Raw genomic sequence first — 131,444 nt, 5'->3', positions numbered from 1 at the left:
TTTTATTATTTTTTGTTATTTTTCTTCTAATGAATTTTTTTTAATTTAGTTTGTTAATGTTAAATTTTTTTTATTTAGTTATCAGACTTTCATGATACGGATTTCAAGTTTGATGGGTTAACCTGGTTTGACGAGTTAACCCGAAATTGTTTTTCTTTTTAATTAATTTTTTTCATTTAGTTTAGTTTGTTAATGTTAAATTTCTTTCTATTTAATTATCAGATTTTCATAACACGTATCTCGGGTTTGACGGGTTAACCCAGTTAATTTTGGGTAAACCCGTCAATTTTTTTTTTCTATTTAGTTATCAAACTTTCATGACGTGGATCCCGGGTTTGACGGGTTAATCTGGTTTGAAGGGTTAAACCAGTTAATTCAGATTCTTTTTCTTTTTTTTCATTAGTTTTTTTCTTCCTATTAGTTTTTTTCTTTTTAATTAATCGATTTAATTATCACACTTTTATAGTACGACCTTATAGCTAGACCCACATCCAATACTCTTGGGTTCGGTGTTGCAATCAGACTCACTGAAACTTAAGTCATATAAGTTTAATATTATTATTAATATTATAAATATTACTCTTGGATCAAGCATTGCAGCTAAACTCAAAATTCTTGGGTATGACCTTACAAAAAGACCTGATACTTTTTAATCTTAATTTTTTTTTAATATTTTTTATATTAAAAAAAATTAACTCGCGGCATTACGCGGGTCATATATATATATATATATATATACAGTGTGTGTGAGAGAGAGAGAGAGAGAGAGAGAGAGAGAGAGAGAGAGAGAGAGAGAGAGAGAGAGAGAGAGAGAGAGAGAGAGATAGATATGAAATTTCAGTGCCTCTGCTTATTTATACTTGTCAACGGAAGTGTCTCTACTTTTAATTTTTCTATTTTTTATTTAAGTATCGCTGCTTTTATTTTTTAATTGATGTTTGTATCTGTACTTTTCACCATTAGATGTCTATGTTTTAAAATTATTAATGACATGTATGATTAATGGGTATGTATGTATGTATCATCCTTGTTATGGAATTCATCATTCATAAAATCTAAGATAAAAGAAAACCAAAATTTAAAATTAAAATACAAGAAAAGGAGAAAAAAATTATTATTTTTTCATCATAAAACAATAGCGGAGTTAGGAATTTTAGTTTGGGAATGTCAAATTAGATAAAAGATTTTAGAGGGAGGGCCATATTTTAAAATTTCCTATTTTTAAAGATAAAAATCTAATTTATTGAAGAAAAATCTGAAGACAAAAATAATCTTGCAGGACCCTGCTCCTGCCAGCCCCTGTAATTCCGTCCATGTTCGTGTGGACTTCAATGGCCATGGCTCTTGAACGGTGTCCATGGCCAAGGCACAGTCAACGGTGGCCCCTCTTCCAACGACACGGACGGCGAAAACGATCGCTTGCATGTCCAAAAGTTATCCTCTCTGGATATTTTTATTGATCGCACACAAATCCAGTCTTGAAGATAGCATGCCGTGGATAAATTAGAGGGAAGGTATTTAGTAATTTGGAGTGGAGATAGAAACAAAAATTGCTGAGAGGGAAGGATCGATGGAGCATTGGGTGGGAGAGGGGGAGGGAGGAGTAGATTAAGCGATAAGGGGATTGGCGTGGGATTGGCGTTTACACGTCCCTGTCCGATCCTTGTGCCCCATGTGAAACAGAGGCCTTTCTCGACGTTTTCCTTCTGTTGGATATTTTCTCATAGTGCCAACAACAGAGTCTCGACGGAATCATCGATCTCTTCTTTCCTATCTTACACGTTTGAAGGGTAGAAATTTCAATGTACTAAACACGAGAATTTCAAACATGTTGTTGCTTGCTTTCAAATCTTCTACATCAAAAACCTGTTTATACAGGGGACATGAACACTGTTATAAAAAAAAATCCAAAATCTCAACCTAATACCGCAAAAGGCCATCATCTGTATCTGGATATACACTAGTTATTTATCATGCAATTCGCACCGGGTTACATTTTAAAAAAATATATATATAACAAGTTTTTGAAATACTTTTTTATTAAAAAAAATAATCATAATTATAAAACAAAAAATCTATCCGTCTAGTAATGTTCTAAAAAATTTAGGAAGTTCGAGAATAAAGTTTATGTATTAGATAATCGAGCAATCTCTTGATCATAACAAATCTGATCTATCATCTCTGATCAAGGTGTCTAGTAAACAGTACATAGTGTTTGATAAACGAAAGTAATTAGTAGCTGGTATCTGCTAAAGGTCCTCTATGGTAGATTTTAGGACTCTTGAATGCTTAAGTAAATATTATTTTAGAGAGAAAAATCAATTATATTTTTAAAAGAGATACTTTAAAAATATATACATGGCAAATAATGAAGATTGTGAATTTAGAGTTTGAAGAATTCATGAGATATTATAATCCATTAATCTTGTTAGTTTGTAGAAATAAGAGGTTGAATTGTTATTTTGCTCTCAAAACACTAAACGAGAAATAAATATTCCTCTCATATCATTAACAGAAGATAAATATATTTTACATATCATCAATAATAATAAAAATATAGGAGGTTCATAAAAAAAATTTAAACATCCAAGAGTATTGAAAGCTATGCATACCTGACCTTAACATTCCATCTATATCAAGAATAAATAAATTAAGTTTTGTAGCATAATGAAAAACTAGAAAGATTATCAGTTTTATATTTATTTGGCTAAGTATATAACTAACCTAAAAAATACAAGATCTCACAGCTTGAAAGACCCATATATATACGTTTTGCTACAAAACTCTTGCTATTTTGTAAGGATCAAGTTCTTAACTCTTGCTGTATACAATCTGATTTGAAAGTTCTATATAAATGGAGGGGAAAAAGTGGGGTTATGAGACCCCCTTAAACTCCGTGGCCTTTTTCTGACCTTAATGTGTAAATCCACTTCTTGTTGAAATTCCTAACAAAAAGGAAAGAGGATTGATATATGATGTTAAATATACTAAAGTGTCATTTCTTGATGCCATGGCACCGCGGTTTGAAGCACAGAAATATGGAAAATTAAGGATATAGTGTGGCTCTGAGCCCTCTATTCTGTAATCCAACCCTGCAATAACTTAGGGTTCATTTCTGTACAGGTGACAATATGGATTAGGCGCCGATCGTTCTATCTTGTCGGAGATTGACTGGATTCCTCCAGCTTGCTATTTGTTCCGCTGGCTAGGGTGGATTGTTTCTTTCTGGCCCATTTCCTGCAATTCCGAAATAACTAGTATGATCACTAATCCTATCCATTCTTTTTTCCTGTTCTGTACGACTGTACGTGCTCCAACACCACGTGCATGTTAAAGAAGCCCCGAGAAACTTTGCGCGTTCATAAAATAGGTGTGGTCTCTGTTTAGCTGCTAATGCATGTGCAACATATTGGTGAAAGAGAAGAGGCATATGAAGTTGTCCCGAATGCATCTAGCTAAATATCTACTTGACCCCTTTCGTCCCCTTCTGCTTTTTATCCCCTTCGAGAGAGGATAATGCATCTCAAATTTTCTGCAAGGCTTGAATCCATGCCTGCTATGAATCAGCAGAAAATGAGGATGCGGACAAGAAGAGGAAAATGACTTCTTGCTGTGCTTCGATGGTTTTAAATTTAAATACTCTCGAGAGACAAGGTATGCGCAGGCAGGTAAGAGGGGTTGCTGATGCTCCAGACCCCTTAAACCAGAGTAAAAAAAATCTGTTGACAGACTCTCTTCCATGGCCAGATCTGGTAAGCTATCGTGTGGCAAATGATAGTCGCGCCCACATGAACGTGTTCCATCACTCCAGTTAGGCATGTTTTGAATTATAACAGAGTGGTTGTGGTTTAAAATGTGTTTTATTTAAAATTATATTAAAATAATATTTTTTATTTTTTAAAAATAATTTTTAATATCAATACATCAAAAAAAAATCTAACACAGCAAACTGCAAGGAATATCACGTTTCCAAACATGTTCTACACAGTTCTTTCCAGTTTCCCTTTGTGTGTGTGCGCGTAACCTTCTTGACAGTCTCATCAATAAGCATCTACGATAGTTTTTAATTGGCCTTTTCTCTTTGCAAACTCTTGTTTGTCGAGACCTATCATCACACAGTGCGCTTCACTGTTCCTTGCGAAAGGATAATTCATCACGCGTTGCGTCTTTCAACAAATAATTTTGAGGTTCAGTATGTATGGAATTTACTGGAGGAAGTAGACTTGAGGGCTGGTGAGACGTGATTGTAGTTTCTTTTCTAAACGGATTTTTAGAATAAATAAATAATTTTTTCATGACCTTTTCCATTTGAATGTGAACGAGATTGACGTTCTAATTTTTTAAACGGGTGAAAAGTAGTTACTGTCATCGTCCTCGGCCAACATAATTTAATGCTATGATAATTTTGCCTATTGTTGAAAAACAATCTCTGAGTTAATTGGTTTAGATGATACAAGATTTTATTGGTATATTTTTATATATATTTATTAAAAAATTATTGGATTAAGATAATATAAGAGAATAATATTTTAAAATTTCCAGGTGTAATTGGCTGGCACACGCCAGTATAAATACATTTAAGTGGAGACACACTAAATCTAACCAAAATCAGAATCTAATTGGATCTAGCGCTAACTAGATGCAATCATAATTGGGCTTGATCAGACCCAAAGATTGTTGAGTTTAACCAACATCAGACCCGTGTATTGTTGGGTCCAGCGCTATCCAGACCCAATTGTCGTACGATCTAGCACTTTTTTAGACCCGGTGTTTGGGCCTGGCAGATGGCACCAAGCCTAGACTCAAATTGGGTTTGGCGTCTGTCAGGCCAACAGGGTGGGCCTCACGCGTGTTTCATGAAAGTGTCGAGCTCGAGAATTTTTGTCATCACAACCCGGGCATGCCCGGATTCGCCACATCCACGGACTCAAATATAATACTCGAATCTAACGTTATCAATTCTATAGATTTTTACATAAAATCTTAAAGGATATTTCTCAACAAATAAATTTAATTAAACAAGTTTATACTCTGCCAATACCATTGGGTATTTTAAAGTCTTTCATTACATGTCATATCTCGCAGTACAGCTCGAGATATTACAAATATTAAATTATACTCTAGTCTCTTATCTTCACAAAAAGATAAAACTCATGGACTATAATTATACCACGAGACCTTCAAAACAAAAGTCCACAGTCTTCATTTTGTACTGTATATATGTTTTTAGAGCATCTCTTTTTAAAATATTATTGTATTTTTTATCTTTAAAAAATATTTATTTAAGCATTAAAGAATTTTCATTTCTATTAAAAACTTTTTTCTACATATATTAGCCATACATTATCTTAACTTATTGAATTATCATGTATAAGCTATCAATGATATAAGTAAAAAGAAAAGATGAGATTATTAAGACAAGAAGAAGATTGGTCCTAATGAATTGTTTTCGTTGGATCTGCCAGACAAGTCATAAATAATGCCATCCTTATCGATCCATGTTGGGATTATGAACATTAGCTTCAAAGAATTCATTCCCGCCTCGGTATATAGTTTAATGCTGGACAAGGACATTGCCCTCAACATTCAAAATATTTGACAAGATTTTTCCTCGACGTGGCATGCTGTTAGAAAAGAAAATAAAACGTGGAGAACAATGACCGGATTTTTTTTCGGTGAAAGGAAAGTCAATAGGAGTTTATCACCAATCTTGACCTGGATCTTAGAGTATGACACCGCCCTTGTTAAATCAACATGGGATCCATCATACTCTTTGCCGAAAAAATCTGGAATTCTGAGAGGTTGCCAGCCTGTCTATAGATTCTGTGCTCTTGTGGGTGCCCACTAGCCCTAGATAATTAAATAATTTACGTGGATTTGAATACTTGTCCTTTCTCCCTTGAGTGTCATATTTGCATCGAACCATGCCTTTTGGGGTCAATTGACATTACACTCTGCTGCACCCAAAACTGTGCACGGGGCCGAATGAGGGCTAGCGAGCCTCGAATGTCAAGAGTCGGCACCATACTACTCGTGTTTCGTAGTCTGATAAGATTTGAATACAACTAGCCTTATAACCCACGTTTCCTCGCGATTATAATTTTTTTATTAAATACCATGTATATTGGTTGCTTTAAAGTATTTTTTTATATGGAAAAATTAAAATGTAAACTAAAAGTCTATATAATTATTTAAATAAATAAATCAATAATTGTTAAAGTAAATAAAAAAAATCACCAACAATAATCAAGAAAAAAACTGTAAAAATAAAACATTCATTTAATTGTGTTTATTAAAATTATTGTTTTAAAAAATAAAAAATAAATACACCCTATAAAACTAATGACTTAAACAATAAATACAAATAAAATTAACTGAATAAACTCATACCATGAAAAATATTACACAAGGTCGAATACATCAGCAAAATATAAGGAATGGATATCTGCTGATATGATGGAAATATATATAAAAAAAAACCTTGAGAGAACCCAGCAGCTAACTCAGGTCAACAAATCAAACACATGAAATTTGGATGACCTCGTAAATAGAAAATCAAAAAACATACAGGCAAAAAAAATGAAAAAAATACTTTAAAAAAAGACCAAAGTCGAATAGGGTTAGTCTTCCAGATCTCTAACCCGGGTCATGAGACCAGGGTGGCCGCATTAAAGACAAACCCATAAACAACAAGAAGCAAAATTTCTAATCAAAAAAATATTGAATGATAAAATTGAGAGAGAAAAAGTCAACAAAAAAACAATGCAAAATAAAACAAATAGCAATTTAAAAGATTAGGGACTAAATTTGACATAAAAATAAAATAAAATAAAATGTTTTGGGATGGAATTGAAAAAAAAAAACCAATTAAGAAAATGATTATAAAAAAATAACAATTAAAAGAATTATGACCAAATTTGACATAAAAATTAAATAAAAATAAACACTTGGGGATATAATTGAAAAAAAAATCAATCAAGAAAATGATTCAAAACCAAACAAATAGCAATTACAAGAACAAGGACCGAATTTAATAAAAAAATAACAAAATCAAACCACCAAGGATGAAATCAAAAATAAAATCCAATTAAAGATAATCAATGTAAATAAAACAATTACAATTAAGAGAAGAATGACAGAATCAAAAGAAAAAAACAAGAAATTGAAGGGCGAGTATTACTTTTTGCATGACCAACATGCAATTCGATGAAAAAAAAGAAGGAAAATAAACAAAAGTAAATTGGCATCAAACTAAACTCTACTACCATACACGCGCCACTTAGTGAGGAAGAAAACGTTGAAATGAATCCAATAGGGAAGAGGACGGTAAAATGAATCCAATAATACAACGGAATAACGATTCAAACCACCAAAGTTAGTTGTACTCTTTGGGTGATGCACTGACGCGTGCATCCTTTTCTCTTTTTCTTATTTGTACAAAATCAAAAATGCCCCTGATACTGATCAATAATAACAAAAAACCATTATGAAATTACAACCAAGCCCCTGAAGTCAATGCTAAAAAATCTAAATGACAAAGGTAATGGAGTAATCACATTATTCATTAATTTTTAAAGAAACGAAAATGCTCCTAGGACTAAACAATAATAAAAAAACATTATGAGATTACAATCAAGTCCCTAAAGCTAAGGTTAACAAATTTTAATGGTAAAGGTAGCGGAATAATTCAATTGTTCATTAAAAAATCAAAATTACTATAAGGCCCCTAGATTCGAGGTCTTTATTGTTAACTTTTTAAGGGCAATATGATAATTATATCATTATAAAAATTAAAAAGACATTGTTGACCCCAAAGAAATAAAGAATAACAAATTAAATGTGTGCATATACCATTTCACCCTCAAAGCAAAGCTTTATAAATAAAAGAGTCATGGGTAAAATGATAATTTTACTATAACCCAAGACACATTTTACTGTGAATTGAGTTACACTAAAACACCCATACAGTTTAGTTTTTTAGTTAGTGTTAAGAGAGAACTCATCAGAATCAATATTTTTTAATCAAGATCAATATTTTACCTCGATTTCTTTCATGTAAAATAAATTATTTCATAAAATATATATATATAAAAATATTTTATTTTTCATTATCTGGTTATACTAAAAAAAATTACTTAAAAATAATTATTTGGTATTTGATACATGTATAAAGAAAACATATTCAAAAGAAAAGGATAAGAATTAATTGATGGGGTTATAGTTTATGCCTTTATGGTATTGTAAAACATTCTCATCTTTTATTAACTACCATTTTTTCTTACACAAACCAAACATGAAAAATGAGAAAAATATATTTTACATGTTCTAAATTCACTCTTTATATAATTTATTACTACACAAAATTTACGTGTTCTTTCCTTTTCTTCCTTCTCTTTTCTCTTTCCTTCTTTTCTTCCTCTCTTCTTCTCTTATTGATCTTTTTCTTAAAAAAATCTGATCTTTTTTTGCTTCGTATTTATATTTATCTAAAATATATGAAAAGACCAAAAATGCTCCTAAATTATTTAAACCCTTAACTATTCACCAAAGTTATAAATTTATTTTCCAATCCAGTATTTCAGCATATTACAAGTTTATGCTATCTTGCTTGTACTCTATATGATTGACATCAAAATTATATAGTTGGTTTTGTTCATATATACAGAAAGTTGGTGCTATGAATAGATACAATATAGAAAGTTATATTTAAGAAGATTGAGTTGTAAACGGGACCGTTCGTGACCTCTCCAATATTTTATGAGAACTTACTTAGTGAAAATATTATTCACGCCATAGTACTTTTGTATACGATACAATTCGTATGTGAAATAATAATAATTGATTAAATCTCACTTCTTAATTATTTTTATATCTCGATATACCAAGTGGAATATAACAAAAAAACTCTTAATTAAAGATCACCTATATGAATGAGAAATATGACGATTTCTTTGATAAAAACGCTAAATTATCTAAAGCACTCATGAATCCAAGAGTTGCTCAGACCTAGAATGAACACAACAATGAGAACAAAAAAAATCTCCAGGTAGAGAACTATGCAGGTACTATTATCTTGGTTTACATAAAATGTTGAATAGTTCAAGACATCACGTTCACTATTTAGCGGAGTAAATTTATTAGTTTTTCACAAAGAAAAGTTCAAAGCCAAAAGCTATTTATTTTGATGTAGTAATCTACTAAATTAATATCTCTCAACAAATCTTTAAGTCCTTTTTAAATTGGTGACATAATTTCCATTCACGCGAGAGATTGTTGGAAGTTTATTTTAATTAAATAAATTATGGGTGAATGATAAAATTAATCTAAGAAAAACCTTGATTTTTTTACTCAAATAACCTTTGTTTTTTATGGATTAATTGTTTATTTATGGTGGATAGTTAAAGGTTGATAATGGTGAGAATTATTTCTTATTAATTCTTTAACCTCTTAACTTCCAAGATTTACTAAAAAAAAAGGAGGTGAAGGAAGAGTTTCAAACTTGATTTTTTTTAGAATTTACACACTTTTCCTCGCCTCATTTTTAGTATTTTTTTTTATACTTTGATTTTTATCCCAAATATAAAGCTTAAATTCATCTTGTTGAGAGATATTTTAGTTATATAATCTTTATTTCAAATACTTTATTTAAAAGTGCATCTAAACCAAGGTGGTACTTGTGGAACCATTAAAGACACGTTGTGTCACAGGGTAATTTTTCGCTCCGCGAATAAACCCGTACGGCAGCCTAGTCCCTCGCTAGACTCAGCCTTCCCTCGCCAATCCCACTCGTGTTTGCCTAGTAACTAAGTGTTTCCCTCAACCGAGAGGTTTCCCCACTTTTCCAAGTTAGAAGACAAGCGGAATACACAAGAAGAATCAGATAATCAAAGTGCACAACAAGCTTTATAGAAACTCTTTTCCAGCCTTTATTGATCTCGTAAACAAAGGAAATTATATACAATTCCATATATGTTCTATGCACAAAGATTGCATGCTACACCAAGCTAATCTCTCTAATCTCGTGCTCTATATGCATACATAACCAAGAGCTGCAACCACTATTTATAGACAAGCATTTACAAGGCACAACTTCCATTCCTACATTCTAGGAAGTAGTGACACACTATCTCACCCATGTTTACCCATGAACATAGTGGCCCCATTATCTACCAAGTAATGGGTAGTTTTCCCCCCATGATCTCCCATGATCTTAGTGGGTTGAGAGCACTTCCAACCATGCCCCCACGTTCTCCAGCACATCTCCCATGATCCCATGATCTTGGATGCCCATAACAGCCACTAACCCACGTTCTGCATGCCCACCTAGCAGCCCCATCTGTCAGCTCTTGCTGCGTCAGCTATTGAGTCACTCGTATGCCTTGGACAATCCTTCGTCCAAGTTTTAGATCGTGCCAAGTCGAGCCCCTGACTTGCACAAGCTGCTGCGCGCTGTCGAATTCGCATCTGCGTGCAGGCTGCCAATTCCTGCGCTGTCGAATTCCTCGACAACCCCTGTTCTCGTCAGCCTATGCCCCTGGCGAGTTTTCCTGCATGGCGTGGACATTCCATCGTCAAGCCCATGTTCGTCAACAATCTGCGCTGCTGATTTTTCTTTGACGAACCTACAACATCATAAATCTGCGCTGTCGATTTCTCCCTCTGTTGGCATGGCGACCAGCACCCTTAGGCACTGTTTTGGACAGCCTGCCGAAGTGTGCACCTCGTGCACGTTTAACACTGTTACACATTGCAAACATCATAGTTGTACAAGCGATGAACTAAAAAGCTTTAAGGGCAAATGACTCATCCTTAACAATAACAAAATATTTTTTACTTTAAAGTGATTCAACATTTAATTACTTTTCTTATTCTAATTTAAACATAATTAATTTTAATACTAGTATCCACGTCAGATTTTTTTAATCTTATATCAATTACAAATTTGAATATATCTTAGTTACTAGTATGCAAATTTGAAGGTAAGTTGTCTGTACTTAAGATGCTTAGAACTACCACCTAAAATCAAGTTTCTTTCTTTTATCCTGTTTGTTTGTTTTTTTTTTAGAAAAAGAAAATTCAAGTTATATGTTACAAACAATTGCATGAAAAAGCGACTTAAAATGCACAAAGTTAAAAAACAAACAGGTAAAATTACATCTATCTTTATATAATTTGGTCAAAATCACATTTACTTACTGATTTAAAAAAAAAATCAATTTACATTCTCGATGAGTGTAAAATACATTAAATATGATTTATGATGTAAACTAATACATGTGCATATAAAAATTCGGGTTGTGATATATAATTTTTCAAAAATCGGTAAACAAATAAAATTTGGACTAAACTATAGAATAACAAAGGTAATTTTTTCAAAAACAAAAATGAAAGGGCAAATATCAAATATAATTATTAAGATAACATTAGTTTTACATCTAAATTATTTTGATTTTTCAATTAAAATTTATGTGAAAATCATCTAATGAAAACCATGACTTTTTTTATATATAAAATAACATTATTTTTTTATATAAAATTAATAATTTAAATGAAAATATAGATGAAATATCTTTAAAATGCATGAAAATTCTTGACTGGAAAATTTAAAATTGTTAAATAAAACTGATATAAAACTTAAAAGAAGAATCCCAAATTATTATTTAGGACGGGCCAAAAGAAAACTGAAAAGGCCAGCACAGGGTTGTTTTTGACAATCCTTAAATAGACTACTAAAAGGGTGACTTTTCCTTTTCGAAGCCAGTTCCGTCCCTTCGCGTAGGACTACTGTGGAAAATTACCTCACTCGGTACCCCTCGTCTGTACAGATTCCTGTCAGGCTCTCTTTAGTCTACATCACCATTGATTTTCCTGACAAGTTAATTTTGCTTTATTAGCTTTTTCGGTGACCACTACATTTGAAGGGGAAAAAAAATAGCAACACTGACACGTGTCAATAAAGCAAGTCAAAGAGGCTGTTTGTTATTACTTACTGGCTGTGTTTTTAAAAACTTTAAATTGTTTAGTGTTTTTAAATTGTTTGTTTGATCTAACGATATTAAAAGATTAAAATTTATTTTTTATATATTTTTAAATAAAAAATATTTTAAAATATAATTACTACTATAATATTAAATATTATCCTGTAGTCGATGAACCCACGATTTTAAAACCAGGAAAAGTCGGTGTGAGCATGCGGCGCAATTTAAGAACGGCGAAGATGAGATCCAAATCGCCCGTGAAACGAGCCGTTTAGGACTCGAAAATCAGGTTCCTCGTCCTGGTTCTTACCTTGCATGGTGGCAGCTGACCCGGATCCAGTTAAAAGTCACAAACCATAAATGAAACCAGACCCACTTAATTAATAATCCGACTGGCTACCCACATTCCCTGTTATTTACGCGGAGTTGTGATTCGGTTTTTACTCTTATAACCGGCTCATACAGAACCGGCTACAGTCTCGGAGATTTTTTATTTTTTTTAATAAAAAGAGAGAGCGAAGTGTGGGCGTCAGTTATATATAAGAGAAAGGATGGCCTCTCCTTTCCTTCTTCCTGACAAGTGATGTTACGGTTCGTACTTCCCGTTTCAGCTTCTCCCCGGATTTCATCTCAGGGTTTCCAATAGAGATTCTGTTCATCAAATCCATCGTAAGTTCTTGCAAAATATCTCTCTTGAACTTGCCATCGTTTCTTGGATCTCACTTCCATTTTGTCGTTGCTTTTCGTGCCGTTTGACAGCTTTTTTGAATTTCCGTTTTCCGATCCGGTTTACATGGAAAGTAATGATTGGTTGCCGGGATTCACACTTTTATATGTATTTTTTTTTTTCCATTTTGACTGATTTATTTTGTCCTCCTTGTTTATTTCCAGGTTCGAGTGAATTAAAAAGAGGGAGAAAGAAAGCAGACTTTAACCAGCTGCTGTAGCAGAAGATCCACGGGGATTGGATTTCTTCTATTTTTCTATGCTTCTTTTTAACCTTTCTCTGACAAAGAAAGAAAAATAAAATGGGAGTGAAAGTTGCTACGACGACCTGTTTTCAATGGCCGCAGCCAATTATTCATCATTCACCATCTTCCTCTCAAGCACTAGCCTCCGCAATTGCATCTCCATCTTCAAAACGACAGCGTGGTTTCGATGGAGCTGGAGGTGGAATGCTCGTATGTAGATACGTACAGAGACTAGGCCGACGGGCTCTGTTTGGAAGTCCATTCACAACAAAGTTACAGAGGGCTCGTTCTTGCGAGTCTCAGAAACCAAGAGGTCAGACTACAATAAGAGCTAGCAGTGCTAGCTTGGATGCCTTTTCTGACGAAGAATTTTCCAAGAAAATACAAGATTTGGCTCGCAGATTCCGGCTTTCTGACGATGATGACGATAGCGGTGACGCAGTGGATTCGGAATCAGAGATTCTTTCTGATTCTGGAGACAACCTTGGCAGTAATAATGACGGGGGCATTTATAATAACTGTAGCAGTGATGATTCTTCAAATTTAGTGCAGGATAAAAGGCAGTTTCCTTTGGATTCGTCAGTGAAGCCTCAATGGCCAGAAATCCGGCAAGAGCCACCGGATTGGTCAGGGAGGGATGATATAATTCCAGCAAGTATCGAACGGAAGGCGAATAGTGTTGATATACCGCTTTCGCTTCGAATGATAAAGAGAAAGATGCAATGGCAAGAAGGGTTTAGAGAAGCAGGGGAATCTGCTTATTGTTCAGTGAAGGCGGCGTTTTCTTCTATGGTGTTCATAATTCGAGAACTTCATAGTCATAGTTTGCAAATGAGAGAGTTTCTATTCACTGAAGATTTACAAGGGATTCTTGCTCGTGTACAGCAAGAAATGCATGCTTCTTTCGTTTGGTTGTTTCAGCAGGTGTTTTCGCATACACCTACTCTTATGGTGTATGTGATGATTCTCCTTGCAAACTTTACTGTACATTCCATGGCCAATAACACTGCAATTGCAGCTCCACCGAATACAGGGTCTTACGCAGCTACAACAGAAAGTGTATCTGTTGTTGAAAATCTAGACCAGAAGAATCAGAAGTTTTATTCTTCATCAGTGAAGACGTTTTCGGTACCATCTTCAAGTGGTAAAACAACTTCAATTGGGGGCAATAATGGCGGTGGTGGAAAGGTCCGGCCAGTCGCCAGTGGCACTGAAGGCGATGGATGGTTCGACCAGTCGAGCCAATTTAGAACAATAGTCCCTGATGGGGCTTCTCAGCTGTCATCTTTAGGGACATCAAGAGAGGCAGAGTCGGTATCAGAGCAAGTGAGTGGAGCAGAGGAGTTGAGTCTATGGAATTCAATTGTAGATGAAGCTTCAAAAATGCAGTCTTCATTGAGAGATGTATCTCTTGATCATGAGACCACACATAGATTTGTTTCGCCTATTAGTGCGAAGATTGAGGCAGATGATTATGAAGATTATTTTAGAACAGATTTACTATATCAAACTGGATTGTCTCAAGACCCTAACAATCCTCTCCTCCTTGCCAATTATGCTCAATTCCTCTACATAGTTGCCCACGATTACGACAGGTAAAAATCTACACTATCTCTGCCTTCTATTTCTTAATTATTGTTAATAATAACTACTTCCAAGATTCTAGGTGCCATGTTCAGGTATTAAGCAAAAAACTGTCAAGTTAGATGAATTTCAACAAGTTGGGCACTCGGTTTGTCGTGAGAGACAATCATGTCAAGCACCGAGTCAGAATATCTCCTAGGTTTATTCGCCAACGTTTTTCATAACTATGTATGGCTGCTTTAGATTTTGACTTGTCGTTTTGTAACCTTTCCTGTTCGGTTTTGTTTCTGAATCCTGATAGGGTAATGTGTGGTGTGGTTTCCTTTCATGCCAAACATCATCTTCAACTTGCGTAGAGCGTAGTCTGTTGACTGCCATTTTTGCTGTTTATATAAATATTTATGAGCTTGATCTTTTGTTAAGTTAGACCTTTTACACTATCAAGTTAAGAAATTGATTGACTAATAACTAACCCTTTTCTTTATGTGTGAATTAACAGAGCAGAGGATTACTTCAAGAGAGCAATAGGGGTGGAGCCACCAGATGGAGAGGCATATAGCAAGTATGCAAGCTTTCTATGGCATGTGAAAAGGGACCTGTGGGCAGCCGAGGAGACTTTCTTGGAAGCCATTTCTGCTGACCCTACAAACTCTTATTATGCTGCTAATTATGCTCATTTTCTCTGGAATACTGGTGGGGAGGACACGTGTTTCCCTCTTGGCTCCCCAGATAATGGCCGAGAGGTCTAATAGGCTAAAGAAGGGGAAAAAAATCAATCGAAGAGATAAAAATCCCCTTCGTTTCCACTTGTTGACGTAATAAAAAGTTGCATAGTGATAATGTTGACAACCGTATCTGCCAGAAATAGAAAGAAAAGAAAATGAGATTTTTTCTTTAGGGAATCTTTCGGAGGACACGTGTTTGGAAATCTCTGAAAATGTGAACGGCGGTGCGTGTGGGTTGTGGGCCGGCGGTGTTTGGAAGATGGGATTCACGTGACCTTTGGGAGGATTAATCGGCAATTTGCACTCGTACATGGCAACAGCAGCCGAGGGCAGTTGAAGGAGGGGGTGGTTCCGGCATTTAGTTTTGCACAGTAGAAGAAAGTGTAATTATTCCATCGTCAATAATCAGTGTATGCCATTTTTAATTTCGATACTGTAATAAAGGTGATGATCATCAATATAAAGAAGTTTCTCAATTCCCCTCGTGCCATGTTGACGCCACAGTTTTTCTTCATCTGCAGTGCCATGAGATGCCGTCTAGAAATTTCTTCTCGCCGTCTAGTTTCTTAAATGAACTTCTTGGTTATAACTTATAGTGCTTGCTCATCCAAAATCACCGTAAAATTAATCTGCATGATGATCAAGGACTTATATGAACTTCTTGCTCAGGCAGCTTATTATAATTTAACTGACTTCTGTTTCGTGCAGGAATGTGCAGAAACAGGAGAAAGGTGACTTCTGTTTCGTGCAGGAATGTGCAGAAACAGGAGAAAGGTGACTGCAGATGGTTTTTATGCATCGGTGATGACGGTATATTTATTCTGTACGTAAGCTTTCAGTTGATCGATCCCGTCAAGCATATCAACCCAACTGAGTAAGTGCAGCAGGAATTATCCATGAAAGCACATGCAAATGTTGAGATAATGTTGTTTAAATTATTGTTGGGAATTTGTAATGTTGTTCTTGTCGTAGCTTATTTGTTAATATTGTATTTTAATTTGTTATTCCTAGAAGAAGTTATACCTCTGCAATTTACAGCTCTTCTGGACTCACCAAATAAGGCTTCGATGCCCACATCAAATGGGAAATTTGATTGAACAAGAGCAATAGTCAAACTTCAAAATCAATCATACCGAATGCAATGTACATAATGGGTCCTTGGGATTGAAATAGTCCAAACACAAAGTGTCAGCTTTTCACGTGAAGTGATGAACTACTCTTATCTCTTCTCATCTACCATTTCCGCTCGAGAACGGATCGACGTTTCAAATCTCAAATATTGAATTCGAAGAGCCCAAAAGACATTCTTTCATATGTTTTCATGATAAATCAGATTTTTTTTTTCCATTTTAGATCTCAACTAGAATCTGCGTGCTGGCTCAAATTTTTTTCAATATAAAAAATCCAAGGCAATGCAGGCATTAAAAAAAATCTCAGACTTGTATCATTATTATCTCGACTGAGTTTAATAAATTTAGCTAATTTAAATAATATAAATAAAAAAACCATTACAATAAATAAATTGATAAGAAAATTGACAACGAAAAAAATAATAATAAAAAACCTAAGTTCACTTGAGTTAACATGCCAAATTCATGACTTGATCGTGATATTGGGGTAATCTCATCGAAAGCTAATTGGATAAAATTATATTGGGGTAACCTCATCGAAAGCTAATTGGATAAAATCATGAAACTTCATTATAAAACAATATGATATTCAAGGTCGAAATTGGGAAAATAAAATAAAGTAATGAGAAGATAAACTCGTGTCGACCCAGGTGAACCCGCCAAACACGTAGAAAGGAAAGCGAAAAAAAAGCAAAAAAATCAATTCTCAATAAATCAAATGTTCAAGGATGAAATTGAAAAAAATCAATTTTTTTAAAAAAAGATCCTTAAAAAAAAACCAATATCAACCCATGTTAACCTTTAAAACAAAAAAATAAAATTTTAAATTAATAAAATACCAGGGGATGAAATTGAAAAAAAAACAATAAAAAACCCTCCAAAATAAAAGAAAGACTATTAAAGGTAATGCAAAAATAACTTGATATAAAATGTTGAGGGGTGGAATTAAAAAAAAAATCAACTAAGAAAGTGATAAAAACAAATAACAAAAAATAAAAGAATGAGAATCAAATTTGAAATTTAAATAAAATCAAACCAAACAACGAGAGATGAAATTGAAAAAAATAATTAATCATGATAAAAAGAAATAAAAAGAATTCAAATAGGAATTAAAAGAATAAGCATCAAATTGTATGAAAAAAACAAATGAAATGACATATCTATTCTTTGGCAAGGGGAATAGAGAGAGAAAAAGAAAGAAGGAAAAAGTTAATCGGAGCACAACCACTGATCCAACCACCACACGCGTGATGTTGATAGAAAAAACACGGTGAGAGGCTTTTAACCCTGCCTTTAAAGGTGGTGTCTGGATAATGAATGACGCAGCACGCCCCGTCCGAAAGGCGCGAGCGTCGTCCACATGCTGACCAACATTTTTAAAATTAATATTTAAATTATTAAAAGATCAAACCACACTAACCTAATATGTTAATTACAAAAAAGCCAACTTGAAAATACGCAAATACCCTTTGGTTGTAAGGTTTATGTTTTCCCCCTCAAAGGGTATGGAAGTATTTATACTATTTATAAATATGTTAAAAGACCATAACGAATCTAAAAACCTATTAATTACAAAAAAAAAATACATAAATACCCCTGTTTTTTAGTTTTTCTTTCTTTCAAGGGTATGAAAGACTTTACATTATTAAAAAAAATATATAAAAAGACCAAATTAACTCGTTTAACATTTAAACAAATTTTACTTCTAAAGGTGATGTTAATGCAAGGTTAAAAGATCAAATTAACCTAGTAACTTTTGAAACAACTGATTTACCTTTAAAAGTAAGCTAACTTTTTTTGGTTGGAAGGTAAAAAGAAAATAATTAACTATAACTAAAACTGATCAGTTTTTCACTGTAGTGCGGAATACTGTTCATTGTGAGTGAATTCACCGTGGATTGCATTGTGTTGCACTGTGGATACATTGGGAGTGCTTTCATTGTAGACTGTTAGAGCTTTCATTGTGAACTGCACAGTTTGATAGGTGTGTGGTTGGGCTGGGGGGCAGGGGCCCCAGCCTGGAGACAAGCCCTCTGGGGCTGCTGCCCCCGACACTTAGTATGCCCGGCCTTGAGGCCGGGGGCAGACCAGGGCGACAAGCGCGTTGCCACCTGGTGCTTGGTCTGCCCAGCCTTGGACGCTGGGGCAGACCAAGAGCGCACGTGGCGCTTTGGTTGCCACACCCACAAGCAAGCCGCCCAAGAGCCGCGTGGCGCTTGATTTCCTTTCTCTTGGGTGCAGTCCAAGCGCTACATGGCGCTTGGGCTGCCTATACTTTTAGTATAATTGTATTAAAAATATTCTTTTTTTTAGTATAATTAATGTTTAGAGTATTAATGGTAAAAATATTATTATTTGTTTTGTTAGTATTATTTTCTTAGTATAATTAATATTAAAATTATATTATTTCTTAATATATGTTTTTAGTATGATTGATAGTATTGGTATTAAAAATAATATTATTTTTTAGTATAATTAATAGTATTCATATCTAAAATATTATTATATTTGGTATTATAAATAATATTATTTTTATAATAATAAATATTATTGCTACTAAAAATATTATTATTTGTATTATAAATATTATTATTTTCATTAAAATTTATAAGAGTGTAAATATTATTATCATCATTAATAAATTTTAAAAAACTGCTATTAGTATGAAAAAAACCATATTGAGACACAGGACATTTGGGTTCCCTCATGAGGGCAGACAACCCAAGCGCCACATGGCGCTTGGCATGCTTCCTTTGCGCTGCAGTCCAAGCGCCAAGTGACGCTTTGGCTTGGGCACTGTTAGGAATGGCCCAAGAGTAGCCTTAGGCCTGGCAGGGCAGGACCCAAAATAGCATTGGGTGCTGGCCGTGGGCACACCAAGCACCACGTGGCGCTTGCACATCTCCATCTCAGGCCAGCAGCACAGCGCCACCTGACGCTTGCTCTGCTTCCTCTTAGGTGCACCCAAGAGCAACGTGGTGCTTAGGCTGCCTATACTTTTAGTATAATTACAAGTATTGGTATTAAAAATATTATTATTAGTTTTCTTAATATTCTTTTTTTAGTATAATTAATTTTTAGAGTATTAATAGTAAAAATATTATTGTTTGTTTTGTAGATATTATTTTTTTAGTATAATTAACATTAAAAGATATTATATTTTTTCTTAATATATATTTTTTTGGCATAATTGATAGTATTGGTGTTAAAAATATTATTATTATTTTAGTCTAATTAATAGTGGTGATCTCAAAACTATTATTATTTGTTCTCTTAATATTATTTTTTTGGGTATAAATAATAGTATTAGTCTCTAAAATATTATTATATTTGGTGTTATAAATAATATTATTTTTATAATAATTCATGTTATTGCTACTAAAAATAATATTATTTGTATTATAAATATTATTATTTTCATTAAAATTTATAAGAGTATAAATATTATTATCATCAATAATAATTTTTTTTTTTAAAAAATGCTATTACCATGAAAAAAAACTATGTTAGGACACGTGGCGCTTGGGTTCCCTCCTGGGGGCGGACAGCCCAAGCGCCACGTGGCGCTTGACTTGCTTCCTTTGCACTGCAGTCCAAGCGCTAGGTGACACTTTGGTTTGGGCAATGCCAGGCATGGCCCAAGACTAGCCTTGGGCCAGGCAGGGCAAGACCGGAAATAGCATTGGGTGCTGGCCGCGTGCGAACCAAGCGTCACGTGGTGCTTAGGCAGCTCCACCCCATACCAGAAGCATAACGTCACCTGGCGCTTGCTCTGCTTCCTCTTGCGTGCAGCCCAAGCGCCACGTGGAGCTTGAGCTGCCTACACTTTTAGTATAATTGTAAGTATTGGTATTAAAAATATTATTATTAGTTTTCTTAATATATATTTTTTAGTATAATTAATTTTTAGAGTATTAATAGTAAAAATATTATTCTTTGTTTTGTTGATATTAATTTTTTAGAATAATTAATATTAAAAGAGTTATTATATTTTTCCTTAATATATATTTTTTTGGTATGATTGATAGTATTGGCGTTAAAAATGTTATTATTTTTTTACTCTAATTCATAGGGTTGATCTCAAAACTATTATTATTTGTTCTCTTAATATTATTTTTTTGGTATAATTAAAATTAAAATTATTATTATATTTTTTCTTAATATATATTTTTTAGTATAATTAATAGTATTAATCTCAAAAATATTATTTTTTTGAGTTATAAATAATATTATTTTTATAATAATTAATAATATCAATACTAAAAATATTATGATTTGTATTATAAATATTATTATTTCCAGTAAAATTTATAAGAGGATATTTTATTGTAATTTTACCAAATGCATTGTAATAATAAGTTTATTAAATTACACTTAATTTTATATTTACTTTCATTTAAAAATTACATACAAATTATTAGTTACAGGACCCAAAAATAAATTTGGGTTTTGCCATATACACGACCCAAATAATCTTTGGTCCTGCACAGCCTGACCCAAGGCTAACTCAAGGCTAGACTTGGGCTAGGTCGGGCAGGACCTAAAATAGCATTGAGTTCTGATCGCAGCAGGATTTAGATATGCGTGGAACCTAACTTGACAAAACTCAAATAAGCATGGATTCTGCTTCTAATTTTTTAAAAAAGTTAAAGGTGACCTCGCGATGTAAAACGTGCCACCTAACTAGTAATTACTATTATGGTAAATAGGAATCTTTGTCTATATGTGTGTAGTGTATTTTCAACCTCTTTTAATTATTTTTTTTAATGCAAGAGTGAGCTTACTGATAAATGCTCTATAGACACCTCCATCCATATCGGTTCATTCCTCCATCTCTCTCAACCATGAAAAAATAAAATTACATCTAAAATCTTATGGTTTCGTGTGAATCACACTTTGCATCTCCCTTGTTTTTTTTTCCACCTTGCAAAACCTCCATCACTGTCCACCAAAAACATTTTTGTTTCGGGGTATCTTCAGTTGTTTATAACCTTATCAATTCATGCTGAATGGCAGTAGACGTATCAGCCATAGATCAGCTCATTCATTCTCATCAATTCAAACTGAGTTTCATCGGGTTTTACTGCATAAACAATCTAATTAGATAACTAGACTGGCTTGATAGCTAGTAGACAATCTATTATTTATAAACCGATTCAAACCAATTGGATTATTAAATTTGATTGATCTAATTAGAGATTAGAGAACCGAAACCATTTTAGTGAGATTCATCGGTTCACTAATTGTATCGACTTGTTTATTTTGATTTGATTGTTATGAATTTAGAGAGTGTTTGAAAGCATGGTGGTGGTTGTTTTTTAAAGTGGTTTTTGCTAAAAAAATATATTAAAATAATTTTGTTTTTATTTTTTAAAAATTTATTGTAGATACATAACAAATTTGAACTAATTTAGAAGAAGTTATAGAAATTTGAAATTGAAATCTTTGAAGGAGAAAGAGGGTTTTATTTTTTATTCTTTATTAAAAAAAAAAAACAAGAGTTAAAGAGTAAAACGTAACTGTTGCTTTTCTTTTCAAGACATGAAAAACCGAGAAAAAGGTGCTGTAAGATGAGTACAATGCAGTCACAGCCCATGGGCTAAAACGAAAGCTTGGGCGTCTTACTGATACCAGAAGTCCAACATCTCAGCTTCTTGATATTTAACAGGATAACAGTTATTTTTTAATATATTTTTATTTTAAAAATATATTTAAATAATTTTTTTATATTAATATATTAAAAGGATTCAAATACAATAAAAAAAATTTTAAAATTTAAAAAACACTATTTCAAACACGTTTCAAATACCCTCGTCATCTCTCTTTCACTCTTTGGCAAATAGCATTCTGGCACAATATTTTTGAAGTGAAATAGCAAGATTAATACACCGACTGTTATCGATCGCTGAATCTCAAAAATTGAAAAGAACAGTAATTATATTTTGAAACTGTTGTAATAGACTCGTTAAGACGACAATAGCAAACAGCCTCAGTGTTTAATTAGTTACACAGACAATAGAGACCTAATCAGCAGTATTAATCCTCGTCATTACTTGGTACCTGGGAATTCAATGACTTAATTGAGAATTAATAACTAATCAATCGGGAGCCATTAGCCAACCAGGAAATTGAATTCCAAGGCTTGGAATTCTGCAAAACCCCGTCACCCCTAATAACTAGTATTAACTCTCCGGAAAGATTTACATGGACATCTTGTTATTACCATGTCCGAATCCCCATGTTATTACCACATTTGAATCCCCAAATTAAGATAATGGCGGTTATATATGGCAGTGGACTTGCATAAAACTGTTATCATGCATCACACAGCAAGATTGTCTTTTCAAGATTGGTGCCAAGATGCCTACGTAATTGACCCTCCCCTCCCCTCATAGATAACTTTCCATTGTTTGGGATTTATTAGGAAATGATTAGTTAATTGTAAGTTTAATAACGAACCCTCTAATCTCTCTCCCTGCTTTTGTCCAGGTGAGGAAGCTCAGGAGTTACATTCAGCTCTAATTCTCAGCCATCAGATCACTGGGTGATCAACGGTTCTTAGGCCACATGGCATGTCACAGGGCTTAGTATAAGCAAAATGACCAGCTTTTGTTATGTGGTTTTCTTACAAGTAGACAAGTAAAGACCTCCAAAACCACCACTCCATAAGTCAAGCTCAATATTTCTACGCCTAAAATCTTCTCTCCTCTTCTTCTCAACTGATCAAGCTCCTTTGATGGAAGGAGGAGGACGCGTTGGTGGCCGTCTTGGCAATCGAAATTTGCAAAACAACTGTCCCAACATCTATCCACCATTAACAGCCAGAGATAGATTTTTATTTGGTCAGAGCCATTTCACACCCCACCAAAATATTCAAAACAATGATAAAAACAAAGAAACCACTGTTTCAAACAATGGGTCGTGTGGTTTTTATCCGCCTAGTGGTGCAATTGGTGCTGTTCCATGGCAGAGCATTCAAGAGACAAGCTTTGTTGATGGTGCAATTGGTGTTGGTGGAGATGACCTTAATTGGACATACGAGGGAAACCCTAATGGGGGTTTGAATGGAAAAGTGAGTGTTTCAGGTAAAAGTTATAAAGGGATAGGAAAGAAAACCAAGAAAGGATCCTGCGCAACTTTGATCAAGGGGCAATGGACAGAAGAAGAAGATAGGTGATCAAAGAGACTTTGCTTAACATGTTTTTGAATGTTTCTTCTCTTCTTTTTTTTCTCTTATGTTAAATGTTTAAATATGGTTTTAGTGAAACATTATGTTTTGTTTTGAAATGAAGGAAGCTAATTAGGTTGGTGAAGCAATTCGGAGTGAGAAAGTGGGCTCAAATCGCTGAAAAGCTTGATGGTAGAGCTGGAAAGCAGTGTCGTGAGAGATGGCACAACCATTTAAGGCCTGATATCAAGGTTTCTTCTCCTTTCACTTCCTCTAGGGTTCGTCAATTTAATTAGTTTTATCTTCTCTGTTCATGTTGTGATGATCTCTAAAATAACAGGTAAAACATTTTAGATCTTTTCAACTTTTCTAAGGATTTATTTTTATGAGAAGCTGTGATGGGGGTATCTAATAAAAATCTTCGACTTAGATTCTCAGATTCTTCCTTCTCAATTTCCGGAAGTTCCCCAAGAACTAAATATTGGCTACATTCTCATCATAGCTTGATAATTAATGGTGTTGACAGGACAACCCAGATCACAGCCTTATCCCATTTGCCCGGCGATATATTCCTATTTTCCTTCAAAATTATTGCCGTGGCTAACATTTATATAGAAGGCATAAATGTTGTTTGGTTACCTGCAAATTAATATTGAAGGTTTAATTATTTTATGAGAAAATATACATGCGAGTGCGAGTGCGCGCGCGCCAAGTTAATTTATTACAGTGAAGAAATGGACCTGTGTCCTTTTCTTTTTTGGGTGGTGGGGGCACCAAAAGTAACACTGTAACACAGTTATTGATGATAAGACAACAGATTCATTCAGCTCTTACTATGGTGATTCTCTTAAAATGTATAATAATTAGAAATGATTTTCAACATTTCTATTTTTTCAGCTGCAACTCATCAGGTCAGCTTTTCAATACCAAAACACTTGCGTTTCTATTGAACATGTACTGACACTGGCCTCATGGCAACTAAAACCTTTAGACTCGTGCATATCTTAATTTATCAATGGTGCAGATGATGATATGGGAAATTTCCCATGCCAATGATATGAGTTGAAGATTTATTTTCAAGGATCTATGATCAGAAAAAACTTATTTCTTATTTTTCTTGAGAATCTACAAGAAAATATGTACGTCCCTTATCTGCTAAGCGTAAGCGATTTTCCAGTTGTCTACCCAAAAGAAACCGATGATTTTCAGTTTTACCACACGTACATATACGACAACATCACATATATATAAATTTTACATGCGAACAACTTTAACATTCCTTCAATCTGATGTCAAATGTGTTTGTTAATTTATATTTCAAGGCTATTTCTCGGATCAGTTCATATTTGTAAGATATTGTTTTGCATCTTCTTCACATTTCTTTTTTCTTTTGAGTGTCCAGTATCATGTGAAGAGGTAACCTTTCTTTTTCTCTCCAAAAAGCATCGTCAATATTGACATAAAAGGCATTAACTTTAATCATTCCATTGAAAACTTTTTATTGCCTTTCTTGTAACAACCCTTTATTTCTTCTCTAATGTTATCTTGTATTGTCTTAAAGTATTTAATTCCTATTAAAAGAATATGGCAATTCTTGTGTTTTCGACGGTTTGCTGCAGAAGGATAGCTGGAGTGAAGAAGAGGAGAGAATAATGGTGGGAGCTCATGCTAAAGTTGGAAACCGATGGGCGGAGATTGCAAAGCTTATTCCAGGAAGAACAGAAAATGCTATAAAAAATCATTGGAATGCTACAAAAAGAAGGCAGAATTCAAGGAGAAAGCACAAGCAAAAAGAAAGCAAAAGTGGGAAAACTCAATCCTCGATACTTCAAGACTACATTCGAAGCAAGAACCTTAAAAATGCTTCAACTTCTACCCAAAGCACAACCACTACCACCAACACCCCATCAAGCTCCATATCTGAAGAACCATCGAGCCAAAACAACTATTTTCTCCCTGAATTATCAGAATCAAACACTGATGACTCTCCATCATTACTTGCACAAGCATGTAGTGATGACGAACTTATGTTCATCCAAAATTTCTTTGCCAACAAATCCAAAGACCCATCAACAGATAAAGCTGATATGGAGAATCCAATAATGGAAGTCAACAGCTTCAATGCGGATCTTTTTAATGATTCCTTGTCCTTGGATTCTTGGGGTTCATATCAAAACAATGGAGGTCAGCAGCTCATAATGATGGAAATGAAAATGGCTTTGTTTCTTCTAGTCTGAATCCAAAGTTGTGCACTAATGGTTTCCAAGGAGCGGAAGATCATACACCCCCTCATAACCACCTCCATTCTGATCTCTATCTTTCGTATCTACTGAACGGAGCAAGTAGCGCCCCGTGTTCGTCCTCTACTGAATATGGATACAACAGCATGAACCTGGACTTGGAGATGGATCAAACTGATTCTCTCAATGGAAAGAAGGAGATGGATTTGATAGAGATGCTTTGTTCTTCTCAATTCTCTCAGGGTTGTAACAAAATGTAGCTTTCGATGGCTGGTATAACATGCATGCGGCTTTGTGGTTTAAATAATCATTGTAGTTCTCCTTGTTTATTTGTTTTTTAAGGATATTAATTTGGTCGTCGACTGTTTAAGTGTTTATAAAGAACTATATATATATCCTAGTCCATTACCTGTGATTATTAATGGCGCAATCTAGGCATGCAAGTGAGACACAAAAGAAACTATCAGTGACAGGTGGGGAGCGTTTCTTGATGTATTGTAATGGTTTGTGGGCAGGTGGTGCCTCCTTTCTGCTTTATTACAGGAGAAGACTGCAGTCATTTTCATGGCTGTTCCTTTTGTTTCTGTTTCGTCGTTTTCCTCTATTTTGCTTAACAACTTCTGAGTCTTTGACAGGTTTGTTGACGGTAGTTTTGGTTGTTAATGGACAAGATTTGTCATGTATGAATTAATATATACAGATCCAAACAAGGTTGAATGGGATCCACTACGTTTCTTTTGGCGGAAAAGAGGGAAGATTATTAAAGCGAGTGGAGAGATAAAAGATCAGGAAGAAAAGGACCGAGGGATCCATCTTTTTGCATCTTTACATTTTCTACTCTATCTAAACTAGTGTTGGTTGTTCATATTAGCAAACAACTTCGGCGTTTAGGTTGTTATATTAATAACCTAACCTAGCAAGAAAGCTTCTTCCAGTTAGATAAAGGGCATAATAGTACAGTTTTTCTTTCTAGTTATAAAACTCGCATCGATTCGAGAATTGACTCTGGATCTAAATTACTTTGAGTTGAAAACAAATAAACAATGAGGGGTTCAATCTAACCTAGCAAAAAATACAGATTGGCTTATGACTCAATCAATTCATGATAAAACCTTATGAATTCAAATAAACCTAAAAACCCATCAAAATAAACCCAAAAAATTCTATCAAAATAGACCCAAAAAAACACTCGGGCTAGCGCAAGGTATCCCATCTTTAATGGGCTCAAGCCCAACACTCACCAGGGATTTTTCTGGAATCCCGCGCGGGTTTTTTAATATTTTATACTGATCCAATTCGTATTATTTTGAGGAGAATACATCTCAAAATATCACAGATAAAATTACACTCTAACCCCTCCTCTCAACAAAAGGATAAGATTCATGGACTATGAACACACCACAAATCCTTCAAGTTAAAAGTTCACAATCTTTTTATTCTTAATATTTTTAGCGTACATATTTTGAGAGTCCATCTCTCTAAAATTTCATTGCACTTTTTTTCTCTATAAAGTTACTGAATTTACCATCGAAGATTCCTCATGCCATCAAATAAAACCTTTTATATGTATCAGTTACTAGTCACTTGACTTTCAGACACCACCTGCTACTACTACAGTTACCGGTTATATGCCTTATCAAACATCACCTGCTACCACTTGCTAACCCTCTAGGATTTTCATATCAAGTCACTAAATACCTTGACTGTGAAAAACGGATCAGATTATTTGGACTACAAGATCAGTTAATTATCCAACATTTCAACTTTATTTCTAAACATCTTGGATTTTAGAAATCATCAAAACCTATTAACAATTTTTTTTTGTCCTATCAGAAATTTGATTTTTTAAAAAATAATTTAGGATAGCTATTTTTTTAAAATTTGATTTTTAATCCCGAATTAAATTTTATAACTATAGTTTTATCGAATCTTCAATGTCAAGGGCCAACGCTATTTTCTACCCTAAAGAAAAATTTACTGGTAATTTAGTGTAAGAAATTAAAACCCAATGAATTGGTTTTGCTCAGCTTATGCAATCCAGGTAAAATTCATCAATTTTACTCTGATCAACGACGGTCGATGTGTTTGCCCTCTCCCTTGTTTGTTTGAAAAATCAAATATCTGACTATCAATGCTACTGTTAACCATATTAAATGGCAAGACAATCGATATTTTGTTAGAGCATTAGAAAATTAGCACTTCCAGTATACGCTTACTACGCGTCTATTTGGGATTGCAGCTTAATTGAAGTTTAATTATTTTTTTAATATTTTTAAATTATTTTGATATATTAATATAAAAATTAATTTTTAAAAATAAAAAATATCATGTGATTATAGAGACCAAGAGAAGACAGAAACGAAGTACGGATTATGAACTACATCGATCCATAATAAACCTTGCACAGTGATGAGCGAATTCCATTAAAATTGTACGCCAACATGGCAATAATTTTAACTTCCCTTGTTCTTTATCAAGCTTAGTCACCGTTTGGTATCCTTGTCCATCCCTGGTTTTGTTTTTTAAGAATATCAACTAATTATTTTTGGTTTATTTTATTTTTTGCAATTATTTTTGCTCCCTTATGAATGAGCGACCAGAATATTTAGGGTTATTCAGGCTTGTGATTTTCAAAGCAGCTAATTGCTTTCCAAACCCCTTAATTAATCTTTGTTGCTCTAGAAATTAGTAAATCAACTGTTCTTTTAGAAAACCACATACCCCACTCAGAAAGCTTCTGCCTCTTCCAATCCAGTGGTAGCACTCAGAAGGTGAAACCAGATTTTGTTTCTGAATCATCATACCGCAGCTTTCTTACTATTAATAAATTGCTGAACAAAATTAACAAAAATCTGATTCTGGGATCAGGACATTTTAGCCCTGGCAAAGAATATTCCAGCAAATAAAACTGCGAGAAACATGCCTAAAACTTCCATGGGATTGAAATGAATAGAATTAATCGCTTAAAATAGATGTATATTGTCTGAAGAGAATTGACTATACCGAACAGTACACTTAAAAAATTTGGTAGACTTTTCAAATTAAGTGGAGTCTTGAACAGTACAAGACCAGCAACAGATATGGGATCTTGTTCAGGGAACCCACTACACTGTAGAACCGGAGACGAGACACAGTGTGATGATGTTCCAAGATACAGAATACTTGTGTGATTGGTTATTTAATTTGTGGGTATTGGTTAATTTAGATGTTCACGTAAATAATTTTCTTTTTCTTAACTTAAAAAACACCAAATTAATAGTAAATTTCTAAATATCTGTAAAAATAATCCCAAGTAGAAGAAATTCTAAGAATAAATAATTTTTATTTTTATATTTTAAGGTGATTAATACTCAGAAAGAAATATATGTAAACTTTTAAGAAATAAAAAGTTTATGAATATTTATTTAAATGGTTTAGGAGGCATTTATACCCCATAACCTTGTCGTTTTCAAGGAAGAGAATAACTGAAAACTCTATTACTTTTGGTGGCATTAATGAGGAACAAATACTCCTTACATATCATTAATGAGATAATAAGTATGGTAGGTCCCCGATTCATCAAACTCGTTGCACTTTCAGTTCAGAAGTTTATCTAGGACCTAGCATATTATCTTAGGTTCAGTTGATTATTGAACTCATGTATATTAGGTTAGTCATCATGCTCTGCCCATGTTACTTTAAGTTCAACTGATGGTTAAACCAAAGCATGTTAGGCGTGACATCTCGCTAAATCATAATATCAACTAACAGCTGAATCTAAGTATATTGAATCTAATATCTTGCTAGATCTATATTTGCTTTGGTTTAGCTTTACAGTTTTTTTAATATGATAGAGATACAATACTCCGGATTTTTTTTAACACAATATTGATAGGACTAAAAGAATTTTTTTTCATATGTGAAATGAAGTTTACTGGTAAGCTTCTATCAAAATAGTTAAAATATGACTTAAATTGAATAATGAAATTCTTGTGAAAAGGAAAAGAAAGCAATTGTCTTAATTTAAAGGAAATTTTTTCCAAATAGTTTTGGTTCTGTAAGAGCATCTCCAATGCAAAAAGTTAAATTAAGGAGCTAAGTTGATAAAATAGCTTTTTGAATAGTATAAATATAGTTTTTATTGATTATGTGCATTCCAATGGTAAAAAGCTATTTAGAAAAGCCATTTATATTTTAATATATTTCATGTTAAATTCATTTGTATATAATTATATAACTAATTTAGATATTTTATATATAATATAATTATGATGTTATTAATTATATAACTAATATGAGTAATTTATAAAAATAATATAAAATTTAAATGAAATAATATGAAAGTTAAAAGACTATAATTTAAAATTAAACTTAAAATTTATTTATATGAATATTTTTAATTTTAGTTTTATATTGTTACTTGTTAAAATTTAATTTTTTAAAAGTAAATTCAAATTCAAACTTTGAAAAAAACCGTCAATATTTTAAATTTTGATTTTCAATTTTTTTAAAAAAAAATTCATGCTTTGAAAAAATGACCGCCACCATTTTAAATTTTAAAATTTCAAATTTTGAAAAAATGACCGCCAACATTATAAGATTTCAAAATTTGAAAAAGTAATCCATCTATAAATATTCTTATATACCTTAACATTTTTTTCTCATCATTCCATTGTTTTCTCTCCAATCAAAAATATATTTCATTAAAATTCATCATGAATCATTCTAATTTTAATTTTTATGATGCTTTTGATTTTGATGATGACACTCCTGTGTTCGTTTTCAAGTTGCTGCTGCTGTGGTTGCTGAAGAAGAATCGAATAATCAAGGGCGGAGAACATGGTATCGTGGCTCTATTCTTGACCACAATATTGTCAATCGTAATAGAAAGGAAGGTGAGCTAAGGTTATATAATGATTATTTTGCTAAAAATCCTAAATTCACTGAAACTCAATTTCGAAGAAGATTTAGGATGAGTTGTCGTCTTTTTCTTCGGATCGCAAATGCAGTAGAAGCTCATAATCCATATTTCAAACAAAGGACAGATGCTCTTGGTGTTCTTGGTTTATCTTGTCTTCAAAAGGTAACTGCAGCTCACAGAATACTTGCATATGGTATTCCTGCAGATCTTACTGATAGATATCTTCAAATTGGAGAAAGCACTGCGATAGAAAGTCTTAGAGCTATTGTCAAAGCAATCGTAGAAGTTTTTGGTGATTGGTATCTAAGGGCACCAAACGAGGCCGATATTTGTCAATTATTATCAATTGGAGAGCAACGTGGATTTCCAAGGATGTTAGGGAGCATTGATTGTATGCATTGGAAATAGAAGAAATGTCCAATTGCATGGCATGAGATATATACTGGTCATTGTTGTGAACCAACTATAATTCTAGAGGCGGTGGCTTCACAAGATCTTTGGATATGACATGTATTTTTTGGAATGCCTGGATCATTAAATGATATTAATGTTCTTGATCGGTCACCTATCTTCGTTACACTTGCTGAAGGTCGTACTGCTCCTGTCAATTATACAATTAATGGGCATGAATATACAATGGGATACTATTTAGTAGATGAGATTTATCCTAATTGGTCAACTTTTGTTAAGACAATCCCAAGGCCATTAGGAGCAAAGAGAAAATATTTTGCAAATAAGCAAGGGTCTGCAAGAAAGGATGTAGAGCGGGCATTTGGGGTGCTCCAATCTCGTTTTGCAATTATACGTGGACCTGTTTAATACTGGGATGAAGAAACGCTTGCAAATATTATGAAAGCTTGCATAATAATGCATAATATGATTATTGAGGATGAAAGAGCAATGAACCTTGGATTTGACCATGAACGTGAAGTCAATTCCTTTATATCAGTGTCACATGGTGAAATACCAAAACTACATGATTTTCTTCAAACTCATAATCGAATCAGGGATAGAGCAACTAGCTCTCAACTACAAGAAGATTTGGTTGAACATTTATAGGAACAATATGGTAACGAGTAGAATCATTAGCTTTGAACTTCTTATGTCATGATAATTTTCAAGTTTTTTATGTTTTTTTTTTTTCATTATAGGTTGTTATCTTTTAAGTTATTTAATCCTACTTATTGTTGTTAAGTGTTAGAAGAACTTCAAAAAAGTATTATGAATTGATACCACTTTTATAACAATATATTTAAAATAACCAATAAATTTCTAAATATTTAATTAAAAATACATTACATTAAACAATAAATAAATCTAGTTAATTAAAAATACATTACAATAAACAATAAATAAATTTAGTTAATTAAAAATTAAAACCCCTCTTTTGCATAATTTCTAACTTTCTATTTTGAAAATACGCTGCAGAAATTGGATCCAAATTAAAAATATCCATTTTCATAATTTGTTCTTCTTTCTCAATCCTGTCTAATTCTTGTTTCTTTTGACTTTGTTGAATCATCATAGCTTGTTAACATAATTTTTCTGTCTTGTTTCTTCTGATCCTCAATTTCCACTAGAGTATCCCTGGATTGTTGTAAGAGATTTGTTACAGTTGTCTTCCCAACTTTATCTTTTCCTTGTTTACGTTTAAGTTGTTCCTTTGCAGCCTTCTGACCAATTGGTCTATCTTGATAAATCAACGGTTCACTATCTTCTCCTAAACTAACAGAATCAGGGGTAGATGGAGCTGATGAAGTCGAACTTACATTGACATGACTTTTTTGTTTCTTGTTTGACCTTTGATGTTGACTTGCATGCTCAAATTGCCATTTGGGTTCTTTTCTTAAGATAACCCAACAATGTTCTAGTTGAAATCGTTTGCCAACGCAAGAAGCATACATTTGTCGAGCATCATTAATCTGGTAAGTAAAAAATTAGAGAAATTAAATAATGTTAAAATATATGTTAAACAATTTAACATGAAAATGAATATTAAAATTACCCTTGATTCTTCGGTCATTCCACTTTGCTGACGATTTTCAATTTGAGTAACAAATCCAACAAATTTACCGACTTCTCTATTTATTTCTTGCCATCTATTTAAGATGCTTATTTGGGAACGATTATTCAAGTTTCCTCCATTCTCTACAAAGTAAGCATGTACTCGAGCCCAAAACTGTTTTGTTTGTTGTTCAACTCCTGTAATTGGATCTTTGCTTGTATTTAGCCATGCAGAGACAAGTAAACAATCTTCCGCTGGTGAGAAGTTTTTACTTCTTTGTGATTTTTTTATTGTATGGACATTTAAATTCGAGTATGTTAAGTCATCAATTAATTGATTAGAATCACTTGGTTGAGAGAGAATATCTTCTGACTCACTCATAAGAAAGTTGGTGAAAGAGCTTGGAAAATTTGAATCCATCTACATTAAAAAAAAAACCTCAAGTTAAAACCTTATAGGAGAGTGTAAAAGAAGCGCACATTCAATGTCTAGCAATTTTGTAGTTTACATACATGTGAATTAATAACAAGCATTGCATCCTACTTGTTCTAACATTACAATTTGACTATTTTTTGGAACTAAGAGAGGATTGATATACTGGTTTAATTGTATTTTTAACAAGACAAAATATAATTAACTTCAAATTAAAACAGACAATCAAAAATAAATTTTAAATATGTCACTCTATATTTTTATCAATATCAGTTACCATTATTACTTCATCTTAATTTTGTCAAAGATAACAACATAAATAAAAAATTGTTTTCCTTAACCCATATCAAAAACATAAAATAACAAAGAAATAAAAATCATCACAAATATCAAATTAACAACAAAAGATCTACAAAATCAAGAGATATTAAAGAGAAAATATAAAAAGCTTTTAAATAAACATACCTTTTAATTTCAGCTAATTAACACAACCGATGTTATTAATTAACTAGAGAATAATTGATTCTTATTTTTCTAAATTTGAGAGAAGAGTGAGGCACAATACAAGATTAAAAAAAAAAACAAGTTTCTTTCCTTGCTTTTAAAGAAAAAATAAAACACTGTTGACCACCGACTATAAAAATAGTTGTTGGCAACGTTAATTCCATTTTAGCTATTCTACAGAAACCTGTAGAAATAGCTCTTCCCAAATTGAATAGCCATTTTAGCTTTTTGTTTTGCCTGCTGCGTTGGAATGGTAAAATAAAGAAACAAAAGTTAAAAAGACACGTTTTTAAATTTGCCTCTTCATTTACCTCTCCGGTTGGAGATGCTCTAACAACTTTTATTTTAAGTGTATATACATAATGTATACTGCAATTGAGGAAGTCAACTCATTATTTGTATATTCCAACAACTAAATTATTGTTGTATAGGCTATGAAGAAAAAAAAATATTGTGTTGTCTTTTTTTTTAATTTAATGTAATCGGGTTTTGAGTAGTGGGGTGTTTGCGAACCGGTAAAAATCCTAAACTTTTAATAACATGATAAAGAAGTTGTTTGATTTTGTATTTTAAAAATATATTTTTAAAAATTTTAAATTAATAGTTTTTTACTATTTTTAAATTATTTTAATTCATAGTTAAAAATAATTTTTAAAAAATAAAAAAAATATTTTTTAAATAAAAATCATTTTAAAAATACAATATTTGAATCACTCTATAATCAAACTTAACTATTATTGCTCTGTGAGAGGAATGGGACATTGTACCTTAAGGGCTATGTTTGTTTCTCGGAATTCACTTTCCGGGAAACCACTTTCCAAACTTTTCTGTGTTTGTTTGTCATTAGAAAAGTTGGTCAACAGAAAACATTTTCTAGTCAAAGAAAAATTTGGCTTGGTTTCCAGGAAAGTGTTTTCCTGGAAAATTTGGGCGGAAAACACTTTCCGGAAGTTGTGAAAAATTTAGAAATGTCATATTATTTGCTGATTATATCAAATTTGATCCTCAAACTTTTGATTGCTATATATATTTTGTTTTGAATATTTATTTTTCAATTTCATCTCTTAAAATTTAATTTTTATATTAACTTTGGTCCTTATTTTTATAATTGTTATTTGTTTTTTCCTTATTATTTTTTTATTAAAAATTTTATGTATCAAATTTAGTCATTATTCTTTTGATTGTTACTTATTTTATTTGAAATAATTTATGAAATGTTAATTATTATTATTTTAATTTCTTCATCTTTCATTTTTTTTTATTTTTTAGATTTGATCTCTATTATTTTGATTATTATTTATTTTATTTGAGATAATTTATGAAATTATATTTTTTTTTCAATTTCATTCTCATTTAACTTTTTAATTTGTAAGAATTGTTCCTCATTATTTTAATAATCTTGAGAAAAATAAAACATTAATAAGTTATTTTTCAGCTCATTTTCCATGACATAACCAAACACTAGAAAATATTTTTCAACTTATTTTTCATTACACTACCAAGCATCAGAAAATAATTCCCTTTCTTGAAATTTACTTTTCCAAAAAAAATTATTTTCCTGCTTTTGCAAACATGGCAAACAAAGTAAATAATTATTTGCAGGTGATGGGCCAGTTTGACGTAGGAATCCACTGGCCACTGAAAACAAAAATTAACCAGAATCATCTGCAATAGAGTGATCAAATACAATACGATTATTTATCAGGAAAAAAAAAAAAAACAAATGGCAGTCCAGCAATAAACATGCCATGTAACTAATACAGACAACCACTTACTGCTTTCTCCAATACTCAAGTCATAATTAGGGTCCACTCCTCTCTGCTGTAGCTCTAAAACACATATATCCAAAAATGAAGTAGATAACATACCTATTATACATGCATAGTCGAATGGTTGGATTGATTACAGGGTTATTTTTAGTGTCTCTGTGTTTTTGGGAGTGGAAGATTTGAGAAAGAAGAGACTTTGAATGAACAGCAGCAGGAAGTTCGGGGACTCCTCTGCAGACTTGTTCTTGAATTTCCTTTAGCTTTTCGCGCGGAAAATCTGGCTTGCTTCTTGGCACGGAAATGGAGGTTTTGAATTTGATGGGTATTCGCGCGATTTCTATGATTTTACAGCAACATAGCCTTAATGACTTGATTGAGGGCATATCAAGCAACTCTCCACCAAGCTCAGCCCAGCCTTTTCGTTGAATGACTATGTAGTTTACCTGTTTCCCGCCAGATAGGGGGTGGGCTGGATAAGGCGGAATTCCTTATGGACCCAGAGCATAGTCATGAGTGGGCCATCTCCATAAAACAGCCAATTCAACTGTGTTTTTGACAAGGTTGTTTGTGAAATGTATTAGAATATTTTTTTTATTTTTTATGTTAACATATTAAAATCATTAAAAAATACTAAAAAAATATTAATTTGATATTTTCTTAGAAAAAAAATAATTTTAAAAACATTTGAAAAGCTGATGAATAGGAAGAGCATGTGTTAGCAATGAACCAACATATATTCTCAGGATAAATAAATAAATCACGAGTGATAGACATGAAGCCTAGCCAAAGGGTTCGGATTATATGAAATATTAAAAAAAAAAAAAACAAGAAGTATGTTCTTAAAGTATTTAATACTTCTGAGAGATTTAATTTTTAGGTATACAAAATGATCAAGTATAATAATTCCTTTACCGTTAAATGTTAAAAAAAAAAAACAAAAAAACTGTTAAGGCAACCAGTACATAGACTGTTAATAATTTATGTCTGATATTCTGGAAGTGGATTTAAATTTTATTTGATATCGTGATGGAAATTGTTTTTAAAATATTTTTTATTTAAAAATTTATCTTATTTTTTTAAAAAAATAATTAACACCCGCACATTAAAACGATAAAAAATATATAAAAATATTAATTTTAAAAAAAATTCATATTAAAAAAAAACAAATAGTCAATTAGTGTGTAAGTTCTAGATGGCATAAGAAATATTGAATTATTATTTGAGCAGGCATCGAAAATGTGTTTTTTAAAAATTAAATTTTTTTTTGTTTAAAATTAATTTTTTTATATTATTAGATCGTTTTAATACATTAATATCAGAAATAATTTTTAAAAAAAAACACTACTTTAATATATTATCAAATAAAAATTACTTTAACTATCAAATGCCTCATAAATTCTATTACTTAAACATGGTAGGAAAAACCATATCAAGCAGCACCGACACCGCATTGTTAAATTGAACAAGAATATCTTTTCTTTTTTCTTGTCTGGACAATCCCAAATAATATCAATAATTGACTTAATAAAGTACAAAATTAATAATGCTAAAAATCACAAATTAACACACCAACTTGTTGTCCAAATGGAAGGTTAGTTGCATTACATTTAAGTTATCTCTTACGTGACCGTAGCTATTTCCATGGGGGTTATAGCCCTTGATAATCAGGGGGATCCCGGTCCTGCAAGGAAATTTTTCTCATTAATCTTTTTAAAATAATATTTTTAATTTGACCTCCTTAAATATTTTTTTTGCTCCGCACCTGTTGATAATGGTTAAGAGTATTTAAATAATAATAATAATAATAATAATAATAATAATAAATCAGAAGCAAATCAGGAGAAATTAATCCGCAACTAACATTATACAGCATCTACTCTCTGGGGTAATGGGGTCGAGACCAACTGACCATGTTTTGGTCACAGTCACGGATCAAGTAAGAAAGTAAAATCAAAAGCCATGATCACCACCACACATCACGCTTAACAAATCCATCAAAATTAAAAACACAAGCAGAAGGGATCAGACGCTATTACCATGATCACACTCACACAGTATATACAATAACAAAGCAGGGAAGTACAGCCCTTGGATTAAACACCAACAGCTCCTCCTCGTCCACCCTCGTGTGGATCCCACTGCCACCTCTTCCCAGGACAGAATCAGACCCACTATCCTGCTTGTCTATATCCTCGTCCAAGTCACACCCGATCCGACCCGCCACGACCCGGCAGACTAGCATAGCCCGTTTCACGTTCATGAACTTGAACTCCTCTTCAATCTCCTCAGGGAACGCCATGTGTGCTCTCCAGCTAGTAGACAGTGTAGAGATTCCATCCATCTTTGGTGAGAAACCAGACTTGATTATCCCACAAACACTGCAATATTGCTGGTTACAAATACTAGAATCCCCATTCAGTCCTAAATCACACATAAAAGTTGAGCAGAAAAACCTCAAGAGCTCATTACCATCAGCAATGCACCTCTCATCTCGTCTCTTGATAGGACTGTTTCTCGCTGCTTTGGTTTTGACAAACTCTCTGTACTCCTCAAATCTTGACAATATCTTTGGACTATTATGGATCTTCAAAATCCTACGGATTTCTGGGCTCTTCTCCTTACAAGACCATCCAGTTTTAAATATGATATCGACTATATTCTTGCCTGAATCACCGTCTAGAAGCTGTGTGACAGCATGTTTGATAGCTTGATGTTGTTCAAGAAGCTGAGGTTTCTGGAAAACTTCACCGCAAGCTGTGCATGGAAAAATATCATTTCTCAAAGGAAAGAATTGGTGGTCTGTTGAGATGTCGGGTTCTTCGCAGGACCCAGTTGACTTTTTCCTTGGTGGAAGTTCGGACAAGTGAGTTTGATCAGGTAGGATCATGGAGACAATGGATTGCTGTGATGATCTTGCTGAGGTTAGGGTCGGAGCTGCAGGTTGAGTTTGGGTTTTGGACGTTTTACCAGAGAAAATGCTTTTGAGGTAGGACCAAGAGGAAGAGAGAGCTTTGTGGGGTTTTAGGCGAGAATGAGAAGAAGAAATGGGAGCAAGAGGAGAGACTTTTTTGCGTTTCTTGGCTGGATGGCGATCATCTAATTTGGCTTTGAAAATAAAGCAACCAAGATGGAGAAGAAGGATAAAGAAAGAGAGGAATTTGTTGAAGACTAAACCTCTATTGGTTGCCATTGTTTAATTTTGGAATCAGCTTGAGCTCTGGTAATTCTTCAGGACATCGGCATTCCTGTCCTAGAGAGAGGGGGAGTCATGTGAGAAGGAATGATGGAAGAAGCAAGGGAGAAAGTATAGCATAGCAAAGGAAAGAAAGAATGAATGTAGAGGAAGCTGACATCAAGGGTGGGGGCATGGAAGAATAAAGTTAAGAGTAGGTGGAACGCAACTTCATGGCATATATTGTCATATTTATTATTTTATTTCATGTGTGGGGCACAACATGATAATTTATCGTTCTAGTTTTTGAGATGATAATGGGGATTAAAGCAGAAAATATCATTACAGATGAGTTCAGTTGAAATCATTTTTTATCGAAAAGTAACTCCCAATAATTCCAAGAAAAATGTTAATCTTATCCAGGCTTTCTTCCCATCTATATATTACTGTTGTACACTCTATTTCGGTGTTTGTCAGCAGTCAAAATACCTTTTTTTAATTTGATTTTTTTAATTTAAATTATTTTTAATATATTTTTAAATAAAAAATATTTTAAAACACAATCACCAAAAAACTCCTAAAAAATTCATTCACCAAATATGTATGGGATGGGATGGGATGGAATTGGTTCTTATTAACATCATCCTCAAGAACAATTTCCAGCATTGCAAAGTAGTTGCCGGGGTAATTAAGGTTGATATGGGTGTATGCGAGGTGCATAAACATCGAGACCTTGTTTTCTCTCGGGATCGGTGAGGAGATAGGGCAAATTATATCGAATAACGGAGCATTAGAGAAATTATTAAGAGGATGCAAGAAAGGCGGGCTTGGCATGTGGAGTCCTCTAATGCTGATGATGCAACTGCACCTGCAAATACTGATATATGGCATCTTATTATTGTTATCGGAGGCGTAATTCAAACTCCTAGCTAGATAAGAGATGAACGTGGCTATCTCCACACGTGCAGGGGTTCCTCGTTAAGCAGACAAACTTATCTTGTTTGTATATTTTCTTTCTGCCTCTTACAGATCGTAACAACATGAATTTGAGTGCCGATCGATTCCTCACAATTTGTTTATGAACACAGATATTGCCGCTCTTCCCCTGCTCCCAAGGAGAATCCAATGCATATAGTTCTGCATATAGCATGTATATGACCACGTAACACATGATCTCTTGCAGATGCTCAGCCTTTAGTTACAATTTTTAACAATAGCAACGACGAATCTCCTCTGTCCTAAAAGCAGCAGTGACCAAATATCAAATGAAGAATCTTAAGAAGTAATTAATCTTGTGAAAGTTTTTTCGAGTCATTTACAGAAAATCCATATTCGAGAGAGTTATTTTAATTAGTGCCCCTCAGTGTGTGAGCAACTTTGTCTTGAAACTTCCAATTACATAGTTGAATCATACCCAGAAACAGTTGAAAGAACTAGTGTGATGGGGTAAGTGGAGGTAATCAGGTTAACTTTTCCGCATGAGCTGACCCAGAGAAAGCAACCGTGATTAGCTTGATACAACGTTGCACTAGCACTAGATATTCAACTAACACATAGTCGTCAAAGAGGCAGGTAATTCCAAGTAAATTGAATCCAAAGTATGTTATAATTTGCTGAATTTGTCAGCTAAACCATGATAACAACTTGGTATTGATTTGCTTCGATGGTCAATCGGGCAGGTACATTATCTTTCAAAATCACAACAGAAACCAACCCAGCTAGTTGACGGGTCGTTTTCGGTTTAACACAAATATCAAAGTTGGTGCTGGATAGCCATTCTTACGTCTTTCCTGCAGAAGGCAGTAACAATGGTGTTTTTTCTTATTATTATTAATGTTGTTTTATTTTGCTTCCTTCCCCTCAACTCGCGATATATTGGAGGAAGGCAAAGCCAAGATTTTATGTGGGCCACATGATAGGACTGTCTTGCTTTTGAAGCGGGCCAGCACTATCTTTTTATTTGGCCGATAAATATTCTCCTGATTCCTCCGTGTCTCACGTTTATTAACAGTGTCTTTGTTTTTGCAGGAATCAATTTGCTTTTAAAAATTTTTAATTTTTTAATTTTTTTTAATATCGAGTAGATATGGGCAAAATCATTCTTCTTCTTCTTCTTCTTCTTCTTCTTGAATGGGTAAAATCATGTACAATTTACATAGCCATTTTTTTTTTAGGAGCTGAAAACTCTATATAATATTAAAAAAAAAGGTATAATAAAATATCAAGAAACTATCTCAACTCAATAGTTTAAACTGGTAAATTAGATATCAGAATATGATTTATATTATTCTCAAACACACCATTTCATGTGAAAGCTTTTTGAGCTTGAAACTTGCATAGATCCATATTACCTTGTGCTTAATTTTTATCAAATAAATGGAGAGGATGAGATTCGAATTCATGACCACTTGATCATCAAGATTCTAATATCATATTAAGAAACCATCTCAATTTAATAGTCTATTGGATTAAATAATATGATATAATTTATATTATTTAAAAAAAACACTCAAAATTATAGTAGACAGAGCAGTCAAATTTAAGAGTATGGTCGAAACATGTATCAATTTGATTATGATCATGCATGCATTGTCGAAATAAAAAAGCTTTTGTGTCCAACACATTATCCTAAAACCCTTCACAAAAATCATCGCGTGTGATAGATAGATAGCTTCATTACCATCGTTGTCAGGCTAAATAGAATAAATGCTGGGTTGTGACACGACATTAGTCATTGATATCATTATGTTTCTTCCTTCTCGACTGATTAATAAAACTGAAAGAGGATCATAAGCAGCTGGCGGTGACAAATAGCTATCATCGAGACCAAGACTCTCAAGTGAGTTCGGAACAAGCTTTATGCCGCTGACAACATCAATAACCTTTTGATAAATGTCGCCTTAAACTAGCTTATTGGATATCAAATCAAATTATTATATTTGTGAGTTTTAATAGTTTTTGAAGGGTTGCAGAAATTATTTCTTAAAATATTTTTTATTTAAAAATATATTAAAATAATTTTTTTAATTTTTTTATAATTATTTTGATATCAGCAACTTGAAATAATAAAAAACATATAAAAATAATTTTGAAAAAAAATAATTCAAAATTTAGTGAATTATTTGAACACAATTCCAAACAATCTCCAAGTCTTTGGAATTGAAGTTCCACCTGTTTTTCATCAAAAAAATTTTAAAAAAATTCCTTTAAATAATTTTTAAAGTATTTTTGGATTTTTTTTAAAGCATCTACATCATGTTAAATTTTTTTTAAAATGAATTATTTTTTTAATTCAAAATCTGATCAAAGGTATTTTTTAAAAGCATCTATAGCATGTTGAAATTTAGTGAATTATTTTCTTAAAGTGTTTTTGGATCTTTTTTAAAATTAATATTGATTGTTTTTTTTAAATTATCTTAATATATTTTCAATTAAAAAATATTTTTTTTTAAAAACAACTTCTTATCAGTTATCACATTATCACATTATCTTATCCCCTCCAAACTACGTGTGCACAGCATTTTTAACCGGGCAGACTCAACAGTTCAACAGCATCTACAGCATGTTGATGCCCCCACAGGAAAAAAAAAAAAAAAAGAAAAAGAAGAAGAAGGTCAGTGATTAAAATTGACTTTGAGCATTTCGTTGACTCAAGTAATAATAATAATAATAATTATTATTATTGTTTTTTTTAAAAAAAACGGAGCCTTGGTTCCTAGTTCCTTACTCTTCACTTCTCTTCCCAACAGTCTCTCTCATAAAAGAAAGATGCCGACAATGTTCTAGAATAATAACTAAAGATGGTTTTCTAGGTTGATTGGTGACCATTTTAATTTTAATTTAAGATAAAAATATGTGTTAAAAATCCCAGTGCTATCGTGTGGGCTCCACACACCCATGCTCTTATTCTCACTACACACACCCAAGCCGGCAAAATGATGTGGACAAAGCGCGGACAGATATCCAACACGATCTTATCTGATAAGATGCTTGCTTATGCCTTACTAAATGTTTCATTTCAAAGTCTATTCTAAGAATTCAATTCTCAATTATATTTCACAGAGCGTTGCAGAGTTTTCTCTTCTTCTTGATTGCTGATTGTGGAGCAACTAATTTAATTTACTAATTTAATTTATATTATTTATTAATATATATTTTTAAATTTAAAATTTACATAAACTCATATCATTTTATATTTAATTTTTATTAAATAAATATAAATATTAAAATTAAAACACATGTCTACTTGGTTATTAAAATTCTAAGATCATATTAAATAATCAATTTAACTAAAAAATTTAAATTATTAAATAAAATTTCAAAATATAATTTATAATATTTCTAAATACATGCATCTAGGATGATCATTTTCGGTTCCATTCGGTTTTTATAAAAAAAAAGTAACCAAACTGAATTTTTTTAAAAAAACCAAAACCGAACCGAAACCGGTTCAAACCGACCGATTTTGGTTCGGTTCGGTTTTTTTAAACAAAAACCGGTTGACCCGGTTTTTTCCGGTTTTGCTTGATTTTTTCGATTTGACTCGGTTTTTTCAGCTTGGCTCGGCTTGACTCGATTTTTTTCCAGTTTGGTTTTGGTTTTTTTCAGTTTGGGTTCGGTTCGGTTTTTTCGATTTCGAGCTTATAAAACCGAAACCAAACAAGTAGGTTTTTTTAAATTTTAACTGGTTTAATTAATTTTTTTTCACAGTTCAGTTTTTTCAGTTATTGTTTTTGTAATTTTCTTGCTTTCATTGATTTTTTGATTTTTTTTTGCTCATTACTACAAGCACCCCTTTCTCCTCGTTGGTTAATCGCCACCTAAAATCTCCAAATGTGTCCTTTGTCCTTCCATATTTTTGGCCCAAATTCCGATCCTTCTCCGAGTCCTAATCTTCAGCAATCAATTTTACTCAAGTATACAATCGGGCACCCACCTGGGTGTCAAGATTAATGATCGATCTTCATTGTACTGTGTCATTTGTACAACTGTTTTGAAACGGGACGCCCTTAATTTTTTGGTCAAGATCATACTGCAGGTAACACTACATATGCATTAAAAGCAAATATCTTGTTGCTTTATATATATTAGCGCATGCAATTATCACTTACGCTTGCTTTGAGTTTCTTGAATGTATTGATATATACAAGTTTTATGTTTGTGATATCCAAACATTATAATAAATAGGACTACTTTTTATCTCCAGAAATCATATCTTATATGAAAAGAATAAAAATAATATCTTTAAGAGCAATATTTTTAAGACTATAACTAAAAAATAAAGTATTTTAAGTAGTATAGCTTTAGATGATCTCCCGGGATTAAATATGCTCATGAATAGCTTTTGGTTATTTAAAAAATAGACGATGATATATTCATGTCAATATTTTATTTCTATATACAGAAAAAGTAGAGGATTAGTGGTAGAATTCTCAGTTCTTGCAAAATAGTCTATTTTTGTAGGGTTTAAAGATCCTCCAATAATTAAGTAAATGAATTTAAAGTAAGAAATTGTACTAACTGAAGGGAAGAGCATTAAACTCTAAAAACAATAACATTTGCTTTTATTTTTTGTGTAATAAATGCTTTTAGAATGTAAGATAAGAGAATAAATATCATAAATTCTTTTACTTGGGTGGTTCGTGTCAAAGAACCATCTTAATCCAATAGCTTAAGCTGTCAGGTGAGATCCCAAAATATGATTTATATTATTCTTTAACACACTTCTTCAAGCGAAAGCCCTTTGAGCTTGAAACTTGCACAAGTTCACATTATCTTGTACTTAATTTTTATAAAGTAAATGAGGATAGTGAGACTCGAACTCGAGACCGCTTAGTCATCAAGGCTCTGATACCATGTCAAAGAACCATCTTAACCTAATAGTTTAAGCTGTTAGGTGAGGTTTCAATATATGATTTATATTATTATCTAACAGTTTGGAGGATATTTATAGCATTTATACTTTGAGCTTTGTTGTTTTGCTTAAGAAGTCAAAAGCTTTTTCTTCTTGAATATCTTAGTAAGGAAATAGTTCATTGCATCAACACTAATGTTCATGAAAATATCTTTTACACAACAATAATGTTAATGAGAATTACCCTTACACATCATTGTTGTTAATGAATAAACAATAGAGCTATAAAAAACTTTTATACCTTATTTCGTACACAACATTTAATATCAATGAGAATAACCCTATCATAACATTTATGTCGATTGAAGTATAGTCGGTTCTTATAAAACTTTTATACTTTTAGGGGTGTATGAGAATGATTATCCTAGGGTCTAACATCATGTTAGATCCACATGCACTTAGATCCGGTGTGAACTTGAGGGATTTGAGTGTGGCGTCTTATTAGACTCATAAGTATTTAGGCTTAACATATAGCCGAGCATGAAAGAGTTGACTTCAGTATCTTACCAGACCCATAAATATTTGAGTTTAATGTATGGCCGAGCCCAAAAGAGGGTTGAGTCTAATATCTTATTAGATTTATAAATATTTTGGCTTAGCATATAACTGAACTTAAGGATATTAAGTTTTTTTAAAAAAACTAGACCGTTAAGTTTGATATTCTATCAAGGTCATGCATGTTAGACTATTATCCAGATTTGACCATTTTATTCCTAAGCTATATTTTTTTTGTTTTTTTTTTTGATCAAATGTAAGAATAAACTATATATTAGTTTAATATATTCCTAAGCTATATTAAACTAATAAGTCGTGGATAAAATATTTCAATCGTTCAGCTCTGAACTAACTTATTTGTGTAGAGTTGAAGTTGAGTCAATCAAGTAATGGTTGAGCTACTGTATCATAAAAGGACAAGTCATTGACAACATTTTCCCTGTGTCTACTAAAAAAATATATAAATAACATTTTTCCTTCTGTAAGCTTTAATTAATTAACAACGAGGGGAGAATATTTGAAGCTGGAGCTAGCGCCCAGCCCACAGTAAACGACTCTAGCATTTGAAGCTTGGACCCAAGTTTAAGCCCATCATTGATATTAGATTGGTTTCTAACTTTCTATTGACCGAAGCCCGTCGAAATCAAAACTAAGCAAATCACTAATGGGCCTACACTTGATTGTTAGCTCAGCCCACAAAATAACCCAGCGACCAACTGTACTGTTCTCTGTTAAGAGTTAAAACTCCCCGCCCTTTCATCATCCAATCCTCTCCAATCACACAGCGCCACATGTGAAAACAATCACCAATCCCCATAAATATCCCTCCCTCCAAAACTCAAAATATCCTGCTCTCCTTCCCTATCTGAAATGTGGTGAAGGAGCACTAACAATCTCCCTTCCTCACGGCAGCACCACCACCACCAGCGCCATGAACACTACTAGAGCTCTTCTCTACTCTTTCACCGACCGTCCTTGTCGCCCTCTAAAATCACTTCCCGATATCTCGTGCCCTAAAAGACCTAGAGAGGCGCTTAATTTCCGAGTCCGGTTACGCACTGATCAAAGGTGCTGTATCTTTCGGGTCTCGGTGAGGAATTCGGGTCGGGGTGAGACGGGGAAGGTGTATGCTGATGTTAAGTCGGATAGGTATGAGATCTTGGAGTCGGTTCCGGAATCGGTGAAGTTGGAGGAGGATGCTTTGGACGATGCCGGTCTGGATAGTACGGTGCCGTGGTGGGAAGAGTTCCCTAAACGATGGGTCATTGTGATTCTCTGTTTCTCGGCTTTTCTTCTTTGCAATATGGATAGAGTACGTTGTTGTCATTCCTTTCGTCTCTTTCGTCTCTTTCATATCTGCTTTGATTTTCCTTTATATGTTGAATTATCATAAAGAGGAGAGAACAGTACTCTTAACTCTGACTATGGAGAAAAATTAGAATTCTTGAAGTTCATAATTTGTTTTTTAATTTTTCTGGAGTAATTAAGAAGTAAATTATGAGCAGATGCTGTTAATCAGGTAAACATGAGCATTGCAATACTACCAATGTCAGCCGAGTACAATTGGAACCCAGCCACTGTCGGTTTGATTCAGTCTTCTTTTTTCTGGGGCTACCTGCTCACTCAGGTAACTTTAACAAGCTCTCTCTCTAGATTACTATACATTTGCTTACTAATAATTTTATTTTATATTCTTGTTATGATTGATAGATTGCTGGTGGCATTTGGGCGGACACAGTGGGCGGGAAGAGGGTTTTGGGATTTGGCGTCATTTGGTGGTCCATTGCCACGGCTCTTACTCCTGTTGCTGCTAAAGCTGGATTGCCCTTCCTACTCGTTGTTCGCGCGTTCATGGGGATTGGCGAGGTAAGTTATTTAGCTAAACTATTGATTGACAAACAAGCGTTTTTGTCATATTCTACAGTGGATGTTTGTTTAATTTAGTTTGGTGCTGTTTCAGGGGGTTGCGATGCCTGCCATGAATACCATTCTGTCCAAATGGGTTCCTGTATCAGAGAGGAGTAGGTCATTAGCGCTTGTGTATAGTGGGATGTACCTTGGATCAGTCACTGGCCTGGGCTTTTCACCATTCTTAATACATCAGTTTGGATGGCCATCGGTCTTTTACTCCTTCGGTTCTCTAGGAACAGTTTGGTTTGCTGCATGGCTCAGTAAGGTAAAAAATGCTGGTTGTACTTTGTAGACTATCATTATTTTCATTTAGCATGTTTCTTTTCAACTTTTGGACAGAGATGGTAGATTCAAATTCCATTCCTATTACAATTTTGTTTAGCCTTTAATTTTTCTGTCCATGAAAACTTTAATTTCTGATTTAAATTTTGCTTTTAATTAAGGGTTCTCTTCCCCTATAAAAAAATGTGTCACCTTTCAAGATGCTCATTCTTCATTCTTTATACCTATAGGCACACAGTTCACCTCTTGATGATCCTCAGCTACGGCCTGAAGAAAAGAAGTTGATTTTTGCGAACAGTTCTTCCAAGGAACCTGTTAAATCGATTCCTTGGGGACTGATCTTGTCGAAAGGCCCTGTATGGGCTCTGATAGTGTCCCACTTCTGTCATAACTGGGGTACATTTATTCTTCTTACATGGATGCCAACATATTATAACCAAGTAAGTCTTTCTTTCCAACATGTGCTTGCATGATCTGGGTCTGTTGTATCATTTAAAATATATCTTATATGATATCTTGTGAATTTTCAGAGTTAAAACTCTTCGTGTGACATTTGGACCGCATTCTTGTTGTGCATGAGTAGCGGTCAGTAATTTTATCTTAGCTTGCTAATGGGTAGAGAAGTCAACTTAGAAACCATTAGCTACAAATAATGTACTGTCAAGATCTTCATAAATTGAAAAGTGGCGAGAATCAATGGGAAACCTTGTATCACTTGCATGAAAAGAGAAACTTGTTGGTGTTTTGACTTGCTACTATTGGATGGCTAACCTTGAAACTACTATGTCAAGTGAATCATTTGATATGAGGCCACCCTTTAATGTTGTGGATTGGCTTAGGATTTTAAAAACCTTGTTGATGTTATCTTCTCACATTGTAAAATGTGAGGTACAGGTAGAATTAAACCATAAAAAGGTACTTGTTATAAGATACACCTTTTATTTTCAGTTCAATCAATCTTGTACCTTAACCTCCATCTTGTCAAATTCTGTTAACGATACATTGAAACACGGAAGTACATGCTACTGTCTCTTTGACTTGCAGTTTTGCTATCATCTTGCTGACAAATTGTAGAAGACACTTGCAGCCTTGCAATTACATTGCTTACAAAAGCTACCTTTCTACTGTTAAAACCGCTGAGCGCAATTTCCTTTTGGCCATACAGGTCTTGAAGTTCAATCTTACAGAATCTGGGCTTTTCTGTGTCTTACCCTGGCTTACAATGGCATTTTCTGCAAATTTGGGAGGGTGGATTGCAGATACTCTTGTAAGCAAAGGTTTATCTGTAACAACGGTCCGTAAGGTATCACTAAAGGCGATGCTAAATTCACCAGTCCCTTTCTCTCTCTCTTTCTCGTTATCTCGGCTTTATTTGCTTCTAAGCACTATTAATTTCATGTTTTTTCTTTGTTCATTAATGCACTTTGCCCTCCTTGGCAGATCATGCAATCAATTGGCTTTCTTGGCCCTGCCTTCTTCCTAACTCAGCTGAGCCACATTGATTCTCCTGCAATGGCTGTTCTGTGCATGGCATGCAGCCAGGTTTGCTTCTTACATTAAGACATGAACAACTAATGTAGTTCTTGCATCCACTATTCGACTTTTTCAAATTTAAGTAGAAATAGACAGTATATGTATTAACTTGCAAAGAGGTTGCCCTGTTTATCATCTGTATATTTTATCTGTCTGCTCTTTTGGTTGTCTTGTAAGTTCTATTTATGCGACCATGTATGGAGTTCAGTTGTCCTGACTGAGAGAAATTTCAGTTTAGAGTTTTATTATTTTTCCTTTTTCTTTTTTGCTTGACTGAAACGAGAACATTTTTTCGAAATTCTCTGCTCTTAAACTAACTGCTTCTTTTTCTTCAACAGGGAACCGATGCATTTTCCCAGTCTGGTTTATATTCAAACCATCAAGATATTGCTCCTCGATATTCCGTGAGTATCAATCCTTGTAATGCTGTTGTCTGTTGATGTCCTAAATTTTCCTTGTTTAGTGGTGGGGGCTATTAATTGTGTTTTAATTGCTGTCATGAATCATCTACCATGAGGCGCCTTTTGAGGGGTCTGGAAAATTTGATGTTGCATAGCTGTTGCTGTTGTATTGTTGTGCTGTCATTGCTTCTATTTCCTCGGAATGATAACTTAATTGTTCCTATTTTTTATTTCTAATTATCATCCAGGGAGTGTTGCTTGGTCTATCCAATACAGCTGGAGTACTGGCAGGGGTGTTTGGAACTGCATCAACTGGTTACATCTTGCAACATGGTAAGAACTCATCCTTGGCATTTATGTTGCTGGTAAGACAATTAAATCACTAATATCTGCTATACTATATTTGAAGAAAAGCTATTAAAAGGTTGAAATTTTCTACAAAGCCCAAGCTGTCCAAGTCACTCCTAGCTTAGTCATTCTGGTCTTGGATTTGGATCGATTTTATTTAAGCTTGAGGTTTTTGTTCAAATTACCCTTGGTATGGTTTTGAAGGCATTAGAATCAAGTCCTAGTTTTCAAGAGGACAATTTGGGTGAAAACCTAGATTTTTCAAATTGGAGGTCTCGTATTCAAATTCTTTAATAGGCTAGAGGATGAAGAGGGGTTGCCTTCCATTATCTAGTGTAAGGTTCAACAAACCATATAAAGCTAAAGGAGAAAAAAGGACTGCCTCCATTTTGTGATGTAGGAACAAACAGTTTTACTTATGTCACTACTAATGTGGTAACCTGTAATAAGGTGAAATGTTTTCTATTTAATGACATAATATGGCAGGTTCACTCTTTCGAATTCAGATTCTTTCATGTTCCTTTCTCTCATGTTCTGTCATGTTCATTAAATCTAAACCATCAAATTCATATGAATGGGCATGATTATAGCGTATTTAAAGATGACAAAAGTTAAACTACCTGCTATTTTTTTTAAAATCCCATCTAAGCTAGATAATTAGGCAATGTGACTGGTCATGTTCCCTTCAGAACATGAGAGGACTCAAGACCTACTCTTGAGGACCATTTAATGACTGTCACCCCTAGCATTACTCGACATAAAATGTAGCCTATTTTATGCTGAAGTTGCGTTCTTGGAGTACAGTTATTTGGGCATCAAGGTTCAATCCCTCTAGTTGTAAATTGTGATGTATTTATTTCAATCTCTAAAATAGAGTGCCAAAATGTCAGAAGCTAGAAGTAAGGCTTCCATTAAATTTTCTGATAAGAGAACTTCTGTGAACAGGGCCCTCATTTTATGAATGCAGAAAAAAGAATAGAGAAATGGCCATGCTGCCCTGCTTGATTCTTATTGCCTTAGTTAACAGCTGCCTTTGAATTCAAGCTCTTGTCTGCTTTAGAAACTTAGATTTACGTCAGCCAATTCCTGCACCACCTTTATTGAAATTTTACACTCTGAATTTTACACCATCTGATTCTTGTGCATTTCTTCTCTCCCTCGTTGCCATCTCAGGTTCTTGGGATGATGTTTTCAAGGTTTCAGTTGGGCTCTACTTGGTTGGTACAGTGGTCTGGAACCTCTTTTCAACTGGTGAGAAAATATTGGATTAACTTTCATGGAAGCCAACATAGGTTACGGCTCAAGCCCAGTGATTCCCGAACCAATGCATGCAGAAGGCTCAGATGATTGAATGGGAAAAGGTGAAATTGTGAACGAGATTAAATTGAAGAACAACTAGACAAATTTCATACGGGATTCTTGAGCTTGAGGAACTGGCAAAAGATTTTGAATGCCAAAATATAGCTCAAGTTTAGAGTTGCATGCATGTCTGGGGCTCCAGCACAAATGAAACAGTCGCATACATCTCAATGAAGAATGTACCTGTAAAGTATCTCCGACCCTGCTTGTAAATGTTACATTCAATACCTAATGAATCAGTTTTGTATTCGCAGTATGATTCTTCATTTCTTTTTTTGTCCTATAGTTATATTATTTAATTAAGTAAAATTTCATTAGGGCTTTCTTTTCCCGTTTATAAATATTTTGGCATCATCTACATTTTGTGATTTGTGACAGTGCACACAAAACTCTCATAGCAGTAGGGTAGGAAATTTCTCGCAGATTCTTAAGCGTTATATGTTGAAGCAAGCAAGATTTAGTAATAGTAATTAAAGCGTATAATTTATCTTCTATTCACATAATTAATTATTTGAAAGCAACATCCGCTGGTATGGAATATACAACATTACATGACAATCACTCCTAATTTTGAATGGCTCGTATACCCTCCTCCAATCTAGATGCAGCTGTATGTAGATTGAACCCATCAATGAACAAGGAATTTAAAGACGAAAACTAAAAACAATTTAAAATGACCCTTTAACAGAATTATGGGCAGTAAAGCCCCCATGATTGTGACTGAATGGCTGTATTGGCCCTGTCTCCTGTAAACGCCAAGCAATGCAAAGTTGAGCGACTCCAGAAATCTGATAATGTGGAAACCATTCCTATGCAAGATTACGAGGATGCAAGAATACACGAAGCCCATTCTTCATGAACAATGTAAGAGACATCTTCTGCTCTATGCAGTGGCCGGGAACCAGTGATAATCGGTAGCGCAACAGCACAGCAGAAGCCACAGACTTCATTTGCAAGTAAGCCAAGTCCTTCCCCAGGCAAGTCCTGGGTCCAGCATTAAAGGCCACAAACTTGTAGCCGTCTTTAGGTGAATCAAATCTGTCCTCTTCTGGTGATAGCCATCGCTCTGGTTTAAATTCCTGGCAGTCCTCGCCCCATATGCTCTTCATCCTCCCAACAGAATAAATAGAATATGTAACAGTGGAACCAGCTGGTACATATGTACCGTCAGGCAAAACATCGTCTGCTACTACGTATTTGAAATCTTGTGGTACTGACGGGTATAAACGCAGTGTTTCAGCTAATGCTGCTTTGAGATAAACCAATTTATCAGCTTCATCAAAGTCTAAAGGCTCACCAAGCCATTTCTGGTGATCATTTCCACGTGTTTCTGTGAGTATAGTTGATATTTCCTTGATTATCTTTGCTTCGACTTCAGGATGGTTCATGACTAGCCAGAAGAACCAGCTAAGAGCAACAGATGAGGTGTCACGGCCGGCGAGGACGAAGTTGAGAGCAATTCGTTGCAGAACAGAGATTGGGAAGTGGTTGCCGTCAACGTCTCTCTTCTTCATGAACCGAGATAACAAATCATCTGATGGGTTTTCTTTGCGTGCTGCAATGGCATCATCCATGTACGTTTCTACAACTTCGAGGCTCCTCTTTAATCTCTTCTCTGCTCCAATCCCTAGAAGCTTCTCCAGCCTCCATAAGAAACCAGGGTAAAGAAGCCTCTGAAGAGTAGCTTCAGTGGCCGTGTCAAAGGCAATAGAAAATGGATTATCTGACATTTCTAGAGAGAGAGTTACTGGATCTTTGCCAAATGTGAGTCCACATATGTTATCGAAGGTTAAGCGAAGCAATAAGTCTTGCAAGTCCACCGACAGCTTCTCTGTAGCCGCCTTGTCCAAAATGTTCCATAGACGATTCTTGATTGTCTGGTTCACCCACCGAGCCATGGCCTGCCGTAAAGTCCGAGTAGTGAACTCGAGAGCTGCGGTTTTGCGTTGTATGAGCCACGTTTCTCCATCAGTATTAAAGATCCCTTGGCCTAAAAGATCGTGAAAGGCAGTTTGCCAATCGGGTCCTTTGGGATAATTATCAAACCGGGTTCGAAGAATATGTTCCAAGTTTTTGGGGTGGCAGGTGACAGTGTAGAATCCTTGTTTGCGAGCAAAGAAAGGAAGTGCTATCGTGCACGTTTGGTAGGTTCCGGCACCACCAGTTGCACGGAGGTTACCAGCAATCCAGTCATGGATTCTTCTACGGTTCATGAAGAGATATGGAAGGCTACCCACTAAAGGCCATACTCTTGGGCCGGTAAGTTTACGAGATAGGAGATAGAACCATAGGAGATAAGCCAAAGTAGCAGCTGCTAGGGTGAAGAACAAGGGCAAGGTCTCCATCTCAAGGTTGGTGTATTGTATTTGTGACAGGGGCGGCTGCAGTGGACACTGGATGATGAGAGGGATGGTATAAAGAGGTGTTATATATATTGGTTGGCATAAAAAGAAAGTTTTAGGAGCAGTTGTTAGGAAAAAATTGTGCATTTACGTCGAGGTCGTTGCTGGGTTGATAGGAACTGTACGAGAGAATGCACACGAAAACCATGCAATGCAAACTAATTTTAATTTTACTGCTACTATTTCTAGTCATCCGAGTAGGTGCAATTTGCCAAATGCTTAGACATTGGTTAAAGCGTTGGTGCCTGGAAACCGACTCCAACAAGTTTCTAATCCAGCTAAATGTGGATTGCTTGAATATTTTTATCCAATTGTTGACGACTTTTTGTTCTTGATAATATTTATCAAGAAAGACAGGACAAGCACCTCTGCTCTCAGAATGACGGTGGCTTCTCTGAGAAAATGATAGTTTTTCTTTGACAGATGAGACAATAATTACTTATCTCTTATGAAATATATTATTATGTTATTGAATGTTTGGAATTGTGGTGGTGGTGGTTAATTTTTAAAAGTTTTTTTTTGAAATAATTAAGTTTTTTTTGTTTTAAATTATCTTTTTATTTTAATGTGGTAATATTAAAAATAAAATTTTAAAAATAAAAATATATTTTTTTAAAAAAAAAACTTTAAAAGTAAATACCACTACTACAAAAATAAAATCAAGGATGCAATAAATGAAGAAAAGAAAAGAAAACAGCAGTCCAAAACCGCACTTAATTTTAGAAACTTGAGTGACATATTCTTGGCTTTCCCATGCCATTAATTAGTCGACCGTACGTGTGTGTTCTAGAAAGAGAGTCGTTAGAGACGGTTGACCCGCAACGAGAAAAATGGGCTTTCTCTAAAAGCAGGAAAAACAGACGCGAGGAAAAACAAGAGCTGAGACATGCAAGGAAGTTGATTCGACTCTCGAGTGCAGTAGTCCCGAGAGGACGAAACGTCGAGAGAGAGAAATTTAAGGGCCCAAAGGTTTCCTGTTGCCTTTTCTTAGGGAAAACTAACACCAACTCTTTGAATATTAGCAGACGTCCAACCCTTGATTACGCACAAACCAAATCGACCGTTTGCAGAAAGAAAAATTGTTTAGTGCACACAATGCTACCTTTAATTGGTCGCACTCCACTGCTATTTCCACAACAATCTCAACCATTCTGTGGACGCGCACTGCCAACGCAAGCCACTTGGCTATATAACTCGGAAAAAAGTGGGAAAATGGCGTTTCCTTGCTAAAGTAGCATAAGGGTCATCGTCAAGTACTTTTCCATTAACTTACAACTGGTCTAGGGAAGACGATGATGAATGCCAACTGGCTAGGTAGCTAGCCATAGCTTAGTTCATGCAGTTAATTGGATTTCAAGCGATTGACCTAGAGATCAAATTAACTGTATTCAAATTTATAATACAAGATAAACTGAAAGAGAAAAGGGGGGTAATATTTATTTACTCGAGCTGTCGCTGCATCTGTCTATTTCTCAACGATTTGGGGTTGGTTCGGGAATGCAGAATGACCCTAAAAAGTGATTAAAAAAAAACAATTGAAGGCAGCCGAAGTAGTAGACTAATTTTGTGTATGTTGCTTGAGTTTATTAGAAGGCCAGAGTCAGAGTTAGATCACCCACTTACAAGTACAGTACCTCTTGGCACTGCATAATATGGGCTGTATACGGTGTAGACTGTAGAGAGAAAACAATGGGTTTTACAACAACTTTGAACCATCCCAACTCAGAATGAATCAACAGCTCATAAATATATTGCCTTGTGATGCTTCGCACTTCCACTCATCGGCAATTATTTCGTGAGAAAGTGGATTTCAATCATCTAACATTCATATTTATTAGAAATGAGTAAAAAACTAAAAAAACTAAGAAAACTGAGAAAATTAGAAAAAAAAATAACTGAAAAAACCGAACCATAAAAAAAACCGATTAAACCGATTAAAATTTTGAAAAAACCGACCAGTTCAGTTTTATAAGTCTAAAACCGAAAAAATCAAACCGAATCGAACCGAACCCAAACAAAAAAAACCGAGCCAATCCGGTTTGAACCGGTTTCGGTTTGTTTTTTTTTTTAAAAAAAATTTGGTTTGGTTATTGTTTTTTGATAAAAACTGAATTGAACAAAAAAACAATCACCCCTAATATATATCACTATGTTTTTATTTTTATATAACACATTCTTGTATGTAATATACATAGTAAACAACTATTCTCTAAAATCAAACAATGAGAAATTAAGAGCTCATTAACTTGAGATTATTAATTAATTTTATATTTATATGCAGATTAAAAAATACAAGTAATAAGATTTAATCAAGATATAATCTCTTCTTAGTTGATTTATTATTTATTATTACTTGACTATTGTTGGTCGAGATAATGACTCACTTGCATCATGTATCGATTTTTGCTTATGGCTCCAAGGATGACTTGTCGAATTATTTTTTTATCTTCTTGAATGTCTTCTTATGCACAAATTAAATCGAGTAATAATTCCTTTCTAGCTTGGACAGAACAAGTATCGCCATGGATATTCTTGTTTTTTTTTTAATTAACGTGGTTGTCCGGGTTAACTTGCGTGTATCTTAACTAATCCTACGGGCCCTGAAGTTAACAATCATGTAAGTCTTCAATGACCATCATATTAGCAACCACATGGCTCAAACATGAAATTACAGGAAAAACAAATCTTTTAATCTCAAATTCTTATCACTGAATTACCTACTATATAGTTGGTTCCTTTTATTTTGTTTCCATTACATCTGGGGATTCTATTGTTTTTTTATATCTTATGGTTATTTCTTTGTTTTTTTTTGTTTTTTTGACAATCAGGCCCTAGGCCCAAGAAAAAGGAGCTGACTAAAATACTCCGACAAGACCTGTTCAAGGTTTTGGTAGTGATTAGGCTCAATTTTAATCTGTTCGAGTTAGTTTTGTGGCTAAGATCCATCTATCTGCTCTAATAACAGGCCGAGCCTTTGATATATTCTTTTTGGGCCCTTTGTTGATATTTCCCTCCATGCAGGATGTTATCCCTCGGGCTTACGCAGCCTACCCTCTCACATTAGTATAGTTGTAAGAATTGTTATACGGTTTTAGGTCATGGATTAACCAGTTAACTTGGTCTTATCTTCCGATAATATTATATATATTATTATTTTTAAATGAAATAATATTATTTAGATTAAAAAAAACTAAAACATTTTTATGGATAAAAACTAAAAAATATATGGAATTTATAATCAAGATTTGCTCATATAGTAAAATAATTTTTAAATTATTGGTTTTTCTTACTGCCACTAATTAGCTGAGTTCACATAACACTTGTAAGCATTTAATATTAATTCCCCCAATCCTTAATTTCCTAGTAGATGAAATCAAACAAAATGTCAAGATATTTGGATGTTCTACATTACAAAAACAGGTCTTTATTAGAATAGAAGAGAGTTAAAACCAAAATTGTTAACCTAACCGAAACCGACTCTTACGATGGATACACGGTTTTATCTGAGTTAATTAAAATAATATGAATTTATTTAAAAAAAATTAAAAAAATATTATTTTGATTTTTTTTAAAAAAAGAGTAAAATAAATTTTGATCTGGTAAAAAAATCATTGGTTCATCAGATTTAATAGAATCAACTCTAATTTGTTTTTTAAAACTCAGTCTAAGCCACGTCCTAAACCGACCCAGCAAGCCCGGTCTAATAATACGGGTTAAAACCATACAAAAAGATGAGACAGAGATAGGCCACAAGAGCACTGATGATGATGAATCTTAAGGTAATGCAGAAACCAAATAATCATCAAATTGCATGGGTTATCATGCTGCCACGTGTCAAATCTCTATCCATATCTCCTATTTTTCTCATCTTTCGTTTTTTCCACCTGTGAGAAGAAAATCGAGAGCCAATAGAAAAGGGTTGAAGATAAGCCACTTGTGGAGAGCTCGCGCTCCAAACGCTTCCCACAACCCTCAAAGTCCCATCCAACGGCTAAAAATTCACATTCCCAGTAGCCAAGAAAAATATACTACCATAGCCATATAAACAGCTTGGTTCCACTACCATCCTTGCTTCCACATTTGTTTTAGAAATCAAAGCAAACAAGGGGTGCTAGAAGATAAGAAGATGGCTTCTCTTCCCATCGCCTTCGCTGTTCCTTCTGTTAGAGTGTACGCAGCCACAGCAGCTAAAGGAGCAGGGGGCGGCAAAGAGGAGAAAGGGCTTCTTGACTGGATTATTGGGAGTTTGCAAAAGGAAGACCAGTTCTATGAGACTGACCCCATCCTCAAGAAAGTGGAGGGGAAGAACAATGGTGGCACCGCCAGTGGACGCAAGAACTCTGTTGCTGTCCCCCAGAAGAAGAAGAGTGGAGGCTTTGGTGGACTGTTTGCCAAGAATGATTAAGTTTGTCTGTTAAACTTTATCTGTCAGCATTTGATGATTCTTGAACTCTAAGTTGTATGTTTCTATCTCTTGAACACTACATACTTTTTTTGGTTTCTTTTCTTCCATGTCTAAGAATTATGAATTCATTTCAAGTCACTTAACAGGTCCTTTGAAAATTATATGTATTAATCATTAGGCTAATGCCCCAGAAAATCCAATGAACACCAATTACTTAAACACAGATAGCAGCATCCTAGGATATCCAGGATTTCAGTACATTCTAGCCCGTAAAGGATAAGTTTGCAAATCACCATATATGTATCAGGACCGGGTAAAGAACCTTAAAATGATAGGAGAAGTTAATCATGTATATATGTTTCTGGGCTTTTCACCTTTGACATATGCATGTTAGGTTTAATATGATTCTCATTCAGTTAATTAGTTATACGTGATATATATATAAATTTTATTTATTTTTAATATTTATGTAATACTAGATTAATGAATTTAGAGTATAAATAAAATTCATGGAGCAAAAATAATTTGCAAAAAAATATTGTTTCTAAAAAATAAAGTTGTTATTATTATGAGATTTTTATTGTATTAAAATATTGTTTCTAAAATATTTATAGTCAATGCTCTTTTAAATACTAAATATTTATTAAAACCGTAAAGACTAGTACATGTTATGTTATTTTCTTATGAATGGAAGCAGTTGTTCTTATAAATTGTGGTATAAAAGAAACCTAGAACTAATATATAGGTATTTGTTATAAGACATGTACACCGAATTGAACCACATGAAAATTTGATATGGAGAAATCATCTATGTCTATGAAAAGGCTCACGTGACGGTTGTATAGGTGATCCTTAGACTTGAGATCACTGAGTCATCTTATATAGAGAATATTATACTTTGATCCTATTACATGTTATTTTAATGGAGGTAACATAAGGGCAGACATTGAGTATATCATGAACTATATGAAGGTACTTAAGCGATCAAGAGAAGATTCATCACCCTATATGAATTAAAAAAAATATTTCATCTTTTCTTAAATAGTATTGATTGAGAAATTCTTGGCCAGAGTGGAATGAGATTTGAAAAGAGTTTCAAATCTTATTCAAACTATCAATGACTATCATGTAGAGAACAAATATGACAAACATACCATATACTTTAATGTTAAACCAGAATATTATTGATGAAATAATATTAATTACACTGAGAAATCGGTCACTGAAAGGTTAAGTTAAACCACTAATAACTTTTCTAATATTTGGAAGATTATGACATGTTATTAGATGATGCACATAATCTTCAAATATAAATTAATCAATTGTTTGACTGATAATAAATTAAATTATTTTATTTATTTAATTATAATTATAATTTATATTTGAATCAACATATCATGAACCTAATGAAGCACACACAGTAAGAACCATTAGTTAGAAATTAAACTAAGATGATATAATTAAGTATGACTTGATTAAAATATATTTTAAAAATTAAGGATTATAATATAATCAATACATGGATTATATTTTTAGATCTAGAAAAATCAAGTAAGGACTTGATTGAGTTAATTTCTAAAATTATCCTAAATTAATATGTAGATATTATTTAGGATGGAAATTGATATTTTGCCAATATATAGAGTTTTTTCAGGTTTTCCTATAAATAATAAGTTATGCCTCTTATTTTTTATAGGTTGTCCGTTGAACAGAAAAACTAAGTAAACACAAAATCAGAGCTGACACTTTAGGCATAGCAATCCGTCTCTCTTAAATAGAGATTTAAGATATTTTTCACTGGTAATTCGTGTGGATTACCGTTAGAGACTGGGTAATCAGACGACTTGTGGTTTGCGACAATCCAGAAAAATCAAGTAAGGACTTGATTGAGTTAATTTTTAAAATTATAATGAATTAATATATAGATATTATTCAAGAGACAAATTGATATTTTATCAATTTATAAGGTTTTTTAGATTTTCCTATAAATAATAAGTTACGCCTCTTTTTTTTATAGGTTGTCTGTTAAATAGAAAAATTATGTAAACATAAAATTAGAGCTAGTACTCTAGACATAGCAACCATTCTCTCCTAAATATGAATTTATGAGATTTCTCACTAACGGTTCATGTGAATTACTATTAGAATCTGGATAATTGGACAGCTTGTGGTTTGTGATAACCTAATATTTAAATAATTATTTAAAGTCGAAGAAATCAGATCTTCAAGTAATAAATTTCTAAATAATTCTAAACCTGTTTAACAAGATACTAAAAACTTTCAAATAATTTTATTTAATATTTTCTACTAAATGTATAATATTCAAGAAACATGCAATGTTTGATAAGGAATTGTTGACGGTTTGGAGAGGGATAAGCGAGGGGGTGGGCACTGTAGTGAAGGGTATGCTCGAACCCACGACCAAAATATATCCATCCCCGAACTCTCTACCCACACAATCACACAACAACGGTGCCACTATCATAGCAGCACGTGTACAAATTGTTTTTCCACCAATCCAGCGTCGAAGCCAGCACCACACGTCACTTGCGTTTTACCAATAATCATCCTTGTAATTTAGTATTTTAGTAATAGTTTGGAATTGTAGCCACGGATGTAGTTTAAAGTTTTTTTTATTTAAAATTTTTTTAAAATAATATTTTTTTATTTTTTAAAAATTATTTTTAAAATCAACATATTAAAACGATCTAAAAATATTAAAAAAAATTATAGCTTTTCCAAATCCTTTTTATTTATCTTTTGCTGATCAGCATGTCCTGGTTCTTGCTGTAGCTTTTTTTTTTTAGTTCTTTTTTTTTTCTAATATTGGCATAAAGATGTTGATTAGAGACTAGACAAAAGGGGTGGTGAGTACCATGTGGTTTTCCATTCTAAAGATGTTTGTTTGTTCATTGCTGGCTAAGTTTTGGATATTCATAGAACAAGAGGGGGTTTCTAACAGTAATTTAGCATGATAACAACAATGAATTTACTAGTTTAGTGAATAACTAGATACTTAAGCAGTTATATACACATGCTATTTCATCGTGTTTACATAGTTAAAAAAAAATTAAGTGAAAATAAAAAGTTCATACATCCATATAATTAAATAAATCAAGAATTATATGTGTTAATATATATATAAAAAATTATAAACATTAACTAAAAATAAAAATAAAAAAAATTAAGAGATTGAAATAGATCAAGATATTTAATCTCGCAAGCCGAGATATTTAACCAATTGTATTTGCTAAATTTTTTATTAAAATAATTTTTTATTCAAGCTAGAAATAGAAACACAAATTCAATTTATTAAATAAAATAAAAAGTGAAAAACCATCATGCAAGGTTGTACTTCTTAGAAATATTATCTGAAAATAATTTTTTTTATTTTAAAAAATAAAGTTTATCTATAAAAAAAGGTAAAAAAAAAATTATAGATGAATAAGAATAACTCTTCAAAATTTAAATTCATAACTAAAAAAATAATCGTCATTTAAAAAAAGTTCTCTCAACAAAGTGATAGACAAAATGGGTATTAATCTAAATATAAAGGAAAAAATTAGAGAAAAAAAAACATATATATATAAAAAAAGCATTAATCTAAAAAAATAATTAGAAAAAAGTCAAGCGTTGTTGAGTCCGATAAGTTAGGCCAACCCGTCTAGCTCATTTCATCAGGGCCCATGCGTGGGCCTACCTTAGTAGGCCCACGTCACCGGACCCTTATTTTTTTTTATTGCAATTGGGGCATACTTTTTTTTAAAAAAAAATAATCAGATGACGTGTCATCTAATTTGTTCATATTCTGGCCATTGTGGATGCTTGAAAATTAGGCTCAAGTTTTTTTACTCAAAAAGTTATTTTTTAATTCATTTTTGACCTAAAACACCTTAGGAGCCATAATAAACTTATTCACTGCCTCAAAAAAACCATCTCAAAAACCAAAATCAACCTGAAACCAAATATCAAACCGAGCTCAAATATATTTTTACATGAACTTTAAAGGTATCGACAGTTTAAAACATCTAATATGAGCTCCCCTAATTAAATGGAACTATTTGACATAAATATCAACCGTTTTGGTGACCTAAATATGTGTCAACACATTTCTCTCTCTCTCTCTCTCTCTCTCTATTGTCAGAATCCGATGACCTATCTCTCTTCTCTCTCAAACAAGGACTAAAAAATAACAAAAATAAACTTTTGAACCAAAATTAAATTTGAAAGAAATTGAGGCACCAAAATCGTATAATTTACGTTATTTTTAAAGTTTGAAGATCAAAATATATCTTTCTGGAAACTTCTAGCACGCCATCCATGTTTAGCACCCTTTTCATTTCAGTTTCTATTCTTACAATTCCATCATTGATTAAAAAATTAGAAGTAATTGGCCTTAAAATTAAAATTAAATCGCATAAAATAAAACCATGATGACCAAAATGAATTGTCAAAAAATAAATAATGTTATTCACAATGATTTGTATGTACATGAACCGTAACAATTCTAAAAGTAAAAACCCCACGTGTTTTAGACTATAGGTAATCTTTTTGTCAATGTTGAAGTTAAATGTGCAGTCCTTTCTGCGCATCATCCCCGGATGTGTTGTGGTAGCAGGGAAGCCCGAAGGCTATTCCCATCTCATTCCGCCCATTGCTCCAGTCGACGAACACAGTTTTGTGCACATCCATGTGAGAACCTTATCTTTCTTGAAGGATGAAATGATTCATTCCGATCAAGCAGCAAACTTTTGCTAAAGGCCAATTCCTAGCTGCTAAAAACAGACTCTAGAAATGACTGACCAAATAAAAAGAAAGGTAATTTGGATCAACAAAGCTAGTTGAACAATCCACTTTCTTGAAAGCTCAGTATCTGCAGATTTGGCTGAGTTAATTCATGCCTGCCACTTGATAATCTTGCTCTAACTTCTGCAGTAATGGTAATAGCTTGGACCAAACTAGAAAAACGGAGGTGATCTACAGGACAGCCTATAATTCCTCTCTTCCATATGCAATATACAAATGAACACTAATGCAAGTCGGCGGTTGAAAGAGTGTTTCCGCTGGTTGGCTTGAGCTCAATCAAACTCAGCATTCCAATCACCAACTGCTCTTTCAACAGAGAACCTTCCTTTTCTGGTTATACAAAAGCTCAAACTGTCTATTGGTTCAGCTACACCGCCCTAGGATGACAAATAAAAAAAGAAGTAGGACAGTAATTACAGCTACGAGCTGCATATTTTGATCAATCACTCGCACATGATCAACCTTACTTCCAGGGAAATGCTTGAATACTCGAACCATGTCAAATTTATTTGCCTCTCTACCGTAATACTGATTACCTGACCTTATGGTAACAATCTGCTTGTCCAATGGATCGATAAAATTGGTTTCTCCGTCGATGCCTGGCTAAATGGAGAGCGTAAATTATGCAGCTAGTCAGGATTGATATTAGTAGAATTTGTGAACTGAGACTCTTGCAGGATTTCCTTCATAACAAAGTTAAATGGAGTTTACATTGTTTATTCTCTCTCCTCATTTTCGTAAAGGGCGTACAACAAAAGTTTTATGGCCATGTAGTTGGCTGTAACAATAATTTAACAAGGATTTGCAGTAACGGAATTTGACCTGGACAAAGAAGCAGAGTTGATGAACTCAATGCAATCTTCTATGGCTTCAGCTCTGTGAGCATCAATAGGAGCTACAGATGGTCTTGATCTTCCTGAAGAAGAAACTCCAGGTGAAGGTCGCCTCTCTAAACGCAGAGCTTTGGCTACCTTCCCACCGAGATGCTTGAGAAATACCGCTGGTGACATTATTGATCTCTTCAGGAGCCTGAATCCATAACTTCGACCAAGCCATCTATTCCCAGAAACTCTGTTACCAGAGTTTCGCCTGATGGATATTGCGTTCTGGTTGATACCAGTAGGTTTGTATTTCACTTGATTAATCCTTGCTGACATGTTCACAGCTGGTCTCTTCATGGGAGAGGGAGGATGGTTGGAAGATGCATCAAAAGATTTGTGAAAGCTTAATGTGCTCTCTGGATTGGAAATAGTTGATAGTTTTTAAATGTAGAAAAGGAAGATAAAAGAGTGAAGGAATGAAAAAAAGAAAAGAAAAGAACTCTAGAACAGTATGAAAAAGGTAAATGGTTTGAGCAATTTAAGGGTAGGAAAAGATATGGTTGAGAAAGAAAGGCATGATTGCTTGTGCATTCTTACTTCAATCACAAGAAATTGAATGTGAAAGGAACCTAGCAAAGCATTCAAATAATCGGGACTCTTGACTCATTCTTGCAAGTTCCGTTCCAAGGCACCAGTCCAGGTTGCACAGTCGTGAGGACTACTGCTGTGAAATGCAAGCAGAAAGACTCTGAAATGAAACAGTACACAGCAAGGTGATTGCTTTAAAATCATTAAGGACGCCAGCACCTGTCCTCTAAATAATGGTAGGTAGGTATGTCAGTCTCTCTCTGTTCATTTCTGCACAGGAAGAAAATATGGACACACATTCTAAATGAGTAAGCAATAATGTAGATTTGAATCTCTTCATGGAAGGCATGTGAATCTAGTGACAGAAAAAGCAAGATACTCTTCTGCAACATTACAAATATAAGATAGGTAAGGAGTGGGGGCAATGAAATCTTGTTAAATGAAATATAGACAATGATATCCAAAGTTTAGGCGTGACTATAGAAAGTACCACCAAGAAAAGTGTGACGAACTAAATAATATTCACGGAGTAGGGCCATCTGAGCCATTGTCTTTAAAGAAGAGTTGAAAGACAACACTGCTATGCCAGAATGTCATCAATTTTCCAAGCTCTTTCTGGGAGGGCTTGCTCTCGATCAGAGTGTCTGTACTATAAGGTCTAAGATACTGATGTAACCAGACCAAAAATGAAAATAAAAATAAAAATTAAGGTCATGGGCATTTAGACGAAAACTGTCATAAGTTATTGTCATGCTTATATACGTGATACATCTATCATCAATCATGCAAATAACTTATCAAATATATTTATAAATCAATGAAACGGAATTAAATTCAAAAAAAAATTTGATCATCTAATTTAGTTTGACAATAAAAATCATAACTTTCAATCCAACATTTGGATTTAGCTCAAATTTCTCACCATCCCCTTCTAGAAACCATTAAATTAAACAATATCAAATATATTGTTTGAATCTATTTTGTTATTATTATTTTTGTTTAGAAATTTTGATTTTCTTTTCTTATTAAGATTGATTTTTTGATTTTTTGAAAAAATTATAAACATTCTAGAGAAACTGAACATATCAAACTTCTCAAAAATAAAAATTCAAATTAAGATTTCCGATGTGCTAACCCTAATATGTCAAACTTTTTTTTTTCTTGTTGTTGTCTTCTTTGTTTTTGTGTTATATAGTTTAATCTTTTACTCTCCAAAGGTTGTTCTAGATATGGCAGCCTTTCGGTAAAATCTGCTTAGCAGGATTATTTTGAATGTATAATTTAAGAATTTTTGACTCGAGACAGCCTTTTTAATATAGTGTCTTCTTTATATCCAAGATGATTGTTAAGCTTAGCTTAACAAGAAATGAAGAAACAAGGAGAAACAGGGAGAAGAACAAAGATTTAAGGGAGAAATGATTCCGTTACTACTTTTCGTAACCCATACATAAACTCTCTATCCTTATATACCTTTCAACATGCATTACAAGCTTATTTTAACTACTAACTGACTCCAACTGATTCCTAACGATATCCCCACATGCCTTGCGCCTGCCCACCATTAACTACCTAAGGATAACCGTCTTTAGTTGTAACAATAATCCTCCCTTGAATGCATTCTTATAAATAAGAATGCTCAGTTATATCTATCATGAGTGGTGCAAGGCATTCTGGGAACTGCTTCTGGAGATCTTCAAGATCTTCCCAGGTTGCGTTTTTTGGATAAAGATTGGACCACTGAACCAATACTGCGATTGCTGCTCTATTACCCTTCTTCATCAGTTTCCTATCCAATATAGCTATAGGCATGATCTGCATCCGCCCTTCCTTATCTGATACTGGCAGCCTGGAAGACACAATTGTTGCATCTCCAATCTTTTTTTTAAGTAAAGATACATGGAACACTGGATGTATCAAGCTACCTTCTGGCAACTTCAACTCATAGGCCATAATTCCAATCCTCTTGCTGATTTGATAAGGGTCGTAATACCTGGGATTGAGCTTAAGGTTCTTTCTTAATGCAACATTGTTTTGCCTATAAGGTTGCAGCTTCAGAAAAACCCAGTCACCCTCTGAAAATTCCCTCTCAGATCGGTTCTTGTCAACCAGTTGCTTCATTCTATACCTTGTCGTTTCCAATTGCTTCTTCAATGTGTGATCCATGTTTGCCCTCCTCTGTAACACCTCCTCCACCGCAGCTACTGGAGTAGGCTCTTGCGCCAACCACTCCCTCTGTAGAGGGGCATAACTATAGAGAGCTTAAAAGGGATGCCCAAGGTTGAGTGATAGCTAGAATTATACCACTACTGCGCCAAGGATAACCACTGAAACTATCGTTTCGAATGATGCATGGTCATGCATTGAAGATATGTTTCTAAACATTGGTTCACTCTCTCGGTCTATCTATCTGTCTGTGGGTGATAGGTCGTGCTTATTAACAACTGAACCCTCAGCTTCTTGAATAATTCTTTCCAAAATACACTGGTAAAGATTCTGTCCCTATCAATGACAATAACTACAGGTAATCCATGAAACTTGTAGAAATGATCTGGGAACAGCTGCACAATGTCTTATACTGTGAAGGGATGAGTGAGTGCAATGAAATGTCCATATTTAGTGAACCTATCAATCATTACCATAATAGCATTCCTTCCTTCTAAACTTGATAACCTTTCTATAAAGTCCATGGTAATGGCCTCCCACGTACCACCAAGAACTAGTAGAGGCTGCAACAACCATGGTTAAGTTACCATTTCCACTTTGGCTTGCTTACACACATTGCATTCTTCCACTGCCTGCTTCACCATCACTTTCATTCCAGACCAATAGAAGTTCGTTTTTAGCCTTCTATATGTGTTCTGAATGCCAGCATGTCCCCCAACACAGGAGTCATGTACATACTTCACTAATTGGGTTATGAGGTTCCCCTCTTGTCCCACCATTATCCTGCCCTTGTATCATAAGATTCCTTCTTCATAAGTATAGTCGGGTTCCCCTGTTGCTCCCGTCAACTTACCAAGGATAATGGCCTGCAACTTGCAGTCCTCATAAGATGCATGAACATCTTCATACCAGGCAAGTAGTACATTAGTTATTGCTTCCAAGGCCCCGATATCCTCAACAGGAATTCCACTATTGTTCTTCCTAGATAGTGCATCAGCAACGATGTTCTCTTTCCCCTTTCTATACAATATTTTATACCTCAACCCCAAGAGGGTAGTCAAGCCCTTCTTTTGGATTGCAGTGTGAATTTTCTGATCCAAAAGATACTTCAAGCTTTCGTGATTTGTTTGTATGATGAATTGCATCTGTTCTAAGTAGTGTCTCCATTTCTCCACAGCCATAAGAATAACCAAGTACTCCTTTTTATAAATGGACAATCCCAAGTGCATTGGGCTTAAAGATTTGCTGAAGTAGGCTACTGGACTCCCTTCTTGGCTAAGTACAACTCCCAAACCAGAATCACAGGCCTCGGTTTCAAGAACAAATGTCTTGGAGAAATCGGGTAAGGTTAGAATTGGTGCCTCACACAGAGCCTTCTTTAAACCAGTGAAGGTTTGTTGAGCTTGTGCATTCCAGCTATAATTGTGTTTCTTCAACAGATCGGTGAGGGGTTTATTGATGATTCTAAAATGTCGTATGAATTTCCTGTAATACCTAGCCAACCCCAGGAATCCTCTCAATTCCTTCAAGGATTGTGGAATAGGCCAATTGGCCACAACTTTAATTTTCTTCATGTTTGTTGCCACTCTTTCTATGGAGATCACATGCCCTAAATACTCCACTTGTTGTTTCCCGTATGCAGATTTGGATTTCTTGGCGAATAACTGGTTAGCACTCAAAGTTTCCAGAACTTGTATGAGGTATGCAAGGTGCAGCTCAAAGGTTGAGCTGTAAATAAGTATATCATCAAAAAATACCAACACGAATTTTCACAGAAAGGGTTCTAGTATGTTGTTCATCAACGCTTGGAAGGTGTTCGGGGGCATTGGTGAGGCCAAAAGGCATAACTCTAAACTCATAATGCATGTGATACATCTTAAACGCTGTTTTTTCAATATCTTCTTCATGCATTCTGACCTGATGATAACCCGATCGCAGGTCCAGCTTGGAGAAGATCCTGGAACTATGCAGTTCATCCAGAAGATCGTCTATAAGAGGAATGAGAAATTTGTTTTTGATGGTCTGCTCATTAAGTTGCCTGTAATCGATGCAGAACCTCCACATGTTGTCCTTCTTTTTTACAAGCAGAACTGGAGATGCAAAGAGACTAACATTATGATGTATCATTCCATTGGAGAGCATTTCTTTTACCAGCTTCTCTATCTCCCCCTTCTGAATGAATGAGCTTTTGTAGGGTCTGATGTTAACAGGTTGTGACCCTGGTTTCAATAGTATTTTATGATCAAACTTCCTTATTGGTGGCAAGGTTCGTGGTTCCTCAAAAAGTCCAGCAAATTCCCTTAACAAGGCCTTAATCTCCATAGCAACTTCGGTTGGATGTCTTTCCTCTTCGATATCCATAGTAAAGAACTGACCAACTAATCCTACAATCACATCCTTGAAACTTCTCTGCTCTTTAATTGTTGTCATCATTTGCAAGTCAGAAACCTGAGATATTCCCTTCAGCTCAATCATTCTGCCTTCTTTTTTAAATGATAACCGTAACTTGATGAAGTCAAAGAGCACTAGAGAATACTTCTTCAACCAATTCACTCCCAACACTATATCATATCTGCTTAATTTCAACACTCTCAAGTTGGCCTTGAATTCATAGCTCTGCATAAACCAAGTAAATCCAGGACTATGCATCTCACATAACATGACGTTTCCATTAGCCACAATCACTGCAAACAACGTGGTTTTACTTGTGGCAACATTCAACTCCATAATCGTGCTCTCACCAATGAAGTTGTAGGTACTTTCACTATCTATTAGAATTGTAAGGTCTCTTCCTCGACAATTTCCATTAATCTTGATAGTATTGTAGGTATCATTTTCTGTTAAGGCATTTAGTGATAGCCCAAATTCATCTATTTCGCTCGTCTCCTTGCGTTCATCCTGCACTGTGCCTTCTAGTTCCTTGATTCCTTCATGCTCCTCTTCCTCCACCCCTTCTATCATGTGTAAGCCCTTAGCACTGCATCTGTGCCCAGGTATGTATTTGTCACCACACTTAAAGCATTGCTCCAGTCTCTTCCTCTGTTCGAATAAGCTATTTAGATGAGGCTTCACTCCTTCAGTCCGATTTGGACTAAAAACTATGGATGCAACATTACTTATTACTCTTCCACTATTGAATGTAGTGTTACTGCGTTGCATTGATCTGGTCCTCTTAGTTAATGCATTGTTACACTCTTCCTGCCATCTAGCTTGTTCAAATGCCATTAACACCTTTGAAGGTTTCAAGATCTTTAGCATCGGTTTGATATCATCCTTCAGCCCACTAATGAAGCTAGAGACATAATAGGATTCTGCCAATGATGGATTAAAAACGCTCATCAATGATCTCAGTTCTTCAAATCGTTCTATATAGTCATCCACACTTTTATCTTGGATCAGTTTGTTGAATTCTTCTACGATGTCTTCTCTATTGCCAAACCATCTGCAAAGAGTTTGGGAAAATTCCTCTCAGTCAATCCATGAATCATTCTCTGGTACTAGTCCTTCGAACCACACATCAACCTTGCCCTCCAAGTAATATGAGACCACTTCAACCCACTGATGCGCAGGTATCAAGTTGATCTTGAAATATTTCCTGCAGTTTTGCAACCACCCTCGAGGATTCTCTCCCTTGAATGGTGGCAACTCTACCCTTGGCAATGGTATGTTGTATCCAATCTTATGAGGTTCTTGCCCCATCATTTGATCACTTCTGAACTGATTCTTATGTCCCGATGCTATTCTTTCAGTTGAGGCAGGCATTCCTATATCCTTATCAGATTCTGGAGTAGCCAGAATACCTCTTAAACCGGTTCCAATTTCCTTTCTTGCTGGTTGGGAAGCAATGAAGTGTTGGAACTGTGAGGATATTGATTCCATCTGTAGGACTAGCTGATCAATTTTGGTGCCTTGCTCCAGCCAACATTCTTTACTTTCAGCTATAGATTCTTGCCATTTTAGGTGATGGCTTTGTAGCTGATTCTCTAACTTTTGCAGTTTTCATTCACTGCTTTGAGTTTATTACCGTCCGCCATAGCTCTGATACCAATTGTTAAGCTTAGCTTAACAAGAAATGAAGAAATAGGAAGAAACAGAGAGAAGAACAAAGATTTAAAGGAGAAATGATTATGTTATTACTTTTCGTAACCCATACGTAAACTCTCTATCCTTATATACCCTTCAACATGCATTATAGGCTTATTCTAACTACTAACTGACTCCAACTGATTCCTAACGATTTCCCCATGTGCCTTGCGCCTGCCCACCATTAACTATCTAAGGTTAACCGTCTCAGTTACACACTATTTCTTAGTTGTAACAATGTTGTTCTTCATTTTATGACCAATAAAAAAAGGCTACGACAATCTGCTAAAATGATATGAACCTAATTAAAGTTCAAGATACAAAACGCCTAAACTTCCAAACTTGTACCATCAAGAAAGAGAACCCTTCATATAGGTTGAGACAAAAAAGGGTAAGAATACATATTAGAAGAAAGAGTTAACATGACAAATAACGCATTACGATTAAACTAACTTCGATGAAAAAGAATTTACTATCAATGCATGAAATTTTGCAGTGACATCCATACATGTACCTTTTTCATATCCAAATAGAGAACCATTAACTGTAAAGTTAGATTAACTAGCTATTCTCCAGCCACTACTTTGATTAGATCTTGTTTATGCAACTGGTTATTTTATTCAAATTAAGAAAAATGTCATGGACAATTTCCTAGATTGAGGCCATGGGCACAAACATGTTTAGCACCACAGAGAAGAGAAATTAGATTTTTTGTAGAAACATAAACACACTAAAGCATATTTCAACTGCAATTCCATCTAAGCAAACTAAATGAAAATCAACTGATATGATTGTACAAAAAAGCTTCTATACAAAAACATATAAAAAACATGAGTACAAATGAGTACAAATGGCATGACTAACAACAGTTTGAAATGATTGTATTTCAGGCATAAATTACACGGGGTTAAAGACACCACAGCACTAACCAGAAAAGTTTCGCAAGCAGCAGAGTCAGATCTGCAACAGTGAGAGCTTCCAAAATATGTTATTTGATTCAACCCCAAATCATTTGACACCACAGCACAGAGACTGCTAAAATCAGAAACATGATCTTCGCACCAAGCTACCAAACAGAATTCAGTTCTGAAAAGACAATAACATTTCAACTCCAGACCATGGAATGCATACCTCTAATTGCTGGCATTTAAGCTAACACATGCAACCAAATACACAGGATGCAAGTGTAACATTATCCACCCTATTCAACATCGTATGGTCCATCAGCAACTCACCTCTTAAGAAAATTTGATACCACATAAACTGCTTAGCAATTCCCATAGATTCCCCAAGAAATAACAAGAGGCAATATGAAAAAAACACACATACATCAACATACAGAATTCTTCAAAACTCTCTTTTAATCACTCTGTGTGATTACAAGAGAACTGGTTTACAATTATAGACATATTATAGACATTCGAAGTTTCTACTTCTACCCCCAACCCAAAACTTAAAAGAAAAGAAAGATTCACTCTTTCTTGTTCATGACAAGCAAAACCTCTCCACCATTACTTAGAACATAATCCAAATATCCCCTAACCTCTCGAGTACCTTCAAAGGGCATAGGCTTAGGAAGATCACTATCCAAGTTATACCAAACCCCACCAATCTTTCTCATGGTAATCCAATGCCTACCCTTCCAAAGCAATGCATACCGTCTAGCTGGAACATTGAGGACAATACCAAACAAACTATCATCAGCCCCATCAAGATCAATAGTGGAAGCTGCATTCCGCCGGTCATGCCAGACAACAGTCTTGTCTTTCTCTTCAAGAGCGGCAATTAAAACATTAATGTCGTAATTTCCAGTAAAAGCATTATGGTGGGGCTTGAAGACTATAGACAATGGTGTCCAAGTCTTTTTGCTGGGATCATCAAGAACAAGTTTCCCAGAAATTTCATTCAATCTCGCTCGAGTAAATGCCTCCTGTTGCTGAAAAATAAAAGAAAAGAAAAAAAGAAATCTCGATATCTTCAATTTGTAAGGCTTTATCACTAACCAAATAGCACTACTTCTAGAGTAAATGGATGAACAGAAAAACGTTGTAGTTTTTTATTTTATTTTAAATTCTAAGCAATAAATTGTCGAAACATTGCTGTTTTATATTAAAAAAAAAAAACCAACGAAATTGAATCGTCTAAACTAAGGAGAAATTTTTTAGCATCATGTTTGGGAATCTTTTAGTAATTGGTGAGAGAGAACAGGGGTGGGTGATTTGTATTTTTGAGTACCTGGAAGAGATTGTTGAGGGCATGTAAGAGGCAAAATTGCAATTTCTGCTTCTCGTGATAGATTTCGGTCTTCTCGCTATCCATATCTCTTCTTCTACAGACTGAATTGCAAGATGATCAATTTCGATTTGGTGGTCTTGATCTCCTAGGGGTTTTAGTTACAGTCTCTCTATTTGGCTCTATTTGGGGGGAAAATGCCAAGCAAAGCAAAGCAGACAGGTTAAAGGTAGCGTCACGGCAGGCTCGGAATGGAGTTCCGTGATCGTTGAAACAACCTGGCGCGTTTCCGTTCCTGCTACGACGACGTTTTTAAAATAAGAATTAAAAATAAAAATACTTCTTTTACTATATATGTGTGTCCCCACCCCCCCCCCCCCCGGCTGCAAGTTATACTATTTTTTTTCTAAATTTTAAAAAATTATTAAGAGTATGAACAATTTTTTTACAGTATTATTAAATCCAATCAAGCTGTTTAATTTTAAAACCTGTCAATCCAGCTCTTTACATAACTTGAATTTCAAATTAAATCACGTGAGAGCTGATTCAAAGTGAATTATTCAATTTAATGGGTCCAAAGATAACTTGAATGACCGGTAAAAACATGACATAACTTTTAAAAAAACTTTAAGAAGACAATTTTCTTATAAATATTAGGATGATGTCAGATTGGATCAATTTCGGTTACCCTACGACCTAGGTTATAGACTTTAATGAGTTTAATAACTTTATTTTTAAAAAAATTATTTTTTATTTAATTTTATGATAACATTAGATGCTTTTAAAATCGAACATCAACTCTAAAAAAATATTTATTTAAGATCATGATAATCCTATAAAAAATAAAAATAAATAAATCATGAATTCCATTTATCAACCAATCCATTATTGAAGAAGAGTAAGATAAAAAAAAACAATTAAAAAAATTAAAGGACCGAAAAATATAAAAAAATATCAAGTTTGATGGGTAAACCTGCTTGACCCGTAAATTGGGTAACTCAGGTCAACACATCAAACTCGTAAATCAAGTAATGGACTTCATTGAAATTAATAACTTGTTTTTTTTTTCTAAACTATTGTTTATTTAACTATATGATAACAAAAATAGACAATCGTAAAATCGAGCATCAAACCAATACTGAGATTTGTTTTAAGACTATGATAATCTCATAGACAACAAAACAAAACAAATTATGAAACTTAATTTTTAATTAGTCCAATATCAAATAATAAAATTAAAAAAATTAAAAAAAAAAGTTAAACTCACATTATAGATTATTATTGTAAACAGGCCCATGAACTTTCTTAAAAAACTAACATTATAGATTATTATTATAATTCACAGACCTAATGAGTAATCCACAATAGTAATGAGTATGAGAAAACAATGTTTTTCACACATCTTTTAATTTTATACTTAATATATTATTTTCTTTCTATTCTCACCAAAATTTTCCTTATTCTTTTTAATATTCACCCATTCACTTTTTAATTTAAATTTAAATTTTATCACTTTCTATGAAAAAATTATTGTACTCAAACTATAACCATAGTTTTAAAACATAATCTTAATATTAACCTAGACAAACTCAGAATCCCAACCCAAAAAAAAACCTTTTACAAGCCTAATAAATTCAATGACAAAATACAAGCCCAAATATAAATACAATCTTCTTATAACTTATAGTCCACTCATATCTATTATAGGCTTTTTATAGGCCTAGTAAATTCAGAGAAAAACTGCAGTCCATTCATATTAATGCCCACTGATATCTATTTATGTATAAAGAGTATTTACTTCATTGGCAGGGCTAGGGATTTATTTTTGCAGCAGCTCTTCTTCTACTTAACTTTCAAAATCCTTTTCCCTGTCTGGGACACTCTTCTTTTTATTCTCACTCTTCTTCCACCAATTCTTAATCTTCTTACATAATACTTCTGTGACGTTAGGGTTTGTTTTGAATCTTTTTTCTAGCATTTTAATGTTTTTTTTTATAACAATGACTGTGTTTGGTACCTCTGAGAAAGTTGTTGATAAGAAATTTCGAAAAAATTCTTCTCTTCAACTTGGAGCCCAAAATCTGGTGTATCCAAAAATATTTTAGAAACAAAATTCAAGGATTGAATATCGAGTCACAAGTTTTTTCGAGTTAGGCAATACTTTCTCTTGTTTTCTATTCAACCTGGCTCAACTTAGGTATAGGTCATCCGAGTCTAATGCTGAAACGCGGTTGAAACCACGTTTTCTTAAATTTTATTTTTTTTGTTAAAAATTATTTTTTTTTGTTTTTAGATAGTTTTGATGTGCTGGTCTTAAAAATAATTTTTAAAAAATAAAAAAAATATTATTTTAATACATTTCTAAAAAAAAAAATATTTTGAATCATAATTGCTGTAACAATCCAAAAAAGGCAGTTGAATTGTAATGAGCTTTAGAACCATGGCTGTAACTGGTGAGAGAATTCCTCTTTCCTTTTGCTGTTTAATTTCAAAAAATAATGCTTTAGAATATATATATATATATTTTTACCAATGAAATGAACCCGTGTTACAACATTTAAATATTCTGGCAAAGAAAAAGAAGATGTCTCAGTTGGAAAATGATTGGATAAAAAAAACCTATTCCAAATAATTAAGCTAATGAACTATCAGTTTGACTAAAGCATAAACAAAGAGGGTGTTGCTGGTGGCATATTGTTATCAAGGATACTCAGATTATTTAAATTCGGAACCGAAGAAAGGAGAATAAGACCTTCACCTCCTGCAATGTACTTGGATTCGTTGCAAGTACTCTTTGCGCGATGTGAGTTTGGTGTCAACATTTCCCTTAAGAGTAGAAGGCCCCTAGAAATACTGAATCGATTGGGAAATGCTCTATCTTTACAGCAAAATCCTTTCCTTCTAACATTTTAATCCACTAAAAATCATTTCAATTAATTGCCTCTCGACAGTTCCTCCACTGGGAAATCGACAATCAATCACGGCCCCTTTAACAGGCAACGGGGGCAGACTACTTTCTACATGGTTTTTGGCCCGCCCCCTTCCGTTAGCAGAAGTAAAATCACGCATCACAGCATCGCCAGGGATTTTTTTGGATGATAAAAACAGGAATATGAAGGAAGCTACAAGATAGAGTTTTCGATATTCCACAGAAAATATAAAACCACCAAAACGTGGAGCCTTGTTCTAATCTAAAAGGAGAGAAACAGGAGTTGAAGAAAGAAGGGAAAGTTTTGCCATTTGTGCATACCAATTTAGCCTTCATGACTTGACTGGATTTCACTCGTAGGCTTTTACCAAGCTCTTCTGAAAGTATCCATCCCATGCTTGAGATTAATACTCCGTATCCTGAATTTCTTAAATGCAGTCTCCTACTGAAACAGCATTTAGCAGTCCATTGGCAGCTATATTTCGGTAATTTAAGAGGCAAAAAATATATATAGCTAAAATCTCCTCATGCCATTGATTCTAAGCTGCTCTGCTGACCCTTTCCTGATCAATGAAAAACACCATGACTCGCAAGTTAAAACCAACATTTCCTACACCTATTACCAGTAGGCAACCAAAATCATGATTTCGCATTCCAATTTGATTAAAGCCAAAATTTTGCTTCAATATTACTTCTAATATCCTTTCATCGACATTATTCCTGAAATTCACCCAGTCTTGGCCCCAACACCTTCAATTCCCTAAGTCACATTTACCCATGACCACTCGCAATTCTTCAACGCCTCACAGATAATCTCTTACATACCTCAAATTCAGAAGCAAGAAAATTCACTAAATCACCTTGGAAAACACTCTCTCACAAAATCTACCTGACAACTCCATAAAATAAAAGATTTAAAGCAATAGGAGTAAAACGATGGGTGCAAGCCTGCAGACCACAGAGCGTCACTCATTGCCAATTCACAAGAAACCGTCTTTTTCTTATAGCAGACATGGATGAACTTGTCAATTTCCTTAAGAACAAACTGTTGATCCCAGATCACAAAGCCATGTTATTTTCTACACACATGTAGTGCAACATTTGTAGTTCCACACCAAAGACTCCACACCTACAAGTTTCTGATAGTGGCATACTATAAGCAAAACAAACTTGACCCATGGAAGCACAAGCACATCTACCCATTTTCATTCAATGTAATCTACATTCCCACCAAGCTCAACACCCCAGCAGCCATCTCACAAGAAAACGTCTTAAAACCAAGATACCACAAAGGAAGAAATCATGAGCAAAACACTGACAATAGAATACTTAATGAGCAAATATTATCTTAGATTCCCCCGCCATACTTTAATCATTCACTACCCATACTCAAGTTGTTTTACACCATAATTAACAACCAATGGAGCACCCAAGTACAGGCTCTTTATGCAAATTAAACAAAACAAGAGCGGCCCTAAAACTTAATTTGGCGCCGAACATCATAACAGAAATAAAAGAAACAGGCACACAACAAAAGAAATAATCAAAGCACAACAGGAAACTGAGGGCAGCATCCAGTGGTTATCGTCATTAGTCGCATATATACAAAAGTACATTCATCAATCAAGGCCACAATGCGAGCATAAATAACTTAAATATACCTTCACTCTCTCAATCATCTCAATTCTTTTAATACTCACGACGGTAGCTGCTGTGACTCTCTTTATCAGCAGCAACTTTCTCTTTCTCATAGTTACTCCCTTCCTCCAAATTTAACCCTCCGATTGCCCCACTGATCTCGGGCTCACTACCTTTCCCATATGAATAATCGACGGGAGCCGATGGTCCACTTGGCACTCCGTAATTGGATGTCTTTTGCAACAACACCGGCTGTGGTGGCTTGTGATCGTAGGGCGATGGTGATGGTTGGCAAGATAGATCAACGGGAGCAGAAGGCCCACCCGGGAAACTGTTATTGGATGCTCGATTGTACAGAGGTCGAGATGGTACGGGAGGTTGTGAAGGATAGCAAGCAGGGTAGTAACCGTACTGATCGGTGTAGCCGTATGGAGAGGGAGAGTATTCCCTGTAGTCACGTGCGGGAGGTTGAACAGGGGCAGGGTTGTAATAATGGCTATAATTAGGGGCAGTATGGTAATCCTGCACCGGAGGAGGCAAAGGCCGATCTTTCACCTCCAGTTTCACCAGGACTTTACCCTGTGGACGGCCAGAGGGACGTGAAAGCTCGAGCGTGCGGAGCGAGTAGGACGTTGTCTCGTCCGAGTCGAGGAGCTGACTCAGTGGAAATTTCCCGGTGCCTACAAGAGGTTTGGGGGTTTCGGATGGCTTGGAGTGGAAGACGTCGAGGGTGAGGACTGAATCGTGGCGAATCATGGGGATAGTAAATCGTTCGTTCCAGACGGGGCGAGTTGATAGTGAGTCGTCGGCATGAGTTGCGAGTCGGTGGTCCGAGTTGTCGAGATAGAAGGTGGCGTAGGGTTTCAGATCGCCGTTTCGCCAATTGACGTTTTTGAGGTGTTTAGCAGAGATTATTGTGATCTCTAGATGGAGAGGCTTTGGGGAAGCCATGAGATTTTTCTTTCCTGGTGGTGGTTTGCTAACGTGCGCTCAAGGTTTAGGATGAGAGCGCGACGAGAAGCATAAGGAAAAAGAAGAATTTGATGGCGCGAAAAAATAAAAAGAAAGAACAACTGGACATCGTGTATTTGTATGCAGGTCCCCTCAACTAAATCGAATCCTAAAGTATCCAACATTATGCAATTTCACCCTCCTATCGTTAGCTTAAAATGCCATTAAAAAAGGATTATTTAAGATTTATCTTTTGACGCGGGTTTTTTCCCTTTAAATATTATTAAGTAGATATTTATTTTAAATTAAATCTTATAAGAGAAATAATATTATATTATAAATCTTCATTATAGGGTTTTTTTTTTATAAAATCTAATTAAGCTTAATTTGTTAATAATTTGTTAAAGAAATAATTAAAAGATTTGCTATTCAAATATCCTTGAACGATTAAGATTAATTTCTTCATGTATGGAAATATGCAATCACAAATTTAATTAAAAAAAACTTTTAATTTATATAAAAATTCATTTAGATGAATCCTGAGGATCTTGCTAGGATTCGGTCCAAGAGGGTGTTGATTTAAATAGAGGGGGGTTCTTATGGAAAAATATTTGTTTTTTGAGTTATATTTATTTCTATTTAGTTTTTTTAAAATCATTTAGTAAATCATATACTATGCTTGATAATATTGTTTTTTTATTTAATTTAATTTAAGAGTTATTCAATCTTATTTTTTCTTATTCAGTTATGATTATTTGGCTTGTATTTAATATTTTTATATGGTACCATTTAGTGTTTTCATCGAAGGGTTGAAGGGAAGTGTCGAAACTGTAGAGCATGAAAGTGGAGACTAGTCAATTCTCAACTCAATTGATTTGGCAAAGTCACCTTGAAATAATATTTTTAATTTTTATCCAAAATACATACCATAAATAAGATATGGACCATCAATAAAAAAAATTTATTAAAAATTAATTTTAAAAATATTTTTAATTTTAAAAAAATAAAACAAATAAATTTAAAACTTAAAAAAAAATTAATTTTTTTCAAAACACGTTTAATCATCAAAGCCAAACGAGCGATCAAACTAACTAACCTTGTTTAAAGAGTTTTTTCCTTTCTTTTCTTTTTTCTCTACATAATATGATTAGCGTTAAGAAAACGTGATTGTGATATGATTAGCGTCTTATGATAATGTCAGCATAGAAAAATATACTTTATAAGAAAATAAATAATAATATGAAAATTCAACTGGATGTAATATCTATTTATATAAGAAAATCAAAATTAAGAAAATGATATTTATTTTAAATTAACTAAATATCATTTCCTTAATATGTACTCTCAAACTTCATATGATATTTATTTTAAATTAACCCCTATTTCAGAGATATTTTTTTATTTATATTAAATACTCTCAAACTTTCTATTTAAAAGAAAAGGCTGAAGGGTTAAACTAGACATTCCAAAAAATTATTGTGGGGATAACAATAGGGGCCATCCAATAATATTTCACAGAACTAGGGGTAAATACAATTCAACCCTTTAAGGGCTGTTTGTTTATTCTTTCTATGAGGCTATAATTTGGTAAAGAAAACATCAAGCATTAAGGGGGGAAAGGAACAAAACATTTTTCTATGAGAAGAAAAGGAGTTCCGGGCTAAGAGGGCAATAATTAATGATCAAATTACAGTTCAATTATTTATCAAATCTACTCTATATTTTCATTGCAATGATATTTGAGTGACCTTCAAGGATCTTGTAGTGGAAGCTTAAGCAATTCATTACTTTTTATATTAATGGTTGAAGATCGAAGACAGCTACCGTTAGTAACATCTGAGCCATCAAGGTGATTAGCTTGGGCTTGACGATGAATCCGCACACATGGATCAGCTAGCCCGAGCCATGGAAGGAAGGTGCCTACCTGTGCAAGAAAAATAAAATGGAAAAGAAAATGCACACTCCCTACGCAGGCATTATCCTGTTCAGGTTCAAAGGGACTTTCTCAGCCTGGCAGCTGCCTCCTCTAGCCAGATGGCCAGTGTTAAAGCAGGGCACAGGCACCCCTGGTGCTTTCTTTCGTTAACAAAATTGCAAAAGATAAAACTTTTATGGAAAATGTAGCGACTGCATTTTATTACTGCAACAGAGACATGGAGCACAACAAACATAAATGACTCCAGGCTACCAAACACACTGAACCATCAACTTACCCACTTATGAAAAGCTAAGACCAAATATTGCTGTTCTTGACAAGCAAGGATGCATCAGGACTGCAAGGATGTTTACAGAAACTCCCCATACTCATGTTTCCTGCAAGAAAATCCCACAAACTTCCCAGTGAAAAAAGGTTTGCATTTTCCATGTATTAGCAGTAATAAGCAAAGGAACTGGCTAGGTTATTATTGACAGGATATGCATTAGCAGCACAAATATGAACAATATTCGAACACAATATATTTGGTGCAACCAAAGCCCTTCGATTAGTAGCATTCATGGCCATTTACTGCAAATGGAAAGTGCACTTAGATCATAGGTTGGCCGCATATTCAGCATTCATTGCCAGCATTTGCCTCAGGGGTGTCATTTCTCCATGGATGGAGGGTTTGTTAAAGTATTAACAAGAAGCACTTTGTTTACTTTGATGCTCTTTCTAGTATTTGCACAAAAGCTTACCTTCATCTCTCCGAGGAACTGATGTAATTTGCTGGCAGGTAAATTTCTCCACCAACTTCACCATGTTGCTCTCCACTTATAGTTTTCCTAGCAGCCAGGAACTCAGCACTCATGGCATCCATCCCATGTTGCACAGCTTCTTCCGCACTACCATAACCATGCTCCTCTGCATACTTTCGAACATCCTCTGTTATCTTCATAGAGCAGAATTTAGGCCCGCACATGGAGCAAAAATGTGCCACTTTTGCACCTTCTGATGGGAGGGTTTCATCATGGAAGGACATGGCCGTCATGGGATCCAATGACAGAGCAAACTGGTCCATCCATCGGAACTCAAATCTTGCCTTGCTTAAAGCATCATCCCAGGTTTGCGCATGAGGGTGACCTTTTGCCAAATCAGCAGCATGAGCAGATATCTTGTACGCTATAACTCCAGCCTTCACATCATCTCTGTTTGGCAGTCCAAGGTGCTCCTTTGGTGTGACATAACAGAGAAGTGCAGTGCCAAGAGCCCCAATATTGGCAGCGCCAATAGCAGAGGTGATGTGGTCATATCCAGGAGCAATGTCAGTTGTTAGAGGTCCAAGAGTATAGAAAGGAGCTTCATTGCACCACTCTAGCTGTTTTTGCATGTTCTCAGGAATCTTGTGCATTGGAACATGTCCAGGCCCTTCATTCATAACCTAGAAAAGTACATGAACATGTAGGTCACAGATTAAAACCAAAAAGAAAGCAGTTAATCTTTAAGAAAGTAGCATGGCTGGAAAAAAGTTAAATGCTCTGCTAATTAAAACATAATCTTGGGCATCCATCTGTGTCATCTCTGGTTTGATGGTTCAATGCATGAAAGCCACTAATATTTACACCAAGCACACAAAAAGATTTGAAAACCAAATAGTGTCGTTTAAACAGTAAACATGAAGTGTATACTTCCAAAAAAATACTCCTTTGTTGCGTAGCTCTTGCATGAAGCTTAGAAGTTCTAAAATATATACTGATAGATGATTACCTGTACATCCTTTTCCCATGCCCGACGAGTCAGTTCCCCTTGAGTTAGAAGCTCTGCAAATTGAGCAGTGTCATTGGCATCATATATGGACCCAGGCCTCAGTCCATCACCAATTGACAGGGCCACATCATATTGATTGCATATATCAAGGATGTCATCCCAATGCTCGTATGCAAAGTTCTCCTTATGATAAGCTAAGCACCACTTTGCATGGATTGATCCTCCTCGCGAAACAATTCCTGTCATGCGCTTTGCAGTTAAAGGGATGTACCGCAGCAGAACCCCAGCATGAATTGTGAAATAATCTACACCCTGCTCGGCTTGTTCAATCAGGGTGTCTCTGAAGACTTCCCAACTAAGATTTTCAGCAATTCCATTTACTTTCTCAAGTGCTTGATAGATAGGCACAGTACCTACTGGCACAGCAGAGTTACGTAAGATCCACTCCCGGGTCTCGTGAATGTGACGACCAGTGGAAAGATCCATAACAGTATCAGCACCCCACATAGTTGCCCATTGAACCTTATAAACTTCTTCCTCGATAGAGCTCGCAACGGCAGAATTTCCAATATTTGCATTAACTTTAACCAAAAAATTTCTTCCAACAATCATCGGCTCCAGCTCTAAATGCTTCTTGTTGGAAGGTATAATAGCCCTCCCACGAGCAACCTCTGACCTCACAAACTCCGGGTCAAGCTTTTCACGAGCAGCACAATACAGCATCTCCTCAGTTATAATTCCCTGCTTCGCATAGTACATCTGAGTGTACCTTGGTGTTCCTAACTTCTCCCTCCTGTCAACCCATTCTTTACGCAGCTTAGGAAGTCCTGAAGACACAACACCGTTCATTTACAGTAGCAAATTAATTTCATGATACAAGTCCGTCTTTCTTAGCCCACAAAAACTACCATGACATGACACTCAAGAAAAAGAAAGCTGACAGTAGAAAACAGCATAACCCAAGCATCAGTTAAAAAAAAAAGAGTCTAGACGGACAAATCCCCCAAAGTTTACAAAAATTTCAAAATCCCCTTATTATTTGAAGCTTTTAAAATAAGTTCTAATGTAATGGCCATCCCCAAATAAAAATGTAAAATCTTGGCCCTCCCGATAATTTGTTAAGTAGTAACAAAAGTCAGTTAATTGTTAATGCAAGGGTAAGGAAGGTGATGAACCGAAAATTAAAAGATAGACAAGACAAGACAAGCTGCATACCTACGCGGGGACTGATGTTTTGAGGCCCACTGGTATCGTAGTTATCAAAACTTGGTTCATCGCCGGACAAGTGGACTCGCCGGAACGGAACTTTGAGGACATGACCAGATTCTTCATGTTTAACTTCCCTGCAAACCGAATCAAATAAGTGGACGGACCCAGTTGACAAAGTCTGTTCTAACGATGAGCGTAGATTGAATAAGGAAATCAATAAAAAAAAAAAAAGGGAAGGAAGGAAGGAGAAGACCTGTATTCTTTAGTGCTCTTTGGAAAACATTGTTCAAAAGAGGGAAGAGGAAGAAAATCAGGAGAAGAAGGATCGACAGTGTTCTTCTTTTGCTTAGTTGCTGGTGGTGGATCGAATGTTAAAGTAGCTCTGGCTCCCGACGCCAGAGAGCGAGCGCAGAAATCCTTCTTGCATGCTGCTGCTGATGCACTCGAAAATCCAGGTGGTAAAAAGGCAGTGGTAATGCCATTCTTGGTTACAGCTGAGGATGTCAAAATAGCAGCAGCTTGGACAGATGCCATGGAGAGAAAAGATCACAAATGAAGCTGAACCCGTCGAAGACTGGACTGGAGAAGTGGGCAGGCAGGCTTATCTGTTGATGTGTTGTATGAGTGAGTGAGGGAGAGGTGCCGATAGAAGCTGAGTTGGCGCCTGGCAGTTGGCACTCCCGCTGGCTTCGGTACTTTTACTTTTTGGTAGTCTCGATTGATGGTGCTCATTTATATCTTCGGATTTCAATCGTTTCTTTTAAAAAAAAAAAAATATATTTAAATAATATTTTTTTATTTTTAATATTTATTTTTAATATTATCGTATCAAAATAATTTAAAAATAAAAAAAATAAAAATCTTTAAAAATCCTTAAAAATCTCTCTCTCTTCTCTGTGTACGTGTGTATGTGGACTCGGGCAGTTACCTTACCTGATAAATCACAGGCAAGGAGTGATGAATGAAAGAGGAGGTCATAAAAAGTTATCGCTTGCTGACGTGGAATATATATAACTCTCACTCCTCCTTAAGCGGCATTAAATATCTCTCCAAAGACTTAGTCCAAGTTCAGTCACGTGCTGATCACACGAGTAGGACTGGACTGGAGTGGCACTAGAAAATTTGAGAGGAGCAGGATGCCGACAAAATTGATGGAGTTTGGTTGCTGATTTTTTTCCAAATAAAGTGATTTGGAATGGTGACAGTGAACGGAAAATAAAAAAGGGTTGGCCGACAAACGGGATTTGAATACGTGGTTAAACATTTTCTACTAAATATATCCGTCTATTTCTGGAGTAGTTAATAGAATTGTTAAGAAAACAAAAAATAAAAGAATCTTCCTGGTAAAACACTATTCATGTAATAGTTTTTTTTCATTTAATTTTTTTTTACAACCTATTTTTTTTTAAATTTCAGTTTCAACTTTCACATTAAATTAAATTTTTTATGAAATTATCTTAATCTCATAATTTAGAATGTAGATTTGATAGATTGACTTAAGTTTTGTTTTTTTAGTTTTTTTTATTTTAAATTTTATTCTTCAATATTGAGTTGATTGAGAATTAAACTTTATGATTTGTTTTGATTTTCTTTTTATGAGGTTATTTTTGTCTCATGATTCGGGTCACGAGTTTGGCGGATTAACTTGAATAACTTGGATCGGGTTTTTTTGTTTTTTATTTAATCATTTTTTTTTCATTTTCATCTTTCAACACTAGGTTAATTGATAAATGAGTTTCATAATTTATTTTAATTTTATTTATATTAGGTTATCTCAATCTCATAATCCGATATGCGAGTTTGATAGGTTGACTCAAGTTATTTTTTCAGGTAATTTTTTTAATTGATTTTTTTTTTCAATCCATCAACATTGAATTTATTAAAAATTAGGCTTCATAATTTATTTTTTATGGGGTTATCATGTTCTCATGACCAGACATGTAAATTGACAGATTAACCCAAATTGATCATCTCTCTCTCTCTCTCTCTCTCTCTCTCTCTCAAATATATATATTAAAAAGTCATCTTGAATATTTATTTTGAAACAAACTATATTTTTACTGATCATTTGGGTTATCTTTGAACTTACCAAATTGATCGGGGTTACATTGGGTTGACCTTGACACGGTTTTAAAATTTGTTATACTATAAAAAATATTAGCAACACCTAGATATTTTCTTGTGTTAAAAAAACCCTTCCCGCAATATAACCCAAACCAATAAACACTATTCAATAAAACAATGTTATGACAAATTTTCTCTTGGCTCAAAAAAACATTTACCTAGGATTTGAGGGCAAAATGATTTTTCTATTTTGATTCAATGTTATTTTCAAATAGTTAAATTTCTTAAATACCCTGGGAACAAAAAAAAACAATGACTTAGTCCAGGGACTTTTATGTCTTCTTTTTTTTTCAATTTTTTTAATTAAAATTATGTTATTTAACTACTCATTGGTTCAAAATTAACAAAACTATTCTCTAGAGGTGTTTATATCTTTTCATCATGATTTTTTTTTGTTAATACTAAGTTAACATGTGGGTATTTTTATAATTTAATAAATGTTTAATATTAAAAAAACTTTGTTGGCACATGCCACGTATGCGCCAACAAGTGGGGCCCTCATGCCTTTTGAGTGACGTGTACAAGTCGTTCAGTCACCAAATACCACCATTTTCAATGACGTTTAAGAAGCCTCAATCTTTTTTTTCTTTTTTTCCCTCTATCCATCTAGAATTTTGTGACATCCTCTTCAAAATTTCAGCCCAACCCTTTTAATTTTTCTTTACTTAACATCTGGTTAGTGTCATTTTAATTACTATTTTTTTTATCTTAAATAATCTATAAAATTATAATTCTTTTTTAATTTCATCATTTTTTATTTTTTATCTTTTAAATTTGGTTCTATTCTTTTAATCGTTATCTCTTTTGTTTGAGATTCTTTTTTAATTTATTTTTTTACAATTTCATCCTCATTGGATTTTTTTACCTAACAAATTTGATCTTTGTTTTTTTTATTGTTATTTTTTTTACTTTAACAAGTTTTTTAACAAGTTTTTCAAATTGATATTTTTTTTCACGATTCCATCCTTCAACATTAACTTGATTAAGAACCAAGTTTCTTAATTGAACCTAAGTTCAAGATTTCATGAGTTGCGGGTTTTAAAGAGTATACCGGGTTTAAAGGTTCATGTCGGTTTTGCTTTGTTTTTTTTTTATCCTTTTGCATTTATTCAATTGGAAACTTGGTTTTTTTTTTTTTTCATTCATTTGCTTTTTGTAGAATTTTTTGTTTGTCTTAAAAATAACTCTCGTTATCTTGAATCTTTTTTTTTTGGGTTTTTTTGCTAATTCTTTAAATTTATATTTTTCTTCAGATTCCATCCCTTAATTTTTGGACTAAATTTTGTAAAATAATTTATAAAATTAAAATTCATTTTTAATTTCATCCATTTTGATTTTTTTAATGTTTCAAATTTAGTTCTCATCTTTTGATTGTTATTTCTTTTATCTATGATAATAATTTTTTAAAAAAATTTCATCACTGTTAAGGTTTTTTTCCTATCAAATTTCATCATCGTAATTTTTATTGCTTCGACACATTTTTTAAATTGATAATTTTTTTCTAATCTCGTTATTCAACATTAGATAAGTAGAAAATTGACCTTACTGACTGATCTTGGGTCTATGATTTCATGGGCTTTGGGTTTTGGAGATTAATCCAGATTTGGAAGGTTCGATCTAATTTACTTGTTTTTCTTTTCTTTTCTTTAAGCTATGTTTTTTAAGTTCATCGTTCAACATTTATTGGATATTGGGTTCTGTTATTTTTATTTAGTTGCTTTCTATAGGGTTTTTTTATTGATTTTGAAAATAACCAGAGCTTTTTTCTTTTATTTGTTATTCTTTGTTATATATATTTTGGCTAATAAACATTAAATTGGTTAAGAACTGAGTTTCTTGATTTAGTATGAATCTAGAATTTAATGGGTTATGAGTTTAAGATCTTAGTGCAGATTTAGAAGGTTCGTTCATGTTTGCATGATTTGTTTTTTTTTTTAATTTTTTTTAATTTCATCATTTATATTATTAGTGATCACGCTCTGTTTTTTTTATTTACATTCTATGTGATATTTTATGAATTTTTAAAATAATTTAAGTTATCTTGAGTTATTTTATTTATTATTTTTTGTAAGTTCCCTATTGTTCAAGTCTGATTTTTTTTCAAGGTTTCCTAAAGCTTTGATGATATCCAAAAGTAAAGATGTAGGATTAATTGTATTTGAAATACTCCAAGTTTGATTCTTCAACCGAAAACACGCATATCAGATGACTTCTTGCATAATTATTTTTGTTATATTATTTTCTTAATTAGCTTTACTGAATTAGTCAAGTTATTTTTTTTTAAAAAAAATATTAACAATTTCATCATACTATTTTTATTTTATTTTATCTTTTGTAAAGTATTATTATGTTTTTATTTGAGAACGGTAATTAAAGGAATGCATTTTTTTAGCATTATATGTGTTTTTTTTCCATAATTATCAATGATTTAAACTAGCAGATAAATTATAGAAAAATATTTAACTTCCAAGAGTCGCTCCAAATTCCAAAACCTGGAGAGTAGAGACAACGAGTGCTTGAAACTCTGAATTATTAAATAATGAATTTTAGACAAAACCATGATAAGCTCCAATTCATTTTTCGTGGTAATGAATTGCAGGAAATTAATGCTACACACCTCTTGATTAAACTCTTCACCCAAGCCAAGGCTATATTTTGGTGTAGAGGCATCCAGCGACGTGTGGTCCTCCTCAAGACTCCTGTATTTTTCCTGTAGGAAGAGACGGAAGATGAGTCATTTCCCGAAAGCAACGCTGATATTTTAGACTCGGGAAAAATATCAATGTGATGAATCGCCATCACTCTACATGACAGATCATCAAGTGCAGATATGTCTAGGCACCACTTGACTACTCGTCTTGCACTTCCCTTCCCTCCTCTTTCGGTGGCTGGCTGATAAACCACTCAGATTTATAGCTACGGATAGTATTTTTTAAAATTATTTTTTATTTAAAAATATATTAATTTTTTTTCATGACAGAAGCATTTTTAAAATGCATCTAAAAATAAATAAAAACACGCACTGTAAAAGAGACTTAAACGAGCTTCCAGGCTCTTAAGCATTGAAATTTTCGTACAGTTAACTCGTCGGGAATCCATTATAGTTTTTCAACCAATGGTTCTCCATTTAATGTCTTTTCCCTGCTTATCATTCCCCGTACACACTAGATTTGCTAGGCTGCAGAACAGCTTCGTCACAAATTTACCTGACCAATCGAGTTCCTCTCTACAGTGAAACAGAAAGCATAGAGCATCACTTTAATATGGGTTCCATCCTCACATCCCAGGGTCCTAGACAGCGAGGTTCCACCCGAAATTTAGACGCAAGAGTACGTAAGAAAGAAATGACTTGTATAATTCCGGTGAGGAAAACAGTGCACAACGTTTCTTCAGGCCTCTACCAAACCAGCTTGTGTGGACTGTTATTATGTATATTTCACAGAATAATCATGTATACAACTGAAAATAATAATAATAAAAAAAAAGATACAATTGCCATAGACCTGACACTGTACCACCTGAAATAATTGCCAATGGACAATGGATTTCAAAACCAACTAGTAGTGTACAAGGGGGTAATGTCAAGATGGTGAGAGACTTGACTAAGCTCTGGCAGCGGCAGCGGCAGATCTGCAGCTTTCCACCATTCCTTATGCCCTTGGACCAGTAAATATTAAAAGACGCCAAAAATTTACCTCATTGAAATATACAATGCTGTAGGGGTGAGCTCAAAGATCATGCCACTAAGTTCATCAATATTATAATGGCTGGAGGCGCTACAGGCTAGCTCCATCTTTTGCCTGATAATGAGGAGCTGAGAGCACAATCATTGTTCATTAGGAGCCTGCTTGCAGCGGGAGAAGAGATTCTTGCTTGCCCTCGACAAAGAGCACAAGCTCTTTTGGAGCAACTACCAACTTCAACCACTCTTGCAGCTCTTTGCCTTCTACTTTCTCTTTCTCTGACCAAGCCGTTGAAAAAGAGTAAAAGTCAGAACATTATGGAAATTACAGGTAGTAACTCTTCGAAACATAACAAACACTGAATTTACAGCAACCCAGTATCATAAGAAATTCAATATGCAAACCCAGAATCTAACCTACATCAACTTCTGTGGGCTGGGCACCCTGGATGGTATCTGACAACAAATACAAACTATTTATCTCATGCAATGCATTGAGGAAAGGTACACGCCATACCAGCTAAGCAGTTTAACAGTTTTAAGATCAACCATAGTCAATGGTATTGGCATATTAAAAGGACAACTAGAAAGAATGTGTGGCAATTAATGGACTCCAACTTGGCAATGCATCAATAACATAATGCACCAAACACTATGGTACTGAATTTTGCTAGCGTCAAATATTACCTTCCAGATAGGCACCAAGTCCCTCCAAGACAGTTGGATTAGCACGCACAACAGAAAGTGCTACATCAAGGGCAGATAGCAGCAATGCTCTCACCTCTCCTTGAACAAGATCAACAAGATGCCCCTGTGGCAATCAATTTCATGTCAGTTTTCGACCATACTACATGAGATGAAGGAAGCGAACTTTAAATAACACAGCACCTGATCCCTTCCCCATGGAGCAGCTCCAGAGTCATCCATCCCTCCTCCAGAAAGTGTTGCTAAAGACACAGGACCTATGGTCTGATTAAGACCATATTCAGCTACTGCCTTGTATGCAATATCAGTAGCCCGCCGAATATCATCCAGGGCACCTGTTGAGACACGACCTGAATACACAACTTCTTCTGCTGCCCGTCCTCCGAGAAGAGTAACCAAGCGGCCGCGCAACTCATCAATGAAGAGCAAATATCTATCCTCGTTTGTTGCTGGTATATAAGTAAAGCCCAATGCCCCTCCTGACCTTGGTAATATGCTCAACTTCTAATGATATGCAAAGAAGTAATTGTTACTGTCTATTCTATATACCATTCGGTAAATTATAAGTGGTCTAAATATGATGTCTCATTTCTGACTTTATGTAAGTTCGTATGCCCAAGAAAATCCAGGCAGTAGTTCTAATAAAAAAGAATCCACTAATTTTGATATTAGTAGTGTTAAAAGTATTTACTTCCATCCGTTTTTCTTCCTAGAAGTCCAGAAAAAAAAGTCTCTCATTTGATTGTTCAATTCAATGACTACTTTAGAATTAAGTATATAAACAGCTGTTAGGATTTGGATATCCCAGGATTCCATATATAAAAAATTTCTCCATGAAAGTCTCTATTCCAGCCCAATTAGAAAATCAGACATGAGAAAATAGAAAATGCAGTGAGCAATCAATGATAACAATGCTTTTGAGCTCAAGTAATCTCCTCAAGCACATGACAATATGACACAGTATGGACATGCCATTAAGGGTGGCATAATTCCCCTGGATGCAGCCTCACTAATGACAAACAAACTTACACCACAATCAGTAAAAGTGTTCCTGTGATGTTTACCTCAACACGTGGCTGTCCAGTAAGGATATTAGCAACAGCAGTACCTACTACTGCATGACCGGCTTCATGGCGTGCAACCACAGCCTTCTCACTTCCTTGCAACCTGGCAGTCTTCTTCTCAATGCCCTATGAAAACAAATGATTGGTTCAGTTCTTGCATTATACTCAAGGTTTACAAACTCCCTTTTCAATTATAACCGAATCTTATTGGCCATTAAGGAGGGAGGGAAGGGAGGACATTTGGTAACTTAGGCACAAAGTCACCACAACCATGAAAGCACAAAATGTGCACTGAATAGATAAGAGCATGATACGATTAAAACTTGCAAAACAGAGGAGCTAGGAGTAATACAAAGATAAGCAAGTGCACTGGAAAATGCTCTCTGAGCTTGTGGAAGACAACATTATATACAGGCCCAAAGCACTTGAAGATACAGATAAAAGCAGCAAAAATCAGAATCCAATTGTTGCAGGACAAAGGGCCTTTAACATCTCCAAATTAACTGCAGGGCCTCTAGGGGCCTTCTCCAGTCTAGGCACAGAGTCCTATTTTATATATACTTAGCTAAGCATGTTGGTTGTTTATTTTTGTTGAAGTTTTCTTAAATTTTATAGGTCACGAGTACTTTAAAAATTATATCCACAGCTATCAGCTGGGTTATTTTTTATTGGGTCTTAGATATGGTCTACTGATGTTAGTAGGTCTTATTAAATATCCTGCACGGTTTCATTTCCCATTTTAGGGGAGTCTTACATTCGTGGTTACAAGAAATCCCAAAATCCATATAGTTATGTAATTTTTTTTCAATGCCAGGACAGTTCTGCAGAAATTTCAAATGCTTAACTGCAACCCTGCTTCCATATGTAATGCCCATGGGACCTTGGTTGAGATGCTTTGAGAAAATCCAAAAATGCAGCATAGAATCTTGTATCCTTTGATATTGTAAGCATCATGTATCATATTAAATTGCTCCATCAAAACCCTAGAAAACTTCCTTTAGTAAAACCCCAATTCATCTATCAATCTTTCAATGCTGTGAAAAGTGTTATATATATATAACACTTTTCACAGCATTGATGCAGAACAGACAGCAAATCTTGATTTTTTCTTGTTGAATTAATATTGGCTTTTACCTCATTAACACCAAGTATGAACACATATAAACACAGTGGCCATTGAAAAACAAGGTAAAATTCACTCAAAAACTTTCTGCAGGTGTCCTACATGTATTTTTGGGAGTTTTAAATAACTGTCATAAGTCACCAAAAGGAACTAAATCGTGAAAGAGGTTAAATCATTATCAATTGTAAATGTCTTGTCAACAGATAAAAATGTCTAAACTATAAATCAAATTAGGAAAGCAGCACCTGAGAAAACAAGAAATTGATCATAAAAAGAGGAGATTTCCTGCAGTCACAACACCATCCTGCAACTCTCACACAGAGAGAGAGAGAGAGAGAGAGAGGAGAGAGAGAGAGAGAGAGATACCGCTATTGCCCGCTCCACTGCCTGAATGAAATCAAGTTTCTCCACCACTACTTTGTTTTTCCTTCCAGCCAACAAAGCAGCTTCATTTACCAGATTTGCAAGATCTGCCCTGCATGTAGTAAGAATTAAAAGGTCACTCGTGCTAACTTAGCCAAAAATGAGACACAAAATCTAAAATTAGTCGTGGGAGGGAATACCCAGTAAAACCAGTAGTCATAGAGGCAATATCACTGAGGTCAACATCCTCTCCTAGAGGTAGTTCCTTCTTGGAAACATGTACTTTTAAAATGGCTTCTCTTCCATTTCTATCAGGTGTTTCCACCTAAAGACAGAGATGAGACAAATCGCGGTGAAATCTGTTATTGTTGAACTATAAAGTGTGTGCCAAGATGTAAGTGAATCAGAGTACCAACCATAACCACGCGATCAAATCTTCCTGGTCGGCGGAGTGCAGGGTCTAACACATCAGAGCGATTTGTTGCACCAAGAACAATCACAGCAGAATTGCTATCGAACCCATCCATCTCCTGCGATGCATTTCAAACATTTCAACTTCAGCAGTGACATAGCCAGGAACATTTCAGAAATGAATAATACTTTCAAGAAAGAAGCATACAGTGAGCAACTGATTCAAAGTCTGCTCCCTTTCATCATTGCTAACAATGCGGAATTTTCCATCACGACTTTTTGCCACAGCATCTATCTGCATATGGAAAAATGTAACTTGCATTAAAACATCCTTGGTTTTTAAGATATAATGTCCCAACACAATAGAAATTCCCATAATCTTACCTCATCAATAAATATTATGGATGGTGCCTCCTTCTTTGCCCGGGTAAAGAGATCTCTCACACGGGAGGCACCCATGCCAACATACAACTCTACGAATTCACTTGCGGAACAACTTATAAAGGGAACTTCAGCTTCTCCAGCAACAGCCTTTGCTAGAAGTGTCTTACCAGTCCCAGGAAGGCCCACCTGTAAGATAGACAAAAATAATTCTCACTGAACTTATGAAAAAATTGAACCATAGAATAAATCATTGCAGCCTCTTATATTTATTCTCTTGGATCAGGCAAGTCATCAAACGATATTTCAGCAAAGACATGCATGCTGGTAGTGGATGGGGAACTGGAGAACGAACAAAATTAGGGAGACCCAGAGTGCGAGAGTGATAAAATACAGCATTTATATTTAAAAGAGAAGAAACACAGCTATATACAGCAGTTAGAGAGATCAACAATTTTCCATTTTTTGGGTTCACAGTTTACTCTCTCATGTTATCTTTGTCAATTGTCCAATCTGGTGAACATTGAAAAGGACAATGAGATGATTGGTGGAGTGATGTGTATGCAGTTTATTTTAACTGAGGCCAGCAAAGTTGAAATGTGCAAGTAATTAGGGGTGATTTTTGCTGGAGATTGGAGGAACAGTCAGCTTGTTGCCATGCAATAAACTTCCATCTTGAGTTTTTCTTTCTTTACTCACCAGAAGAACACCTCGAGGAGGACGAGCACCAAGTCTGGTATACCTGTCTGGATTCCTGAGAAATTCCTGTACAGTAAACATCAGCCTGTAAAGATCATTTTACTGAATTAGTAGAGAGGATTTAGAACACTGAGCAAGACATGATGGTCCATTGGACTAATGAAGAGGTCCGATATAACGCACCACAATTTCTTCTAGCTCTTCCTTAGCTTCATCAATACCAGCTACATCGGCAAAAGTTATTGTTTCACCTTGCTCGGAATCTTTTGAACCTCCAGAGCCCCCAGACTTGCGGTTCCTAATCTGACCAGCTTTATGCTGCACAACTTTGCATAGATCCACTCAAAATCTTGCTACATTGCATAAGGTTCAAGACAATTGAAAAGGTAGGATGAAAGTTAGCACCTGAGAGAAGGAAACAGGGAAACGGTGCAGAAGCCCCGCAAGCACAGCTGCATAGAACAAAGCTATCTGAAAGGAACAGAAGAAAGAAAGAGATATTAATCTCCATCTAGTGAAACATCTCCTGCAACAACACAGCAGAAAACCTCAATAATTTGTCTTTCCATCTTTCAAAGCACTAGGTGCACCTACCACACCCCCCCCCCCCCCCCCCCCAACACAAGCCCAACACACAGCAATGAGAACAAATGACTGCAGAAAAGTGTATAGATATATGAGGGAGATTCTTTTCTATTTTTTGGTTCATCCAGGAGATCTTCTGCGAAGCACCATCCTAAAAAGAAGAAGCAAAATATAGGCTCTTAGCCAAGCTGAGGAGTTTCATCAGCTGATATTACATGAGACTTTGAAAGTCCAATATCTAGAATTTCATGATTGCGATTACCCCATGCCATATCTTGTAGCATTCTTCTCTTCATTTTCCTCTAATAACAGTTAAGTTTCATCCAAAGAATTAAAAAAAAAAAAAAGTAATATCACATGCACCATCCATTTTGAGCAGACAAGGGCTAGTGACCTATGATCAGCATAAATGAGGTAGATGACAAGAACAGCATAGGAGAAAATGTAAAATCAAAGGAAGAAAAGTGTGATCGATCATGCTAATAGAGCGTGAACAATGAGGCAATTAGCTAAAAATTGGTGCTAATTCTCTATGAGAGTTATCAAATTGCCAGTAATAATGACAACAACTCTGTTAAAACTATAATTTAATATGTTGGATTCAATCTAGGATCCATAATCAATAACTTCACAATTCATATGCATATCAGTATCTGGTAGGAAAACAAAACCTCGGACAATGAAATTTTGAGGATAAAAAATGATTCTCTCAATCAGATTGCAAACGTCCAATCCCTATTGAATGGATGTTTGCTTCATATTTTCAACATCAATGCTAGTCTACTCTAGCAATGTACTTAAAAACCAAACTAAATGCAACACATAAACTTGCAACAGTTATATCATCAAACTCAACCGGCAAACTTAAACAGGAAATTAAAAAAAACAGTATATTTACACCAATTCCTCCTAATTAACTTCCAATCAAAACTCACCAATGCCGAATTCAAGAATCCACCGGACCTCTTATCAGGCGAACCAAACTCCACCTGATACTCCAGCATCTTCTCATAAGGAGTCTTAATATCAGTAGGTCTCGTCGTAGTATACACAATCCTTTTTGTCGTAGGCGTCACACTCCTTAACAAAGACTCCGAATCTTGAAACTTGCTACTAACCACTTCACTACTACTACCACCACCACCACTCTTTTGACTACTAATTCCCTCATTTTTTAACTTAAACATTATATGCACGCCATCAACCTCCACTTTCTGCACTTGATTACTGCTAATTTTACTCAAAAACTCACTATAGGGCACGCTGACAAAGGTAGTGGGTTGCGTCGGCTCCGACCCGGGCAAAGCAATTCCGGGTCGGAGCAACCGCATAACGAACATAAGAATCCCTAATTGCAAAAGCAAGACACCAATTTCTTGCGCTTGAATTAAAGGTTGCCATTTCCAATTCTGCTTCTTGGAAAACCACCATTCGCTTTTCCCTCGCTTCTCTCTCTTCTGCTTGGACCCCGAATTAGACGACGAAGACGGCGCTGACGGAGGATTGTTTGGTGGTTCGGTTTCGGTGCTTGTTTTCTCGGTGGAATCGCTTTCTTGACATTTAGCTAAGATTTTATAGTCTCTGATTTTGGTGTTGGATAAAAAACTGAAGGATTTGGGATTAATTGAAGGAAAAGAGAGGCAATTATTATTAATATTTGGGGCAAAACGGTGGTGGAGAACCCTAGAAGACTGGAGTCGAATTGAATGAAATTTAGTAAGAGGAGGAGGAAGAGTAGGAGAGATGTGCGTTATTGGTCTTAGAATTTCAAGCATCGATGACATGCTTTGTTATATAAATTTTTTTTGAAACCCTAAACCCTTAACATGATAGATTAAGAAAACACTCAATCAGACAGACATGCATGTTTATTATGGGGACGTGTTTGTTGGCCGGAGAGAAAGAACAAAAAATTTCTTGCTATGGAGGAGATATTGCAGGGAAGGGAAGATCACCGTTGAATATTTGCCGTCGGATTAAGGCTGTTGAATATTATATAGTAATAATTTCCCTCGTGCTATCGTTACTGATATGGATAATTACAAATCAGCCACCTAGATAAATTCAGTCCCCGAGTTTTGATGTATTGCTAAGTTTTCCACAAAATGTCTTTGGTTTAACATTTGTATCCCTCCATGTCAATTTTCATTACCGAAAAATTAGAATTTATAAAATTAAGCTCAAAAAAATTAAATGTATATAGTTTTTATTGATAGAAACACATTTATTGTATTCAATATATTTAAGTGTTATGATAACTAAATTTGATATGCATATATATAAAATAGAAAATTACTCCATTAATACACATTTTTAAACAATAGAAAAAAATAATAAATTACTCTTTCTTTGTTTTATTTATTTTTATTTTAATGATACGAGTATCATACTATATTTAATTATTTTTCTTTCTCCTTTAAAATATATTATTAAAAATATTAATAATATATTTCTAAAGATATGTTAAAAATTAGGAGTTACCTAAACATAGACTAGTTTATGAGTTTGTATTGTGTTATTGTTCAAATTAAGAAAAAATAAATCTAAAAAATTATTTTATTCATAAAAATTATTTAATATTATTATTAAACTTAATTTAAGATGTCAATTTTGAAACCTCCTCGCCCAGCCCCTCATTATCATAAAAACTATTTGGCCCCGAAGCTTTTTTTAGATCTATTAAGTAATGTTTGGGGACTGATTTGTAGTTATTCCAAACGTCTGTTTGATGGGGACGAGAGGCACTGGATAGAAGAATGGGGAAAGATTAGCTGCGGTGATGTCCATATGTGGTTGTCTTATCTGAGGTTGTGAGGTGAGCACGTGTGAGGAAGAATTGCGGGTGATGGAGAATGGCGCGAGAGACACAACACTCGCTCAGGCAACAAGAGCCACACTCTTTGATTTTTCAGTGGAGGAGGAATGACTGGGCTCGGTTTTGTGGCTTCTGAGCGACTGAAATGAGGCCTCTTTTTGGCCATATTCGACCCCTGATTTGGCCATTTACGACCGCTAGCCGCAGAGGAAGGAGGGGAAACAAGAAATCGCAGACACGACGAGAACCAACCATGAATTTCTCATTCCAATTTTTATCTTTGATATTCAAATGCTACCTCGAGTATTTGAAAAAGAATTGATTAATTAGTTTAATTAAACTGTACATATTCTGTGTTTTATAAAAGCAAATCTATTAGGAGATTATGATAATGAGGGGCAGGTGCCTTTTTTTTTTTTTTTTAAATTATTATTACTTAAGGATAAGTGTGAGGCAGATTTCAATTTAATTGGGGTCTTATCTTTTTTATTATTATTATTAACATGGTATTCGGGCCAACTTGCACGCACGTCGACTATTTAATGGATTCTGAAATTAACAACCATATAAACCTCTGGTGGTCCTGAGAGGACTCGAACTTGTGATCATTGAGGAACAATTTTAAGGTCTGACCAATTAAGCTATCGTTCAGAGTTTTGTTATTTTTTTTTCGTTCTTATTCGGGTATTCTCACACCCTTTTAAATAGTGAGACTAGACCCGTTCGGGGTTTGTGACTACCCCTCCCAATAAGTGCGTTTCCTGGGGATCGAACTTGTATTCTCACCTTTGTAGTGATATAACATTGCCTTAACCGCTAGAGTACGCTATTGATAATAATATAAATTACATTATTTTTAATAACACAATTTAATAGATAATAACATAATAGAACAATGTAACCTTTTCAATTTAATATATATCTTTTATCTCTTTTTTATTTTCAATAACATCATTTTATTCCCAAATTTTATTCATAATTATTAATTAATCTACTAAGTTAAGAAATCTTATTAAAATTTAAATTTTCATTGATAATTATCATAATTATTAATTAATATACGAGGTTAAATAATCCCATTCAAATTTAATTTGAATACAAGAAGTTATTTTCATTGATAGGTATAATAATTATTTGAAATTAAATGAACTAATATTGAGAATAAAATTACATCAACAAATAAGTTATTTTAAAATTACATAATTTATATAATTGCAACGTCCCTAACAACACAACTCATTAAATGTTATTTTTTCAAAAAACTTTTTGAACTGTGCACCCTCTCCAAACGTTTTTGAGAAAGTGTTATTTTGAGAAAATACTCATAATAAAAAACCCTCATTCTCCACGAGTGCCTAGGCATGCTAAGAAATAAAAATTATAACAACCCAAATAAAACAATAAAGAAATAACTAAAACAGAAAGCAAGTTAGATATATTTTTCATTTCATCGCTGCATGCTTTTATCCTTTCTAAAAAAATCATAATTTCAATTTTAAGAATATTTTAATCTTTTTACATACGATCTATTAATCATTTAAAGATTATACAAAGGTATATATTTTCTATTAATTGTTACAATAAAGTGATACTTTTATCCTTTCTAGAAAATCATAATCTTAATTTTTTATATGATCTATTAATCATTTAAAAATTGTACAAGGATGGATATATATATATATATATATAAAACATGGAGGGTAATTTGGTAATTTTCTCTTCTAGATATTATTTTTTTAATTAATAAAGTTGTTGACGCATGTTTATCACGCGTCAGTGCATGGATTGCGCCTCTCGATGACCAAACAAGCCTTTCCATTACATGGAGGGTAATCTGGTGCAATGCGTGTTGTTGACGGTGTGGCGGCTTGTCACCGATTAACTTTTTCTCTCTCTCTTTTTTTCTCTTCTTCCCAATAAATGAAAGTTTGTTCTCTTTTTGTTTGTTATTTCAATCTCAGTCTTTAATTTTTTTCTTCTAATTTGATCCTTACACTTATGATTTTTTTTGCCATTTTCTTATTTTTTTGTTTTAATTTAACTCTCCAATCAAAGAATTGTTCTTGCCCTCTATTTTTTATTATTTTATTTTCATCCTTATTCTTTTAATTGCTATATTTTATTTTAAATTCTTGTGTAGTTTTTTTTTCTTTTCAATTTCATCATTCAATATTTAATTTGTTGAGGATTGGATTTCTTGGTTTTTGCATGTATAGTACTCCCGGTATAATGACCCATATCACGAGTTTTAAAAGTTATCCATGGTGTAGCTTTTAAACTTATCTTGGGATTGACCCAAGGCAAATCCGGGGTCACGGGTTAAGTGAGTTGACCCAGGTTAGGTTGGTTGACTCGTGTCAACTCATTTTTTTATAAACATATAAAAATGATATCATTTTGAAAAGAAAAAAAAGGGTCAAAGAGTTTTGAATAGGTTTTCCCATGGCTTATTGGGCTGTGGGTCAACTCCATTTTTTATCTGGATCATACCGGGTCAATTCTCCTTTTTATTTTTATTAGAACAAGGCCCGACCGAGGCCTCATATCACCTAGGTTAGAAGTCAAACTGTCGGGTCGAGATTGCTATTTTTTTTTATTTTAGATCCTTTTTTTTATTGATTTTTTTTACTAATTACATCATTCAACATTTAATTTGTTAAGGATTATACTTCTCTGCTTTTTCATGTATGGTGCTTCAATTGTAATGACCCGTGTCACAATTATCTATCATATACTTATCAAACCAGACTCGGGGATAAACCTGGAGCAAGTCTCGAGCCCCGAGTAAGGTGGTTTAACCTAAGTCAACCTTTTTTTTATTTTATAAATATGTAAAAATGACATTGTTCCTCTTTAAAAAAGAAAAAGATCAATAGGTTTTGACTAGATTAATTTTTCTAAGGCTAAATGGTTGGTCGAAGCTATAACTCGAGTTATTAGATTTTTTTAAAAAAATACACTTGTGGTGCCTAAACATTTTACAAAAAATTAGCGTGGATTCACAATATAGAGCAAATCCCTATCTAGTATACAACTAAACCTCAATAAATTAATATCTTTGGAACCATAGAAATTTATTATTTAATCAATAAATTAATAAATTAATAATTTATACATTAATTAACAAAAATAATAATTTATCAAGGTATTCTTTTTTTTTTTTTTCAAAACATTTAACTTAATATGTTTATTGTATATTGTGATTACACGAATATTACCTAATTATCGAATTATAAATTATCGGTATTCTATGTATTTATTCAACCAAAATAAATTTATAAATTAGTCATATCAGATAGAAATAATATATCTATCCATTTTTTTTTATAACAAACTAAAATTACATTAAACATATATTTAATTAATAAACTTCATACATATTAATTCAAGCAAAAACATATATAAAAGAACATGCAATATCTCTAACAAGTAAAACTAAACACAATGGCTTTCGATCTCAAGATATAAAAAAATCAACAATGAATGAAATGAGTATAGCATTGTGTCAATGCAATATAAAAAATCCAACTTGGTTACAAAAGCAATTGTAGTCGTGGGTGTTAGAAAAGTTTGACTTCCAAGTAAAGCCCACAACAATATCAAATACAATCAAGTTGTTATTATAATATTTAGTTCGAGTACCACAAATATCAGGATTAATAAAAATTTATATAATCGTTAATTTTAGGGTCCATGGAATTAGTCGAGGTGCACGTAAAATGACCTAAACATCTATGTTAATAATAATAAAAAATAATCATTATAATATTTATCAACCACTATTAAAAAAACATGATGTGAAGTGATACAAAAACACAAAATTTTCAGAGTAAGAGAAGGTTCTTTGAGAGTGGTTTATTCAATACCAAAAGCACGTGATTATAATAATAATAAAAATTACCGCAAAGAAGCTTATAAAAAGATATAGCTTATAGATATGTTATAATTTTATTTTTCTCAAGGTAGGTTGGCTCAAGTGTTTCAAACCAAAGCATGACATCAAGTCTTATTTTGATGAAAACGGATAAGTTGATATAAAACTTGTGATTTGTTATAATTTTAATTATAGGGATATTATTAATTTATAAATAAGTAATTTATAATTAAGTCACGTGTGTGTAAATGTATTGTTAATTTCATATTGAATCCCAACCAAAAATATTATTTAATTTATTAAATATTAATTCATCTAGCTTTTTGTTTTTTTCCACCAGGAACAAGGAGGAGGAAGAGAAAAACAGAAGTGAATTTCCAAAATAAAAGGATCTCTCAGAGCTCACAACCAACCAAATATATCTAAAAATGAACAAATAAAAGTTTTTTCTTGGTTGTCATTCTTGGATACAGCTGACCTCTCTTTGTCAAGCCCCGATTTTTTTTGGATCATAAGATTGACTTGAATCCTTCATTTTGTTTTGGTGGCCATCGATACCTGGCTGATCCGACTGTACTTGAAATGGTGGTCTGTTAATATCTGATATATTCTTAAAAGTCTGAAAACTGCCAATAATTAGAGGCAGCCTGTGAACTGCACATTCAAATTAATTTCAATCTCTTTGATTCCTTGTAGGTTGTTTAGGGATGAAAATGGGCATTGATGCAAAGGAATTTCAAGCTTTCATGTGGAGAGTTGTTAAATTTTCCATAAATACTTGTACTGCATTGGCACAAAAATATCCCTTTGCTTCAGGTGTTTTGTTATCCTTGCTGATTTTATACCTGTTTCTTCCTTCAGTATTCTTTTTCTTGATTTACTCTCTACCATTTCTTGGTTGCACTGCTGTTTTTATCCATTATTATTTGAATACACAACGTCCCAAAATCCAACACGGGGATGAGAGGAAGGAACATGGGATCTCTTCTATTGAATCTCGGAGACTGTTGCAGAGAAATGTCAACAAGAACAATATTGACGAATCGGATGCACATGCTGTTAAAGAGGAAAAGGATATGGTTTCCCCCATGATTTCAAATGATGAATTGATTGGTAGAACTGCCTTGGCCGAAGAAAAACCAAAAATAATCATGGAGGAGAAAGAAAGCCGTGCTTTGAATAGCGGAGAAAGTTCCTCTCACAATGTGTCCATCGGTGAGAATATTTCAGAACTCGGCCAGGCGCCAAATCCTGATGCTGTCTCATGTGATGGCTTTAATGAGCAGCCTACAAAACTTCAAGTTGGTGGTGAAGTGGAGTTGGAGAGCTCAAGCTCCGAAGCAGATGATGATGATGAAGAAGAAGAATCGGAAAAGGGTGGGGAAAACGCTGTACAATGGACCGAGTATGATCAAAAGAATGTCATGGATCTTGGGAATTCCGAGATAGAAAGAAATAGGAGGCTGGAGATGCTAATTGCAAGACGTAAAGCAAGAAAGTCGTTCAAAATGAATAGTATTGCCGGTTCAGGTCCAAGGCATCCTGTTATGGTTGCCAGAAGCAACACTTTCCACGTTTCTAAGAGTTCAGATGACCAAATACCCGGTTCAGCCCCTTCCATTCTGTTACCAACCAAAAATCCATTTGACCTTCCATACGACCCACATGAAGAAAAGCCTAATCTAATGGCTGACAGTTTCCACGAAGAATTTATGGCAGATCACCAGAAAGAATTTCCCTTCTGCAGGCATGAGAGCTTCTCTTTGGGAAATTCTTTCCAGGATAACAGGCAAGGTCAACACGAGGGCCGAGGATCTTCTAGACCTAAAATGCAATCAGGTAAGACAAACCCCTGTTTTACATTCTTCAGCAACCAAGAAAAATATACTACAAACTTCTGCTACTAAGGCTGAATCAATAAACTTTTTATGCAGGCAATAAGGGAAATCATGATCGGCTGGTTGATCATTTATTATTTCAGGGTGGTGAAACCTTGCGCCGTAACTTAAGTGTTACTGATCTTGTGACAGAAGAACCCCAATCTTCCAACCAGGTAGCTAACAAACAGGAACGGGATAGAGAAGTTGGAACCACCAGGATCAAACTCATAGGTGAGAAGATGGAGCAATCTCATTACAAGGATCCAAGTTTAGGTAATGGAAGTGATATTCAAATGAACAAAGATGCGAATGCGATCAAGCACAAGAAAATTTTGTCAAACCCATCTTCTTCTGCAGAAGACATTCTTAATGCTAAGACAGCTGAAAATTCAGAAAGTATACAACCGACAACGTTCAAATTTCCCGAGGTGTTTTATGATCGGGCACCGAACTCTCTCCCTTGTCCAGTTCCTAAGGCTAGAGCTGTAGCTGAACCTTCGTATGATTCCAGCCCTTCTCCAATTGACAACACGAGAATGGAGGAACATTTCTTTTACAAGCTCAAGCCTGGGCATACCCCTAACCACTCCATAGCTTCTGACATGCAAGTGGAGGTCTCAGAAATTGGTTCACCCCCTCTGATTGAAGATGGAACTGCTTCATCCAATGATGACGAGTCCTTGATTTATGACGGGGATAGCGAGAACGAATTCACTTCTGGGAGTGAAGAACTGTGGGGTTCTTCGCCACTTGCACCAAAAGTTCAAGAACATGGAAAGGCACGTGGACAAATATACGAGGAAGGGGAAGAGGGTATGACAGAAGTAGAGTTCTCAAGGGTCTGGGACGAACCCGAGAATCCAATTTCATCATCAATGTGGCCGTTATCATCTTCAAGAGCTGAAATATCTCAAGAGGATCAAGCCCATTCAATGAAAATTGATCCTAAACTATCTAATCATGTCAAGGACGAAGTTGATGAAGTAAGGGAGCAGAGGCCTTCTAATGCTTCTGATGTGGACGAAGTTGAAGAAGTAAGGGAGGAGAGGCCTTCTAATTCTTCTGATGTAGTTCCACCTGAACATTCCCTGGAAGGAACGCGATTGATGGAGGGTTCAATGGCTCACTCGCCTTCTGAAGTGTACTTTCCAGAACCGCAGGTCAGTCAATAATTTTAATGATACAATAGAGTGTTATGGTTTGTGAATGAACTTGGATTAAATTACAATTTCTGTTTTATGTGTGCACGCTAATCTTCTGATAGCTTTTAGTGAAGAAACAAATCTATAACTAATACTCTGGTAAACAATTTATTGTTGTGCTTATTGTCTATCCAATTTACAGCCTTAGTGAATCAATTCTTCAACGATCTTTCAGCAAAATTAGAACATAATAGTTTTTATATGCCAATTCATCTTTCTCTAAATTAAGAAAATAATTAGAAAAAAGCTGCAGGACTCATCTTTGCTACTCCGTAAATAAAACAGGAATCACCGAGTGGTTCTGGGAATTCTGCAGAAGAGAAGAAAACGAATTGCGATGCAAATGAAACAGTCACATATGATGATAGGGAATATTTGAAGTCAAATGAAAACAGACATGTTGGAGCTGAAAACTCCATTATGCAAGAAGTTTTAGGCAATCTATCAGAACCAGCTGAGGGAAATAATTCAACATCTAATAGCAATATCAAGATCGAATCATTGTTTAACTCTGAGAAGTATGTAGAGGGCATAGGTGACGAAACTTACGATGTAAATGATTCAACGTTCCTCATAAGTGATCGCTTAGAAGACTCGAAATCAAATGAAGAAAGAGATAGTGGAGCTGAAAGAGTCATGCAAGCAGTCATAGGTGATTTGTCACAACCAGCTGTGGAAAGTAATTCAGAATCTAGCAATCATATAGAGAGTAAATCATTGAATTCTCCTGAGAAGTCTAGAGAGGAGGCAAACATCAACAATGTGAATGACCCACCAGTTCAAATTAAGGATCGTGTTGAAGACTTCAAAGATGTCGACCGAGATTCTGAAAGGCTGACAGAAGATTCAGACATTCAGAGCATTTTAATGCCAGTCGAAGCTGAAGACAACCCGACATCAACTCAAGGCAGTAAAGAAGATCAAAGTACAATAGAAGTTGGAGTTTCTGTGGTAAACCAACCTTTTACTGATCCAACTACATCAGCCACCCTGCCAGAATTTGTGGCTGAACAAGTTTCTAACAATTCAAGTTTATCCTCGTCTCCAAAGTCTGTTTTAGCATACAGGATCCCAGCAGATATAGGTTCTTCATCAGATTTCAGTCAACTGGTGGCCACTGATATGGAGGAAAATTTACTTATGACCGCAACTCAGGATACCAGTCTTGCGGTAAATGATTCAATAGATCACCCATCTATTGATAGAAAATCTGAAAAATCTGAGGTCAGTGATACTTTAGAAGCAGAAACAAAATTAGGGTTTATTTTTATGAAGGGAATCCAGTAAAATTGCATTCACGTATATTTTTTTTTTTCACATATCATCTTCTACTAATTGCTACTGTGATTGAATCCTTGTAAATTTAAATGATCCATTCTCCTCTCTCGCATGCATGCATACAACAGTTGTTTTGACAGAAAGGCCTATTTTAGTAAGATATCTGAACTAGATGCATCATTATTGAGCAGGAACCATATGACACTCAAGGGAAGTGTACTGAAGAAGCCATTGACATGGAGAACATGAATGGATCAGTGCTTGATGATGAGCAAATCAAGGAGAATTTAAAATGTAGGAAAAACATAGAATACGAATCAGAAACATTGATCAGTAACGAGGCTTCTGTAGAACTGTCAGAACCACTTGAAGAACCCCAAACTGCTGATCATCTTGAAGGTGCATCTGCAAGACTTGTGGACAATGAAGCAAGCATTAACCTATCAAAACCAGATGAGGAGCATGTCAGTTCAAAAGTTCCAGGAGTTTTAGTAGAAAAGGAGGTAGTAACATGTCATAAGATTAAGTTCCCTACATTGTTCTGCTTATCATATTGCACTTGTTCCATCTTAACGCGATGGATATTTTTACTGCAATTTTTCCTTTTTTCTTGTAAATTCCGCACGAAAGAATTATCTTAACAAACTTTTAGCAAGAAAAAATAATACCAAGAAAAACTAACCTATGTTTCATTGAATAGGAGTCAACAAATCCTCCAAGAGATGTTGCAGGAGAAGTTAATCACATCAGTGATGTTAGTGATCCATCAATAAATAAGAACGACGATTTGGAGAAGTTAAAGTCTTTTGAAGGCAGTGAAGGTGAACCTGATCAATTTTCAACTGGACATGAGATATTTGTGGAACCACTAAAACCAGCCAATATTACTTCCCTAGAAGGCCATGAGTACAGTCCTGGAGTATTAACTGAAAATGAAACAATTGTCGCATCATCTCAAGCAATCGAGGAAGTTGATAATTCAAGAACCAGCAAGGAAACTGATGAGTTTGGAACACAAATAGCAGACGAGGAAATTGAAGACTTGTTAAAGCCAGGAGAGGCTGTTGTCTCCTCAGAAACCACTAAGAATGTCCAAGGTGACCCTAAAGATTTAATTGATCAAAAGGCTGTCCTTAACCCATCAACACCAGCTGTTGATGACGACAACATCTTAGTGACTCCTGAAGCAAAGGTAATACGATGCTTTTAAATAGTGTTTTTCCTTGTAACTCGTTCTACTGCTAAAACGAGTGCTTGAGGGTGGGGATGGAGGCGGCTTAGCTTCTGAAACTGCCATGAAATGGAACTCCGGTTGTAAAGATGGGCATTTCTTTTCTTTTTCCTCTTATTCTTGAATTAAATAGAGCATGGATTTGGTACACTGTCATTTTCCTGTCTCTTGAAAATAAGTTATTCTCTATTGCTTTCTCAGGTATATATTGAATACCAGCAACTCCTTTCCAGCAAGTTCATTCCAGTATTATTATTTGCTTAGAATTATTTTTCGAAAAATTTATGTTTCTTTTGACAAAATTCTTGTCTTTATTGTACAAAGACATCAAGAAATGCAAGCACACTAAAATTCTCTACTTATTTCCCTGTGATATTGACCGGGACTGTATGTTCCTCATTTGCAGGACTCTGCAGCTGACACTATTCACAATGTGAATGAATCAGAGATGAGTGAATTTATCAGCAACGAGAAGTTCAAGCATGTACAAGACAGTGAAGACGAATCTCAAAGATTAGATAGACAAGAGGATATCATGGAACCACTTAAAGCAGTGGAGGTTACAAACTCAGAATCCATCAGAGATATTGAAGGTGAATCAAAAAAATTGGCCGACGATGAAGTTAATGTCACCATCCCATCGCAGCCAGAAGGGGAAATTAATAGTTCAGATGACAGAGAAAAAACCGAGGATCCTGGAAAGTCAATTGTTCAGGAGAATGGTATGGACATATCCGAGGTAAGCAGGGGTAACGATATTGCAAGGGCCGTTGAAGATAACAAAGATAAATCTGAAGACAAAACTGAGATCAATGGATAGAATCACCAGTCATAGAAGCACTGAAACACAAGAGCAAGTGACGGCTATACGGAGTCAGCTTGAGGTAGCATATATATAATGGAAAATATTAAACCTATCTCTCCAGAAGCAGGTTACGTTTTTTATTTTATTTTATTTTTCCCTGTAAAAATTTACACCGAAGGAGTTAAAATGCCATTAGTTGTCGAGCCAATCTGACAACAACTGACAGGGTTAAAATGTTAGTGTATCTCATTCTCCTCAATATTGCCGATTTTCCAGTGTTGCTCTTTGTAAAGTAAATAGAAAGTTTTTCTGTGAATCAGATCACGTCTCAGCTTTTTTCTGCATATTTATGCATGCATATTTGAGCATATATCTTTTTGTCGTTCTAAATATACCATTTTTCATTTGATTTACGAAACACAAGTCCTGATCCAGTGTCGGAAAGATTGTAGAGCGCTTTTCTAAATCATTTCTGGTATCTATCTTCGTAAGATACATCAAAGATTTTTCTGGAAGTAAGGTCTTAAGCAATCTTTATTTTGTGTTTTGATCTTTTAATTAAGTGTTGCATGAACAAAATCAGAGATAATAATGAGTCAAGTCAAAGTTATCCCTAAAGATTTTTTTTAAAAAAATTATCTATAATTTGAGTCCTAGATGCTGAGCTTGAGTGAGAGATTTGAGGAATTAGTTAAAAATTCAAATTCAAATTTCTTATCTTACACACATAAATAATAACAATCAGCTAATTCAAAATAACTTTAAAAAAATGTTATCCAAATGCTGTCCTTAACCTTTTTTTTGTTTTGATTTAGATCTTAAATCTAAATTTGTGCTGGTAATATAGTCATTCCATCAAGTTTGATAGCAAATGCCTTTCTTTTATCTAATCACTTGATCAGGAGTGTTGATGGAAGGATAAAAAATTAAACTGAAGGACTATATTGCTGGTCAAAACATGGGATTAGTACCTAAATCAAAATGAAGAAAAAAAAAGAATCAATCTACTCTTGACCGAGATTTCAGGATGATATTTAACTAGTTAATCTTCATTCAATCCAACCTTACAATTCATAGCTGATATCCTAGCTGAAAAACTCATAACAAAAGTGACTAACTAAACTCACAATCATGGCTGGTTTATCCATGGCTGAATCAGGTGGTGGCCGAGACTTGCCTTCCAAGCTTACATGGCAGGTCTTCATTTGCTGCATCATTGCAGCCTCCGGTGGTCTCATGTTTGGTTATGATATTGGCATTTCCGGTGCGACTCATTTTCCGTGTTTCGTTATCTTTGAGATTTAAGCATTAAAATTTGTAGCATTAAAAATCTTCCTGTTGTTGTTTTTATATATGTTTTTGTAGGAGGAGTGACGTCAATGGATGATTTCTTGGAGAAGTTCTTTCCGAGTGTTTATCTCAAGAAGCACGAGGCAAGAGAGGATAACTACTGCAAATATGATAACCAATTTCTTCAGCTCTTTACATCTTCACTCTACCTTGCAGCTATTGTTTCTAGTTTTATAGCCTCTTTCTTTTGCAAGAAATTCGGCCGAAAACCCACTATTCAAGCCGCTTCCATCTTCTTTCTTGCTGGAGCCGTTTTAAACGCTGTTGCAGTGGAACTTGGCATGCTGATTGCTGGAAGGATTTGTCTAGGTGTTGGAGTTGGATTTGGCAACCAGGTATGCAGTTCAATCCGTAAACCAACTAGCTTTCCATTTTTCCAGATTCGTTCTTCATTCTCTTTTCAATTTATGTACTATCTGCTGCTTTCTATTAGTTCTTACACAGAGAAGGTGAATGCAGGCGGTGCCTTTGTTCATATCAGAAATCGCACCAGCAAAATATAGAGGAGGCCTTAACATTTGTTTTCAGTTGCTAATCACAATAGGCATTCTGATGGCAAATCTGATCAATTATGCTACTTCAAAAGTGCATCCTTATGGCTGGAGAATTTCCCTAGGGTGCGCTGCAGTGCCTGCTATAATTCTCGCCATTGGATCTCTTGTAATCATGGAAACCCCCACGAGCCTTTTAGAGCGGGGAAAGAATGAAGAAGCTCTGCGTGTTTTAAGGAAGATTAGAGGTGTTGACAATGTAGACAAAGAATATGCAGAGATTTTGAATGCTATTGAATTGGCCAAACAAGTCAAACACCCTTTCAGAAATCTCATGAGTCGGTCTAATAGGCCTCAACTTATTTGCGGCACAGTTCTTCAATTCTTCCAGCAGTTCACTGGAATCAATGTTGTGATGTTTTATGCCCCAGTGCTGTTTCAGACTATGGGTTATGGCAGTGATGGGTCACTACTATCAGCTGTAGTCACTGACTTGGTCAATGTACTATCCACATTGGTTGCAGTTTTTCTTGTTGATATTATTGGAAGAAGGGTTTTGCTCATAGAAGCTTGTCTTCAGATGCTTGCTGCCCAGGTAAGCAAAACAGACAGTTGACAATATTTCTGAGCTTCATCTGCATTGTTTAGTTATTTCTGACTCTGGTCGTTGTTCATTTTCTTCTTTTGTATGTAGTCCATAATGGGAAGGATTCTTGCTGTGCATTTGAAATCTGCCAATATCATGCCGAAAGGTTCTGCAAAGCTTGTGGTCATCTTGGTCTGTGTATTTGTGTCTGGTTTCGCGTGGTCATGGGGTCCTTTGGGCTGGTTGATTCCCAGCGAAATCTTCCCTCTGGAAACAAGAAGTGCTGGTTTCTTCTTCGCTGTTGGCATGAACATGTTTTGTACCTTCCTTGTTGCTCAAGCATTCCTCACCATGTTATGCCACATGCGATCTGGGATTTTCTTCTTCTTCGCTGCCTGGATTGTTGTCATGGGTATTTTTGCTATTTTCTTTCTTCCTGAGACGAAGGGGATCCCAATTGACGAAATGAATGAAAGGGTATGGAAGAAGCATTGGTTCTGGAAGAGGTACTATGAGGATTCTGATATTAACAAGAGAAGCCAGGAAATTCAACATAAATCAGAGGAAGAATCACTAGAATAAAATGCGTTGTTTAAATTAATCTCGTTATATTATCATCATTTTCCTTTGATCTTGTTCTCTTTTTTAGGACAATTAATAAGTTTATTGGTTTCCAGTTGTTTTCTTCTTCTTGTTTGCCGAGATAGAGGTATTTGGTAAAATTATAAATAAAATCTTTTAAAATATTTAAGAAATATTTTTATTATTATTTTTATGTATATCTAATATGAGAAGGATTCTTTTATTAAATGTGAGCTTGGGCTATTGCCCAAGTTGTAGATATAGCTCTGCTGTCTGTCATAGATCATCGAAACAATTTCATACACCAATTACCCCTCTGAAATTGGGCCTTTTGTTCAGGGCTCCAAATGGGCCTATGCTGCTGTTTGGATCATTTGCTGGATCTTGACAGATTCATGCTGTTGCCGTCAGTGGTAAATTTCCAAAATTCAACAATTGTAGGTTTATTGTAGATTTTGCTATTCAAGTGCTCCCAGAGCCAACCATCATAAACTTGATTTTGACATCAAATATGGCACAATGGTATATGATCCCTTTTCAGTGCATGGGAATTGAATCTAATGTTTGTGTTTAATTTGACATCAAATCTAATGATGCCATTGAAGAAGCAGTGGGAGAGGAAACCAAAGTGATTTATGAGAAAAATCCGTCACCAGACACCTTAGCTGGCCAAGATCTTTCTTATGCCATTGTAACTGTAGGTGAAGCTCCTTGTGCAGATTTCAGTGGTGGCAATTCAGAGCTTGTGATCCCCTCCACTGGAGCTGATACAATAAGCTCGGTCGCTGATGAATTAAATCCCCACGTTGGTTGTTCTGGTATCTGGAAGACCTTTGGTTATAGAACCATGGCTCTTGGAAATGATAGATGGTTTAATGGCTGCTTGGTTGCCTGGAACTGAAGGGTGAATTTAGCGGTGAACTGCCAGTGACATGGTTTAGAAAGGTTGAGCAATTTCCGACGAATTCCAGAGATAATTCATATGAACCTCAATCTTGATTCGGCATTGCGCTAACATGCAAGGTGGACAATTTTTTTGACTGAATAAATTGAAAGATAAGATAGGCCTAAGGTCCAATATTTTGAGCCTAAAAAGGCAGCAAACAGGGGATCTATCATCAAATGCCTTAAACCAGGATGCAAATTCTCGGTGGCCCATGTTCGTATTTTCTCCAAGTGGTTCCACCGTCTCGATAAACAAGAGAGAAAGCTAACAGAGAGGACAATAATAAAGTGAAAATCTCTGTCAAGAAAAGAGAAGGGAGTTCAGAAGACTATGAATTGCAGCATCAGATTCGCAACCAAAGTAATCTATCATGGTATATTCCTTTTATTCAACCATTTGCTTTTGTCCCATATGCCTCTAATTGTGGTATTGGGGTGCGAATTATATATTAATGCTAAGGGTATAATGCATCTTCTGCTTTCCTTCTTTTCACTAATGTGTAAAATAAGTCCTCAATAAGTAATCTATTCGCTCTTCTTTTCATTGATGTTATGGATATAATGCATCTCTGAGGACTGGATAAGCTGTGTCGGGAAACAAAATTACTTCAGCAGGTAACCCCACGAACCTTTTCAACATGTAGCTATGTAGAATTCAGACAAAACTTACTTGTAATGAAAGAATTTGATCTCTTGACCTTGGATTAATTACTTCATTATCATTTCAGTTATTAGAACCAAAATGATATTCTACAGTACGAATATCTTTATAAATTTTATCAAGTTAATACAGAGAGTTCAAAACAAAAGAAAAGAAAGAAAAAACTATATTTTTTCAATAATAAAAACTACTTTTTCATATAAATTATATCCCTATTTTTTCTAAATACTTTGATCAGTCTCATTCTTTATGAATAAATCCGGTCTAACCCAATAACCTACAAGCTAGAAAACTAGAGCTGCATTTATATCCGAAAGATGATCAAGTATATTTCAACTAAAACCATTCCGAGGAATAAGAATATAGTCGAGAAAACAGAGAGCAAGTAGATAACCGAAAGTTGTAAATAATTGACATAATTTTTGTGGTTGTAAGTGGTAACTTGTAGCCAGTTAATGTCTTGATTGAAAGAGGAATAAAGTGAATGGAGGTGCTTTCATATGCAAGTTGCAGAGAGGTTTCTCCTCCTTTAGAAAAAGCAGAGTGGCTATTTTTGAGAGAAAGCTAACAGGACTGGCCATTTTGCTACCAACACTGAAACTGTAACACAAGAGCTCATGGAATTCGATCATGTTACCTGCAGATGCTGTCTTGTATTGGATGGATTGGATTGAATGACAGGCAGCTATATGCGAGGTAAATGGATGGTTACTAGGCTCTCATTATGTTTCCTCCATTAAAGCAAAATCAAATGCCAATCGTAGTGCCACAAATGTAAAAGTAGCAAACGCTTGGTTTTAACAACAGTCATTCTAACCCTTGAAAGTTGAGGCGGGACGTGTTGCGGGTTGGATGAAGATTTTTTTTAATATAAAAAAAAACTTAAAACATTATTAATATGTTTTCTAATAAAAAAAATTAATTGTGAATTCCAAATTTTATATATATTGGACATCATTTTAAAATATTAATAAGATAATATATTAGATGATATTTTTTAAAAATATTAAAACAGTGATATATTAGATTGACTTGGGTTAACTTTGTAAATATGCGATCCAGATTATAAGATACTAATAACCTTATAGATAGCAAATAAAAATAAATCATGAAGGTCAATTCTTAATCAATATAATGTTTAATGATAAAATTAAAAAATATATTAAATAATAAAAAAAAAACAAAAAAATTACTCGAGTTAACCTACGATCCAGGTCATGAAATCAAATAACCCATAAGAAAAGATATGAAGCCCAATTTTCAACCAACCCAATATCAAATGATGAAATAAAAAAATAATTAAAAAAAAACAAAAAATAAAATAATCAAAGTCAACCCGAACTAACTTCTTAAACTCGTGATCTGGGTTATGAAACCAAGATAACTTTATAAAAAGCAATAAAAAAATCATTAAGCTCTATTTCCAACAGATCCAATATTGAAGGTTGAAATCGATAAAAACAACTAAATTCATGAGATCATGGTAACTCTAAAGAAAGAAAATAAAAGAAATCACGAAACTATATTCGCAAACAACCTAATATTGAAGGATAAAATTGAAAAAAAAATCAATAAAAAGATTGAGTTGTCGGAGGACGAAATTGAAAAGAAAAAGGAGGACTCAAGAAAATAAACCGAGTTAACCCAGGTCAACCTATCAAATCCGTGACCCAAATCATGAGATCGGGATTACCTCATAGAAAGTAAATTATTCAATTAAAAAAGGATAAAAAGAATAAACATGATCAACCCAAGTCAACCTGTCAAACCCACGACCCGAGTCATAAAATCAAGATAACCATATAGTAAGCAAATAAAAAAAAAACACTATGAATTTTAATTTTCAACTAACCCAATATTGAAGGATGCAATCGAAAAAAAGTCAATTAGAAAAAACAACAACCAAATGACTCGAGTCAACCCGAGTTAACCTATTAAACTCACGACCTGAATCATGAGATCATGATATATTCATGGAAAGCAAATAAAGAAAAAATTAAGAAGCCCCCCTCCCAATAGATTTAATAATAAAAGTTAAAATTGAGAAGAAAAAAATTCACGAGACCAATATATAACCCAATAGAGAGAAAATAAAAAACAATTACGAAGAATATTTTTCGAAACAACCTAATAAAAAAAATTGGGTTGCTAAAGAATGAAATTAAAAAAACTAAAAAAATAAATATATAGTATTTTAATAAATAGTATTTAATGGGTGTGACTATTTGATTTAGTCATATTTAAAACGGGTAGTAGAGTTCATGTTTTACCCTTGCCAACTAAAGAAAGTAAAGGGACAAAAAAAACCTATGGAACACATGAAATTAATAAATTGCTGTCAGACAAAATTAAGTTGAAATGAAACTTTAAACTCAATAAATGAACTTTATTTTTCCACTTGCATCTCAACTGAACTTTTTGATGATAGTTATAGCTCATCTCATCAATCATCATTGCTATGATGATTAACTCAACACAATGAAATGGATGATGAAATCAAAGCCATTACCATCACCATCTTAATGAAAAGAAAAACTTTTTGCCTCTGTGGCATGATAAATCATTAATTCAACACCATGATTGATTCACAAGAAGATTATCTGTGTGCCGAGAGAGAGAGAGAGAGAGAGGGATGCGTAACCTACCATTGTAGTTGAACAAAAGGGAGTTACTTCACTGAGATTTTATTGCAGAAGCAGTCATCAATCATCATAACCAGGTTGTCTCATTTGGCAGTAGTCAATAATTAGTTCAGTTTAGGCAATCAATTAGCAACAAGTTTCTTTATTTTAAAGAGTGGAGGATACTTACTGTGTGCTTGTTAGTGTGCTCTGATGCTGTGATAGCATGTAATTTTAATATTAGTATATTAAAAGCATTATAAAAATATTAATTTAATGTTTTTTTTAAGTAAAATATATTTCTAAAACACCCGAAAAAACATGAATGCAGCAGCTGCTACAATTTGAGACACTCGGGGTCAAATGAAAATACCCCACCAAAAGAGAATCTGTGTGTCCACTTGAAGTGTATAAAATGATCAACTAGACAGATTAAGAAAACATAAAGAAAAGAAGTAACCTTTCCACATTGTGAAAAGCTAGATATTGTGTCTCCTTAGGTGGGGTTCATAACCCAAGCTTCTGATAACACTGAAATCATCATGATGTTTTATTTAGTTGGATGAACCGTACAATCAGGATCCCAAAACAGTGATGCTTTCATGAAATTACAACATTCTTCGGCAAGTGCAGTAGCCCTGCCAGCAAGCATTTACAATCAAATCTAGTGCGCGAGGTAACATCTTAAGATAAGCTAGCTCAATAAGCGAGTTCGGAGCGAAGGATGTACGGATTACTTTATTAATCAAGGACAGTGGTAATCTGGCCTGAATCTTACTTGGTACTCTGGTATCGTAATTTAACCAATAATCTATACACCAGAGAAGGATCTTCTTCTATTAAAGAGAATCTTTCGAGAAAGATCTGTAATGGAGAAAGATTACTTGAGGAAAAATTAAAGGACCAAGGTAAAAGAGAAGGGAATTGACACATGATGTTTCAGTAAGTGGAATGGGGAGTCAGCCTCGACTACTGTTTGAAAGGTCAAGCCCAGTCAAAAAGACCATTCTTTGTGTACAATGAATGGCTAGTGAAACGAGCTGAGGGGGTTTACAGGAAAAGTAGGTAGCTTGAGACCACAGGAGTCCAGCGTGAATTAAGTGCTCTGTGACTCGGTCAGTATGATGTAAGCATTCAGGTTACTTGTTCGGCATTCCAATATTCTTAACTGTGGAGTGAGTTTGGACTTCCTCGGCAGAAGTGAAGCACCTCATAGGTTGTTCGCAAGCCATACGTGATACTACCAAGCAAGAGGCAGTAGTTTCTCGAATTCAAGTACAGCTGCAAATTCTGGAGTTCTGCTAATAAGTTGGCTAAAATGGTGATCAACTATTGAGCTAAAAGGCTGGAGAAAATGAGAACAAAATACTGAAAAGCTCGAAGACCCTCCTGCCTGTTGGATTCAAGCTTAAAGATGTGTTTGTTTTGAGTAAAATATTTCTTATAGAAATGTTGAAATGTTGAAATGAGTAATGATATTCAAAATATTGTGATAGTATAATAATTATGATGTGATATGATCATTGAGTGGTGGTGTTAGTTGTGGTGGTTTGAGGGAGAGGTGGTGGAGGCACTTGTGAAAGTGGTGGTGCAGTGGTAGGGTGGTAGTGGCGATCCATGAAGATGACGGTGAGGTAATAGTGATAATTGAGATAATTGGAAAATAATATCAGAAGGAGATTAAATTATGTGTGTATTACAGTCCATAAAATATAATATTTTATAAAACAGAATGTTTTGCTATAAATGAGTTAAATTTATAAATTAACTATGTTAAGTAATTTTTATATAAAAATAGGATAAAAAGAAAAAAAACATTTTATGCAAAATATACTACACAAAACAAAAATAAACACCGTTTTAATTGCTGATCTTTTCACGGACACAACCATTACACATGTCATGACCTTTTTCCGTACATCAACAAGTATACAAGCAGGTCTAACATGGAAGATGCTCATATCATGTTGGTTCCTTTATTACATTCTCTCCACCTTAGCTTGGAAATCCGTGTGTTTGCTTATTGGCCTGTGCAAATCTCTTCCTGCACGCATTTATTCTTATCTTGGAGGAACCATCTTTAAGGTATCAACTCTCAAGTAAAGGGGGGTAGGCGCGCAACTAGCAAGTCTAACTCTCACTTCAAGACAAGTTCCTACACTCTTCTTAAACAAGATCCATAGAACAAATTCCCCATGCCCGTCTGCATGAGGTCACCACTCCCTGCAGCTTTGCAGAGCGGGTGCTCTTAAAAACAAGGATAACCAGCCTCAGTTTAGCAATCCGGATATTGAATTCAAGCAGAACAGAATCCTGTCCCCTCCAAGTTCACGTCCTATTGACTAGACTTCTCGATGGCATGTACACAAAAGACCAGAGGAAAGGAAAAAGAAAAGACAGAAAATAAGGCACAAACACAACTGTACTGCTGAAAAGAAGCCATGGAGCCATGAGCCATGAGCCATGGATTAAAAAAGAAAAAACATACTCTCATCCATGGGGGTAGTGGTGCGCTGATGGCATCTGAAAACCCATGGTTTGCTGTCTAATGTAAGAGTCATGAACAGCTCCTCTAGGCAGATTTTGGCCTTGCATTTTAAGCCCATATGAGCTAATCCCATAAGGAGCAGACATGAACATATTTGCATTTGTTGAATTAAAAGCTAAGGTTCCTCCACCGTTGGGTTGATTCCATTGAAAATGTGTTCTAGGCATGGCAGCAGAATTGGGCTGCTGAGAAATCGCCCCAGGTTGATCAGGTGAAGGTCTTTTATTGTCCGGTGATGGAGTTCTCGCGTCGTTGAGATTGACAGTTGTTATATCATGAATACTGGCTCTCCTCTTATCTTTCCCTCCTGAAAGCTGCCTGATAAAATACTTCTGCGCATGACTAGCCACCTGAGTCGGCGTTCTACTGACAACAAAATTGCGAGATATGTTTCTCCAGTCCCCCTTGCCATACTTCTTCAAGCCCATCAGAAACAGCCTGCGGTAGTTCAATTGTTAGGTCCCACTGATTTGTGCTTGGAACAAGCCATTACAAATACCTTAACTCCAAAACAGTAACTTAAAACATATAATGGGAACTGGCAACCACAAGTAGCAAAGTACAAGTCTGATAAAGATGTATCCACAGAGAATGAATTTCAAGATTCTACTACAGCCATGCTCTCCTCTAGATTAGATTCTTTCACAGATTATATTCTCAACCACAACCTATTCAAGTAATATGGCTTACTACCATATTACATTCAATTCACTGGCCTTGAAAATACAATGAAAAACAAGAAGAATTTTCACATTAATTCCATTTTAAGCAGAAAACTGACCAATAATATGAACACATAAATACATACACGTGAATGTATGGAAACTTACTTGTGCTCTTCCTCTGTCCATGGAACACCTTTCTTTCTCTCCTGATCAGCAGGTCGACCTGTTGAAGATCTCTTTCCACCAAGGCCATAAGATTGTTTAAACCCATCATAGCCATTGCCATCAACCCAATCCAATGTGAATGGAGAGGTGCTATATCCAGGAACTGGAATCAGCCCTGCCTCTATGTAGCTAACATCAAGTTCTAATTCCTTGTACTGCTTTATCACATCCCCTACTGTCTTCCCTGGAATCATAGCTGCCACCTTGTGCCATCTATCAGGAGTGTCCTCGTCATAAACTGCAAGAGCATTCTCAAACGCCTTGTTCTCTGCTGGAGTCCATTTTGTGTTCTTGCTCTCTTCTAGTAGCCAATTCGTGCTCGAAAGATACGATGCGGGAGATAGAATTCCCATTTCCCACTTCATTGCATCAGAAATAAGTTAACATGCCAGTGAATTCAAACAAATTCACAGTTGCTTGATTAAAGAAATTGGCTAGAGAAGTTGGATTTATGAAGGAGAGGAGAAACAGAGGGGGAGAACCCAGTAGAGGAAATGCAGAGATGTGGAAGTTTCACCACAAAAATATCAGTGTTAGATCAAGAAGCATTTGCAAGGAATCAGAATAGCTTTTTATGTGTAGTCAAGCCACTCGGGAATCTGCAAAGGAACAAACTTGTTTTAAACAAAAACAAAAGCTAAGAAAATTTGGCACAAGCAGTCTAAAAATAAAACACCAAGCTAATTAAACCCTAAAACCACCGGTGAGATCTGAACTTGGCTCTAAAAACTTTCTAAAGAAGCAAACATATGAACCACCGAAAAACAATAACACCTGACAAAAAAAAAAGGACAAGAATTCCAAAAGAGGAAAGCTTGTAAGTGAAAACAGCTTCAATGAATTTGATAGCCCAAAAAGGGAAAGACAGAAAGAAAGAAACTTGGAGATGAGTAATAAAACAGGCTGAGATTTGAGAAGTTAACTGGATTCGGGGCAGTGAAAGCAAAAAATAAAAGCTGGGAAAAGATCTTTTGTTTCCTCCTTTTCCTTGAGGTCCGAGCGACAGAGAAAAGAGAAGAAGAAAAAGAAAAAGTGGGTAGAGTGACGCCAATGAGTAGGAGAGAACAGAAACAGCAGCAGTAATATAAAGCACAAAAGCAAGGTATCAACTTAGCTAGCTTCAAGGAATGAATCTGAGTTTTAATTCTTATTTTCTTTTGAGGCTAAAATCTTGAGGCAGAACGAGAGGGAGGAGCTGGGATTGGAGGTGGTGAATTGTTATTGGCTGGTATGGGGTCTGTGGATCCTGCAACTTAATGATTTTTTTTCTTCTAATTGTCAGTTTATCTGTTTTTTTTTTATTATTATTATTTTCTATAAAAACAACAACAACCAGCAAACTAGGTGGAAGAATAATATAATTTAATAAATGTTATGATACTGAGAATAATGATATTTTAAAAAAATTATTAAAATAAATCAACATAAGTTTTTTTTTAAAAAAAAGTTTTATATACCCAACAATGATATTTTGATATAATTAAAAAAATCTTGATAAAATAAATTATTCGATATCAATAAATATTACCAACTATAATCGTCACATATAAATGTATAATTGAATATTTATATTATTTTTAATTTTAAAAATAATTTTTTTAAAAATAAAGAATAGTAGTAAAATATCAAAAGAGATGAATAAATATATTTTTTAAAAAAATTAATGTTATCAATAGAAATTTTGAAAATAGTTATAGTAATCTTAAACAGATTTTTTTCAAATTTTCAAGAAAAAAATTCAAGATTCAAAATTCAAAAGTTTTCATAATTTGGCTTCTCTTTTCATGTAAAATCCGTCAACAAATACACGTCAATCCACTAATTTAAGCTGTGAATTTCCTAGAGGGAAATTGTTTTTTTTTTTCACATGTTTATCTACAGAAAATTAACCTTTAATCAAGCGATATACTTTAACAGTATTTTCTTCTTTCTTTTTCCCCCGTATCTTGTTCTTCTTAAGTGGTAGCCGCCAAAATCACATTGGGCAACTTGGTGATGTGGGCCCACACGTGGTTTCAACACCTATTCGTCAGCTCCCCAATAGTTGACCATTGTTATGATTCCAAGCGTGTTTCTTTTTGCAGTTAGAAGATATTTTTATAAGAATTTGAAAATTTTTATTTTAAATTAATTTTTTAGTATTTTTAAATTGTTTGTATGGGTTGATTTTAAAAATAAATTTTAAAAATAAAAATAATATTTTAAAAAACGTTCCTCACCGTAGTGCTAAAAATGCACTGAAAGAAGTAGGTACTAGCGCAAGCACCCCTGATCTTAACATTTGGCATTAGTTTATTGGCTGTGATTGAGTAATTATTATTATTATTATTATCCAATCAGCTAGAAGCCAGGGAAAGAGTTAAGCCAATGATCTGGATCCACGTAACCCGTTAAATATGTGATTATGAGATCCGAGTATAGGGCATCATAGGCAAGTCCCTGGTCCGTCCAGCCAGCCAACCACTTCCTCTAATCTAATCTCGTCTTCCCCTTTTCACGATGTTTTTTAGTGGAATTGAGTAGGAGAATATTACAATTCCCCACTCTTAATCTAAGCGCGTGTTCATCTAGCATACCACCCAAAAGTATCGGAAAGAAGTGGAAGTCCTTTTTTTGTTTTCCAGCAAATTAACCCTGGTTATTTTTGTTTTTTAAAAATATTTTTTTAAAAAATTAAAATTTTTTTACTTTTTTAATTTAAATTAATATATTTTTAATGTTTTTAGATATTTTAATGTGTTGATATCAAAAATAATATTTAAAAAATAAAAAAAATATTATTTTAATACATTTCTGAGTAAAAAATATTTTAAAAATTAAATACAACCACACTTCCAAACACATTACTAAATAAAAATATTTATTTTAGTTTTGCGGTTGCCTATCTTTATGTCTACTTTCTATAAATTAACATTAAGTTTTATAGTATTGACAAATTATTCACGTAGGGGCTATAAGGTTAATAAAAAATTGATTTATAAGTTTGAATTCCAATAATCAATAAAAATTAGTGGCATGACACTCACTGATTCACTGTTTATACGGTGAACAGTTAATCTAACAAGAAAAAATTTTTTCCCTTTTTTTTTTTCCTTTTCCATCAGTTATTTTTTTAATTTTATCTTTTAATATTTTTATATTTTGTTTTAGTGTGTTTCATAAGATAGATTGATCAAACATGTTGATGTTCAAGATTTTTTTTTAAAATATCATTTTGATTTTTTTAAAATTTAAATTGTGTTTTTCACTAGATATTTGAGTTAGTTTTGGACTGTTAACTCATCAAGGACATATCATTACAATTCTTATATATTTTAATTTTAAAATTAGGTAAACAATAGAGGTGATTATTTTCGATTTAGTTCAGTTTTTATCAAAAAAAAAGTAACCAAACTGAAATTTTAAAAAAAACCAAACCGAAAGCGGTTTAAACCGACTGGTTTTGGTTCGGTTTTTTGGACAAAAACCGGTTCAAACTAGTTTGGCTTGGTTTTGGCTCGGTTTTTTTCAAGTTTGGCTCGGTTTTTTTCGATTTGGGTTGGGTTCGGTTCGGTTTTTTCAATTTCAGGCTTATAAAACTGAAACCGAACCGGTCGGTTTTTTCAAAATTTTAATCGGTTTTTTTTCACAGTTCGGTTTTTTCAGTTATTTGTTTTTCTATTTTTCTCAGTTTAATCGGTTTTTCGGTTTTTTACTCATCTCTAGTAAACAATGAGTTAATTTGAAAGATTTGAAAGTTGATTTTTTATTTGAGATTTAATAAAAATATTAAATAGTCGCTTTTAGTTTTTTTAAAAAACTACATTAATATCAATTATTTTTTCTCAATGACACTGGAGCGTGCTATTTTAATTCCTGGCATGTGAAATTTGTTGATATTTTGTACCAATATATATGTTTAAGGTTGCTGACTTGTTGTCCCTCGACGTTGCTGAAAGAAATAACTTTTTTTAGATGAGCTTGATTCAATATTCATATAGTTATGGATCATATTATAAATCATGATAGATTTACATTATTGTATAAAGTAAGATTGTGCCAAGTTAAGTTCCCACGAGGTTTCTGAGATGAAGAGTGAATAATTTGATTTCAACTTTACAGGCTCCTTTTAATTTTTATATTCACTTTCATGAAAGTTAAGATCCATCATGTCTAAGAATATAAAATGTTTCACGTACATCAAAGAGAGTTAATTTAAATAATATTAAAAAAATATGTATAAGTTATTTCAGATATATTGTTAAAATTATAAATATAAAAAAATAATTATTAAATAAATTCAGATACAAAAATCTGAATATTATACAAAAATTATTATTGAAAAAATATCATATCAATCGGTTCAACATGCTTTTTATTTGAATTTGAATTTTTTTTAAATTTTTTTTTTATGTTTCTCAGATTGTTTAATATACTAATATTAAAAATAATTTTTTTAATAAAAAATATCATTTTAATGCAATTCCAAGCAAAAAAAACACTTAAAAACAATCACTATCGTATTTCCAAACACCCTTAGTGTTAGTTTTGTATTGTGGTGCATGATAGTTTTTAAAAGTATTTTTTATTTAAAAATATATTAAAATATATTTTTAGATTTTTTTATTTTTAAATATTATTTAATATTTTTTCAAATCAAATATATTTTAAAAAAACAGAAAAAACGAAAGCTGCTGATATTCTAAAATTTTTTTGTGAAGTTTGTGATTGTGGTAACGGATATTTTTTAAAATGATTTTTTAATCAAAGGTCTATTAAAAAAATATTGTTTTATTTTGTAAAAGTTATTTTTGATATCAGCATATCAAAACAATTTAAAAATAAAAAATTAAATTAAATTAAAATAAAATAAAAAATTAAATTAAATTAAAATAAAATAATAATTATTTTTGATATCAGTACATCAAAATAATTTAAAAATAAAATAATAATTAAAATAAAAAAAATAAAAAAAACTTTAAATTTTTTGAAAGATATTTTTCTAAAACTTGTTTTTTAAACAATGCTACCGAGCTGTCCTGTTCTGATGTGACCAACTGCTCCACTGTTTTTGTCCCTACTCCCTCTCTCTCTTATTGGAATTCTACCCGTCAAAATTATATATAAAACAAACAGATAAAGAATTAAAAAAAAAAAAAGGAAAGAAAAGGAAAAAACAATATATCCTGCAACCGCCTTTGACAGTCCTGGTCACGACATCTTGAAGCTGCAACTCATAAGAAATCTTAGGTGTATTTCATACATTTCCACACGTATGGAGCCCAGAGTTGAGTGCTTAGTCCGCTTGAAGTGGACCCGAATCTAGGCCCAGACGAATATAGACTGAGGAGCTTCATTAAAAAAAAAAACTAAAAGAGAACCAAAAAATATATTGTTCACCCGCTGTAAATTTTATGGTATTTAGTGAATAATTAATAACATTCTATTATTTATTTTTTAAACTTATTTTAGAGAAAAATAGATATAATTAGAAGTTAGAAATTTAAGGTGAATATATTTTTATCACTTTTAATAGGTTATGAGTTTAATATTTTCTTTACTCTCTATGTTTGTTTTTTTTTTTTTTTTTAAGGATACAACTAGTTACTCCCTCGTTACTATATTTTTTTTTTATTTAGATATAATTCACTGTGGACGAGAATAATATTTTCTCCTTCTTAGCCTTAAAAAAAAGTTCTTACCCAATTGTTTAGGGGTAAAGTATTCTTTGCATTAGGACAATTTCAGTGTTCTAAAATTGATTGAAGACAAGATGAGTGTTTTGCGTTTTAATTGTATAGTAAATTTACACCACTACCCTTAAAAGAAGTAATTTTTTTGGCTTCTACCGAGGGTTATTTTCATATTTTCATAGAAAAAATGGACAATAAAATAACTAATCTACCCTTGGAATGAAAAAGAACTTATTGATGATGGGGATCCTTTCTGTAATTTTAAAATTTATTACAAGGTAAAAGGACTTTAGTGCCCTTGATGTCAAATAATTTAACTGTTAGGTTAAAGGGTTTTTCTATCATTTTATTGCTTTTTTTTTTAATATATAATTAATGAGTTGGGATGGGATTATTTAAGTATTTTAATAAATAAAAAAGAATTAAAAAATACATTGATGCGTGTTGTGGAAGCGTTAGTGCGTTAGTTGTTTTGTTGTTTTAGGATGACACGTGTGGCTGATTAAAGTGTGTTCTCCATAAAAAAAAACAGCGTGCGCATAGATAAGTTCACCGGTTTGTCACTGGCAGCCATTTTTTTTTCTTCTTCTTTATTTCCTCTCTCTTCCTCGGTCTTTATATTGCCCTTTAATTTTTCAGATCAACCATTAAACTTCTCTTTCCTTTTGATTTAGTCCATCTTTTTTTGTTATTGTTTGTATTATTTTAAATAATTTATGAAATTAGAATTTAATTTCAATTTTATCCTCATTCAAGTTCTTGTTTTGTTTGATTTGGTCCCCATTTTAAAATTTTTGATTTTTTTATTTTAACTTGTGTTAGTTACATATTAAAATATTAAAATTTACAATACTATTTGATTTTTCTTTCGTTGTTTTTCTTGTTAATATATTTGATAAAATGCCTATAAGTTAACCATTTTGGATAATTTCACCGAAATATTTTTAAGTTTTTTTTCTATACATTTAAATTCACATGCAACTAAATAATGTAATGTAATTTTCTAGTAACTTCACCATCCACATCCACTAAAAATTATATTTCAACCTTCTACGTGGCCAATGTGGAAGTAATGGACGAGGTATTCAAAGCATATGCTCAACAACCGCTACTGGAATTTTTAGATTTATCGATGAAATTTTTTATTGATATTTATACTCTCAGTCCATCAGTAAAAAAACTATCAATGATCTTATAGACGTAAATAATTTATTAGAAAAACTCTCGTTGGTGATTTGTGGTTTGTCGGTGAGTCTATCGATAATAATATTATCGATGGATTTACTAGCGCAAAAGTGAGTTAAAAAAATTTACTCATTTCATTCTGTTGGTATTTTTATTGATGAATATAACTATTATCGACAAAAAAAACATATGTAATTCCATTGGTGATTTTTTTTTCACCATTGGTATTTCCCTCGGTGAATTTGACATATAACCGACAAAACAACCATATATAATTTCGTCAGTGATTAAATAGTAGCAATGATATTTTTAGTAATTTTTTTATAACTCTCTAGAATATACCAGCAGACTTAATCCGTTGATATCACCATCAATAATAATTTAAAAATATTTTTTAAAAAAATCTATTAAACAGAAGTAGAAAATAATTAAAATAAATTAATATAAAAATTAAATATTTACAAATTTAAACATTTATAAGTTCAAATATAATTAATTTAGAATAAAGCGCTAAAAGAGGAGTAAGTGAGTCTTCGTTGGGACCGTAAGGCCAATAAAAGGAAGCACATGTACCATCCATTTATGGTTTTACCTTTGTGACCAATTGATGGAGTTCGAATGTCATAGCATTGAGTCGTGCATAATTAGCATTAAGATAGGCTGATTGAGCTTGTACTTGTTGGTTTAAAATCACCTCGAATTCCAGAGTTGGAGTACTCCGAACCGATTTTGAGCATCCAACGGTTGAAACACTATAGGTCGTCTGTAAGTCCTGACCGTAGTGTGAGAGAGATTGTACATCCAATTTCTATCGGGTTCATCGAACAATCTTGTCTCCAACCACAAATCTGGATCGAGATCCGGATGGGTTAAAGGATCTTTCTTGTATCTCTCCTTCAACCAAGTGTTATACATATCCTGGCAAAAAAGTCAGAAAATTCAACGAAATAATAATTTAATAAGAAAATGTTGAAAATCAACATACCATAAAATATTGAACTCGGTTATCGACGAGTTGCTGCGCCCTTTTTTGATGATCATCACTCTGCACGTGCATCCAAGAACCATAGCCTGCAATAGAAAACTGTTGTTAGATAAAAAAATAAAAAAATGGATGTAATAAAAGGAGAATTTTACCATCCGCTTCGCGTGTGAAACAAATAGAACGAAATCATCAGTGTGAGTGGTAATGAAACTGTGAACATGCCGGTTTTGATTCTCTACATCAGACTGTGACCATTGCATTAAATGCTTGGACGTCACTTGCTAAATATGTTCTGCCCATACAACGTTCGAGATGTACGACGATCTAAGATCCTTCCATATCACCATGTTCTTCCAGCCTAAAAGCTCCTTTTCTTTCGTATAGTTTTTGGAATTCTTTTGCGCCTCATACCAAAAATCACACAACTTATATGGTATAAATGAATTATCTATTAGTAAATGAAAAATAAAATTAAATAAAAAGATTAAAATAAATGATATCAATCTTATCTAGTTGTAGTGTAATTCTCCCAAAGACTTATTGCAATAATATTGTCAACTCTATTCTATTCAAATTTTTACTTGCAGTTAAAATTTATAAAAGACAATTTTCATTAATATTAATAAACTAACTGAATTAACATAATAAATAAATATTTAAGTTAATATTAACCTTAAGCCTTCTGAACCTTGCATCAATCAAATGTTTCTATTCAGGATGTTTGGAAACTAACTCCATTGAAACAAATGGAATTTCCATCAACAATTTCATCGTTGATGTTATGGTTCTGGCAGCTTCAATGTTTATAAACCTGAAATTATATTCGTTAATTGAAATTAATTTTTCAAAAATTATTAACATGTGGTTGTGATGGGAAACAAACTTGCATTGAAATGTTGTTCTTCCACTTAGCCTATATAGAATATTGATGCAACATGTATCAATTAATTATGTAAACTAAATGACATTGGTTTAACTCAAACTTATTCAATCTATTTTAATAGTATTATTAATTCATTATCAATTGTTTACATAAATTCAAATTTCTATACATTCATTGAAAATTTCAACATAATAATAAAAATGATAAAATATAAAACAGATATGTTAAATAAGCAATTATTAATTTCATCATAAAATACTTAAGTTAGAAATTCAAAATAAATTTTCTCAATTTACAAATAAATAAAATTTTATAAAATTTCAAACAACTCATAACATGTATAAATCATACATTCACACAACAAATTTCTATGGAAAAAAGCTATAAAACAAGTAAACACCCACAAAAATACATATACGGAAAAAAATACACAATAAAAATTAACATTTTAAAATTAAGTTGAATTAAAAAGAGAAAGATCGATCTTGTAAGATAAGTCAATTCAAACAAAAAATCGATAGAAGAAAATAACTTTTGCAACAGTCCATCCAAAAACTTTGAACTCTCTATGGTGTGCGAAAAAACTGCAGAGATTGTTTTTCAAAATTGCAACGTGCAGTAGATCAGGAAGTTCATATCGCAGCAAAAATATTTGTTAAGAAACGGTGTGTGGTTGCACGTCGTTGCCAAAATGCTGGACGATCAATGATCCTGCAGCGAAGAAATCGCATCAGCATTTGTCCAGTACGTAACAACAACAATTTGAACACGAAGGAGCTAATAACTTGAGAAGAGAACAAAAAGAAACAGAAAGCTAAGGATCGAGGGGAAAGAATTCCTTGAACAAATCGTGAAGAAAGGTGGTGAGTGGCCAGAAAGATCAATTGCATGTTGGAGAAACTGTTTCGACAGAGAAAGGGGTTACTGACCCAAAGTAGACTACCTAACATAGTCCAAAAACATAGAATCAGAGAGCGACACATGAATGAATCTCATTATAGTGAAGAAGAAAATCCAACAGAGCATTAAAAAAGTCTCCAAAAAATTGATAAAAATAATAGGAAAAGAAGGGGAAAGCAAAGCAAAGGACTTCGATTCAACAGAGCAGAAAAACCTCTAAAAACGTATAGGAAACAAAAGAAAAACACAGCAAGCAAAGAGAGACAACATAATTCCTTCGACAATTTAGCTTATATACGCATTAAATAAACAATACTTGTCTATTTATGCTTCTGTCATTTGCTTCTCAATTGTACACGCAATGCTAAAGTCTCCACTTTGATGGGGCGATCGAGTAGCACCCGCACCCGCACCCATCCAATGAGCTCGACTTATCACTTGTTCCTCTATGCTAATATATAGAATTTCAACAGAGAAGAATTTTTATTTTTTTTAAGAAAAAAACAAAACAGAAGGAGACAAAGAGAGGCGTGTCAGGCATTATATTCAACAAAAACCATTAATTATTTTAGATGACGTAGTGGTAAGAGTTTAGGATTAAGAGATTTGCTCCCTCTGTGGTCTCAGGTTCGAGCCCTGTGGTTGTTAATATGATGGCCACTGGAGGCTTATATAGTCGTTAACTTCAGGGCTCGTGGGATTAGTCGAGGTGAGCGCAAGCTGGCTCGGACACCAACGGTAATCATAAAAAAAACCATTAATTTTCCATATAGCAACATGGGATTGTGGCAGAAATTAGTCCTTTTGTTATTTCTTTTTTTTTAGCCATCACTAGAGATTCAACAAATGAACTTTGAAGTTTGATCTATAATTAATTACTAATACAACCATGCTATGATCTTAGCTTGAAAATGAAAGCAAAAATTGGAGGCAGATAACAAAACATTGAACCAGGTACCACATATGAATACCATCTGGCTAACAATCTTGAAATCATGCATGATGCAAGATACTTATTTGTAAGAACAGAAGAGAGAAATAATGAACAACTTGGGATTTGAACAAAAAAATATTACCTTTTGTCCCAGATTAGCTCCATTAAGAATACATGAGTTAAAAACCATACTTGAGTATCCTTGTCAGTGGACCAATCACACTCTTAACTGGCCTCCTGCAATGATTTCAGCTTCTGTACAATAATGTGAGATAAGTCGGGGCCATCATAAAAACAAAACTCGATTTTATAGTTTTTCAATTGTGTATGTATCACGAAGGGATTTGTTTCCAATATAATCATTTCCATTACCAAAAACACAATGCAATAGGCCACTAACAATTCTAATTATTTCTATAAAATGTTTTATGAATATGATCCAATTAATTTGAAGCTTTAAAAACAACCTAAAAAACCAGTAAAAATTGTTATTTGATTTTAAAAAATAATTTAAGATGGTTTTTTTTTTAATAATGAGACAACAATATATTAGATCAATCCAGGCTTCACGGTTTAACTCGTCAAATCTAAGATTTAGGTGATAGAATCAATTGGATTTAAGAACTTAGTTTTTTAAAACTATTTTTACTTAATTATACGATAATAAAAATAAATGTTTGTAAAATTAAGTACAAATTAAATATCAAGATGTTTATTTGAGACCGTAATAACTTGATAGAAAATAAACCAAAATAATTTATATAGATAAATTAACAATGATATTAAGAAAAGAATTAAAAAATGAAAGGAAAAGAAAAAAAAATACAAAAGAAAAAAAAACAGAGAGAGAGAAGCCACCTCCTTCATTTTTCACTACCCCCAACTCTTTTAGATATAGTAGATAATTACTTTTTAAGTCCATGCATCTAGATTTTGTATATTTAAATCTATGAGCTTGTTTGTTGGTCGGTTGCTATCGTCGTTCCTTGCGAGTTTTTCCCTTTTGAATAAAGAATAAACAAAATCTAATTGGTGTGGTAAAATTATTGTAAAAAAATTAATCAAAACCTGTTAATTTTTTAAAATATTATTTAAAAAAAAACAATATTATTTTGACATTTTAAAAAATAGCTAACCCGCATGACCTCGACCAACCCCCGATGTCTATAATTAAAATATTAGTTGATCGAAAGTTCGAGTCCCATAAATATCGGGGTCACTGAAAGCTTTCATAGTCATTAACCTTGTCAAAAAACCATCTTCACTCTGTTAGATGAGATTCAAAGATATGATTTATATTATTCTCTACCACAACCCCTCAAGTAAAAGTTATTTGAACTTGAAATTTGCACATGCCCGCATTACTTTGTACTTGATTTTTATCAAATAAATGAGGGTGGTGAGATTCGAACTCGTGACCACTTAGTCATCAAGGTTCTAATACGATGTCAAAGAATCATCTCAACCCAATAACTTAACCTGTTAGGTGAGGTCCCAAGATATAATTTATATTATTCTCTAATAAACTTCAGAGCCTATGGAATTAGTCAAGATGCGTGCAAACTGACCCAAATATCCATGTTAATCTAAAAAAAAGATGAGTTGATCGTGAAACTAAAAAATATTATAAAAAGAAGTGGAGATACCATTAGATACTCTAGAAACACTAGTTCTTTAGTAACATGCAGGTGACACTAACTATTAAGTATTAAGAATAATTCTAAAACATATGGGTTTATCATTATGTGTTTATTGTTTATCCTTTCACACATTATTGTGGATAGACTATGCAAAGTTTTTTATTTTTTTATTTTGATCCTTAAACTTTTATTTTTGGTGATTTAGTCCTAATTAAAGACCAATTGATTTTGATTTTTTATGAAAGGGTGGGATTGATAGAAGAGGGACCAAAATGAAAAAGGCGTCAAACATAGGTGACATGCCAAAAGTTTAAAAAAAATACATTTTGGTCCTCAAACTTAAAAAATAATGCAAATTATACAATTTTAGTACCTCAATATTTTTCAGATTCAGTTTTGATACAAAAATTTATTTTTTGTTATTTTTTAGTCCCTAGTTAAGAGAAAGAGAGGTTGTTGGGTTCTGGCAATAGAGAGAAAAACAAGTCGTTGACACTGATTTAGGTCACCAAAACGGACAATATTTGTATCAAATAGTTTCATTTGATGATGAGAGCTCATATTAAGTGTTTTTTACCTTTAAAATTCATGAAAAAACAGATCTGATCTCGATTTTATTTTTTATTTCTGGTTGATTTCAGTTTTTGGAATGTGTTTTTTCAATGTGGCATTATTCACATGGTTCTCGATTTATTTAATTACATGTATTCATAAAAAAATATTTGAATTTTATTTTTTAAAACTATAGAAATACATTAAATATATATATATATATATATATATATATATATATATATATAATGTTTTTATAAAAAATAAAAATATCTAACCTGGAAATAATTATCTTTGGTTTCCAATTTTATATGTGTGGAAATATATTACTTAAAAAAATGCCTAATAATTCCTGGAAAGGGAGTGTTAGTTTGCTGACTCGTACAATAAGTTTATGTAAGTCAAATGAATTCTACATTAGGTGAGTTTTTTTTTTATTATTATTATTAATGTGGGTATCCGGGTTATCTTGTGCATATCTCGACTAATCCAACGAGCCCTGAAATTAACGACCATTTAAGTCTCCAATGATTATTATATTAATAACCACATGACTCGAACTTGATATCACAAAAAAAAACAAATCTTTAATCTCAATATCTTATCACTGGGCTACCTGATAAATAGTAAAGATTAGGTGAGTCTTGCTATACGTGGAATACACTCTGTATTTCCCAAGCGTCGGAAACAAACTTGGATATATCTTTTTTTAATGCACACAATCGACAGTAGCTGCACAATATCATTTGTTTTTTGAACACGTCTTCAAGAATTTATTTGGAAAAAAAAAGGTCCTGAAAACTTCTGCTTTTGTCACATATCTCCATGTTGTTATGGGGAAGTGCATAGTGCTTGCACATTAGGGCTAACATATATAAGAAGAAGAAAATATTTAAAAAAGTTATTTCTGGCTTCTTAATAATAAATATACAATTTTTTTTTCTAATATCTATTAACAATTTCAAAGCTGTTGGCTTTTTCTAATAAATATACAATATTGTCAAGAAAAATGTATCCATATTCTCTCTTATTTATCCTTTTTAGTTATTTCATTTTCACCTTCA

General features: G+C 34.0%; 14 protein-coding genes across 16 annotated transcripts; 6 read left to right on the top strand and 8 right to left on the bottom strand.

Annotated features, from left to right (window-relative positions):
• Positions 1-12,479: 12,479 nt before the first annotated feature.
• On the top strand, positions 12,480-15,734 carry LOC7478540 (uncharacterized). The gene is made up of 3 exons (XM_024593204.2): positions 12,480-12,647; positions 12,870-14,544; positions 15,033-15,734. The coding sequence occupies exons 2-3, from the start codon at positions 13,007-13,009 to the stop codon at positions 15,280-15,282; spliced, it is 1,788 nt and encodes a 595-aa protein (XP_024448972.1). The 5' UTR covers positions 12,480-12,647; positions 12,870-13,006; the 3' UTR covers positions 15,283-15,734.
• Positions 15,735-23,124: 7,390 nt separating this feature from the next.
• On the top strand, positions 23,125-26,074 carry LOC7468002 (transcription factor MYB119). The gene is made up of 3 exons (XM_024580878.2): positions 23,125-23,561; positions 23,681-23,807; positions 25,176-26,074. The coding sequence occupies exons 1-3, from the start codon at positions 23,125-23,127 to the stop codon at positions 25,791-25,793; spliced, it is 1,182 nt and encodes a 393-aa protein (XP_024436646.2). The 3' UTR covers positions 25,794-26,074.
• An 11,132-nt stretch (positions 26,075-37,206) lies between these two features.
• Positions 37,207-38,784, bottom strand: LOC7478541 (uncharacterized). Its single transcript, XM_002299783.4, has one exon. It carries the CDS (start codon positions 38,594-38,596, stop codon positions 37,454-37,456), a length of 1,143 nt encoding a protein of 380 aa, XP_002299819.2. The 5' UTR covers positions 38,597-38,784; the 3' UTR covers positions 37,207-37,453.
• Positions 38,785-45,785: 7,001 nt separating this feature from the next.
• On the top strand, positions 45,786-51,077 carry LOC7478542 (probable anion transporter 1, chloroplastic). 2 transcript variants are annotated; one of them, XM_002298284.4, is made up of 10 exons: positions 45,786-46,299; positions 46,507-46,614; positions 46,698-46,853; positions 46,948-47,163; positions 47,411-47,620; positions 48,346-48,483; positions 48,621-48,722; positions 49,052-49,117; positions 49,363-49,447; positions 50,636-51,077. In XM_002298284.4, the coding sequence occupies exons 1-10, from the start codon at positions 45,919-45,921 to the stop codon at positions 50,731-50,733; spliced, it is 1,560 nt and encodes a 519-aa protein (XP_002298320.4). In that variant the 5' UTR covers positions 45,786-45,918; the 3' UTR covers positions 50,734-51,077. The 2 variants fall into 2 exon arrangements, with proteins under 2 accessions (XP_002298320.4, XP_024449645.1); XM_024593877.2 differs by having other exon boundaries at positions 46,151-46,299; positions 46,493-46,614.
• Positions 51,078-51,277: 200 nt separating this feature from the next.
• On the bottom strand, positions 51,278-53,242 carry LOC7468004 (cytochrome P450 86A1). Its single transcript, XM_002299784.4, has one exon. It carries the CDS (start codon positions 53,164-53,166, stop codon positions 51,631-51,633), a length of 1,536 nt encoding a protein of 511 aa, XP_002299820.4. The 5' UTR covers positions 53,167-53,242; the 3' UTR covers positions 51,278-51,630.
• A 3,921-nt stretch (positions 53,243-57,163) lies between these two features.
• LOC7478543 (uncharacterized) lies at positions 57,164-57,766 on the top strand. The gene has a single exon (XM_002298285.3). The coding sequence runs from the start codon at positions 57,350-57,352 to the stop codon at positions 57,626-57,628; it is 279 nt and encodes a 92-aa protein (XP_002298321.1). The 5' UTR covers positions 57,164-57,349; the 3' UTR covers positions 57,629-57,766.
• A 5,322-nt stretch (positions 57,767-63,088) lies between these two features.
• Positions 63,089-64,046, bottom strand: LOC127904979 (josephin-like protein). Its single transcript, XM_052450359.1, has one exon. The coding sequence runs from the start codon at positions 63,610-63,612 to the stop codon at positions 63,226-63,228; it is 387 nt and encodes a 128-aa protein (XP_052306319.1). The 5' UTR covers positions 63,613-64,046; the 3' UTR covers positions 63,089-63,225.
• A 7,354-nt stretch (positions 64,047-71,400) lies between these two features.
• LOC7478544 (josephin-like protein) lies at positions 71,401-72,606 on the bottom strand. Its single transcript, XM_024598409.2, has 2 exons — positions 72,325-72,606; positions 71,401-72,025 (listed from the first exon to the last, which is right to left on the bottom strand). Exons 1-2 carry the CDS (start codon positions 72,406-72,408, stop codon positions 71,561-71,563), a joined length of 549 nt encoding a protein of 182 aa, XP_024454177.1. The 5' UTR covers positions 72,409-72,606; the 3' UTR covers positions 71,401-71,560.
• A 4,184-nt stretch (positions 72,607-76,790) lies between these two features.
• LOC7478545 (uncharacterized) lies at positions 76,791-77,971 on the bottom strand. Its single transcript, XM_024608502.2, has one exon. The coding sequence runs from the start codon at positions 77,837-77,839 to the stop codon at positions 76,940-76,942; it is 900 nt and encodes a 299-aa protein (XP_024464270.1). The 5' UTR covers positions 77,840-77,971; the 3' UTR covers positions 76,791-76,939.
• A 1,474-nt stretch (positions 77,972-79,445) lies between these two features.
• On the bottom strand, positions 79,446-83,449 carry LOC18095058 (phosphomethylpyrimidine synthase, chloroplastic). 2 transcript variants are annotated; one of them, XR_002983717.2, is made up of 6 exons: positions 82,987-83,449; positions 82,740-82,867; positions 81,525-82,351; positions 80,516-81,198; positions 80,053-80,152; positions 79,446-79,905 (listed from the first exon to the last, which is right to left on the bottom strand). XR_002983717.2 is itself a non-coding variant. In XM_024608496.2 (5 exons), exons 1-4 carry the CDS (start codon positions 83,265-83,267, stop codon positions 80,518-80,520), a joined length of 1,917 nt encoding a protein of 638 aa, XP_024464264.1. In that variant the 5' UTR covers positions 83,268-83,449; the 3' UTR covers positions 79,605-80,152; positions 80,516-80,517. The 2 variants fall into 2 exon arrangements, 1 of the variants encoding a protein (XP_024464264.1); XM_024608496.2 differs by having other exon boundaries at positions 79,605-80,152.
• A 4,742-nt stretch (positions 83,450-88,191) lies between these two features.
• LOC7478548 (ATP-dependent zinc metalloprotease FTSH 7, chloroplastic) lies at positions 88,192-95,852 on the bottom strand. Its single transcript, XM_002299790.4, has 13 exons — positions 94,806-95,852; positions 93,691-93,756; positions 93,469-93,603; positions 93,286-93,351; positions 92,590-92,775; positions 92,414-92,500; positions 92,211-92,324; positions 91,995-92,119; positions 91,798-91,906; positions 90,309-90,434; positions 89,428-89,748; positions 89,227-89,350; positions 88,192-88,818 (listed from the first exon to the last, which is right to left on the bottom strand). Exons 1-13 carry the CDS (start codon positions 95,652-95,654, stop codon positions 88,694-88,696), a joined length of 2,433 nt encoding a protein of 810 aa, XP_002299826.4. The 5' UTR covers positions 95,655-95,852; the 3' UTR covers positions 88,192-88,693.
• A 5,149-nt stretch (positions 95,853-101,001) lies between these two features.
• LOC7478549 (uncharacterized) lies at positions 101,002-107,274 on the top strand. Its single transcript, XM_002298286.4, has 7 exons — positions 101,002-101,147; positions 101,256-102,398; positions 102,494-103,599; positions 103,927-104,865; positions 105,111-105,422; positions 105,620-106,111; positions 106,557-107,274. The coding sequence occupies exons 2-7, from the start codon at positions 101,267-101,269 to the stop codon at positions 106,968-106,970; spliced, it is 4,395 nt and encodes a 1,464-aa protein (XP_002298322.4). The 5' UTR covers positions 101,002-101,147; positions 101,256-101,266; the 3' UTR covers positions 106,971-107,274.
• A 563-nt stretch (positions 107,275-107,837) lies between these two features.
• Positions 107,838-110,137, top strand: LOC7468006 (sugar transport protein 8). The gene is made up of 4 exons (XM_002298287.4): positions 107,838-108,219; positions 108,321-108,640; positions 108,765-109,391; positions 109,491-110,137. Exons 1-4 carry the CDS (start codon positions 108,087-108,089, stop codon positions 109,962-109,964), a joined length of 1,554 nt encoding a protein of 517 aa, XP_002298323.2. The 5' UTR covers positions 107,838-108,086; the 3' UTR covers positions 109,965-110,137.
• Positions 110,138-116,465: 6,328 nt separating this feature from the next.
• Positions 116,466-118,954, bottom strand: LOC7468008 (transcription factor DIVARICATA). The gene is made up of 2 exons (XM_002299791.4): positions 117,570-118,954; positions 116,466-117,177 (listed from the first exon to the last, which is right to left on the bottom strand). Exons 1-2 carry the CDS (start codon positions 117,992-117,994, stop codon positions 116,682-116,684), a joined length of 921 nt encoding a protein of 306 aa, XP_002299827.2. The 5' UTR covers positions 117,995-118,954; the 3' UTR covers positions 116,466-116,681.
• Positions 118,955-131,444: the final 12,490 nt, after the last annotated feature.

This window comes from Populus trichocarpa, chromosome 1, assembly GCF_000002775.5.
Source record: "Populus trichocarpa isolate Nisqually-1 chromosome 1, P.trichocarpa_v4.1, whole genome shotgun sequence".
NCBI classification, from domain to species: Eukaryota; Viridiplantae; Streptophyta; class Magnoliopsida; order Malpighiales; family Salicaceae; genus Populus; species Populus trichocarpa.
The sequence above is the reverse complement of the archived record's forward strand: the minus strand, read 5'-3'. Positions and strand labels throughout refer to the sequence as shown.

What these genes read in the sequence shown, in the direction of transcription:
- LOC7468002 (XM_024580878.2), top strand. Translation starts at nt 23,125, where the DNA reads ATGGAAGGAGGAGGACGCGTTGGTGGCCGTCTTGGCAATCGAAATTTG. An exon ending in TGGACAGAAGAAGAAGATAG is followed by an intron (nt 23,562 to 23,680) that starts GTGATCAAAGAG and finishes TTTGAAATGAAG; the next exon opens with GAAGCTAATTAGGTTGGTGA. An exon ending in ATTTAAGGCCTGATATCAAG is followed by an intron (nt 23,808 to 25,175) that starts GTTTCTTCTCCT and finishes GGTTTGCTGCAG; the next exon opens with AAGGATAGCTGGAGTGAAGA.
- LOC7478549 (XM_002298286.4), top strand. Translation starts at nt 101,267, where the DNA reads ATGAAAATGGGCATTGATGCAAAGGAATTTCAAGCTTTCATGTGGAGA. An exon ending in TGTACTTTCCAGAACCGCAG is followed by an intron (nt 103,600 to 103,926) that starts GTCAGTCAATAA and finishes TAAATAAAACAG; the next exon opens with GAATCACCGAGTGGTTCTGG. An exon ending in GAGTTTTAGTAGAAAAGGAG is followed by an intron (nt 105,423 to 105,619) that starts GTAGTAACATGT and finishes TTCATTGAATAG; the next exon opens with GAGTCAACAAATCCTCCAAG.
- LOC7468006 (XM_002298287.4), top strand. Translation starts at nt 108,087, where the DNA reads ATGGCTGGTTTATCCATGGCTGAATCAGGTGGTGGCCGAGACTTGCCT. An exon ending in TTATGATATTGGCATTTCCG is followed by an intron (nt 108,220 to 108,320) that starts GTGCGACTCATT and finishes ATGTTTTTGTAG; the next exon opens with GAGGAGTGACGTCAATGGAT. An exon ending in TTCAGATGCTTGCTGCCCAG is followed by an intron (nt 109,392 to 109,490) that starts GTAAGCAAAACA and finishes TTTTGTATGTAG; the next exon opens with TCCATAATGGGAAGGATTCT.
- LOC7478548 (XM_002299790.4), bottom strand. Translation starts at nt 95,654, where the DNA reads ATGTCATCGATGCTTGAAATTCTAAGACCAATAACGCACATCTCTCCT. An exon ending in CTTTGAATCAGTTGCTCACT is followed by an intron (nt 92,325 to 92,413) that starts GTATGCTTCTTT and finishes AATGCATCGCAG; the next exon opens with GAGATGGATGGGTTCGATAG. An exon ending in ATGACTACTGGTTTTACTGG is followed by an intron (nt 91,907 to 91,994) that starts GTATTCCCTCCC and finishes TACTACATGCAG; the next exon opens with GGCAGATCTTGCAAATCTGG.
- LOC18095058 (XM_024608496.2), bottom strand. Translation starts at nt 83,267, where the DNA reads ATGGCATCTGTCCAAGCTGCTGCTATTTTGACATCCTCAGCTGTAACC. An exon ending in AAGAGCACTAAAGAATACAG is followed by an intron (nt 82,868 to 82,986) that starts GTCTTCTCCTTC and finishes TTCGGTTTGCAG; the next exon opens with GGAAGTTAAACATGAAGAAT. An exon ending in AAACATCAGTCCCCGCGTAG is followed by an intron (nt 82,352 to 82,739) that starts GTATGCAGCTTG and finishes TTGTGTCTTCAG; the next exon opens with GACTTCCTAAGCTGCGTAAA.
- LOC7478541 (XM_002299783.4), bottom strand. Translation starts at nt 38,596, where the DNA reads ATGGCAACCAATAGAGGTTTAGTCTTCAACAAATTCCTCTCTTTCTTT.
- LOC7468008 (XM_002299791.4), bottom strand. Translation starts at nt 117,994, where the DNA reads ATGAAGTGGGAAATGGGAATTCTATCTCCCGCATCGTATCTTTCGAGC. An exon ending in TGGACAGAGGAAGAGCACAA is followed by an intron (nt 117,178 to 117,569) that starts GTAAGTTTCCAT and finishes GAACTACCGCAG; the next exon opens with GCTGTTTCTGATGGGCTTGA.
- LOC7468004 (XM_002299784.4), bottom strand. Translation starts at nt 53,166, where the DNA reads ATGGAGACCTTGCCCTTGTTCTTCACCCTAGCAGCTGCTACTTTGGCT.
- LOC7478542 (XM_002298284.4), top strand. Translation starts at nt 45,919, where the DNA reads ATGAACACTACTAGAGCTCTTCTCTACTCTTTCACCGACCGTCCTTGT. An exon ending in GGGGCTACCTGCTCACTCAG is followed by an intron (nt 46,615 to 46,697) that starts GTAACTTTAACA and finishes TATGATTGATAG; the next exon opens with ATTGCTGGTGGCATTTGGGC. An exon ending in ATATTGCTCCTCGATATTCC is followed by an intron (nt 49,118 to 49,362) that starts GTGAGTATCAAT and finishes ATTATCATCCAG; the next exon opens with GGAGTGTTGCTTGGTCTATC.
- LOC7478544 (XM_024598409.2), bottom strand. Translation starts at nt 72,408, where the DNA reads ATGGATAGCGAGAAGACCGAAATCTATCACGAGAAGCAGAAATTGCAA. An exon ending in CCCTCAACAATCTCTTCCAG is followed by an intron (nt 72,026 to 72,324) that starts GTACTCAAAAAT and finishes TTTATTTTTCAG; the next exon opens with CAACAGGAGGCATTTACTCG.
- LOC127904979 (XM_052450359.1), bottom strand. Translation starts at nt 63,612, where the DNA reads ATGAAGAGACCAGCTGTGAACATGTCAGCAAGGATTAATCAAGTGAAA.
- LOC7478545 (XM_024608502.2), bottom strand. Translation starts at nt 77,839, where the DNA reads ATGGCTTCCCCAAAGCCTCTCCATCTAGAGATCACAATAATCTCTGCT.
- LOC7478540 (XM_024593204.2), top strand. Translation starts at nt 13,007, where the DNA reads ATGGGAGTGAAAGTTGCTACGACGACCTGTTTTCAATGGCCGCAGCCA. An exon ending in GTTGCCCACGATTACGACAG is followed by an intron (nt 14,545 to 15,032) that starts GTAAAAATCTAC and finishes GTGAATTAACAG; the next exon opens with AGCAGAGGATTACTTCAAGA.
- LOC7478543 (XM_002298285.3), top strand. Translation starts at nt 57,350, where the DNA reads ATGGCTTCTCTTCCCATCGCCTTCGCTGTTCCTTCTGTTAGAGTGTAC.